This window comes from Maylandia zebra, linkage group LG22, assembly GCF_041146795.1.
Source record: "Maylandia zebra isolate NMK-2024a linkage group LG22, Mzebra_GT3a, whole genome shotgun sequence".
Lineage (NCBI taxonomy): Eukaryota > Metazoa > Chordata > Actinopteri > Cichliformes > Cichlidae > Maylandia > Maylandia zebra.
In genome coordinates this window covers 16,978,200-17,087,218 of record NC_135187.1, presented here as the reverse complement: position 1 = coordinate 17,087,218, position 109,019 = coordinate 16,978,200, and the positions used below count along the sequence as shown (strand labels likewise).

The window sequence follows — 109,019 nt, the reverse complement described above, 5'->3', positions numbered from 1 at the left end:
TTAAGATGTTTTTTAAAAAGCACTTGACCAGATGATCAGCCAGTAGCATGCTCCAGATCTGATATATATATATGAACTATATAGTATTATTAATTTGCAGCCTTTTAGTAATGCCTTGCAAGTCCAACACATAAATTTTCCTTACTACTAATTTAGGTGATGCATATGTTGCATCATCAACATGCATACTTTTTTGACATTATCTTCAAAATACTTTTCAAAAAATTGAAAATAAAAGTAGCCCTTAACTACTGCCTTGTGGAACACCGCAAGCTTTCTTTTATAAAAACTGCCTTTAAAAAGCACTCACTCTGCCAGAGAGCTAAACTTTTATCCAAGTGCAGACTTTGAGAAATGTCATATTTCATATTAGCAGTTAATAGTTTATATACTGCTATATGTAGCCTATACAGATGGTAGTCAGTGACACTGAAACATAGAAATAGTATTACTAATAGTGCCATGTTAACCATCAAGTATGGAATGGCTAAATCAATAATTAATGTTCAATGGTACCATTACTCTGTTTACTGTTGTTAACAGTTGTTAACAGTTCCCTGTTGTTCGTATTTTCTTTCTAATGTAGTTTGTTTGCCGTCAAAGTAATCCCAATTCTGGCATGATTAAAGTGAGGACTCACTGCTTGCTACAGTACAAATCTGTGTCACTAGTCAGGACTCTGTCAGACCCTGGCTACAGTGACCCTCTTGCGGCCAAAACACTGCATCCGTCAATGTGGTTAGGCAGTCGCGTGGCACGCTCACAGAGCCTGACCTCCTTCGCTTCATCTCTCTCCATCCTCAGTTCATTTAGGATTTGCCGGCTTTTAATCTCTCACAATCTCTGGCTCACTGTCCATTCGCATTCACTTCAGTGGACCATCATGGTTTTTCCCCATTCTTCCCTTTTTTGGGGGGATTGTTGTGGGGTTTTTTCTTCTTTTTTGTGTGTGTGTATGAGAGGCAGATGTATTAATAGAGAAGGTCACTCTGTAATGGATGGTACTGTGGTTGCTAAAAGCCTTGCTATGAAAAGCATTTGCTAATGCTGCTTTAAAAAAAATCTATCCCTGTGTCTGAAATGCAGAGGTCTGATTCAGCTACAAACTGAAACAAGAACATAGCAACTTGCTCATCTATTCTAAAAAAGAATAGACAGTTGGACCGTTCCTTTGTATAATAAAACTTCCGACACACTCACAATTAATATGGAAAATCTATTCAGCCTGGAAAATGGGACCATGACTTTGAGATTTTGTCTTATTCCAGCATGTCTGATCGGTGTTAAGTCATGGCAGCAGAAGAGGAAAATCCCCTAATGTGCCGATGATGCTGTCCACCCACTGGAGCTTAGCAGAGCTGTGGTCACTGGCCCATCTGTCAGGCTTGGTCTGTGATGTTTGCACAGACAGAGACAAAATGGCACAAGATTAACTGGAGTTTCATGCTCTTAACATTACAAAAAGCACATCAATCTATAGGTTTTTGAGGCTTTTGTTTAAGCAAGAAAAAAATGGTGCAATGAAATTATCTCTTTTGGTTTCAGTGTTAAGCATATGGTGTCAAAAAAGAGGGCCGTGACGGTCTCTCTTGACCTGTTGTTCCTTTTTCTGAACACAATGCTTTTTTGATTAAACAGATTTAGTTAGAAATTTATATATTGAAACCTGAAATAATGAAAAAATATTAAAAAAAAACAACAACAAAAAACAAATCAGTGATGAATCAGTAATGTTTTTGGCATAGCCACACTTTTTTTTTTTTTACTTTTTTTTTTAAATGGTCGTGAGCAATAGGCTTTCTGATGGTTTTTCAAAGTTTTTATTTGGACATTGGGTGCATTTTCTCTTTAAGTCCATTCCTTGTACTTGACCATGTTCAGAGGAATGTTCTTTGTTTGTTAATTTACTTAACACTGACCTATGAATCATTTAAACACAAAAAGGCACATAACTCAAGGGATGAACCTGAGCTGTCTACACATAACATCTTACCAAAGAAATAAATTTGAATTGTATCTGTTGATTGTACTCTTTTACTAGCAGTATTACTGTAATACTAGCAGTCTGTCGTAAAAAACATCATTTATCATCAATAAAAAAACAACTCAGTTTGACATTTAATAGTGAAGGGAAACGGGGACAAATGGCTGAGGTATGCCAAAAAAAAAAAAAAAAAATCTGCAATCACAGATCCTGTGGTGAATCCATATTTGAAATATCTGATTTAAATCAGTCATGGATTGGCCTTCCCAAAGCTCAACATTATTGAAGCAGTGTGGGACAAAAAAAGGTAACAAAAGGTAAGAAAAGGTAGAAGAGCTTTAAAAGGCCTTCAGGAAGCCTGGAGAACTATTACTAAAGACTACTTAAAGACATGAAAAGAAGGTTTACCTAAGAGAGTTCATGGCTGTGTTGAAGAATATAGGTGGCTGTTCTAAATATTGACTTTTAAGGTCGTTGAACTGTTGAATTGTTTTGTTCTTATTTTTAATGCTGAGCTTTTTCTACTTTTTTTCTATTACTTAACGTTTTGGTTGTTTTAACAAAGGAAATAAAATTAAGCTATATGTGTCGTGGAAGATAAAACTGGACAAACAAAGAGCTGCTGAAACATTTCGTGATTATGAAGCGTTTGCATCCCGGCCAAAAAAAAAAAAAAAATCCTCCCGTGGTCACGTGACTCCGGGTGAGCCAGATTAACGGCTCTCTGTTTCTGTGTTTCCCACTTGCTGAAACATCTCCTCAAACAGACGCTGGATGTGGCGGCGGTCCTAGCAACGAAGACGTTATCTTTCCCACCTTTTTTCGGTTATCGTAGCCTTGACTAGTCAGTTGTTTTCGACGGCATTCATGAAATAACCTGAAATTCAGTGTGTGGACAAAAAGATGATTTCGCCGTGGGACCGGTGGTACTCGACGAGCTGCTGCCTCTGCTGCCATGTACGAACAGGCACCATTATTTTGGGAATATGGTATATGGTAAGTCCTTTTTTTTCATCTCACGTCAGGTCCCAGACGTGAATGAATATGGCTGAATATGTGGGACAAATTCTAAAAATATTTAATAAATATCGAGTCATGTTAATTAGACAGCTAACTCCATCTGTTTTCCATGTTTTTCCACTTATGTTAAAAACAGGGTGCCAGCGTATGAAATAATTAAAAAATGTTAGCAAAATAACCTTTAGCATCTGTTGGGGTTTTTTTTGTTGTTTTTTGGCTATATAAGCATATAAACAAAGTGTCTAACAAATTCGTTTCTTTTTTATTTTTGTGTTTCCTCCTAAAATAATCCTAAGCTTACAGTTTTAGGCTGTTGATGCCTCCTTTTCCATCTCTACACATGTTTACCCAGTTAAATATAGTTTGTCTCCGATATTTCCCACCCGAAAGGATAACTTAAAGTCGTAAACATAGTTCGGTAAGACTGGTGAAATCCCCGATCTTCATAAGCCTCCCTTATTTTGAGCTACTGCCGATCAACAAGGCCATAAAAAGCAACAAAAACCTCCATGAGATGTGTTCACATGAGGTGAAAGTGGTGACATAAGACCGATGAGCTTGTTCTCCCAGTCCTATGGTTTTCTGTTGTATTGAATTCCAGTATGTTGTATTGAAGCTGCTCAGCAGTACATCAATACCACTTTCCTTAAATTACCCATAACATTAGAGCTCTAACAATCAGTGATGATTATGAGGAAAGAGGGGAGAAAGCAGTTTAGATATATTGCCTTGTTTTCTATTGTCTGGCAATTGTCAAACTGGTCACCAATCTTTTTGAACACCTGTCTCCTAAATATATCTGCACCTTGTCCTACCTCTAAATGATACCTCATTCAGGACAGATAAATAGATATTTAATTGATCCAAAAAGGGAAATTATTGTGTTACAGGAGCAGGATAAAGAATAATCAATAGTACAGTCTACAATAAATAAACAATAAATAAGTCCCATAGATCCGTAGGGAGGACTTTATAGTGTGAGGTAGAGGTAGTGCAAATATTTTTATATATACAAAGGTGATTACAAAATAAAAAATGAGGTTAAATTAAAGAAAAGATTTTTTAAAAACTGATATTGTGCAAGAGAGTAGTGCAAGTTGCATTAATAAATAATACAAGAAGGTGTAAGAGGAAAACAAGAGTTATTTTATAGTTGCCTGACTCGCTCAGTGCATCTTAACTTATCATTACTAATCAGCTGTCACATTATCTGAGTTATATTACTAACTGCACGTTTTTGTTCAACTGTAATATCGATTCTCCTGTCCTCACAGCTCATCAATGCGGTGGTCTTACTTATCCTGCTGTCAGCTCTTAATGACCCAGTTCAGTACCGCTACCACCTTACCAGCTCCGAGCTGGGAACTGACATCGACGTCATGGACGATGCGAGTAAGTTGCAGCTAATCCTCCCGTTATTAAAAGATAAATGTCCTCAACGAAGCATTCAGACTGTAAAAAGTCAACCCATGCCTTGTTTTAGCTCTTCCAGTTTAAGGATTTACTGTTGTGAAGTGATTGGCTTTGTGTTTGGGGCTGTTGATTATATAAAACAAGACAATTTTCTGATATTTTATCCACAAGGGAACTGATTGATTAATTTATTAGTGGATATATAGGAGATTTAAAAAAAAAAAAAAAAAAAAGTTGGTTGCAACTTTAAATCAAACATTTCTGGTTGTTCTAGATGTACCACTGAATATTAGAAGTGAATGTTAGGGCCTGTTCTTGTGCTTCAGAGATTGGATTTCACTGATTGGATTTCTTGCTGTCAGCCATATCCAGAAAGGGTAGAACCAAAAACGCTTGTGTGGATTTTTACTTTTTCTCATTCAGAATGAGCCTGTAGAGAGTGATTATGCATGTATTGGTTTATGTGTAGAAAAGCTAATGTGTCTGTCTTTCATTATTTAACAGACTGGAAATAGCCAAACTAATGTGATGTATCAGCAAATAAAAAAGCAGGCACAGATGTTTATTTGTTGTGTAAATTTTGCGTTGACTAAATTTTGGAAAACAGTGTGATGAAGAGCTGAAAGACTTTGAAATTGTCTGTATTTGCTCCTGTTGAAAAATAAGAACAAGATAGAATAGAAATATCCTTTTTTGTCCCTCAATGGGGAAATTCACATATTCCAGCAGCAAAGTAACAGACAGATGGAGCATGCAGAGCCATACAAAAGTGAAGAATATAGCATTAAAAAAGAAGAAGACTGTACAGAGCAAATTTACAACATAAGAAAAAATGAATGCTATACATTTATTAAAAATAGCATACTCAGGTTCAAAGAAATATGCAGCTGAGAAGGATAATTTTTTACAAAGACGTATAAAAAGTGCTGTATATTTGTGCTTAAAAACAACAAGGATAGACTATATCAGTATTGACATTGACCCAGAATTTCATATTTTGTGTCTGTAGGAATTTCCTGTGATTTCTGACCAAGTAAAAGATGGTTGGTTAGTGGCTAACTAAGTTATACTATAAAGGAATAGAAAGGAAAACCCGTGTGGTGTTTACTTTACTCAATTCCTCTCCTTCCATGAGAGATTCAACTGAAAATGTTACCTGAGAAGCTAGATGGCAGCGCTAGAAGCAAGTCATTTTTCGGTAGTTTTACGCATATAATTAAACATTTATTTCTGCAAAGTTGAAGCCAAGAATGATTATGATCAGTCGATGCTGAAGATGTATCAGCAGCATCAGTTTCGTAGCTCATTAACAGTAGTATATGAATGTATGCTGGTGTTCGTTAAAAATCAACTGTCATGTCCATGCAACTCCACGTGTTTCTGCAGCTGTAGCATCATCTGTCCTTTCTGCCAACCACTTCGTTTCTGAGAACGCTGCTCTCAGCACAGACATAGCTGAGTAAGCTGGGCACCGTAGAGAACAAATCAGCGTGCATGTGTATTTTCAGTGCTTCCCCTCCAGCAGCTATCATCATCACAGTCGCCTCTGGAGCACCACAGATACTGTCAGCGGCTACTCTGATTAAAAATGACTGCTCTAATTCTCTTTCGGATTAAAACGGTCATCTTGACAGAGTCTCCTCTCACAAAGCTTATGTGGCACTGGTTAGAGTGGTAGTCTGTTTATGTATGCGTGTATTGTTTATTGTTTATATGCAGTATGTAAGAACCTCTGTGTCTGTGTTGCTTAAAAGCATGTCTTCTGTTCCTGGGTGTTACCAGGGTGAAGCTTGTGAAGTTATGGAATAATAACTAATATAGTTCACTGTCAGTACAAGCACTTATTAGTCAGTATAGCGTCTCCCAGTAGTGATCTGGGATCCTTCTTACACACCATCACATACACACAGATATCCTGGTTCGGCCACATGTTAGCGATGTTTGTTGAGAGCTACACTGATAGCGACTAGTGTTGCATCGGGATTCTCACAGCTGTAATGTGAACGTGAGAAGGACAACTCTTGCATAATGATACCCACATGTTGATCGTGTTGTGTGATGTAGATACTAGCATGTGATCTGTGGTGTTTGGAGTCATGCTTGGTATTGAAAGGTGTACTTGTTCTCTTGTTTGTTGAGTTGGCTTCAGGTAGCAGGAAAAGTGAACAGGAGTCTGGCTACGTTGATAGTGCACCGGAAGACTGATAATTAACATTGATCTGTATTATTGGATATCAGAAATATTTTCTTTTGTAAAACATTTACCGTGACAACATTTCATGACATGAATATATGTTAATCTAAAAAATTCCAGCACACCTCAGCAGAAAAGCCTTCACCCCAAATAGATTTCACGGAAACAACCTGGAAAAGGTGTAGGAGTCTATAAGAGTGTTAACACATAAATATTTCTTTTTAACCTGTAATATTACTCACAATTGAATTTATTCCTAGCAACCCAAATTAATATTAAATGCAGCGATGTTTTTAAAAAAAATTTTTAAGTCTCCCAGCTAAATTTTGGTGTGATGCCAGATATTCATTTATAATTTATAAATGTATAAATATGACTTTTTTACCTGTCACTGTTTTCTATGGTCAATTTTAAAGGATTGCAGTGTGGATAGTTTACTTTAATGAGGCCACAGGGTAATTAACGTTGCCTATTAATTGCAGGATTTATTGTGGGAGCAAAACAAGTCATCAAAAACTCCTACAGATAAAAACGAACTCTGATTAGCTGGTCTAATCTAGTCCTACAAAAATCAAACAAAGCTAATCTGCCCCTTTCAACACAGTGTGTATAGTTCAAACAGAAAATTTTCATATATTTTCTAACCATTATACCATCAGAGCTTAATTGTAAAGTAGATCAGTCACTGATCTGATCACCAATGAGTACAATGTCAATGTCTTTCAGAGAAAGCATTAAAGGTGACATGTTCTCATGCCATTGCTTTGTATGTTTATCTTTCCTCAGATATCTGCATAGCCACTGCAATATCCCTACTCATGATTCTTATATGTGGCATGGCGACATACGGTGCTTACAAGGTGAGCGAACAAAAGCAAATGACATTCAAGCACAAATCTGAACTTGGGAAAACTAACCGAGTGTTTTTATCTGATCTGAATCTCTCCTCTATAGCAACACGCTGCTTGGATCATTCCATTCTTCTGCTACCAAATATTTGACTTTGCCCTTAATACACTGGTAGCCATTAGTGTGGTGGTTTACCCCAACACGGTGCAGGACTATCTCCAGCAGCTGGTGAGGACTGTTTCATTCCAACTAAAATATCCACCTCAACAGCTGTCTTCATCTTAATGGGAATTTAAGATGCTTAGTTATTAGCTTAGGTGCTAATATACTGAGTAACTGAGATTTTTTATTTTATTTTATATTTCTTTATTTATGTTTTGAAGGGCCAGTTGTGTGTTTTAGGTCCAACATTTCTCTTTGCTTTTTACATTTGACTTATTTCATCTTCTCCTGTCTCACTTTCCCTTCTAGCCGGGGACATTTCCATACAAAGAGGATATCATGTCCACCAACAACATGTGCCTAGTCTTTGCAGTCCTCCTCTTCATCGGCTGCATCCTGTCCTTCAAGGTAAGGATAAATATTCTAGCATAGCTTGCTTTTGTATCTCGTATAAAACTGTACAAATACACAGAAAACAAATACTCCAGAACACTCACTGAGTATTTGTTCACTCTGGAAACATCCTTTTTTTTTTTTTTTTATCATTTGTTCCTCACATTGTAGTGTAATTAAGGCAATTAAGTCTCACACTGTGCTCATCTCATAGCTGAATCAACCATATGGCATGTTTAATGAATGTGCTATTGTAAATGCTCCTCTTGAGCTCATCACACAGTCAGAGAGCAGCGGGTCAGGGACAGCAGGAAACCAACTCCCATCAAACAAATTCTCCTTTAATGCTTGGATGATTTTCCAGGCGGAGCGATGCTCTGGGGCTCTTGGACGAGATGGGGCATGAAGTTGCAGTCATCTGTACAATCAAATCAAGTTGTTTCCCTTCTAAGCTGAGATTAGAAGTGTTCTCGGCAGATATCCAAAGCCGGAGCTGGAATTTTATGACAGGAAGCAGCCACTGGAAGACACACTAGTGGACTCGCAGGCAAAAGAGTTATAAATGTCATGTCTTAGAATCTTGAGCTTTCAGTGTGTGGGATAGCCTGGCTGCTTATTCCCTGAAAAAGTCTGCTTTAAAAAGAGCTTATAGATCTGTGCCGTTTGCCAAGAAAAATGGATTGAAGCTCATTTATATTAATGGGTTGAATGTGCAGTATGTATGAGCTGCTGCCTTCTATGTAGATCATATGTGAGTCTGCTGGAAAGACGCCAGATGTGAGTCCTCAAGGACACATTCAGCTGTCAGAACATAGCAAACACCTGCTAAAGTCCCTGCTAAAGCCAACATCCTCCACTTGACTGCATTTGGCATAAATGTCACAGGCAGGAAGAGGAAAAGCTGGAGGGAGAAAGGAGCTGAAGATGAAGCAGCAGAGGAAATGTGAATGGATGAATGTTTCTGTGACTAAAGAGAGAGAGAGAGAAGAGGCATACAAAGTAAAAGGACAAGATAGTTAACTGCAGATTTTGCCAGGCCACTGTGCAACTACTCATTATTTTCCTCATAAACAAACAAAAAATATTGAATAGTGAGCAGAGAAAAAATGATAAACAAAAACCCAATAAACATCCTCGAGGAGTAGAGCTAGCTGTGCTGTCAGCATTTCAAATATATGTAGATTGCTGCTTTCTTTGAAGAGGTCAGCTCAGAAGATGCTAAAGTAATTGGTTATGCTCTGCTTGGCTTTCTTGTTAGTTGCTCTTACTGCTGGCAGAGGACTCAGCAGGCTGCTCACATACACACACACACACACACACACACACATACACAATGGAACTCCTTTTCCTTTGCCAAGCTGAACAAACCTCAGTGCAGGCAAAGGCTCAGAGAAGCTTTTGGTCAAATGTTAGAGGCACATCCAGGAAAATGTCCAAACATAAAACTGTCTTAATTTTTAACAGCTGAATTGAATCACCATGTGTCACCAGTCTGTAACAGCAATATGATGCATCTCTGCCATCGTCATGCCTAATGTTGATAAATGGATGAGATCACAGCAAGCAGCATCTGTAATGATGAAGAGTGTTTCTAAAGGTCATTGTGTGTTTGCTCTCACCTCCTGTGACAGGCCTACCTGATCGGCTGTGTGTGGAACTGCTACAGATATGTGAGCGGCAGGGGCACCACGGAGGTCCTGGTTTATGTCACCACAAACGACACCACGGTGAGTCCGCTTAGCCACCCACCAGCGTCTCACCTCAAGGACACACTAACAGTCCTTCTGCTGTCAGAACTTCATTTTATTGCATTTGCACAGCATTGATTTTTACACTTTGGTTTGAAAGCTCTCTGTTCATTATATTAGCAAAAATGTACACTTAGAAAAGTCACTTTCATCTCGTTGTATGACACATTAACTTCACTAAAATATATCAAATTCTAGTCTCGACAATAATCAGGGATTATTTAGCTGCAATAAAAATACAAACTCTTCACAGAAGAGCATTTTAGAAGTTTTTCATAAATTCAGAATGAAAAAAATCAAAGAACTCTAAGTCGCTTTGATTTAAATACATAAACAAAATAATAATATGGACAAAATAATGTTTATAGATTGGTTACTGGTCATAGATTTTAAAGTGTAACTGTTTAACCTCAGATTTAGATGTTTTCTTCAGTGTCTGTGTTATTTCAGTTAAATTATCTATTAAAAAGAATGCAGAAAGCAAAGTGATCCATTCATAAGTGAACTTATTGTCTCTTAAAATGTTTTTGCTGGCTGTACATGAAGCCAACTTACAGTAGCACCAAAGTGAACGTTAAAAATGTTTCTTTAAATACGGCAGTAGTCATTTTTGTTGGATAAATTTGCCTTTTTCAAAGATGAAGCTGGTATGTGTTGAGCATAAAATCTTGTAGAGTCCAACTTTTTATATAAATACATAATTACTATATAGTAAGGTTTAACCAGTGAGGCGCTATTATATTGAGAAATGAAAGTGATTAAGAGCCTTCTGGTTAAAATGTATAAATTGTCTACATGTGTCACATTATGTACTTAAGTTGCATTGCAGGTTATACAGTGGCTAGTAATTGTACTTAAATTCTTTAATGTTAGTTTATGCTGTATATAGTCAGTGATGGGACACTGTATCGTAGACCCTGTAGGTTGTCCTGAGGTGTGATTGGCTAGCTTTTTAGAGTTAGGTATAGTCCACTCCACATGCTCCCCCTCAGCGATCACTCACAAGGTTTTTGAAAGGCTTTACCATAGTCACGGTTTCCATTTGTCCGTTTGTAATCCTCCAGGATGATACACAAGACATTAATCTGTCTCACAGCCGCTGTCGTCTCAGTACGCAGCACTTCATCTGTCACTTTGTCCTTGTGCCGCCATGGCCCTGCTGCACGCTGCTGACGTTTTTCACCTTGTGAAACAGACTGCACACCCGGCAGCTAATCCAGCAGGGGCTGAAGTCATATTGTGTATCATATGGCCTTTTAGCAACTATCAGATACGTGCCAGTCACTCTCTCCACTGTCAAGTGTGTTTATTTCAGTGTAATTAAATTAGAAGATTAAGAAAACAAGCAAATACTTAATCTAGAATTATACTGACTCTTAGATATATTCGAAGAAAAAAGAAAATAATTTAGCAGGTAAATGTAGAGTCACTGCCTTGATATTAGACTTCTTTATGTCCCCAGAAACGCACATGCAAATGTGAAGTAGGTCAAGGTCAACACAGAGAGACACGTACAGAGATTCCTTCATTTATTATTTATAAAATCAGTGAAAATCCTGTGAAAATCACAGTGAATGTATGAATATACCTAAACATCTAATTAAATACAAGAAACAAATCTAAAAAGAAACACTCTAGTTGGCTAATGTAAACCAAAACATCTCTCTGTGTATATATAAATGTATTAATTTATCATTGTGTATATAGTTGAATAAATGTAAAAAAAATCCAAAAAATTCAGATATTTATTCAGAATATTTATTTTTCTTTAAAAGAAAGACTTGAAAGCTGAAAAACCTGAAGGCTGCCGCATAAGCATTGTGAATTTCAATAAGAGAGCTATGTGACAACAAATGGTTTAAGTTCAACAAATATTTGTGTCACATAAAGAGGTTAAAATAGCTTTCGTTGGCCTTAATAATGATGTGGATTTATCGCTGTGTTTCCTGTGTCCACACACAGCTGAATGGAGCATTGCGTCTATTTTTACTGTTATGGAGCTGGAGGTGTGTCTAAATGGCTTTTTACAAGCACCAACATCAAGTACCCAGCTGTTTATCTGCAGTGCTTTTATATAAATGCCATTAAAATGCACAAGGGTCGTTTCTCTCTCTCTTTCTCTGGGATTTTTTTCTGTCCCTTCTCTTTATATGCCTCTGTCCTTCCCCTTCTCCTGGACATGTTACATAATTGTCTGCTTGTCTGCTTTATTTCAAACCCTCTCTGTGATATGTTTGCCGGCCATCCCTGGCTGTTTCACAGTTCCATCCCCTCGGAGCGTATTCTTTTTTTTCTCACACTTTCACTGAATTAGCAGCAGTACTGGTTTTATAACACCATTTACAGAGAAGGAGCTCTGATAGAGAGAGGAGTGCAGCCTGGCCTGTAAAGCAGGGCCCTGTGTGTGTGTTTGTGTGTTTTTCCTCTTTCCTCTACAAACTGTACAATATGAAATATTTACAGTACATTTTAAATGTAAACTGCTTTAATTGTTTGTAGCTTCATTTGACTACAATGAAGCTCTTTGTCTATTAACAACAGCATAAACACAGCATCCCATGGACCAGTTGTTCACATTTTTGGCCCCCTGCTGTCAGTAAATGGGTACAACATGTAGGCTCTGGTCACACAGCCTTAGAGACCATTAGCAACCGCCTAACAATCACCAGTTGCCAGGGAAAAAATGAGTATTTGTCAACTGGTTGCTAGATGTTGCTGGCAGTCGCAGTGAAATCAGCTGCTAAAGCTCAACTGACACAGGCTCTAGACACTAGTCAGTGATCCCCTGGTGCCCACTGCTTGCTAGGGAAAAATATGTATTCCCCACTGGCTGGTGAGTGGTTTTGTGAGGCTTCATTCTGTATTTATTGTTCAGAGAGAAGTCTATACTGCCCTGAAAACTCTTTGCATGGGTCACCTAGCATTTAGGTGGTCGCTCACAGTTTGTATGGATGTTGCCAACTTGTGTGTAAGCACTTGCCAAGTGGAAGTGAAAGCAAAGAGTGCCAGCATGTTTTTAAGTGATTATTTGGAACTCAGCTACTTTTGTTTTCTTACTTCAGGTTCTGCTGCCACCATACGAGGAAGCTGTTGCCATCCCACCAAAGGAGCCTCCCCCACAGTATATGGAGGCATGAGATATACCCTCACTGCTGGATTATGTACCCCAATCCTCCGACCACATCTCCTTACAGCAGTAGGACTCCAATGCTGGCTGCATCGTGTTGGAAAAACAATGTCTTAGATGCTGGTCCAGCTTGGATTCCTGCCAACTTTAGAGTAAATTAGGCCGACCTGAGCCAGTATTGCCATAAACTCTACTCCCCTCCTCCACCACCACCCTCCCGGTTGTTGTGACATATGCCCCCTCTTCTCGTCCCCTTTGTCCTCTTCCAAGGACAGCATCACATCAGCTTTCAGACTACAACCCCACCGCCAACGCTAATTCAGCCAATCCTCTGGGTAGCTGCTGTTCCTTGGAAGTGACTCCTGCACGCCTTGATCACCTGACTTAATGTGCACTTTTCTTCACGTGAAAAGTGCAACGGTTTGGCCACCAACTGTTAACCCACATTACTGTGAACCTCCTTTGCAGTGTTTTGTCTAGAAACAAACTACCTGAATAGAGACAAAGCAACAAAAATAGCGAGAAGGAAACTTACATTATTAGTTATACAAAAGCACTTTTTTCAGAAATTGAAAAATTTCCTTAGTTGAATGTAAATTTTGTAAGATGTTTTTGTATCACAGTAAAAACTGAGAGAAATCACACGAATACTAAAAGGATCTCCTGTTCTTATAAAATATCTCCGGCGTGCTGATGTTGCTCGTCCTGCTGGGAAAGTGTTTCAAGAAAGGTTTTGCGACCGCTAATTACTCGTCTTCCTTTTGTATCCACAGTATGTGAACCCATAACCCATCAACTGGCCGCGTAAACCCGTTCGCACCGTTGATTTAAATCCCAGTATTCCATTTTGCCTTCCTCGCCGCCTCCTTCGTATGTTCAAAATTGAAAAGGTTTGTGATAATCCAGTGAAGACCTTAGCACAAACCTGACACACATTCAAAAACCCAATACACAGAAACGTGTGTGAGTAATGATAATGATAAATATGTGGAAATGTTCCCATCTGTCTCGTGTTGTGGTCGAGTTTTGGCTGCAACAGCATCGACTGCGTCTTTGTTTGTTTTTTGTACATGGATCATGGTGTGTGAGCTGATCTTTTTAGTTGAGCTAACTTAGCTGGGCTGAGGGCATTTCCTATAAATATTCTGTGACATGCTGCTGCACATGCAGATTCTATGTGTGTGTTTACATTTTTATGTGCGCTTGCCTGCGTGTGACATTATCATGTAACTCCTAGGTCATGTATGTGTCGTAACATGTAGTTTTCCCATGCGGCGATGAGATGTTTCCTGCGTTGGTGACTTTCTTGAAATGAAAACATTGGATGGGACTCTAAAGCAGTAGTTCAGCATAATAACACAAAATCAGTATACATTATATGACGCTAGTTAAACAGTGCAAATGCTTGTCCTTTGTCAAGAACCGTTTAGGAAAACAGTCAGTAGACAGTATATAATGTATTTAATCAGTTTACATGGATTACATTTTATTATTCAGTCTATGCAACAGTGCATTCACCAACTTGTTAGGCTTGGAAATACAGATGTGGTCAGAAGTTTGCATCTACTTAGAATGGCCTGGTACTTTTGGGCTTTTAATGATTTCTTTGAACTCTTCTTTATCTGGGGTGGAATGATTGCACAACATACATCTTTAGTTACTTTAAAAATACAAGAACTAGATGCACAATTTATCTTGAATTTTCTCATAGCCTCGGATGTATACATGCAGCATTAGTATTTGGTTAAATGTCTCTTAGCAAGTGGTACCTCAACTAGACGCTTTTGTTAGACAACAGTAAGCCTCTGGCATAATTCTGGCTGGATATTTGACCACTCTTCTTGGCAGGAAAATTAATTTAAATTGGTTGGTTTCCTGGTATGGAACCGACTTTTAAATGTAGTCCATAGATTTCCAATAGGGTTGGGGTCAGAGCTGTGGGAAGGCCATTCCATAAGCTTAAGGTTGTCCTGCTCTATCCATGTGTGTTTAGGGTCATTGCCCTGTTGGAACAACCCAACTGTGTGACAATTTTAACTTTGTTCTTGTTTCTAATGTCTCTGTAAAGCACTTTGAATCACCTTGTTGTTGAATTGTGCTATACAAATAAACTTGCCTTGCCTTGCCTTGCCTTGCCTTGTGCAAATCTACAATTCTCCTTACAGCTTTACGGAGTTAAGCTGTATAATCATTCTTCCCTGGAAAAACAACAGCTCAAATATATCATTATAAAAGCCAAAACTTAACCTAACATTCATGTTCAAGATGAGTGTGTGTAAACGTCTGACCACAGCTGTATGTGCACCATGAAGTAGTTTTGTTCTATTTGATACTAATACTGTAGTCCACAGTGTAGCCATGTGTCAGCCCCTCTGTCCTCATCCTTGTTTGTGTGAATTATGGCCTCTGCTTCTGCAAATCCAACAAAGCTGAACATGAAATTGCACTTTAAACTCAGTGTGCGCTCACTGAAAACTGCTGTATCTGTGGTTGTTTTTGTGTTTTCCATCTTTGTTGTGTGATCTGTCTGCAAAGCTGCAGAGGTGAACATTTTCATGAGTCTGGAGAATTTCTGCTAAGTTTTGCAGGCTTTAATGCTTGGACAGTGTCTGGACCAGTGGATGGCTGATGGCTCTTTTTTATTAGTCACTATGAGACTGTTCTCCTCTGTTTTCTTGTTGGATCTGCATGAGCTCACGTCTTTAATTCTGAATAATAAAAAAGCTAAAACATCTAGTCCGTGCTGAATTTGAGTCTGTTTTCGAGGGGGAAATTATTTATAGAGGAGCTGTTATGCTTTAACTTAATTTCTTCTTTTTCCAGGAAGTGTTGATTGGTTTTCACCTAAAGTAAAAGCACCACAGAAAGCACTTTTACAACCAAAAATGTATAATAATAGAGATATCAGGCTCTAAATAGTTTAAACAGGGTCCCCAGCCTAAGTCAAATAGTACCCTATGCCATCCTCCAATACCCAGCTTATGCTCACTAACCTCTTGTAGTAAGATGCTCTTCCCTTCGGCAAACAGGCTCTTACTTGTTAGTACGTTATTGTTACTCATCTAGCAGGAAACCCTAGAATGAGAAACATTAGTCCATCTCTAGTTTCAAACCTAATATCTTCATTCTGATAATACATCAGACCAATACCTGTGCAGTTTATCATGTGACCTGATACAATGAGTATCATCATACCTACCGGTACATTCAGCCACGTTGGTGAGAGACAGGGATTGAAATTAAATTAAACATCTTAAGATTCTCCTTACTTTCATATTTTCTGTCAGACATACATTTGTAGAAGCGTTTTTCACAGTTGTGCATAATGAGCTCACCCTGTTTGAAAATAATCTCTGCATTGGGTTTTAAACTGTTTCTCTCTCCTCTTGGCTCTGATTGATGTCAGTGGCCATCTGTTTACAGAGAGCAGCCAATCAGAATAAAGTTGGCTTTAATGGGAGGAGCCGAATGGAAGGAGCTCAAACTAGTTTTATATACTGTGATGAATGGGAGCCCAGTGTAACGGGCTTCTTTTTTTTTTTTTTTTTGTGAGGTGGGAGTCCATTTAACATGCTGATACAGAAAATTATCAAACCGGTGCTTTTCCTAAGGCATTTTTTTTGGGAATCACTGCAGCAAGTAATAAACTGAATCATATATCCCAGCTGATTTCTAGCCTCGTGTTTCTATTATTGGATTCCAAAAATAAAAACATGGAGCTGAAACTGAACATAGCCAGCTAATTTAAAGAAATACTGTTATCTAAATAAAGTGTGGAATATGTCTTTTTATGTCTGTGTCTGAGCTTTTTTCAAACTTAGCCAGCATTTTTTCTCCTCATACTTCAGCAGCAGCTCTAAACCTTTAAGCAGCCTTGTTTTGAGACTACTGGGGGGAAAAAGGTCCTCAGAGCAACTGTGTACAAACAAGCTGGCAGATGAGAGCGGATTTAAAATGCTTCATAATGGTGGCCGGCATTACCTTGGGTCTGACGGTGCGATCCCAGACAGACAAGCTCACCTACTTTCTGCCACTGGGACGCTGACAGAAAATAAACTGGGTCACATTCTGTCCCTCTTCTTGCTGAACTGCTTGTCCAGGGCAGGGCTGCAGCACTGACATCTGATTCAAAAGGACTCTTTGAAAAGGGACACAATAGCCAGAAAGGGTTGTTTTTTTTTGTGTGTGGGGGGTTTTTTGTTGTTTTTTTAAAAAATATTTTTCTTCAACATCTGGCAGAAGGATTTGTACAGAATGACTATCCTGAAATTCTTCACCAAAATGTTTTTCAGGATTATTTTAACCAGATAAAACAAGTAAAGATAGATTTACTGAATTAGATACAAAAGAGAGACCTAAAATAGCTCTGTATGTGCAACCAGACAATGAGGGAAGTGTAATGGACAAAGATCCCAGTAAATGTCCACTCAGATTTAGAGTAAGTGATGCTTTTTACCACTGAAAAGTAATCAGTATAACATACAGGGCCTGCCAATGTGACGCAAAGAACTTTATTTCAGTTAAAAAGTGACATCCCAGAAAAACAAAAACTCATGTTGATGCCCCCAAAGTTACGCCGATGTCCTTTGATATCGTCCTCATTTCACACAAGGCACCTGCTTCATTAGAATGATATTACCAGAAATTATTTCATTCAGTTTAATTGGGAAATGAGAAAATGGCTTAGAGAAACAATGAGTGGAAGAAAACTGGGCCAAAGCACTCGATGGATGATGGACAGCTTGTATCTCTCTGGGTCATTGGGCAGGTGCAGCAAACTTACTGTTACAGCATCTAAGAGATTAATTTATTATATCATTGGTATCTTTCAGCAGGTTTTCAGGCACTGCACTCAGCCCACATGCTCAAAACATTCAAATTTGCACTAAATAGTACATCAAACACATTTTCCCAATGCACGTCCATTCTAAGTTCATGTATGCATTTATAACTGATGTCACCAGTTTGATTATAGCTTTAAATTGGTCTCATGGTATACACAGCAGTAAAAACAAATAGTTATTTCAGTAATTTGATTAAACATGTGAAAGATCACAGTCCCATATTTCCCACAGTAAGTAAATGTATTTTAAAGCACCTTTTAAAAGACAAACTGTGACGTGCTTTATATCAGATAAAACCAACAAAATAAAATGAATGAATGAACTAACCTTATGAATAAAATAAAGTTCACTATCAGTAACATCATAGCACCCACCCAGCTGAATAGAAACTCTGTCATGCTAGCTAGTACACAGTATGAGTTATTGTAACTAACTGTAAAAAGTTGGCACAATGAAAATAAACTACACCTAAACTTAGACTGCAGGTTATAACTTCTCACCTGAAGTTCAGTTCACCTGACACTCGGACCGGCGGCTGCCTCGGGTCTCTCCTCCTCCTGCCTCCCCTTTCCCTCATCTACCCGCTGGCATCTGTGGAAGCTCCACCATAGCCACCACCAAACAACGGAGTTATTTTTACACATCTGCCAGCATCTGGCCAATCCACCACCTTTCACTGTTTATACCCCCGCCCCCCCAAAAAAAACAAAACCCCAAAACAAGCAAACAACAAAAAAAAGACCATTGGCCATTAAAAATGAAAAATCGCCAGTCCAGCCATGCTGCTTTGTGAACGAGTCCACTAAGATTACAGGTCACAGATTGATCTCCACAACTGTAAAGGTTTTGTCTCCATTAGATGTAGGGATTGATAACAAACCGCGTGCCATTAGAGCCCTCTTGCTCGCTGATGCTCACCATTCAGAGTGCTAGAGGTCAAAACCAGACCTGTGAATTGAATTCTGATTTTAATGGGGAGCCTTGATCAGCAGAGGTGTGATGTCTCAGTCCTCAGTGAAACCCATGGATGTCTCACTTTGAAAGGCATCTTTACTAGTCTGCTGCATTCAAGGCTCGAACCAGAGCCAGTTTTTATTAAGCCCTGGCTGCTGGGGATGTAAGATATGTGTGGGGGTTACCAGCATTTTTAAAATTATTATGATCAATGCTAAACACATATGGTGATGTTAAAGTTTAAAATCACTAAGTTGGTCCATGCACATTTCCATTGTTTTAAGAAAGATTTGGATACTTTGTTAAAATCTCATTTTTAATGTGCCGTTTTCTAAAAATAGGTCTATGGGAGATAAACCCAGTGTGCTCAGAGCCTTAAGATCACATCACATGGTCATCCTCAGATTGTTTTCTCTGCTCCTCAGGCAAACTTTTCTTTATTCTGTCATATGTAAGGCCCCCTGTCTATCTGCCATTGCTCTGAATTGTTCATGTTTCCCTGAGTGGTTCTCTCTCAGATGAAATCCTGAGAGCAGGCTTCTCCTTTTTAATACAACTGATGCAACTGCTACAATTTAGGGCACCAAAAAAATAAAAAAGGCCCGAGTCAGCCTCAGTCTGACGTGCATCAGCAGTTAAACATGAAAGGATTAATCAGCTTTATCCACCCACGCTACCAAACTGCCCTTCAGCAAGGCATCCGCTACAGCAGAGGATTTTTGTGGCCACGCCGTGACCTCTGTAGAAGTAAAAAGCTACACAGAAACTCCACAGCCTCATGGATTGGTTAACACCAGTTATGCGTTTCAGTGACTGCCGGGAGCCCTGCTACATGTGAACTCACAGCATACAAGACTTGTCCAACACACTGACGTTACACAAGCGCTGAGAAATGATGCTGCTCATCACCTACACTTGTTCATGCCGGTTAAAATCTCCAGATGAGTTACATAAAAGATTACATCGACAATATTAATCTGAGGCTTTTAAAGAGTGACTGACAACCAGGAGGCTAAATTTATTAAGTCTGCATTTAGAGAAGGGGTTTATTTTAAAAATCAAGTCAGCTATGTTTACAAGAGACCTGCACCACTTTGTTTTTGGTTCTAGCATTGAAGATCCAGAGGACATCAACTTTATGTGTAACAAATGTAGCCAACACCTTTTAAAGCTTTTAATGCCTGTGACTGAAGTGTCCTTACTCAAATACAGTCACAGTGCAGCACACAGTCATCCCAAAGCTTTATGTAAGTGACGGGGAAACAAAATAAAATGGCATAATTTTGACTGTGTGATAAATGGTCAGATCCTGGTGGTTTATGAGGTGACAATCCTATGAAGAAAGACCTCTTTAAACAGCTTCCTGTAACTGTCTACACAGGAGAGAAAAGGTTACAGCAATCAGAAATGAAAAGACAGCAGCTTCTTTCTGTTAACACCAACTTTATTTATAACAACAGATCTACTGAGCAGGCTGCTGCTGTTCCGGCATGCTCCTGATGATGTCAGAATCGCCTGAAGAGGAAAAGAGGAGCAGAGTCAGAGTCACTGCCACATATACAAAGACGCACACTTATACCGCCTGAAGAAATGCTGCATGTCCTTAAATGCCCCACACAAATAAAACAATAATGACACTGTGAGGATAAATGTTGCCACTGGAAGATCTCTATATAAACTGACTGTAAAGTGCTGGCAGTTCAACTAAAAGCTCTGACTAGCATTCATCTAGCAAACCACTAGTCCTGAGTGGGACTAGTGACAGCATCTGCCTCTAACAGGCTCAAGAGAGGAGGAGGGGTGTCAATCTACTCCCCAGGGAAGTCCACCATATCAGTGTCAGATCTGTCACTTTTGAGATATTTACTGTCATTTTAAAGCTTGTTTTGAATGTTATGTTGATTCATGGATTATGGTCATTTGTTCCAGTGGCTTTTCAAACTAAGAACAGGGTGCTAAAACAAAGACCTAAAAACAATCATTCCCTCCTGGCTACTCTCCATATTATGTGTTAAATGCTGTCCCTCTAGTACTTGTTAACTAAGATAGTTACATCTGGAACGTTTAATATCTCCTAGGGAACTAAAATATTGTTTTGGCTGAAATTCTTTTAGATTTATGTTTGTGAACTCGCCGCCCACAAATCAATTTAACTTGCAGGCAGTGATGCACACCAGCTGGTGCCTCAAACATCCCACTGGGCTTTTTTAACACTTTCTCCCACAGCGTATATAACATCTAATTCCTGTGGAGGTTAAGAAGTGGTTCAGTGAAGATAGGTTTCACAACAAAAATGAGTACTCACCAGGGTCGATGATAGCCAGTGTGCACACCCTGTAGTATTTGCCGCAGGCTGTGCCCAACTCGATGTTGTTTCCACTGTAGTGGTGGACACCAGTCTTGGCCAGCATAGCATAGTATTCAATCTCAGATTTCCTGGACAGGTAATAAAGGTAAATGTGAGCCAAACACACATGTGGTCAAATACTGCAACAAAGGGTAAAGCTGACACAAGACAATTTAAAATATAAAGAAACAAGTGCAGATAAGTACAGCCATAGATCCTTCTAACACTTGATTATACTGACTGTAGAGAAGTTTCTGCACATTGTTTTTTTGAGTTAACCACTTTATAATCAACATTTAGATGAAATTTGTTAAAATTGTAATGAATATCTCAGCATCTTCTACAAATCAATATTGGAGACAATTAGTGTACAATAAATAGCAGAGATCCCAAACTTTTCTGAATTATGACTGGCATCTGCTAGCTGTATCACATGAGTATGATTACATCAAACATGTAGCTGTCCTTACCTACTGAAAATTAAGTTTACACATGTATACTTTTGTGCCTCTGCACTAAAAGACAGCGCAACAAGTACAACCTTCCAACCTGCACAGAAATTACAAGGATGGGACCAACTATCTGATAGACCACCTGCCTCACGCCTGCATCCAAGCAACGTACGTTAAACCAAACACACACAAACGGAAAACGTATCACCACCTTCACAGGAAGATAATAGATATGAAAATCCAAACAACTGGGGTGTATAATTTCTAAATAACCTCTCCATGTGTGACGATGTTTGTGTAAAATTTTGTTCAGAGTGGCAATGGAGGCAGGGTACATACAGACATATATACATACACTATGATCAATGCAGTAAGATTTAGAGAAAGTGTTGATAATTGGTCATTTACTTTGCAGGTACACAGATTCTTACTATTGAAAATTAGTTGAACTATTTATGTTTTTGCTCATTATTACGCCATCTTTGAACATTTAGCCTGAATAATACTGATGTGAAACAACAAACAATAGAAACATTCACTGGTGAATGTCGTCTTATTCACTAGCACATATGTAGCAGCTCAATAAGGTAATACCAATTTATGTTTGCATCAGTGCCCTCCCATTAATTAACCTCACTTGACTTAAAAATATTTTTTAAAATAATAAAGAAATAAAGAATTCCTTTTATTGTTAAACTTGTCATAGTTCTTTGTAGCACACTGAATCCCTTTCAATTCCTTAGCTAAAATAGTGTATAGAAAAATATATTTAGGAAAGTCTTAATATACCTGAGAGCTGGGCAGTTGTTGGCCAGGATAACCAACTTGGCTTTTCCCTGACGGATCATCTTCTGGGACTGTTTGTAGCCCAGGACGTATTTTCCGCTTTTCATCACCAGCTGGAGACGGGAGTTGATGGACTCCATAGACTTTTTCTGAACACAGACACACACATATATCAAAATCTGAAGTCGGTGACAGTACAGGAGCTACACACCTCTCACACTCCACTACATATCGAATATAATAAATATGATAACTATAATAGGACACATAAAAAGCGCACACATTTAAACATGTTTTAACTTTATATTAAAGGGGGAAGGGTCCACGTTGCTGTCGTCATTTTCTATTAGATTTTATGAATTAGCATTAGCTCTACTGCCGGTACAGTTAAACATGAACTAAACGGGCGGCCACTAATAAACACTGTCATAACAATCAAGTATTTCATAAGATTTAAAGCAGCAAAAAATCAACACTAAGTGACACTGAGTAGAAATATCAAGTTTTAAGCGGAGTACTACAGCGCTAGCTAGCAGGCCCCGGCAGTTACACGTCTCCACGTGAAGCCTGGCCGTGCAGTAGCGCGTGCACTCCGGCCTCGCTCACCGTCTTCTTTGCGGCCACCATGTTTGCGGTTTAGTCCGGACCGGCCAACCTGCGGGCAGAAGGAGGATAGCAGAGGACTGTCGTTAAAGAGTGGGTCACAGCAAAATGTGAAAATGTGGCGAAAATCATATTTATTTTATAAATAAAACTCGGAGCTCGTCTTACTGTGAGTTAACTCCAATATGGCCTCGGAGAGAAAGGAAGTCCCATGGTGCACTGCGCTCGTATCACTTCGGCGAGCATGCGCAGAACAGGACTGGGCAGGCGGCTAAGGGTCGTTTTCAGATACTTCTGCAGTGAGATATATAGTGGACAAACGCGTCTATTTGAAACATTTTACTTAGCCTTTTACTAAAAAATTAATTAATTAAACAATATGTTATAGCTAAACTTAAGCAAATCTGTGGTGTTTTACATTAAAAAAATGTGTATTATGGTAGTTTTTAGTATGCCTAAATATTAAAAGCAATACATAAATGGATTCATGCAACTAAATGTCATTTGCATAATATAATAAATAATAACTCAGAAGATTAACTATTTTTAATCAGTGTTAAAAAGCGATGTGTTGTTTAAAGATTGTACTTTACCACTTCCGAACGGTTGTGCTTTTATTTTGAAATTCGCTGCAGCGATCTAACTGAGTCCTCTTCACCCAGTGTCCTACTTTTAATGTAATTAGGCTGCTTTAAGTCGATTTTTAGTATCAAATCAATCATCGATTATTAGTTTGGTTTGTTATGAATATTTTCTATACTTCTGACAATCAAATGGTGAATGGAATCTTTTTAACTCCGTAATTTGCCTCGAGTTCATTGAGTTCAGTGCCATCTTCATGTTTAAAAACTAAATGCTGACATTGCTCCCCCAACTCTGGAATAGCTTGCCACACCTCATAAGAACTTCAACAATTTAAAAAATTAAATCGGCTCTTAAGACCAACATATTTTCAGTTGCTTTTGGTCAAGTCTGAGGTCCCGCGTGGATTGGTCACACAAATGTTTTCTATTATTTTGACTGTTTTTATATATATATGTTTTTTGTTATTATTTTTTAATTATCCATTTTATTATGTTGTCTGTTTATGCAAATGTAATTATACAATTAGGCTCTTGAGACCTGAATTACAGATGTGTGCGCCTGTTAAGCATTTTGGGTCAAAGACCGTCTGCTATATAATTAAAATGATCATGACTTAAATTCTAATATTACAGTTAAGCAAGCTAATTAATATAAAAAATGACAAACTCAAGGCTAAATTAAATATTTTGTAAGCTATACCAGCATTAGGGCTATTTACTATTGATGTTTGCTCAGTGGCACGTCGGCAGTAGAGCTATTTGTTGGTGTGGCGAGAGCGTCGCGCTTCACTTTCCCCGCCCCAAGAGGTGGCCTTTGCGCTCTGACTGAATAATGTATTTTCGTCCCTGAGCCAGCCTCAGGGAAACAGCCTAAGTTACAGTACACAACAAAAGCCAACATTTCACCTGCGTGCCCAACTGGAGACCTGCAACCACAACACAACAACCTGAAGTCGTTTACTGCAGGAAATGTGCGTAATTACGCACGGAACTGAAGGAATTTAGCGACCAGACGGTGCGTTTAGGCTGTCCTCCGAGGGTTTCTCATTTTACAGAAGCGATATATATGCACGACGTCATCAGTGCAGGCACAGTCAGTCCTCACCTCTTAACTTTGAGCTCACAGTCCTCTGTGTGCACAGGGCAGGATGGGATGCTCCACCAGTACCCAAACTTCAGCGGTAGATACGACTCGACCAAGCGCTAAGCTCGAGGAGAGCAACGGAGCCAGCACTACAGGTGAGACAAAGAAAGAAAAAAACAAAAAGAACAAAAAACATTTATACTTGTAAAGTATATGATATTAAATAAAGGTAGTGAGATTTCTGAAAACATAAACATCTGTCCAGTCGGGAGATATGTGCCATTCACTGCAAGTATCTTGCAAGTGGACAAATTTGATATTGTTTTATTTTGTCACAGTAAATATGTGAGAGTTTGACTGGAAACAAAGCTCTCATCCAAAAAAAACGACATCATATAGTTAAAAAATAACTTTGCATCTGTTTCTAAACTTAATTTCTATTGAATTCAGATTTGTTATTCAAAAAAGGGTTTGATTAACAAATTTATATGGTTATTTTCATTCAGTCAACACAGTAAATAACTTTCTAACATGCTGGTAGGAATGTTGCATCATCCCTTTAATTATACTGAAGTGAGCACTGTTCTGATAAGGACTTGGTCTAAATGCAAATGTACAGCATCTGATGTCTTTATTTTTAATGAGGCAGAGCTCCACTGTGACAGGATGGGAAAGTTTATTGTCATTATTTAACGGTGGTTCCTGGCTCTGTCCTCTCTTCGAGAGAGACGGGGGCACGAAAGCAGATTTAGTGACAGTCTACAGTTTCATTAGGAAATGGAGAAGCCACTCTGGACGCTCCTTTGTTGTAGTAGGTCAGCGATGGCCCCGGCTGTGGTGCGTTTCAAGATTTAAAAAAATATGTTCAATTTTTTTTAAGTGTCATTTTTTACAAAACTTTTGATGCATTTGAATGGTGGAAATGTGAGTGTGCAGTTCTGCAGGCTTAAGCATTGTTTGACATAAGTGAAAGAAAAACTGGTAAAAGATTCACTAAGTGAGACCACCTCTGAGCAAGTGTCTCTTTGCACTCATTACAGGCTGCTTACTGCCCTGAAAGCATGGAGACACATACACAGAAGTCAGTACTTTCATGGACTTAGCTGATAAACCACTGACCCTGTTAAAGTGACAAGGAGAAATTTGCTTAATAAGTATGTGAGTAAATTTCCCAGCAGCATGGAATTAAACAGCTCATTCCTGTTTGTGACTCCCGCCTGTGCTCTGGAAATAGTGTCTTAGAGGTCACATGGAAATCCATCAGGATGTTTTCTTAAGTTTGCATGTGCCTGACTCGTTTCACTGAAAGTCACTTGTCACTCCCAACAGAGGAGGAGGAGGAAAAGTTTGTTGATTTAAAGACAAGTTATTTCAGTGCAGACAGACATGGCAAAAAATGAACAGAGGATCTAGTCTAGAATTAGGCTTGATCAGTTTATCCATCTACATCCAGGATATATTTGTATTGTTACTTGTTACAGTTATTTGATATCTCTCTTGCTGCATTGAGCATGTGTATGACAAAAGAATTTCCCTCGGGATAAATAAAGTTCTTTTTATCTTATCTTATCTTATCTTATCTTTTACATGCAGTCTATGTGGGCTTTATTGGTCCCCTTAAATCAGCAGCCTTCATTCAACTTTTCCAATTATGACCCAAAATCACAAAGACAGCATGTAGAATAATGTTTTCTGAAGTTTTATGTTGTCGTCACTGCTCCTTCGTGACACCTGTTTCAAGAAGTAATTTGCTTCTTCGCCAAGCTTCGAGGAGCTTTGAGAATATTAAAAGTTGAGAGTTAAGACTTTTGTGATCCATGCAAATACCTGCAATGCAAATTCTTCCGAAAAAAGTCAACAGGGAAGTGATGCACCCTGTCACGCAGCAACCTGTTTATAGAACTGTGCTGTTTGAGTATTTAAGTGTTTATTAACCTCAGTAATAGAAACATTAACTTCCTGTCAGGCTCCTTTTATGTGTGAGCATTGGTTCTTCGTGCTGTGTTTTGTTTTGTTTTTGCTTCTTATACTTTAGCCCTGTGTTTTAGAAGCAGTGCATGGATTCTCAGCTCTTGCTGCTTCCATGGTTTGCATTCAAACATTCACAGTCAAAAATAAATAGAATTAGTTATCCACTGTTGGATGATGTTAATAGAATATTTGTGGCCTAACATGGGCCGGTCACAGATGAACTCTTCCCTCTGGTTTTGGATAAGTGACCTGTGATGCCATCATGGAGGGAAAACAAGCAAAAAATAAACTGAGGCAAAGGAAACACAATATTGATCCTACCAGAGTATCACTCAGGAATGCTTGTTCTTAGCAGATATGCTTCGTTTTTTAGATCTCTATATTCCACCGTGTCCTCAAATGACTTCTTTTGAATTGGTAAATTAAACTTAACTCAAGGTCCACTGATTTCAACGATCTGTGAGGTGAAACAGAAAGCTTTATAGAAAAATACTATGAGTGTTTAAAATCAATTTCAGCTAAAGGAGCACTGAAAATTATCTGCAGAACCTGATCACCATTGGTAACCAAAAGTGAAAATGACCCTGGTGTCAAACTGTGCTATACGAGGCTGTGGCTCACAGTCACTGCTCGGGACTTTCACTCTTATTGTACATATATGATATAAACAGAGTTTTTTGTCAACATTGTATCATATTTTCACTAATATTGATAATATAAATACCTTATAATATGTCTGGCTTTAAGTGAAAGCCATTATTACTGTGTTTAAACTATATATCTACTGTAATCTATATTGCAGCTGTAATCTATAAAACTAGCTGTTCATATTATCCAAATAAACGGCCTGAATGAATGTTTGCTCATGCTTTTTTCTGCTAACAGGAGCAGCCAATGAAAATGGGAATGTAGCTGAGGACAGTGAAACTATTCCAGACCAGACACCTGCTGAGGGAAGCGATGCCAAGCCTGGAGATGAGCCTGCTGAAGAGCCTGCCGTGACAGCCGCGTCTGCAGACACCACAGCTGCAACTCCACCAGCAGCAGAAGAGTCTCAGGATGCAGCCAGCAGCCCGCCCGCTGAGACTTCAGCAGCAGCAGGAGCCAGCACCGCTGAGACAGCAGCAAGCTCCTCAGAGGCTGAAGCTCCTGCCCCAGAGCCAGGTAGGCGGGAGTCACAAACAGGAATGAGGTTAAATACTCACAAAAGGCCTTTTACTACATATATTCTTAGAATCTGTAATGTTTTAATGTTTTATTTTGAATTCTTCTGCACATGACAACACCACTGTATCTTCAGTCTGAGCTTATAAACATGCACATTATAAATGCACGTTGTAATTCATGCAAAGGTGAACATTTATGGGAATCGCTGCTCACATCCTCGTGAAACGTATCGGGCAGACAAGGACAAGAACCTGTGTGTGCGTGCATAAGTTGGGTTACTTAAAATGACACTTCAGAACATTTGGAGTGGAAGATTTTCTCTCTTGACACCTCTTGAACAAGTTACCACAGTAGTCGCATAATTAATGTGTCCAAACAAGTGATGGATAAAATGTACAACAGTAACCTGAGCGGTGCTATTCCACCTCAACATGGGATGCCGCAGTACAAAGGTACGTAATGTCTCTTCCGTTTTTAGTTCCTCCGCAACTGTAGTAACTACGCAGTATCCAACAACACACTGGCATGACTTTGGCCTCTAATGAACACACCGGGGTGGCCACAAGAATGCGTTTCCAGGTCACACCTATGATCAGTACCTATTAAAGGATCTGTCTGCATATTGCACAAGCTTAACTGATCAGGTTAAATTTTCGTATGAATTCTTTTAATTACACGCTTTTGTGTAGTCGTGGATTAGACTACTTGTTGAAGTTTCACTGACTGAAACACACACAAAGCGTGATGTTGTTGAGGGTTTACCTTGTAAAATGTAACATTTATTAAAACCTGGCAGCTGTCATTAAGGGATTTGACATTTTGATAGAGGATAAAAAATAGCTGATAGCTTTTGTTTGGCCAAAAGCATTGAGGATATTTGTGTGATTTAAACTTGGAAATAAAGCATTTGTTGTGTTTGCTTTGCCTCCCAGCCCTCTGCTGTGAGTAGGACTCTAAATTAGAAATTTCTGCTGTAACTTCCAAGACAGCACCTCAGCAGGCTCTTCAGACCTGCATTGTGATAATAGCTCTGCATGCCTGTCCGCCAGCGATCATCTATACATGGAAGTGCTCTGTAGGAAGCTGCATGACAAGAGCAGCATTGCACTCACTGCTATCACAAAGTTACTTCGTGATGCAAATGACGAGCAGGTAGCAAATGATGATGAGGTCAACTTCATTTTCCTCTTTGTCTGATGCAAAGTGTTCATTGCAGTAAAGCGGGCCGAGCAGGGTGGCAGGTTAAACATCAAACACCAAACTTTTTAGAGGTTTTAGCTTCTATGAGACTCGATGCTGCTGTAGTGGGCGAAATTAAGTGAATGTTGCTTATTTATAAAAATGTATTCTTGTGTCTTCAGTCTAAGATCTGTGATGATTCTTGGAGTAATTTTTAGCCACAAAATAGAAGCATGAATGCCCATGTCTCAGAGCAATGCTGAAAAACTGTTTTATGCATGTGCTACTTTCAGACTTGACTATTGGATTTCCTTTTCCTTATCAGGTTTTCCTAAAATTTCCCTGAAAAGCCTCCAGTTGATCCAAAACACTGCAGTGAGAGCGCTAACAGGGACTAGAAAGAGAGAGCATGTTTTTCCCATATTGGCTTTTTTTCACTGGCTCCCTTTTTAATCCAGACTTGAATTTAAAACCTGTCTCCTCACATGCAAAATCATGAATAATCAGGCCCCATCAAATGTTAAAGACCTCACTTTGTTCTCCGCCTGCTGGCTTACTTGTGTTTAATAGAGTTTCCTAGAGCTGTCAGGGTTTAGGAGACAGATAGTCGCTCTACTTTTAAAATTAATTTTAAAAATTTCCCTTGTGATAAAGTTTATTCTTAGACTTACATTCATAGTCCTAGACTATAGTGATATTTTTACAATTCAGATTGTCTAAACACTCTGACGGTAACTGGAAAGAGAGACAATATTAGCGTCTCCAGATCCAAAGCACTGATTGCTTAGTCCCCATCATGACTATAGACCTCATACAGCCATATTATCCCAACAGAGCACTTTGCTCTCAGACTGTAGGCTTCCTAGAGTTTCCAAAAGTGGAATAAAAATTGTACAAAAAATATTCATGAAGTAATGCTACCATAAAATCTTCATGGATGTGTCTCACAGATTAACTGTTCATCATTTAATCATTATAGTTAGAAAATCATGATCTTCACCCCCTGCGCCATCCAACTTCACTCACTTTGAGTTCAAATATGGCCACAGCCCTGTGTAGAGATGCTGGATGGAGCATGTGTTTGTGTTGCCAACACTTTGTTGTCACTGTGGTATCATTAAGATGCAATCTGAGTCCACATAGAAACTAGAGCGTTCCAACACATATAGGGCTTCCACCAGCGACGAGCGATGTCGGGACGGCTGAGCCTCCACGCCTCCATTTCACAGCCAGTGGAGAGAGAGGATCGAGTGTCACATAAGCAGAGCTGACAGAGCGGCTCGTCCACCTCTGACGCAGCTACAGGTTGTTTTTAAGGAACAACTTGCTGGAAATCTGCTATTCCTAGTTCTGCAATATAAGTTTTAACACCTTCAGATTAAAGGTGTTTGCATGGAGATTAATTTCCTTTTCTGTTTGGGAGGGAGGCTTTAGTTCAAGTTCATGCAAAATCTGCACTTCAGACTACAACAATACTTTGGGAGTGTGCTGTAACACAGTCAGATGTTTTGTTTGTTTGCATGCAAACATGCTAACACTTCAACTCGGTTCTGGTTGTGTTCATTATGCTGCAAGCTGGAAATCTGACAGGATTAGAGTGCTAAAACATTTGAAAGGGGGTGATTTATGTTCACAGTTTTTCTAGCTCTATGTTTATATTTTTAACTCTAAACTACAATAGCTTAGCACGTCTTAGTCTGTCGCAAGGTCAGTTACTACATGTCTTCCTCCCAGTTTTCCTTTCTTCTTTCCACTGTCCAGTCAAAATATGGGCTTTAAATAAATATATTTTAAAAATGTAATCATAAGGCAACCGAGAATGCTGGCAGCAAGTATCCTAACAGTCCATCGAGCTGTTTCACATTTCTGACTTGGTGAAAGAGACAAAATACCTCAAACCTGGAAAAATACACTCATCTTTGTTCTTCTGCTTGAGCCCACCACATCTGGACAGGTGGCCAGTCTGTCATAGGGCTAATAAACCTCACATAACATAACCTGATACCTTAAACAAACTGATCTAAAATGTGTGTGTGTGGTGCAGTAACACTGGGGACAAGTGTTTTCAGGAGAGTTTGTACCAGCTGTGTGGACAGAGGAGGACAGTAGTGTTTGGTCAGCACCTAAAGGCCAAAATAAGAAGAACACAGCTTAAATATGACGGCTTGTTCGTGTCTTAATTTGCTGTCTTTCTAAACAGAAAAAGGGGATGCCGGAGCGACTGACTCAGAGCCCAAAACAGACGAGACACCTGGTGAGCATCCCGGCAGCTTCCTCTTTATGTCACATGATCCACAAATTGGTATTTGAACTCTTCCAATATGCGTCCTCCTCTCTGCGTTTCTTTTCCAGCTCCCAGTGAGTGACGTGCGACATGACCGACTGCACAGAGGAGTTTATCTGCACGCATGAGTGAAAGTATGTCCGTGTGTGTGTGTGTGTATGAGAAAGAAAGACATTGTCTTGTTGCCAAAATCCAGACCCCGTGGAAACCACTTTGAGTCCGGGTGCTCAGTCACCACTGTGCCTTCTTCCTCCTCCTGGATGTCTGCAGTCTCTCCTCTTTGACTGTGAATAGAGTTCAACAGCACTTAGGTTTCTTTATCTGTAACAGGTAGTAAACAGCTGAGAGAAGCTTAGATTACTATTTATTATCTGTAATGAAATAGCACCATAAACTGTATGTCCTTAACTTATTCTTGAAACCTAAGAGTTTGTTTCTGTGAAAACGAAAGCCAAAGTATATTAGATATTAGAAGATATTATATTTCTTTTTTGGGGGGTGAGGGGTAGCTAGCTTTGATTTTATTATCATATTTAAAGTAGGCGTAAATCTAAGAGGGTTTTTTCCTGATGTGTCATGATTTTTAGTATTCCCAAAAATCTGTAATTAGCAATAAGCTGTTGAAAAATTAAAAAGATCTTAAAATAAAACCGAGTACACATATTCTCTGTGTTTTAATTCGATGCAGGATGAAAGCAAACATGTCACACTGTGATACAGCATTTTTTTTTTTTTTTAATGAGTGAAATTATCAAACCAGAAGCCAAGAGGAGGTTCAGATGATGTTGGGGCTTTTCCATCTGAGTGTCCAGTCCCACTGGATCCCTACTCTTTGTTTAATGAGCAGCCTCTGAGGTGTTAACAACTGAATGTGTGGACATCTATGAATGTCCACACAGTCTCCAACATTTCTGTGGACTTTGTTTACTTATAATTTTGGGTGTAATGAAAAAAACGCGTCAAATTTTTCCAGCAAAATTCCCTCCGCAACGGCGAATTCGTTGTACTGTGTTGTATTTCACACATACTAACCCATCCCTTCTCTGTTATGGTCAGTTCAGCTTCCCATTTCTTTTTAAGGTAAAAGATTGTATCCTGTCTATCTTCTTCTAATGATCTGTAGAAGATGGAAATTGCTTTGAATTGTTCATAGCAATTGTTTACTAGTTACAACTCAATGTTGCTCTGTTGTAAATTTAAATATTGAAAGACTGAAAAAGACTTTGGTGAAATTCAGCGTGGCTCTTCAGGTGTTCTCTGGAAATACAATCAGGCTTCCACACTGAATCTATAATGACACTTGGTGGCGCTACAGCTTGTTAATGATGCGGCCGGCTAGTCTGGAGTCAGAGAGAGGACCGAGAACAACAATTGCCTCAATTTCCACCAGCCCACCCTGAGGAGAAAAGGAGGAGACGCAGATTGAGGCAAAATATGAAATGATAATATTGTCCAAAGATGAACACACACAGTCATTCAAAATCCCCCGCAAAAGGTTTTTGTACAAATCTCTGTAGTCCTATGAAAAACCAAGTGATCCCCATGACTCTGTAATTGTAGATCCACCTTTAGCAGCAATAACTTGAATTTGGCCTTGTTCTTTTTTCCAGCATTGCTTCAGTTCATTGAAGTTTGCAGGTATTTGTTTATATACAGCTCTCTTAGAGTCAGACTGATAGGCAGCATTATTTGCTTCTATAAGATCATTACAAATGTCCCTGCTTGGCATTTTGATAACACACAGCTGAATGATCCAAACCAGCAAACCGCCAAAACTTCTGCTTTTACAAAGGTGTTCACACTTGCTGATCATCAGATAATCCAGTGCATTTGATGATCAGCACCTGTCTGCTATTTACCCTCTGCATTCTCTGAATTCAGCTTCTCTGAAACTGTGAGGATGTGCTTTTTCCCCGCACAGCTGTTTCCCTGGCGTTTAATGTAAATTTAACCCAAACTGAACAAACAGTGGAAAAACAGGACTGAACATGAGGAAAATACGAGTTTAGCTTATACAATTTGACCGAATCCAAAAACGGCATTTGCAGTACATTTACTCATTTGTCCAAATAGCAGCAGAGTCTCCGCTGTGTGACAGTGTAAGCAAATTAAGTCCGGAAAACATGATTAATAGTTTAATTTGTGGTTTAAAATAAAATGCAAATCCTTCCTTTTTCAACCTTTCCGTTTCTGATCAGCATAAAAATGAAATTCATGACATCATCCATATGTGCACAGTAGCAGTGACTTTAAAGTGGGTGTGACATAATGTAATACAATGCTAAAGGTGTGTAAAGCTGTGGTTAACACTCACTCTGGGGAGAGCAGCGACTTGGTAGGCAGCTCTGGCAGGAAAGTTACTGCTGAAAACTGGGGAGGGAAAACATTTTCATTAGATTTGCATGCATTTGCAGAACCACGGTGAAGTTATTCACTTCCATCAGTGAACCCATCTATGAATCTCAATTTGAATGGTTCATTTCAGCTTCTAATAATATGAAAGGCTTTATTTATGAGTGGTTAGACTATTTACCCATGTATTATAGATAAGCAATAAAACAACAAGCACAGGTGCTTTGCAGCTGCTGGGAAGAAAGTTCCTTTGGCTGGTGTATAGCAGCAGCTGAGGATGGCTAACACACACACACACACACACACACACACACACACACACACACACACACACACACACACACAAACAACCTGGAAAGGCACTTTTTTTTCTTAACTTAAGATTTATTACTCATTATTAAAGCTTAAATGCAATTTACAATAAGCAAAACCAGCATCTACGGCTTAAGACATTTTAAAACAAGGTAATAATGCGCTGCCAGTATTGCAGCTGCATTTAGTGGGGGGTCAGCCATTATTCATTTATACACCAGCTTTCACTTATAGAAGGAGTTATAGTTGTGTGAAGGTTCACTCTGTACACGTGCTCTTAACCGGATGTCCTTTAAACCAGTGTTTATAAAGCCTGACTTTAGAGGATCAAAGTTTTAGTGAAACGTCTCCTCACCAGGGTCAGGGAAAGTAACCTGCCTGTGGTTTAGGTGGCAGTGCGAGAGAGAAAGGTGGGAGTTAACATCCATTGCAGCAATGCCTGCTGGGAGAGGTTCGGTTACACTTGTGTGCCTGCACAGTGGTGTCTATTTACAGCTCTCTGGGTGCCGGAGCTTCCATTACACCTGACTGTTATGATCGGCGAGGAGGATGTCATCAGGAAGAATTACACACTTTTAAAATTTTATTTAAAATATGCACTCACTGGCCACTTTATTAGGCACATCTTTTCAACCGCTTGTTAATGCAAATATCAAAATCAGCCCATCAGCAACTGAACTTAGGGATGTAGACACGATCGAGACGACCTGCTGAAGTTCACACTGAGCTTTCACAAACTGCTTTTCCACCAAGGTATGCTGAAGAGGATCTCTGAACCTGGGCTACAGCAGCAGAAGACCACACTCTGGGTGTCAGTCAGTCAAAAACAGGAAACTAAAGCTAGGACTTGCACCAGCTCACGAACATCCTGCCTTATATGATTAAGGCTTCTGCTGCTAGTGTTGGTGTAATGGTTTGGGGGGAAATGTCTGTGAAGGTTCTCAGTCATCCGGGTCATCATAGTCAAAGGAGCTTGCAAAGAAAAGCGTCTGGACTTCTTTAAGTTGCTTGAAGACGTTTCACCTCTCATCCAAGAAGCTTCTTCAGTTCGGTTTGGGGGGAATTTTCTTGGCTTGCTTTGGGCCTTTTTAGTGCAAAGTGGCCACAGGATATTGTTTTTTTTCCTCCATTAGATCACTGATAGGCTCCAGATAATTTTATTATATGTATTAGGGACAGTAACAGCATATTAGTATTCCTGTAACACACGCCGGGCTTCATAAATAGGAATGTGTAAACATGTCCACAAATAAAAACAATTTGAGGTGAGTTTCAGTTTATTCCTCTGATCATTTTCACAATAAAAGTCCTCTGAAAGAATCATTCATCATCTGTTTTACTTCCTCATTCCACAAACTCTGGGAGACATTAACTGACTTCCTCAAAGGTCCTTAAGCAGGCCACACACACACAGAGGAGGGAATTCACTTCCTCACTTTTAAGAGCAGCCTCCTTAATCATAGCCTCATTACCATAGTAACGCACCAGGACGCAGAACAACCCACCGATCTATCTAAAACACTCAGCACTCTGTAATTCAGCAGAAAGTCTCACACTGACCTGAAAATGGACCACAATGAGCTCTTATATAATTTAAATAGAATAACTGGCCACTGATTTGAGGAAAGCTCTGACCATCTTGGCTCAAAGCTGCCCCCTTGTGGCTACTTTCATGAAGAAGTGCATGCAGCGCAGTTTTTTAAGGCTTCATTAAGACTCCAAATTAATAAAGAGGCTTTTTTAACTACCACGTGACAGCATGAAATAAAGGGAAATCCTGCCATGTGTGTGAGACCTGTATGCAAGGCCAGCTGTCATAAGAAAGCAGACCACAAATCTACTACACATGTTCATTCATAAATTCCTATAACATCTCTATTTTTCTGGCTTGGATCCTCAACCCGTTGATAGGCAGCTCTGAACACCACATCCAGAACACCTTGGATTTTGTTGAGAAGGTGAGAGATGTCATTATGGAGGCAGATGAAACAATGGTCTTGTACAATGTTACATCTCTCTTCACTTGCATCCCAGTCATGGAGGCGTTGGAGGTAGTTCGTAAGAGATTACAGGATGATTCCAACCTCAACAACAGGAACACTCTCAGCATCGACCAAGTGTGTTTGCTTTTGGAACAATGGGTCAGTTCCACAGGCAGAAACATGGGTGTGCCATGGGTTCCCCAGTTTCACTCATTGTGGCCAATTTGTACATGGAAAAGGTGGAAAAGAGGGCTTTGTTTTCCTACCATGGAAACACCACCAAGTCATTGGTTCAGGTATGTGGATGACACCTGGGTGAAAATCAAATCTCAGGACGTACATCAATTCACGCCATCACATTAACTCGGGAGTCACACAGAAAATGTATGCTTGACGACTCACCGCCAGTCCCTGTAGAACTCCCGGTCTCCAAACTGCAGCAGCTCTGCCACAAAGTTCAGAGAGGAATGTCAAAACCAACAGAAGAATATATTAGATGGATAGAAACCTGGGAGGAGGCAGCCAGGGGGAGGATTAGAAAAGGAGAGAGGAAAAGGTGTCTAGGTTGGTAAGGTTGAACTACTGTTGCTTAACAAATGTAACTCTTGAGACAGTATAAATCTCACTTCAAAAATGTTAAAACAATACAAAAAACAACAGGCAACAACACCAGAATCAAGGGATTAAGTCAAGTATTTAATTTAGAACAAGTCTGACGTATAAATGAAAAAGTCTCTGATGTGCAGTCTTGATACTCACAGCTTTCAGCAGCTGCTCCACCATCCTAGAAAGATCAATTTCCTTTAAGAAGTAACAAATAAAAGGATACCTTTTCTTTATAAGCCAAATCTAAATATGTTTGAAGGCCGCTCCAGTTTCAGGCAAATGTTTCTTGACTCTTGCTTTATTCCTGGAGCCACTGTGAGTGATGCAGTTAGTGTCTCTGTGTTTACACACCTGGAACAGTTTCATTGAGTTCTGAACACTTGGGATCCTCCACTGGAAGACACAGACTTAGGTCAATTTTTTTTGCTGAGTATATTTTTCACAATATACTCAAAGAAGTAAAATGTTCTAACTCGGCATATCACAATTTCAGATTTTCACTAAAGAATCTTAGAGAATGACAGATACACAATATTCAACTACAAAAAACAAACTATAAGTCAAATCTAAATATATTTATTGCAGGCAGCATTTTGAGGCTCAAAGGTTTCAGCATGTGGTAATGAAGCAGAATGGCAACGGCTATACGGGGCATATAGGAGACATTGGTGTTAACTGCTGACCCGTTGGACTGTGCCACAATTGCACCTCAAAAAACACAGGCAGAGGAATAAGGACAACAATTTAAATTTCAAGTATCATTTAATTTTAATTTGTTCATTATGGTGTATTAAAATGAATCCACAGTGATATAACTACAGATCCAACTTTGATCCATGATCAATTGAAATAGCTCCAGCTTACAAGCACAAGGAGTTGTACATGTTAGTATGCCACCACTAGATGGCAGTACAGTGAGTATTGAGGCAGAAGGAAAGACTAACAAGGACTGTCCAGACCTGTAAGATTTAGCTGAATGAGGGTCTTACTTTCTAAATCTTATGCAGTTTTGGAAGCCACGCTGGTGTACATTTTCATTTCTGCGTGGACATGTACTGAGGTTTAACTCACCAGCATGACAACACACCAGTTGAGGATCCCTATGTAGTTGCTGTAGCCGCTGGCTGAGCTCAAGAGAGACTCCTGTAGATCTTGACATCTGCAGAGAAGCACACAGTCGGAACGTTCACCGATGAATTTTAGAATATAATCAAACGATATCCACTCTTTCCTGTCTCACTCTTTTACAGTATCCTATCTCTGGTTTTGCCTTCTTTCTGTTTCTGGTGTTTATTTTCCTTCTCCTGAGCCTGCAGCCGATCTCTTTCACCTGTTCATTCTTTTTATACATTCAAACACTAATACAGACACAGTCGGGGCTTTAAGTCCATGGTTTAAAACAGATGTGAAAGAAAAATCATGATTATTGCATAAATGTCTTTTTGCCTTTACAGAACATTAACAGAAAAGTTTGTATTTCTTTCTAACTTAAAGTCTTAGAAGACAGGAGCAGCCAGACAATTTTCACACGTTTGTATCTTGTTTAAACACCCTCAAAGTTCAAACCTTCCTAGAAAAATAGGTGCAGTATTATAGAATGAAAACAAAGATCAAACCCTGTTTTCAGGTCCAGAACATGGGAATAGAACAGCTGCGAGATAATTCAACATCAATGGTAGCTTACGGAAGTAGAGGAAGCAAGAAGAATGAATTGAGTAAAGTTTGATTTGTCTGACTGTTTTCTTTCACTTAGTGTGCCTTATAATGGTCCGAAAAATACGGTAACTTCTACCTTCTTTTAGTATGTCCAGAAGTCCAACTTTTTGTGCTATGGTTACCATCTTCCTCTGCCTTTTGGGTTGTTGTGTTTGCTGGGGAGAAAACTTACAAACATACAGTACAGCACTTCAGAGTCACACTGGTAACAATCAAAGATTTATGTAAATTTGACAAGCTGAACGTATTCTGTACTGTATCACAAAATCATGAGGATGTATGCTAGTCTTCCAGCACCACACAGTATTGAGGAGCAAATATCAGTCAGTGTATACCCATGATAGAGCGCAGTCCTGTCTCGGCCACATTAAACCAGTCAAAATACCAAACGAGGCCAACAGTGGCTCAATAAAGCCATTCTCCACAAGGACTTTCCATGAAGTTCGTCTTGGATCGCCAAGCGAAGAAGAATCAAACCAGCCAAGAGCAGATGAAGTGGATGAAGGTGAAGCAGGGCAGCACGGAGGCGAAAAGAGCGAGGGCAGTGAGGCGAAAAGAGATGAGAACAAGGTTCTCAAAAAGTAGATGACTGATGAGGTTATGTTCTGGTTTTCTTTGTCAGGCAGGAAGGAGCCCAGCGGGCGATGGTAGGTCATCACAGTGAAGGCGATAGCCAAGGCCGAGCCGACGGCTTTTAGAACTGAGGGAGAACGAGAGGCAGAGTTAGAACAAGAAAAGAGAAATGTTGTGAAGTGTGACACTCCACATAAAGCCAAACCAGCAGACTTTTAATGTATCATAACTTTGGCATATTTACAGAAATTTTAGGTTCATGTTGTGAATATATTGACCATTGAAGTACAAAAAACATAAAGAGAAAATGATCTAAATAACCTAGCCTAATGGTTGTGTGATGTATCAGTGGATAAAAATATCAACTGTAAACATAATTAACTGGCACATAGGTGTGGAAACTGACTGAAATTGTCTGTGGAGATTAACAGTAATTTTAAAAAAGAGCTAAATTTGTGCTGGGCTAAGATATTTAGATCATTTTCTCCTTCTTTGTGTTGGTAAAATGATCAGGGGAGCTACTGGAATTTTGCTTGACCACGTTTTTAAGAGAAGCCATAGTTACCTGTTCTTTCATAATATAGTCTGTTTCAGTTTAAGCGTTGTTTTCAATAAATTGTATGCTCAAAAAAAGCTTTATCTCAATCCCATTGCTTCTTGTTGCATGTTGAAGCTCTACTTGGAATCTTGTTAAGATAAAACCATGTTAAATATATATTGGTTTGCCAAGTGATCTTAAACATTTGATAGGGGCTGTACACTGGCATTCAATTCTCTGTATAGAGAACACTGGTTAGCTAATGGTGTCGTCCAGTAGCCTAGCACTAGCAAAAAAACAGGAAGCCAAAAGATAAATTCATGTATGAAATCCAAATAAAATATGTATAATGCTTACCGTCTATTAAAAAAATGTAATATAAGATTAGAATAGTGTTTATTTGTCTGCTTATTTATAAGGAACTCCATTAGCTTCCACAACAGTGGTTGCTAGTCTTCCTGGGGACTAAACCATCAAATACAATCAATTAAAATATTACACAATAAAGTGGATGCAAAATATCCACAATTTGGCTCTTACATCCACAGTGAGAGTTTACAGTTTTTAAAATAGAAGCATATAAATATCAATAACACTGAGGCAAAACACACCAATAATGTTGTTTAGATATTCTACTTTCCATGTTCCAGATCCCCAGAATTGATATTTTCACCGAATGGTCTTTTCTGTCTGCCAGTGTGTCATGCAGATTTCAAGATTAATAAGCTCTGACACTCAACCTGACAAAGTGTGAATTTGCCAAGGCCACTGTAACATACTTGAGCAGGGAAGTGGGACGTGGTCAGGTGCGGCCCCTTAGCGCCAAAGTGGTGGCGATTAATGAATATCCCACACCTAAATAAAGGACTTGAACTGTGCAGATTCCTGGTAGGTTATTACAGGAACTTCTGCAAAAACTTCTCCTCCATAGTCCAGCCATTAACTGATCTACTTAGTCCAAAAGTGGATTTTATATGAAAGTGCAAAATTCCTCCTCTGCCACACTCCTGGCTGTAATCTAAAGCACAGCGTTAACATAACTTTATGGCAGTTCAGGTACTACCATAAACAAGGTATAGCGTCACATCAGCAGTGACAACATCAGTGACATCGCTTCACGTCCTTTATAAGATTTTTTTTCCTGATGTGTCATGATTTTTAGTATTCCCCAAAATCCGTAATTAGTAATAAGCTGTTGAAAAATAAAAAGATCACCTTAAAAAAAACCTAGTACACATATTCTCTGTGTTTTAATTTGATGCAGGATGAAAGCAAACATGTCACACTGATGTGTTACAGCATTTTTCTTTTTTTAAATGAGTGAAGTTATCAAACCAGAAGCCAAGAGGCTTGATGTTGTGTCCACTCCTACTGGATCCCTACTGTCTGTTTAACGAGCAGGCTGTGAAGTGTTAACAACTCAATGTTGCTCTTTTTTTTGGCACCTGTTAGATGTTTAGTAATGATGCTGGATTCGTGATTCCTTGCAAGCTTTGTTTACTATGTAACTGAGAGACATTAGATGCAAGCAGCTTGACTCCCGGGGGCGGGTCTAGCGTTAGACGTTTTCTCACTGGCTGCGTGCGCAGAGTATTACTTTGAACAGGAATAGGAAACGAGCATTAATGAACAATACTAATCAGATGTTCTACAGCACCTGAAACATTTGAACAAGCTAAACAAACACTGGATGACTGAATAAAATTAGCACTAAATCTGGTACTTGAACACAGTGAAATCTCTTCATTTCTAACATATTTATGGCTGTGATGAACACGCAGCGCTCTGAAAATGGGCTTAGGTTAAATTTAGAAGAGGGATGAATTAAAATAAAAAACAAAACAAAAACATATTTCAAATTAATGTATGAATTTAACTGAAAAATTCTGAGAGCCTGTGGGCGGGACCTATTTTCAATGGGCGGGACCTATTTTCAAACATCAAAGCAAAGAGAATCAGGCCATGACATCACAGTCACCAAAATTCTATAAATAGGGGTGAAACAGCACACTGGTCAAGCACGTTTCTTACTTACAGTCACGAGCGATTCACTAGACGAACTTTTGTTCTGCTACAGCCAACTTCAAACCCTGATTCACATTTGATTATCGAATTCACATCTGAATATCGAATTCACATCTGAATATCGAATTCACATCTGAATATCTTATTTAGTGTAACACGCTAAATTTGTTTCAAAGTTAAATATCAAAAATGAGCAATCAGGAAGGAAAACCAGAATTTGTCTTCACTCTGCCAAAGAGTGCACTCGACAACCTCATGCAGGTTAGGAAAGCCTTGCAAAACTCTCTGACTGAAAACAAACTTTTAAAAGAGGGTGAAAGTAGAGCCAGACAGCAAATCAAACAGATGATGACTCAAATTTCAAACATGCGCACCAAGCTGGAGCTGTATGAGAACCAAGCTGCAGGAGTCACTGACGAATCAGTGTCGCGCAAACCGCAGGTGAGCAGCGCCACCAAAGAAAAAGAGGAACAGACGTGTTCAGATCAGGAAAAGGTCAGCAACCTTGACCTTGAGATGAACCGTCTGAAAGAGCAGCTTCAGCAGAGGGACAACGAAATCCTGATGCTGAAACAGGAGAAGGACACTCTGTCTGCCAAGTTCACGCAGCTCCAGAAACATGAAAGAAATCTGAAAGAAACTATGCGGAATGCTCTGTGGAAAGAACAAACACTGAGAGAGAATCTGGAGCAGGAGAAAAAAGTCCTGGAGGAACAAATTAAGAAACTCCTGGAAGAACAGAAAGTGGTGAATGACACAAAAGAAGAAGTCAAAGAGGCCATCACAAAATGTCAGGATGCAGAGAAAGAACAGAAAGAACTGGAGGAGGACAAGAAGGCTCTGCAGCCACAGAGTGAGGACTCCAGCGAGATTAAAGAAAGTCAGGCAGAGACAAACATACCAGAAATGCAGACAAAACTGGACACGCAGAGAATAGAATTAGTAGAGTCTCAGACTGAAACACAGGAGACGGCAACCCCACAGTCGTCCTCATCTGATTGTCTGAGTGGGGAAAAGTTGTGTGTCAACAAAGTGATTGAGTTGGTGGTTTCACAGGCCATAGAACAAGTCTCCACTAAATACAAGCTCTTCACAGAGCGCCTCACTGCTGACTGCATCAGCGATCGCCTGATTGAAAAAATTTGGCCTGAAATTGAGCTGAAACATTTGGATCTATCCCCCAAATGTCTGAAAAACATAGACAAGGCCATTCTCAAGGATCTTTGCAAAAGACACAACTGCAAGGAAAAATATCTGATTTTCAATCTGAGGGAACAGCTTGATAGTATTACTGTCCCAACCTTCACCAAACACCTGTTGGCATTACCAACAAGAGTACTTAGTGTCTCTAAAAACAGGGAAGAGTACCAGGAGGCTGTGAAAAATGTCACCAAAGATCTGGTAATGCACGCTATGAAGGGAGAAAATGAGGCAGCTACATGGAATGCAGGAACATCAGAGTTTATTGTACAGAGGCTTTCCCACAAGATCTGGAACAAAATTTTGTCCAAAAGCTACAAAATGTCCATGGAAAACATTGAACAACTCGGCCTGAAAGTATCCAATGATCTCCGTGAAAAGTGGCCTTCTCCAATACTGTTAATGAGGTCAAGCAACCCAGTGGTTGACGAAGCGGTCGTCAGCATATTCAAAAAACATGCCAAGCTGAGGAGCCAAAATGTCATCTTGAGGGTTTTCTCATGTGCACGTTAAAATTGAACTGAAACGTGCACGTGATTCTGTTACAAAACTCTTAAACTGGCGTCAAATATTCTTTTAATTCAGCAACCTAAATTACATTTTAAAACCCCAACTTCCTTCCCTCATCACTAACTGGCCGAGGCAGATGGCCACCCCCATCTCAGAGCCTGGTTCTGCCGGAGGTTTCTCTCTTTTAAAAGTGAGTTTTTCCTTCCCACTGTCGCCAATGTGCTTGCTCTAGGGGGTTAGTTTTTGTGCATTATTGTAGGGTCTTCACCTTACAATAAAAAGCACCATGAGGGAAGTGTTGTTGGGGCTTGGCGCTGTTTCTTATCTCAAAATGTCCAATTACAACAGGACATTTTACGTTAAGTAACAGCGTCAAACCACAAATTAAAATAAAAAAATAAAATAAAAAAAACAACTGTGACTTTGTGCTTTGTTTCATTTGCTGTAAATTTGCTAAGAATGTAATATAAGATTAGAATAGTGTTTATCTGTCTGCTTATTTATAAGGAACTCCATTAGCTTCCACAACAGTGGTTGCTAGTCTTCCTGGGGCCTAAGCCATCAAATACAATCAATTAAAATATTACACAATAAAGTGGATGCAAAATATCCACAATTTGGCTCTTACATCCACAGTGAGAGTTTACAGTTTTTAAAATAGAAGCATATAAATATCAATAACACTGAGGCAAAACACACCAATAATGTTGTTTAGATATTCTACTTTCCATGTTCCAGATCCCCAGAATTGATATTTTCACCGAATGGTCTTTTCTGTCTGCCAGTGTGTCATGCAGATTTCAAGATTAATAAGCGCTGACACTCAACCTGACAAAGTGTGAATTTGCCAAGGCCACTGTAACATACTTGAGCAGGGAAGTGGGACGTGGTCAGGTGCGGCCCCTTAGCGCCAAAGTGGTGGCGATTAATGAATATCCCACACCTAAATAAAGGACTTGAACTGTGCAGATTCCTGGGAATGGTAGGTTATTACAGGAACTTCTGCAAAAACTTCTCCTCCATAGTCCAGCCATTAACTGATCTACTTAGTCCAAAAGTGGATTTTATATGAAAGTGCAAAATTCCTCCTCTGCCACACTCCTGGCTGTAATCTAAAGCACAGCGTTAACATAACTTTATGGCAGTTCAGGTACTACCATAAACAAGGTATAGCGTCACATCAGCAGTGACAACATCAGTGACATCGCTTCACGTCCTTTATAAGATTTTTTTTTCCTGATGTGTCATGATTTTTAGTATTCCCCAAAATCCGTAATTAGTAATAAGCTGTTGAAAAATAAAAAGATCACCTTAAAAAAACCTAGTACACATATTCTCTGTGTTTTAATTTGATGCAGGATGAAAGCAAACATGTCACACTGATGTGTTACAGCATTTTTCTTTTTTTAAATGAGTGAAGTTATCAAACCAGAAGCCAAGAGGCTTGATGTTGTGTCCACTCCTACTGGATCCCTACTGTCTGTTTAACGAGCAGGCTGTGAAGTGTTAACAACTCAATGTTGCTCTGAATTTAAATCTTGAAAGACTGAAAAAGACTTTGGTGAAATTCGTGGCTCTTCAGGTGTTCTCTGGAAATACAATCAAGCTTCCACAGTGAATCTATAATGATAATAATTGGTGGCGCTACAGCTTGTTAGTAATGCAGCCGGGTAGTCAGGAGTCGGAGAGAGGACCGAGAACAGCGATCGCCTCAATTTCCACCAGCCCACCCTGAGGAGAAAAGGAGGAGACGCAGGTTGAAGAAATGACTGCAGAGGCGAAATATTAAATTATAATAGTGTCCAAAAATGAACACACGCACACAGTCATTCAAAAAACCCCTGCAAAAAGCTTTTATACACATCTCTGCAGTCCCATGAAAAACCAAGTGATCCCCATAATTCTGTAGCTTGTAGATCCAACTTTAGCAGCAATAACTTGAATTTGGCCAAAAGCAGCATTTACACTACATTTACTCATTTGTCCAAATATCAGCAGAGTCTCCGCTGTGTGACAGTGTAAGCAAATTAAGTCCGGAAAACATGATTAATAGTTTAATTTGTGGTTTAAAATAAAATGCAAATCCCTCCTTTTTCAACCTTTCTGTTTCCAATCAGCATAAAAATGAAATTCATGACATCATCCATATGTGCACAGTAGCAGTGACTTTAAAGTGGGTGTGACATAATGTAATACAATGCTAAGGGTGTGTAAAGCTGTGGTTAACACTCACTCTGGGGAGAGCAGCGACTTGGTAGGCAGCTCTGGCAGGAAAGTTACTGCTGAAAACTGGGGAGGGAAAACATTTTCATTAGATTTGCATGCATTTGCAGAACCACGGTGAAGTTATTCACTTCCATCAGTGAACCCATCTATGAATCTCAATTTGAATGGTTCATTTCAGCTTCTAATAATATGAAAGGCTTTATTTATGAGTGGTTAGATTATTTACATAGATAAGCAATAAAACAACAAGCACAGGTGCTTTGCAGCTGCTGGGTAGAAAGTTCCTTTGTCTGGTGTATAGCAGCGGCTGAGGATGGTAACACACACAGACAACCTGGAAAGGCACATTTTTGCCTTAACTTAAGTTTTAAACCAATTTTTATAAACCAGTAAAGGCTGAGTTTAAAGGATCAAAACAGAGTTTTAATGAAACATCTTCCTTCCTTCCTTTCACCACGGTCAGGGAAAGTAACCTGCCTGTGGTTTCGGTGGCAGTGCGAGGGAGAAAGATGGGAGTAAATGCCTAGTGCAGCACTGCCTGCTGGGAAAGGTTGGGTTACAGTTGTGTGCCTGCACTGTGGTGTCTATTTACAACTCTCTGGGTGCTGGAGCTTCCATTACACCTGACTGTTATGATCAGCGAGGAGGATGTGAGTAGAAGGCTGCTGTCGAGCAGCAGAGAAAAAGCTAAGTGAGCGCATCGGTCAGGTGACTCCTAAACTTGTCACACTGTCATTTTCCCTGCTAGTGTGGTCAAAATGAAAGGAACAATATAGTGCTGGCTTACATGTCTTGTAGACCTCATTGACGTTGTTGAAGTCATTTATATCTGCGAGTAACACAGTAGTCTTCACCACTGAAATGAAAGGGTTTATGTGCTCTGAAAGCTCGTGTTTAAATTTCAGAACATGTGAAACATACGAGGAGAAGCTCAGTTTCTCACCGTTGCTGTAGTCGCAGCCGGCAGCTTTAAGGATCTCCCCAATATTGATGAGTGCCTGAAGGACACGATGGGAAAGATTTGTTCGTATTTTAGGAATCTGTTGTGGATGCAACTTCTGCTGTAGCTGATCTAAACACTGGCAGAAGTGAGTTTCACCTGTTTGGCCTGAGCCTGCACTCCTCCATCTACCAGCTTCCCGGAGGCGACGTCCATCCCCAGCTGACCGGAGATGTACATGGTTCTGTCCACGATCACCGCCTGGCTGAGGACGACACACACACACACGTTTCTTTCTCAGGATGATGTTTCAGCAGGAGAAAGTGAAACAAAAGGCCAACAGTTCCAAGAAAATATTTCCTCACACCATTGCACCACCAGGCTGAATCACCGATACAAGGCACTTCCACTTTCCACACTTTCATGTTGTTTTTGCCGAATTTTTTTTTCTTTCTTTATTCAAATCAGGCAACAAAGTATATATCTCATTTACATTGACACATTTTTTTTCTTTTTTCCCCTTTTCCCTTCCCCTCCCCTCTTTTCCCCCTTCCCTTTTGCCGAATTTTGATCGAATGTTAAAGCATAAATCAAGACCAGGATACATTTTTCCAATCTTCTGTCCGGTTTGGTGAGCCTGTGTAAACTAGAGCCTCAGTTTCCTGTTGCTGGTTGACAGGAGTGACATCCACCAAATAAATGATAAACCACGTAAACTTCGATCGAGTTATGATGGATTTAGAACAAGTCCCAGCACTTTCTTCGGGACACCTTACCTGTATATTCCCTGCCTCACAGGAGCTTTTGGTGTGTAGATGATTTGGCGACGAATTGAAGCCATTATAAGCCAGCTGCTTGTCGACCTTACTCGGTTTCCTGCTATGCTGGGGCCCCTTTGCCCCACTGAGAAACTTTTAACTTTGGTTCTCTCTGTGAGTTCACTGAACTGTAAGACCAGGCCCTGATCAAACATCGGACTGTCCTTGTGCTCCCACGTCTCACCTGTATGGGCCGATGGCAGCCGGGGCCGACGCAGTGTTAACGATCCTTCTGTTGAGCGCAGACATGCTTCCCAGATTTCTTCAACTTGCTGCCAACCTTTCCGAAGAGCTGTGATTAATGCAACTGTGCAAGAAAAGCTGCAGAAAAAGAAGGAACACTGTTTCCGTAAAGTCTACCGTACCGCACTGAATAGAGGAGCAGCAGGCGCGCTTATAGCTATAAAAAGGCGTTAAATATAAAATGAAATGCGCCCTTGGCAGAAGAGTTACGGTGAAGGGCGTCAAAGCTGCCTTTATGAAGGCAAAGATCAGCGGTACTGCCCGAAGTTTTGATATCGATCCGAAACCAAGTAAATACAGGGTCGATAACGAGAGCCAGTGGGTCATGATTTATGCAATTAATCAGATTTAATTCACCACTAAATCACAGCGATTTTTATTTTCCACATTAGTTAACACAAAACATACTATTCAGCTTTTCATGGGAATTTTTTTCATATTTTTTGGCATCCAGGAATGTAAATGTACCTGTCTCTCTGTGCTAGAGGCTAAGAATAAAGCAGATGTGACAGTCAACACAAAAACTTTCATGCACTTTTCATAGTGTGTGTTTGTTGTATTTTTTTTTTTCAATTCCAAAAAAAGTAACACAAGTCTACATAATGAAATCAGAGTATCTAATCATGTCATGTTGGTATTAATCCATCCACATCTAAAGATTAGACCAAAGCCAGCTCTGGTTAACTATAAGTGACTTTTATTACTTTTTCAACATTTTTGAAACTTTATTAAAGTATTACAAACAGAACATAATAAATTAAATGCTTACATTCCACTCTACACCCTTCAATCTTTACATAAACCGAATAAGTGAAGTAAATGAAGACAAAAATCATAATGATATAGCAAAAGGTGGCTTTAGGTAACTGTACATATTACAGCCAGTTCTAAAGAAACAAAACAAAATCATAAAAAACCCCAAAACAAACTATTGGACTTTTCAGTGTTCAATAGTTTTTAATTAAAGCAAAATTAAAGGAAGCCCACATTTTCTTCTTAAACATTACTCTTTCCTTATACAACAGCATTCTACTACAGAGCAAAATTAAGTATAAACATGCATAGTCCAACCACATTTACATGACCAAGGGCCAAAATATTAACAGCCAAATCAGCCACAATATTTAAACCAGTGTCACGAAAAGAAAAGAAAGCAGAGCGGTTAATAAATAAAGTGAATGCTTGTGTGAACTGCAGGCTTAATTCATGAAGGGTTTCCATCTGCTTCACCTACAAAACACATTCATATGTAACAGCAACCAGCAGATTCACTGCACGTTTTTAACATTAAGACAGGATGAATTCATTCATTCACAGGGTCATTATTAGCGCTTAAAAAGTAACACATACTTTAGCAGAAGAGCTGAATTAGAGCCAGAAGCCAGATACATAGACAAAAACAAAAAATGTAGTAACCATTCAACAAGCTTAATGATTTTTGGGAGTAAAAACCTACAAATTCTTTCCTTCTTTTCATTTGTTGATTAAATTCCTTTGAATTTGGTTATTAAAGTGGTCCAACAAGCATATGCAGCGTGTGGGAAATTTTACAGCTGACTTCATTTATGATAAGAAAGGAAAACATTCCTCACTTATTAAAAATACAGGGGAAAAAGCCTTCATGTTCACATAAAAGAAGCCAAAGCTTGTGTCCCAAAACCCACAAAGCACATTTTTTGTCTTTTTCTCCCCTTCAAATATCAGGAAACAGAAAGCACTCTCACTGATAGCTGAAAAAAGCTGCAGGGTAAAAAAAAGAAAAAAAGAAAAAGAAAACTTGAACCAATGGAGGAAAAATTATCATCTAAAAATAAAAAGAACAAGTAGAAATCACGTGTGTGGCTGATGTAGCGGCTCTGGTTTTAAGTACAACCGTTACGTCTTTCGAGTCTTTTTTTCTCAACCTGATGTGTTTTTCCTAAATTGGAAAACAGCAATTAAACCATTTATGCAATAATTCAGGGTCTGGCCTCGTCACTCAGCTCTCTTAATGCTGCCTCAAGTCAATCAGTCAAAGTGGAACAATCAAAAGAAATCAAAGTTATCTAAACGTAAACATTTAAAGAATGCTGTGCAGTGTTTAGGAATGACTTTCACCTTTTCCCCCTATTTGGAAATTACGTTTGTTTAACGTTTCAGGGTGTTGAGGATGAAGAGCAGTGAGGGAGTGTCGTGTGTGTTTACGAGGCACTAAAAGATGCTTCAGATCTGCCACTATAGACTGTGCACTGGGTGTATAAGGAAACCCAGAACGTCATACCTGAAAAACACCTAATTTAAATAAAAGATAATGCAGACTAAAGAGAAGCTGGTCCACAAAATAGCTGAAAACATGCGCAATCTGTTCTTTGACATTCACTGGATTTTTCTAAGCTTTCAATAGTCTCTCGTCCAACTCTTCTCCAGCTGAGGAAACAAACGTGACCATCCAAAGACTCGGTCGTTTTACTACATTGCTTATGTTGAAAAATCAGGTTTCAAATATTTTAAGGCAACTTCATCATCAACATCACCTCGATTGTCTTTGGTCATGGATGAACCTCCACAGCTTTTGTCGCAGGTATTTCCAAACTAGGCTCTATGTTTTATTTACAGTGAAGGTAAAAAGTCTCGGGGAGGTGGGGGGTGGGGGTAATGCCATTGACCTCGCTCGCTGCTCCTGCTGAAGAAAAGGCTTTTTGCTGATTAAAGAGGAAATTCTTTGTGTGACTCTCAGATGTGTTACAGCCACAGCTTGGTTCTCCTTTTTTTTTGGAAGGGTGTGGATTCCCAGAACCAAACAGACATCATCCAGTAAAGGAAGCATCTTACTTCACTTAGAGGTCAGCTAACAGGCGGCCAGAACAGCAGAGGGCATCCAATGAGATTGTTTTGGTTCCCCCGAAATCACTGGACAGAATTTGTTGTTTACCGTGGCTTAGGGAAATCCAGATTAGAGGAGGACAGGGTCAGAAGGGGCATTTAGAAGTTCTGTTGTCGTCTCTTCTTGGCATCCATTGCATCCAGGATGGGCTGCCTTTTGGCAGTGTAGCGCTGCCTGAGCTCCTCAATCTCCCGCTCCATCATGGGATCCAAGGCAGTCAGGCGTAACTGCAGCTCCTCAAAGTCCAGGTTCTTCAACTGAGAGGCAACACAGACAAACAACAGACGGAAAAAATGAGTCACAACACTCAGAGCTGCTTCTGTTTTGCTGCTGTAAACATTTCCACAATGAATAACACTACAACAGAGTCACGGATGACACTCACAAAGTCAAAGTCTCCGTCCTGAGGCACCTTCCAGTTGTCAGGGAAGACGTTTTTGGACTGGATATGGTAGCCTTGCTGCTCCTGTGCCTGGTTGTGGTTGTAGCTCTCCTGCTGCTGGGCCGCCTTGTTGTCCTGCTTGTCGAAGTAATCCATGAAGGAAGGACGAATCGGCTGCTGGGGGGTGGCATGTCCTGTGGAGGAGGAAATGGGTTAAACTCGAAGGTAACAAAATAAACTTTCTGGACAGAATATTTTGGAGACAGTCTCATTCAGGCAGACATCATATCCGCTCACTTCTCATCGATCCCTGGTCTTCCTCCTCGTCTTCATCGTCACTGTTGATGACCATAGTGCCAAGGTCTGACTCAAGCATAGTGCTGCCGTGCTCAATCATTGTCTGCGCCCCGTCGCTCATAGTGCTGGTGGCGCGCATGGTTCCGGCGCCCTCTGAGCCCGACTTAACCATAGTGTGAGAATCCACCTCAGTCTCTTCCTCCTGGATGGAATAAAGAACAGAGTTAAGACATGCAGCATTACATCTGAGGTTTCTTCACCCCAGACCTTTCTGTGAATAAATCACCACACGCACCGAGTTGTCATCCTCCTCTTCCAGCTCTCTCTGCTGCTCCTGCTGCCTCTTGGCTTTCATCTCCATGGCTTCAGTTATCAGGTCTCTCAGGATCGTAACTGGCTTGGCCTGGCTGATGAATGGATGCTGGAGATTCACAAGACCAAAAAGATAAAAGTTATATGAACTATATTTTACATGCAAATGTATTTCCATACGAGTATATCCACCCAGCATCATGTGTTACACCCTCTGATGTTTCTATGTGCCTGAGGCGGCATTAAATTTTCCATATTTACAAATCTCCAGGGTATCTGGGGAAGACTATTTGCTCTCTATTTTATACGTTTGCTTTCATCTTGTATCAGTTATTTGAACAGGGAAGGACACTAAGAGCAACTTAGTGTCCTTCCCTGTTCAAATAACATAATAATAGTAGTAATCCATGTATGTGGTGGCGAGGTCATCTTCTTACCTGTAGCAGCTGTGTGGCCGTCGCTCTCTGCTCCGGGTTCTTCACTAAACACTTCTTGACAAAGTCTGTAAACTCGTCTGACCAGAGCTCCGGCTTCCTGAATGTTGGAGGAGGGTTGGTCGGGATCATAAAGATTGCCTGCAGAAACACGATAACAGGATTAGGGTGGATTAAAAAAGAGGATAAAAGTTTTTCACAACACATTTAAAACAAGAACAAATGTTTCCACTCACTCTCATTGGATGAATGTCTGCATAAGGAGGTTTACCCTCTGCCATCTCTATGGATGTGATGCCCAGGGACCAGATGTCAGCTACACAGTTGTAGCCGATCTCCTGAATTACCTCGGGTGCCATCCAGAATGGAGTACCGATCACAGTGTTTCTCTTTGCCATGGTGTCCTACAGAGTGGGAATATATATTACCCCCAGACTTTTAGAGCATGACAGGACCAAGCGAGAACTCCTCAGAAGCAAATTACAAACAGTATCATGCTGGCAAACATTACTTCATCTTATCACTACTGACATATGCTGCAATTTTACCGTCAGCTGTCCAGCAACTCCAAAGTCTGCCAGTTTGGCGTGTCCCTCTGTGTTAAGAAGGATGTTTCCTGCTTTGATGTCCCGATGGATCTTCCTCATGAAGTGAAGATACTCGAGTCCCTTCAGCGTCGACTTAAGGATGGTTGCAATTTCATCTTCTGTCAGCTGAGAGATTGAAGATTAAAAACCAAACATGAACAAACAGACCATTAACTGCTGCACTTGTCTGTAGTTTTTTTTTTTAATCATTAGTTCGCTGAGTTCAGTTAAAGACAAGGTCAACCTGGAGATCTTTTCACTTTTAAGTCGTAATAAATACTGCACTTTGAATTGAAACTTTATCAAAAAATATTTTCTTCCTGACACAAAAACTAGTGAATTAAAGCCACCATTGTAGTCGTTACTGACAACAGGTCAAAGGCACTTTTAAATAAAGTTTTAGCGCAGTTGCACACGTCGCTGCGGCTCAGCGTAGACACCCACCGTCTTGTTGCGCAGTCTGATGATGTCAGAGACAGAGCCAGCGCCGCAGTACTCCATCACAATCCACAGGTCTGTGTTCTTGAAGTAGCTGCCATAGTATTTCACCACATAGGGGCTGGGGAGGAAACGCAACATGGAGTGGTTATCAAAGGAGAAGATATAGAGCAGAAGTGAGAAAAAAAATCTCATGGATCCAGACACGAGAGAGCTACATGGGCTATGATGATGATGTCATACTTCCTCCTTTATTATCTCTGTAAAATGTCTTTTGAGGCTTTTCCTGGCTCAGAATGGACCTTTGAGAGAAGGCTGGCTAAGTGCAACTGGTCTGCATACAGTTAACACTAACAGGCTCTTATCTAATTAAACAGAACAACTGTGCAATTCCCTGTTATTTAGGGCAGATGATAAGCAAAAATGTATTCTGAGTCTGCAAATAAACAATGATTTTCTCTCAAACCACTTTACTGGATGCCACATTTTTTATATTGAGGAAAAACCTTGCTTTCAAGGGCAAAAATGGGCGTATGGTATGAGACATACTGCTGTCCCACCTGTCACACTGCTGCATGATGGAGATCTCTTTGATGATTTCCTGCAGATCTGACTCCACAGGCACCTGCTTGATTGCCACCACCTGGCCGGACTCCTTATGAATGGCTTTAAACACGCTGCCATAGGAACTAAAAACACACACAAAGCTTAAAGTCACATGTATGGCTGCAGTACTTTATTACAACTGACAGCGCTTAAAAAACGATTTATTATGCAATGGTCAGCTGTAAAAATGGAAGTTAAGACTTCTTACCCTTCACCGAGTTTCTCGAGAACATCAAACACTTCCTCTGGCTGTTTCGTCAAACTATCTTCACTCAGCTTTTTCAGCTTACTGTAAAAAGGGAATAAGACAGCAATATAAAAGTGAAAGCAATGATAAGTGGAAAAGGCAAATCTAAACATTACAAAACAGGAGACACGGCATCGTTTCAGCATCTGTAAATAAATGAACGGCTGTGGGTGATTTTTAGTCTGGACATAAATGTCAAACACACTGAGACTGCAACCTGTTATTATTTCTGTTTGCTGTCATTTAAAGATATTTTTAGGCTTGTGTATCGGTGCTTTCAAACACCAGAATATGAGGTAATACTTCTTCACAGATAAAAAAAAAAAAAAAAATCAGCACCGCAGCCAAACAGGAATAAGTCATTATTAGTTAAGTTCAAAGTGATCGACAAAAAAAGTTATTGTGAAAGTGAAAACACAACCCAGCATGCACTGTTCACTATTTTCTGACTTGATCAAAAATATTATCACGTGCAATACGAGACTAAAGGAGGTTGTTTCCCCCTGAGCAACGCAAGCTTCAATAAGGTTCCTCAGTCTGGCTCTAGTGAATAAATCAAACACAATGAATCAATGATTCAGTCATTTAAAAATGATCCTACATGAGCTCTGACTAAGACAACAAACAGATTGTGTGTGTTTTTCCTTTAAAAGGGTATTTCTATACTACCCCTTAGAAAAGTTTGCACTATATGAAGCTGGAAAGGCCCTCACATCCTGCTGTTCCTGTTAATTTCCACTAAGCAGAACAGAAACGTTCAAGTATGGTGTCCTCAAAGTCTTTCAGAGAAGCTTTTTACTGAAGGTGAGAGGAGCTGAAAACATTGCCGTTTTTTCTTGAATCCAAAATAAAAAAAACTTATTCAGTCTGAATTTCACATAGTGTTTTATAACTATTTCAATACCTATTATTATATTTATTATAATAATTATTAATATTATCATCATCATCACTTATTTTGCTCAAATATTTATTTTTGTAGACTCATTCTTTAATTTCATTGTACATTTATGAATGTTATAGTAAACTTTTAAGCACTATTTACTTTATATTTGTATTGTCTTTATATTACGCACACTTAATTTTATTTTTGTCAATGATTTCCAAAGCAGTTCTAATTTCTTTTGATTTTGTTATCATTCATTTAAAAAATTTTACTATTCTATTATAATCATGTTATTTAAGATAAAATGTTTTTATTGCTAGTTAGTATCTCTGATTATGTTAACTACACACACATAGCTTAAATAGGAAATCTTTCCTACCAAACTCTGTCAACCTAAATGTTTAATAATATTACTTTATTATTATTATTATTATTGTTATTATTCATCCTTTATAGTGTTGTAACAAAAGGGTTGCTCATGGAATGGAATAAATAAATATTTCTCATCTGCACATCTGAACATGTGTGATCTCATAATTTAAAAATAGTGCAGCAATCATACAAAGACTTCAGATCTGTCGCCTTGTGGTTAAAAAGCTATTCAGTAAAATTAACTTGCATTGTCTTTTTTTGAGCCTGTGAACTCATGAACCACCACAGAACAGAAACCAACTAAGTAATCAGTAACGTGTAATACTGGTTTGTCTTCAGGAATCGTGCCAAAAAATACCGTGTTCGACATTTAAACAGTTCTAAATGATGGCCTGTGATCTATCAAGCATATATCTCTTATAAAGGATTTCAAGTCACTCTGAGCAAGCAGTAGAAGCTGCAATCAGTATTTGGCAAAGTGGCTTTTATATATCTTTTATTTATTTGGATAAAATTTTTTACTGACATTCAAAATGTATTTTTTTTTAATAGAGATCACGCAAAGAGGCAAGCCAAAACATGGAGGACCTTTAACTTTTACAAGGACATTTTACGTGTCCAAGAAAGTCAATAACAATAACGCAGACTCATAAAGAGAGATCACGTCTTTACTATATATATATATATATATATGTCTAACCCCTTCATAAAGCCTAATAACTAAAGCCTGTTTACAAATACAGGCAACAATATTAGACATAAAAAGACACAGTAATTCAATTTTTGCAGGACACTCGGGAAGCTAGAGACTGATTCAGTGCGATCATTCATGCGATTGAATGATATTTCAAGTGCAAATCTAACCACTGAACAAAACACTCTTACAGAGACTTGGGAACATAAAACGACCACATCATTAGCCAAATCTATTAGACACTCAATTGAGGGCTCAGGAAAGAGCGCCTCTGTGTGAGGAACGGTCTGTACATTCGTGAACAGAACTGAAAGTTTGAGAGAAGACTGGCAACGATAAGTTAGCTTAGCATCAGCTAGCTCGGCGACATCCACCGAGCGTTAGCTGTTCGGCTAGCTCGTTAATAATAGCATTTTTAGCGTAGTCAAATTAACACAAACCTTTTGGGCGCAGACGTCTCCATGATGTACGACTTCAAAACTAAAAAGAAAACACACTAATAGGGACTCGTGGCACTTTTGGGACCAGCAGTCAGGACGAGAACATTGTCGACTGAATCGTTGTTGTCAAAAACTAAAGCAGCGCCAGCTGAGGGATCGTCAGATGACGGTGTTACGGCCTCAACGCAGCGCCCCCTGCTGGAGCGGAGTACAAACAAAACGGCTTAAAAGACTCTCCTTAGAAACATTGAATAATTTGTATCAATTAAACAACTGAAACTTGTGAATAAAATGTTACTGATAATAGAGCTGTTCACAAAAATACAATTTCTTTCTCTGGTCTCTTTCAAAGACATCGTCCGACCAATCACAAGCGACTTTGCTGTGAGGTGCACGACTGTTCTACGCATGTGCAGGCAGGAGCCTTGTGGAGTATGAAAAGAGAGGTAAACAGCTAACAGCTAACGTGTTTAAACGGTGAGAAACCTTGTTATTATCTTTCCATCCTGTGTACTCCGTATCTGTTAGGTTTATGCAGCGTTTTTAGATACTTTAAAGATATTTGTTGTTTGCTCTAAATACCGGTTGGGTTGTTTTAGTCTGTTTCGGGCAGTACCATGCTGTTTCTGGTAGCATGTTGTTAACAGTTATCTCTCTGTCTCTATTTTTTTGTTAAGAATCAGAAATGGATACGCAGAAAGATCTACAGCCGCCCAAGCAGCAGCCTATGATCTACATATGTGGAGGTATGTTACAACGTTTACTTTAGTAATACCACCGCTGGTAATGCAAACAGTACGATTTTACCTGCTCTAATGCAAACCTTTCATCACTGCCATCACGGCTGCTTCTCCTCTGGATGTTTTTCTTACATTACACCGCATAGACCTTACATATTGTTCATAATGTGTTCCTTCATAGTAACAATTCTCTCATAATAAGTTGACAAATAATAAATTACAGCTCAATTTAGACTTGTGTCAAGCCAGCCTCCAATTCGAGACTTGCAGTCAAGCCAGCCTCCAGTTGATTTTACGTTCCCTGTGTATTCAAAGTATTACGGGAATGGATGTGGAAACCGGATTTCAAAATAAAAGCCAACTTCGAGTGAATTAACAGATATGTTAAGAACATAATAACATATAATTTAGGCTTTTTTTTTTTTTTTTAGAAACTCTAATGTTACATCTACATGACACAGCCTTGTACCCTAATTGTGCCCTGTCACTATCAAGGCCATCTTATTTTGGATTTCAAAGTAAAAGCCCTGTGAATCTTCATTTTTGAACTACTCTTTCAATGAATTCATAATGCTCTTAAAAGCAAAAGTCGTATTTCCAAATACTATTTGAACTTTGTATCAACACTTTCCAACCGCAGTCTTTTTCACAGTAATACCATATCAAATAAATTCTTTCTGATTTTGCTTTTCATAGTAATGGCCCTTTGAAATTGCCGATATTTGACTTAATCTCCTAACGATTCAAAATGCTCTAAAATGAAAAATTCTTGTTTCCACAGGGTAATTCCACTTTAGATCAACAGTATACAACCCCGCAGTGATACCATATCAATATCAAGTCATTCTGATTTTGCTTTCAAAAATAAAAGCCTTTTCAAATTGTCCATAATTGACCTACCTTTCAGTGATTTCAAAATGCTCTAAAATGGAAAATTCCTGTTTCCACAGGGTAATTCCACTTTAGATCAACAGTATACAACCTCACGATGTTACCATATCAATATCAAGACATTCTGATTTTGCTTTTCATAGTAATGGCCCTTTGAAATTGCCGATATTTGACTTAATCTTCTAACGATTCAAAATGCTCTAAAATGAAAAATTCTTGTTTCCACAGGGTAATTCCACCTTAGATCAACAGTATACAACCCCGCAGTGATACCATATCAATATCAAGTCATTCTGATTTTGTTTTCAAAAATAAAAGCCCTTTCAAATTGTCCACAATTGACCTAACTTTCAGTGATTTCAAAATGCTCTAAAATGAAAAATTCTTGTTTCCACAGGATAATTCCACTCTGTATTTACAGTATACAGCCCCACAGTGATACCATATCAATATCAAGTCATTCTGATTTTGCTTTCAAAAATAAAAGCCCTTTCAAATTGTCCACAATTGACCTAACTTTCAGTGATTTCAAAATGCTCTAAAAGTGAAAATTGCTGTTTCCACAGGATAATTTCACTTTAGGTCAACAGTATACAACCTCACGATGTTACCATATCAATTTCAAGTAATTCTGATTATGCCTTCCAAAATAATGGCCTGTTGAAAATGCCCATAATTTACCTAACTTTCAGTGATTTCGGAATGCTCTAAAAAGGAAATTTTCTGTTTCCACAGAATAATTTCACTTTAAATCAACAGTATACAACCCCACAGAGATACGATGTTAAGGTCAAGTCACTCTGATTTTGCCTTCCAAAATAAAAGTATTTTCAAATTGCCCGTAGACGACCTACTCGTTTAACGATTTCAAAATGCTCTTAAATTGAAAGATGCTGTTTCCACAGGATAATTCCACTTTAGATCAACAGTATCCAACCCGACAGTAAAACCATGTAAATTTTATGTTGGTCTGATTTCGCCTTTCAAATTAATGGCCCGTCGAATTTGTCCATATGTGATATACTCTTTCAATTATTTCAGAATGTTTTAAAAATGAAAATTGCTGTTTCAACACATATTGGGTTTTCATTTTGAAAAGCAAAATCAGACTCAATTGATTATGACAGAATTGAATCATAAAGATGATGTAAAAGGAAGCTGAAATTGCCACTAGGTTGTAATTGATAGTACGTTTATATTTTAAGTCTGTGGAAAGATGTCATTCTAAATAAAGAAATTACAAAACAGCTTGCAGACCAACCATGACATCTTTCCACAGACTTAAAATATAAACGTACTATCAATTACAACCTAGTGGCAATTTCAGCTTCCTTTTACATCATCTTTATGATTCAATTCTGTCATAATCAATTGAGTCTGATTTTGCTTTTCAAAATGAAAACCCAATATGTGTTGAAACAGCAATTTTCATTTTTAAAACATTCTGAAATAATTGAAAGAGTATATCACATATGGACAAATTCGACGGGCCATTAATTTGAAAGGCGAAATCAGACCAACATAAAATTTACATGGTTTTACTGTCGGGTTGGATACTGTTGATCTAAAGTGGAATTATCCTGTGGAAACAGCATCTTTCAATTTAAGAGCATTTTGAAATCGTTAAACGAGTAGGTCGTCTACGGGCAATTTGAAAATACTTTTATTTTGGAAGGCAAAATCAGAGTGACTTGAAATTGAAGTAGTACCATGGTGTGGATGTACACTTTTGATCTAACATGGATTCATCCTGTGGAAAGAGCAAGTTTCATTTTTAGAGCGTTCTGAATTCTTTAAAAGAGTAGGTCGTATATCGGCAATTTGAAAAGTCTTTTATTTTGGAAGGCAACATCAGACTGATTTGATATTGATATGGTATCACTGTGGGGTTGGATACTATTGATCTAAAGTGGAATTATGCTGTGGAAACAGCAATTTTCCATCTTAGAGCATTTTGAATTCGCTCCAAGAGTAAGTCATATATGGGCAAATTGAAAAAGCTTTTATTTTGAAAAGCAAAATCAGACTGACTTGAAATTGACATGGTAACATCGTGAGGTTGTATACTGTTGATTTAAAGTGAAATTATTCTGTGGAAACAGAAAATTTCCTTTTTAGAGCATTCCGAAATCACTGAAAGTTAGGTAAATTATGGGCATTTTCAACAGGCCATTATTTTGGAAGGCATAATCAGAATTACTTGAAATTGATATGGTAACATCGTGAGGTTGTATACTGTTGACCTAAAGTGAAATTATCCTGTGGAAACAGGAATTTTCCATTTTAGAGCATTTTGAAATCACTGAAAGTTAGGTCAATTGTGGACAATTTGAAAGGGCTTTTATTTTTGAAAACAAAATCAGAATGACTTGATATTGATATGGTATCACTGTGGGGCTGTATACTGTTGATCTAAGGTGGAATTACCCTGTGGAAACAGGAATTTTCCATTTTAGAGCATTTTGAAATTGTTCCAGGATCAAGTCAGATATGGGCATTTTGAAAAGTCTTTTATTTTTGAAAGCAAAATCAGAATGACTTGATATTGATGTGGTAACATCGTCAGGTTGTATACTGTTGACCTAAAGTGAAATTATCCTGTGGAAACAGCAATTTTCACTTTTAGAGCATTTTGAAATCTTTAAAAGAGTAGGTCGTATCTTGGCAATTTGAAAAGTCTTTTATTTTGGAAGGCATAATCAGAATGACTTGATATTGATATGGTAACATCGTGAGGTTGTATACTGTTGACCTAAAGTGAAATTATCCTGTGGAAACAGCAAAATTCTTTTTAAGAACATTTTGAAATCGTTAAAAAAGTAGGTCGTATATATGCTCAATTTGAAAGGGCATTTATTTTGGAAGGCATAATCAGAATGACTTGATATTGATATGGTATCACTGTGGGGCTGTATACTGTTGATCTAAGGTGGAATTACCCTGTGGAAACAGGAATTTTCCATTTTAGAGCATTTTGAAATTGTTCCAGGATCAAGTCAGATATGGGCAGTTTGAAAATGCTTTTATTTTTGAAAGCAAAATCAGAATGACTTGAAATTGATATGGTAACATCGTGAGGTTGTATACTGTTGAACTAAAGTGAAATTATCCTGTGGAAACAGCAAAATTCTGTTTAAGAACATTTTGAAATCGTCAAAAAAGTAGGCCGTATATGTTCAATTTGAAAGGGCATTTATTTTGGAAGGCAAAATCAGAATGACTTGATATTGATATGGTATCACTGTGAGGTTGTATACTATTGATCTAAAGTGGAATTACCCTGTGGAAACAAGAATTTTTCATTTTAGAGCATTTTGAAATCACAGAAAGTTAGGTCAATTGTGGACAATTTGAAAGGGCTTTTATTTTTGAAAGCAAAATCAGAATGACTTGATATTGATATGGTATCACTGTGAGGTTGTATACTGTTGATCTAAGGTGGAATTACCCTGTGGAAACAAGAATTTTTCATTTTAGAGCATTTTGAATCGTTAGAAGATTAAGTCAAATATCGGCAATTTCAAAGGGCCATTACTATGAAAAGCAAAATCAGAATGACTTGATATTGATATGGTATCACCGTGGGGTTGTATACTGTTGATCTAAAGTGGAATTACCCTGTGGAAACAGCAAAATTCTATTTAAGAGCATTTTGAAATCACTGAAAGTTAGGTCAATTATGGACAATTTAAAAAGGCTTTTATTTTTGAAAGCAAAATCAGAATGACTTGATATTGATATGGTATCACCGTGGGGTTGTATACTGTTGATCTAAAGTGGAATTACCCTGTGGAAACAGCAAAATTCTATTTAAGAGCATTTTGAAATCACTGAAAGGTAGGTCAACTATGGACAATTTGAAAAGTCTTTTATTTTGGAAGGCATAATCAGAATGACTTGATATTGATATGGTGTCACTGTGGGGTTGTATACTGTTGATCTAAGGTGGAATTACCCTGTGGAAACAAGAATTTTTCATTTTAGAGCATTTTGAAATCACTGAAAGTTAGGTCAATTATGGACAATTTGAAAGGGCTTTTATTTTTGAAAGCAAAATCAGAATGACTTGATATTGATATGGTATCACTGTGAGGTTGTATACTATTGATCTAAAGTGGAATTACCCTGTGGAAACAAGAATTTTTCATTTTAGAGCATTTTGAAATCACAGAAAGTTAGGTCAATTGTGGACAATTTGAAAGGGCTTTTATTTTTGAAAGCAAAATCAGAATGACTTGATATTGATATGGTATCACTGTGAGGTTGTATACTGTTGATCTAAGGTGGAATTACCCTGTGGAAACAAGAATTTTTCATTTTAGAGCATTTTGAATCGTTAGAAGATTAAGTCAAATATCGGCAATTTCAAAGGGCCATTACTATGAAAAGCAAAATCAGAATGACTTGATATTGATATGGTATCACCGTGGGGTTGTATACTGTTGATCTAAAGTGGAATTACCCTGTGGAAACAGCAAAATTCTATTTAAGAGCATTTTGAAATCACTGAAAGGTAGGTCAACTATGGACAATTTGAAAAGTCTTTTATTTTGGAAGGCATAATCAGAATGACTTGATATTGATATGGTGTCACTGTGGGGTTGTATACTGTTGATCTAAGGTGGAATTACCCTGTGGAAACAAGAATTTTTCATTTTAGAGCATTTTGAAATCACTGAAAGTTAGGTCAATTATGGACAATTTGAAAGGGCTTTTATTTTTGAAAGCAAAATCAGAATGACTTGATATTGATATGGTATCACTGTGGGGTTGTATACTGTTGATCTAAGGTGGAATTACCCTGTGGAAACAGGAATTTTCCATTTTAGAGCATTTTGAATCGTTAGAAGATTAAGTCAAATATCGGCAATTTCAAAGGGCCATTACTATGAAAAGCAAAATCAGAAAGAATTTATTTGATATGGTATTACTGTGAAAAAGACTGCGGTTGGAAAGTGTTGATACAAAGTTCAAATAGTATTTGGAAATACGACTTTTGCTTTTAAGAGCATTATGAATTCATTGAAAGAGTAGTTCAAAAATGAAGATTCACAGGGCTTTTACTTTGAAATCCAAAATAAGATGGCCTTGACAGGGCACAATTAGGGTACAAGGCTGTGTCATGTAGATGTAACATTAGAGTTTCTAAAAAAAAAAAAGCCTAAATTATATGTTATTATGTTCTTAACATATCTGTTAATTCACTCGAAGTTGGCTTTTATTTTGAAATCTGGTTTCCACATCCATTCCCGTAATACTTTGAAAACACAGGGAACGTAAAATCAACTGGAGGCTGGCTTGACTGCAAGTCTCGAATTGGAGGCTGGCTTGACACCAGTCAATTTAGAGTGTATAACTAGCCTCTCCGACATTAATAAATTAAGGATTAATCCGTAGTTAATGCTTCAGAGATCGCTAAGAGTGTATTTTTCCAGGTATTACAACACTAGTTTTTAGAGAAAACCGTCTAGCACACTATATCATGTCCTGTTTTACCTAATACATGAAAATTCGCATAACTACCGTCTGTAATTATAAATATGAGTTCAGTATTGGTACTAATTAACACTTGGAGCCCAAAACTTGCCTATTGTAAACCGGTCTGTGCATTCAAAGCTGTGATACCTGGCATGTGTGGAATTTCCGTTCACTGAAATTACATCTCAGGTGCCTTTATAGCCTCATGACCCCTACTCCTTTTCTAATCTCTGTTTTAATCATAGTTAGCTTGGGATAAGTTGATTGTATTGTTCTGTATGTATGTATGATGATTTTCTTTTTCTTTTTTTTTTACCTTGTGGGTATTTGTGCTTCCAGGTGCAAAACACAAGTACTAACTGAGAGTTACATGATGTTCTTGTGTTTGAATAGTGTCTTTACTACTTAATCCACTGTGGTGGAGACATCTGGAGGACATAACATACACATTAGGCTCACTAGATGTTTACAGTGGGAAATATTAAACCTCCTTTACAGTCTGATACAATGTTACTATTTTGGAACCAATAATAATTATTTCACCATGATTACGTAATGTTGGTCATCTTGCATCTGGAAAAAGAACCACCCTGATTTTAGTTCTAATAAGTTTTTTGGCAAGGTGTAAAAACTCAGTAACAATCTGAATGAACTGAAATGAATACATCTTACACATTATGGACTAAATGTTGGGCCACACCTCTTTGAATTCAGAGGCGTGCGCTAAGTGAATAAAAGTTACCAACACTCTGCTGACTCAGTAGCTGCATAGGTCCAAACTTTCTCTGTCATTAACATCAGCAGAAAAACTATGTGAGGGGGTGTTGCCCGCTGCTCTGCTCTGCTCAAACTGAACTTGACCACATAACACCATGTTTTCTCTCGTCACTTGCAGAATGTCACACCGAGAACGAAATCAAAGCCCGCGATCCGATCAGATGCAGAGAGTGTGGCTACAGGATCATGTACAAGAAGAGAACAAAGAGATGTATCCTTTTGACTTTGTGTGCATGAAGACAACTTGTGAAAACATTAAAAATGACCAGTTGACTTGTTTATTTCAGATGTGAGTCTTTTTGCTAAAGAGTGTTCAGATATTTTGATTTTGATTGATATTTTATGAATTGGTTGCTACGTTTGCTGTGGATTTCCTTGACTCTCTGATTTCAGTGGTTGTATTCGATGCCCGATGAAGAAGAGGAGAGGAGCAGTTTTGACTCTGTTTACTGTTTGTAGTGTGGGATCATGTAAATAAATAGACCTGGCTTCAGATTTGTGAACTACTCATTTTATTCTCGGTCTAAACAATACATTTGCTTGTCAAAAATGTATGAAAGTTTGTTTTGGTTTATTAAATAATAACTATTTTAACTGGTCAAGACTGTTTTTTCCCAGTTTTTCTAACTGATGAGCTGATTTAATTACCGGTAGTAGCATCTCCATGACGACAGGAAAATTTGTGTTTCAGCTCTTGTAGACTTTTCTATATTCATGTAGTCACGTGTAATTGGTCTGTTGCTATGAGATGTTTGCAGCTTTTCGACCCCTGAAATGGACTCTGCCTTTCAGAATAACAAAATGCAGCAGGGGGAAGTAACCTGATTTTGTGTAATGCAAACTGTTTTTTTGGCCTTTTTCATAGTAATAAAGATTAAATGAGACTGCGATGTTTTCTTCCCCTCACCCCCAAAGGTTTTTTTTTTATTGACTTTGACTGTAGGATGGTTATTGGTACCAGACAGGCTGATCTACCAGGATTTTCCCACAGCCATCTCCCAAAGAGAAAAAATATCCAGTGAGTGGCAGTTCTCTAGGTGAAATTGCATCATTGACGCCAGAGAGGATTGGACAGAGTTTTGAGACGATTAAAAAAACAAAAGAAAGAAAAAAGCAACAGTAACTCAAATGACAACTGCTTACAAGCGACTTATTCGGAAGAGCGTATCTGAATGCACAACGTAAAACCCTGAAGGAGACCGGCTACAGCTACAGAAGACCGCATTGGGTCCCTCAGTTTCCTGTCCACAAAGAACAGGAAACATACTGGCTCACCAAAATTGCACAATAGAAGAAGAATTAAAGAGTTAAGGTAACTGATTGCAAAAGGGGGACCAACCTGTCACGATCCTGGGTCTTATGACCCAGTGTTTTGAGTTTTAGTTCATTTTGATGTTTATAGTATGTTTAAGCTCATTAGGTCTCCTATGTTCATTTGCTTATTAGTTCCCCCTTGTGTTTCCAACCCATGTTAAGTCTCCCCTGCTCTTCATGTGTTTCATGTCTGTGTCTTACGTTGTCAAGTTCTGGTTGTCATGTCTGCGTCTCATTATGTTTCCTATTTTATTTTGAAGAGATCTTGTGTTTTTATATTATGGTTTATGTTTTGAGTCCTTTGTTGTACTGTTTCTTGTTTCCATAGGTCTGTTATGGTTATCATAGGTTTAGTTCTTTGGCTTTGTCATATGGCTTCCCTGTGTTCCATGTTATGTCCACTGTGATGTTTTGTACCATGTTTCAGGTTCCTATGTTCTGTCTCCCCAGTTGCTGTTAAGTTTGCATGTTTAGAATTCAGTCAGTGTGTTTCCTGTTTTACTTTGAAGGTCCATGTCTCATGTGAGTATTTCTAGTTTTGCTTCCCTTGTCTCGTCCAGCCTGATTACTCCCAGCTGTGCTCTCCTTCTGTCTCATTCCCTCGTTATCCCTCTGTGTATTTAAGCCCTGTGTTTCTCTTTGTCAGTGTCGTAGTCTCCCTCATGCTGTGTGTGATTCTCCCCGAGTCTCCTGGTATACTTTATGATTAGCTTTCCCAGTTTAGTTTTGTATTGCCTGTGTTCTATTTTTCCAGCAATTAAAGCTGTGCTTTTGAGTTCAAGTTCTGTCCCCGTGAGTTTGCGTTTGGGTCCTCTCCTGCCTGCCACACAGCCGAAACATGACACAACCCAGTACAAGCAAGGTGTACTTAAGTGTCCATTGAGTGTATTTTTGATCTAAAGCAGCACTATGATAGCTTTAACTTCTTTAAATTACACTGTTTCCCCAAGTTTAGCTTTTAAGTTGATTTAAATCTAAATCTGTTTTTTTTGTTCATTTAGTCCCTTAATATCTGCATGGCAACTTTTTAGTTTGGCTTACCACAAAGATTTCAAACTGTTGCGCTCTCTCTACTCAAAGGTGCAAAAAGGTGCATATTACACAAATAAGACACAACAAATAATAGATAATAACAAAAAACTAAAATGATGTGTTTCATTAAGATGAGATACCAAATCAAATAGCAAACAAAGCCTTCACTGGGATCATTACTTGCACTTGGGTTTAGCAGCTATTTCATTTCAAACTTCCATCTTTAAAAGATTCTAATAAAACATTTGTGTGAACCTGTGATTTGATGTAATTACATGCCAAAATGTTGACCAATAGAAAATAAGCCTGATTTAATTTCCCGGTGCTGGACAGAGAGCTGCTTCCAGCTAAGATGCTGCTGAGAGAGTTATGAACAACGTGTTCTCATCAACAAAGTAATTACTTTGCTGAACTACCCTTTAGGTGACAAACAGGACTGGATTCAATGATTGTTTTCATTACTGGACTGAGTTTTCCATCAACAAAATGTAATTTTACATGATTAATATTCTGTTTGTTTGCTGTTGATCAGATTTGCAGCTCACTCCAATTATCCTAAGAGTAATTAAACATTTATATCTTTCCACTGTGTCAAAATGTTGCCTGTCAGTTACTTCTTCTCCAGTAATACAGCGTAAATCATGTATAATCAAAATTATAATGGTTTTTTTTCTTACAATTTGATGAATTAAAGCATCAAAGTGTCTCGCATGTGTGTGTCTGGTCCAGGTTTCCTCTGCTCTGAAGTCTAAACTGAGGCTCTCCCTTCAGAGCTGTCCTACTGCAGCACTGCATCGCTGTGGCACTCCCCCCTCCCCCTCGCTGACATCACATCTGACGCCTCATGTCGGGGGTGTGTCCAGCAGAAATCCCCATCCAGGCTCAGATGTAGCTGCGGCTCTGAGAGAGGTAGAGGCAGAGTTTGAGCACACTGCAGAGGGATTGCAGCTATGGGGAACGCGCAGGAGAAACCTCCGGGCGGCGGAGGAGGGGCAGCGAGCGCGGATCAGGCCACAGCAGGGAGTGGGACACGAAGCGGGGGTGGAAGCAGCGGGGGAAAGCCTCACATGGCTCCACAGAAGGGGGCGGTCAATGGCACTCAGAGAGAAAACAGCCCTGCTGGTGGGCAAGAGAAGAAGGAGGACAGCCCTGCAGTGGACACAAGTTACCTGGATGCTCCCGCCGGGGCCCTACCTCCTCACCTGGCCCGGCTCAAGAATGAAGGGAATCATCTCTTCAAACACGGACAGTTTGGAGACGCCTTGGAGAAGTACACCCAGGCCATTGAGGGATGTGCTGAAGCAGGTGGGGGGTGACATGAGCGGTTTCTTTTCTCTTACACAGCATGTGATCCTAGGATAAACAAATCTGATTATAGCCACGATACTATAGCATAGTTAGAGGAGCTTTATCTAACTGCTAATTTCTTGATTCATTGATTAAACCATGTATAGTTTTAGAAAATAACAGTAATTTTGCTACCAGAAAGTTATTTCTTGTTTATTTTCATCCTTGGATTCCTTGGAGTAGCTTTTCCACCTCTGTGACTCAGTGTAGAGTCGCCAAAAACAGCAGATGGGTGTCACAGAGCCTGAGAGACACCCTCTCGTAGCATCTGTGACTTAGCCCTGGTAAGGGTATCACAAACAAGTTGACTCAGTGTCACCTGGTTCCACAATCCAACGTATCCCGTGTCAGTTTTGAATGCATTATACCACTGTTTTTCCAGTCAGCCTGCAGGATGACTTCAGGTCACTTCACTTTTTAGCATGAAGCAGAGACACAAGGCGTCTCTGCACCGGTGATTTGTGATTGCAGTGGAGTGTTGGCACAGGACAAGTTGCTGTCAATGGAAGTCGTGTGCTGATGCATGGGGCTTTTACGTGAGGCTCAATGCCACGCTGCACAGAGAGCACTCAGCTGACTTTTACTCTTGTAGCTGGCAAGTGTGAAGGCTTTTTCTGCACTTGCACTGTAGCCAGATTCCAAACGTTTAGACTTGATTAATCATAGACTTCAATCAGAAAGCTGGTGAGAACAGTGTATGATAATGATGATGCGCTGTGGGTTGTGGAAGCTGTACATAAGACTGATGCTCTCCCAGCGGTTATGAAACTGCACTAGAGTGGAAAGGACAGTGGAGAAAATGACTCTACCGAGGGATCTCTTAACACAGCCTTTTATCTGTCTGCCTTTCACCCCTTCAGCGTTTCTGGACACTTGCAATTGAACTGCTTCACTTCTCTTGATTTCGCTTCTCTCTCGAGCACTTTAGGCCACAAAGTCTAAAGAACTGCTGGTAATATGGATGTGTAGCATGGCCTTACACCTGCTTTTCAGATCACAAGATGACGTAAATGAATCTGGTCATTCAGAAATGTGATTATGGTTGTCCCCTTGCAGGCATTGATAGTCCAGAGGACCTGTGTATTCTCTACTCCAACAGAGCAGCCTGTTACCTGAAGGAGGGAAACAGCACAGACTGCATACAGGACTGCAACAAGTACGTGACTAGTGTCGGTTTTATTACTGGTTATAACTTCCAGGTTTGAGAGATGAATCCACAGATCTGACATCACACCCCAAAACACTGTCAGATCACAGACTGTATTTAAAAGATGGCCAGAACCAGAACCGTTCTGGTGTCATGGTCGTAACCATCTTGTGGAGTGCTAAGTTTATGTGTGATTTTATTTGCGAGATAGCTGGTTTGAAAAGGCTCTGAATGCCACAAACAATTGTTGCCACTTTAATTTTCCCAAAGTGGCAACAATTACAGCCTGATTGGAACATCTACTCTTACCAGTACCAGCTTATAAAGAGAGAAACGCATAGATAGAGATTGGGCTAAAGAGATCAGCCAAGAAAACTTATGAATAACTTATTAAAGGGGGACTTTTTGTGCTTTTTTGTCTTATACTCACTATTTTAACAGAGTCAAAAGTGGGAGACACAGCAGGAACAAATCAGGGATAATGAGACAAGAGAATATGAATTAGATACAAAGCACAAAAGACAAAAGACCACCAAAACGAAGCAGGAAATAAGATACCAACAAAGGCTCGAACATGTGAAGTTAACAGTGAAAGACAAGAGACAGAGACAAGACTGGAGGGACACAGTGGGATTAACAAAAGGGAACCAATAAACCTTAAGTCATCTACAAGCAAGCAAAGAACTATAGGGACAAATAAAAAAGCTCATATTAAATAAACCATTAACAGAAGACCGTGAAGAATACTGAACTAGAACAAAATCATTTCTCAAAACTAGAGGAAGTCATGAACCTGCAAAACTCAAAAGCTGACATTACCCAGTTGGGGACACGTGGGCTGTGTTTTATTTAAATTCAATATTATTTACATGAAAACTGAATGACAAGCTGCTTTTCCACACCCTGATTGTAACTGTTTTCTCTGTAACTGTGGAACACAGCATGTAGATCATCCACAGTGATGCAGTTTTGGATCCAGCAGCTTCCTGCTTTTTGTTTCTTTGCTCTAAAGGCTGCGACAGCCTGTCGGTCAAATATTCATTCACATGTTCAGATCCCTCGGTCTCCGCCTCTTCTCTCTGATCCTCTTAGGGCTTTGGAGCTGCAGCCCTATTCCTTGAAGCCTCTGTTGCGTCGAGCCATGGCCTATGAGTCACTGGAGCGCTACAGAAAGGCCTACGTGGATTATAAGACCGTCCTGCAGTTAGACACAGGGATACAGGCGGCTCACGACAGCATCCACAGGTCAGCTGAACACAAAAATCCAAACACGGGAAACTTCAGCCGCTTCATGTGCTGGTGCATGTTTAGTCAGATTTTACGTAACACCAAGTCGTCTCAGTCATTTCAGTTTCCCTTTGGGTCCCTGCGCGAGTCTTGCTAATGCGAAACACTTTACGATACTAGTTTCAGTCTCTTTGTTCTCTGACAGGCTCACAAAGATGCTGATTGAGCAGGATGGGCCCGAGTGGAGACAGAAGCTTCCAGAGATTCCCGTCGTCCCCCTGTCTGTGCAGTTGCAACACCGAGAGAAACCAATCAGCATCGAGCAGGCCCAGGCCAGGGCCGCCAGAGCAGCCCAGGAGGAAGGTGAGGAACAACCATTCCTGTGGGTTTAAGTGGTTAAATGTGATGAGCACATCTGATGCAAACAAAGAAGCCTTTTAAAGAAATCCAGATTTTCTTGACTAAAGACAGTTCTTTGGGTGATTTCATTCACGTAGCATTTTTAAAAGAAACAGTAAATAATTGAACAATAAAGCAGCAGCAGAAGTCAGTGAGCAGAATCAGCGTGCAAATGCTGAGTAGTGGTGAAGGTGCTCCAGCTGAGAGACTCTGTGTGTGTGTGTGTGTGTGTTTGTCTGGGTGTACTATCAATAATGCAAAGTAAAGACGATCCACACAGACTATAGTGCTGCTGTAATGGAACAATCCAGGTCAAGTTTCCTCTGCGCTCGAACTGCTCACAAGAACCAGGAGACTCCAAATGTGCCATAAATGCAAATATATGTAAATAGTTTTGGAGCAGTATAAGGCTGTAAAACTCACAACAACACTAACAGATAAATCTGTTTACTTGTACTTGTCTAATGAAAAACTCCAAACACACGATCTAACACATACAAAGCTGAATGAATATGAAGCCAGAAACAGAAGGAGACAGGAAGTGATCGAAGTTGTAAGTGTTAAAAGCAACATGTGTGCTGCTTAAATTTGTCACAGCAAATACGCAGCACTGTTAATCACTACCTCCTACAGTAATGCATTTTGTTCCATCATACTGAGGAGGAATGACGCCATGCCAACAATAAGAAATGTAAGACAGCATCTTAAGTTATTATAAACTGTGGTAAAATAAAGTTGTGGCCAGAAGTTCACATCTGCTCATTATGAGCAAGAATGTGGTGGTAACTTTGAGGTTTTAATGAGTTCATTGAACGTTTCTTTTTCCAGGGTGGAATGATTGTACTGCACACATCATAATGTCTTTAAAAGATAAGGATTGGGTGATTGGATTGGTTTGAATTTATTTTGAATTTTCTCTGATCCAAACAAGGTCAGCAGTATATATACATACAGCCCCATTAATATGTGGTTACATGCAAGTTGCACCTTGACAAGATGTCTTTGGTAGCCATCAGCAAGCTTCTGGAATAATTCTGGGTAGATATTTGAGTGATTGTAATGGCAGAAAACTTAATTTAAATTAGTTGGTTTTCTGGCTCAGAACCAGCTTTGACGTGTATTACACAAAGTTTCAGCGGGGTTGAAGTTTAATGTTAGCCTGCTTTATCCATTCATAATGGGAACGGGATCATTGTCCTGTTGGAACATGCAAATGTGTTCAGGTTTCAAACATCCAACTGTTGTGGTGAAGTTGAAGAATTTGGAGGTAGTCCTCCTTCTTCATTTTTCCATCCAACAATACCATTGGCAGCAAAACAGCCTCATAGCATGATGCTACCACCACCATGCTTGACAGCTAGTGCAGTCTTCTTAGGCTTGAAAGCCTCACCTTTACTCCTCCAAACATACTTCTTACCATTGAGGCCAAATAGTTTAATATTTGTCTCATCTGACCATTAAACTTTTCTCCAGAAGGAGTTTGCAAATTTGAAGGTGTCGATTTTGGAGCAGAGGCTTCTTTTGTGATCAGCACCATCTCAGTGTGTGGTGTAAAACTGACTTCACTGGACAGTGATGCTGGTGTCCCAGTAGCTTCCAGTTCATGGCTTGAGCCTTGTTGGTTCCTGAACATTCAAATCAATTTCCTCTCATATGAGGGTGACAGTTTGGGTCTTCTTCCGGACATTAGCAAAGTTGTGACACATCTGAATAACTTGTACTTATGTAAAATTGGACTGATGATCTTAGAATCTGCAGTTGTTTGTGTACATCTACAATTCTCTAATACAACAAGTCAATCTGAGTGTCTCAAATGTTCAATTCATTCATTCATAAACTCACGTTTGTGTTGTTTCTGTCTTCATGTTGATTTCCCCAAAACAGGAAATAAAACCGCAAACACGCAACACAAAACAACACCAAACTGTGCTCCTTAATAAAAGAGTTAAAATGAATTAAAATTCTGACAATTATAATTTTATCCGTTAAAACAATTAGACTTAATGAAGCCTCGAGTTCATTAATATGTTAATATGCCTTTAATTGCAACAACACAAGTTAAATGAGCATTGCATTTATTAGTTGAGCTAGCGTTAGTGGCGATGATTAAAGCTATTGCTCTCTCGGCATTTGCAAACACAGCTGTGTTATCCGCCAGAGGAAATTACATATCTATTGATGCTTGGATTGAAAAGAATTAAACACAACCTCTACAGCAAGCTAGCATCAAAATAACCCTGTAATCAAAGATTGCACAAGCTTGTGTTATTATTCTCCCACAGCCCCGAAACCTCCTAACCTGCCACTACGCTTCAGCGCCGGTGCCAGCGCGTCTGTTTTGACTGTGTTATTGGTAATGTTATTAGATTGTATCTGTTAAATTATCTCCTTACAGCTTGACTCCCAGCTTGTATCAGCTTCAGAGGTGATTGATCTCAAATACTCATGCTCCACATATCAATTTAGTTTCCCAGCAACAGAGCACTGAGTGGTTTGTGGTATCGACGGACGTCTCAGCTAAAGGAAAAAAATAAGCTTTCAGCACCGAGCTGCTTCAGAAAGCATGCAGGCCTTTTCACTTTGTGCTTTGGTTCAATTGTAAATGGATGAAAGTAGAATTTTCTTGGTAGAGACAAATGAAAAAGAGTTTCAAAAGCTGGTTCAGGCTTTTTAATTCAGTAGTTTTATAGTGCTTTGGGCCTGAATGCTTTCTAAAGTAACTCTGTCTGAACACTTTATTAGTTATACTTTGTTATTACTGGGTTGGACCTCCTGAACTGTTGATATAAGGTGGGATTGATTCAATGCTTTCATGTATTTTTGCCAAATTCTGACCCTGACATGTGAATGTTGCAGCAATAATCATTACTCATCAGACCAGACAGCATTTCTCCAGTCTGTCGTCCAATTTAGGTGAGCCAGTATGAACTGTAGCTTCAGTTTCCTGTTTTTAGCTGACAGGAGGTGTGCTCTTCTGTTTCTGAGGCCCGTCTGCTTCAGGTTCCTCATTTGTTGTGCATTTAGAGATGCTCGTCTGCATGACTTGGTTGAGACAAGTGGTTATCTGAGTTACTGTTCCCTTCCTTTCAGCCTGAAGCATTCTCCTCTGACTTCTGACATCAACAGGCATTTTCTCCAGAGAACTTTGGCTCAGTAGATGTTTTCTCTGTTTTCTTTGACCATTGTCCAAAAACTCTAGAGATGTTTGTGGGGGGAAATCCCAGCTGGCCAACAGTTTCAGAAATACTCAGACAGAAAATCACTCACATCACCTTTGTTTTCTGTATCGAATCTTAATTTGAATTTCAGCAGGCCGTCTTGACCACATCTAAATACCTAAATGCACTGAGTTGCTGCCATGTGATTGGCTGATTAGATAATTTTGTTAAAGAGAAGTTGAACAGGTGTACCTAATCCAGAGGCTAGTGAGTGTATATTACTTTTAATGCCTGCTGAGCTCGTTTTTTCGAGAGTTGGCAGTAGTAGCTGTGTCATTTGATTAATGTTATCTTTTTGTGTACCTGTGAGTCTGTGTTTATGTTTAAGTACCGCTGCGTGTGTCTTTTCCACAACTCATTAGCCGCATTGGCTTTTTCAGCACAGCCGATCGCTAACTAAGGAGGAGTTGACTCATCTCCGCTGGTCCACAGAGACTGCTGCCGACAGGCTGGATTTATTAAGGCCTGAAACGGTGTGAAGAAATTGTAGAAGAGGCTTGTTGAAAGACAAACCATTCAGTACAGTCTGCCCCAGATCTGTCTAACCAATCAATAACTTGCACTGAAGAAAATGAACTCTTTATGAAGTTATCTTTTTCAGTTGGAAAAAAAAACATTTTTCTGCCAACAGCCAGAAGAAAAGAAGCCCACTTCACTTTGCTTAAACAGGAAGGCAACAGTCTGGTCAAGAAAGGCCACTTCCAGGAGGCCCTGGAGAAGTACAGTGAATGTCTCGCCATAAAACCTGACGAATGTGCGCTCCACACAAACAGGTATAAAAAAACAACCCAAACAGACGCTAGAATTGACTGGTCTTTGCAACAAGAGCGCCTGAATTACTTTACAAAAGAAACACTGTTTGAAAGGTGGGTAGTTTGATCGCCACCCCCCAAAAAATAACAGAATAGCTGCCTACATCAAGTAAGAAGCTTCAGCTCAAATATTGTGTAAAAATCCGCTGAAATAATGCCAGTTTCTCTACTCTTGCAGCAAAGGCTTAAATGAGAGTCGTTCTTCACCTTCACATTCCCCCAGTTGCTCGTCAGTGTCACAAGTTTTCAATGAAATTGCATGTTTTGATCTTACTTTGTCAGCACAGAAAAATGGCCTCTCGCGGTAGGGAGCTAATTCTCCATTTACAGGTAGACAGGGGGAACAGTAGAGGGCACCATATGACCACCTGGCATGTCAAATCTGATGCACTGCCAGTTGTTGCTCTGGATAAAGCCCCATGAAGGTGTATCGGTATATTTGAAAGGAATTTCAGATGAAATATTGTGTTGCAAACATGAAAGCCTAAACTGCTGGACACATGTGGATTCCCTGTAAATATTACATCCTGCAAAAATCTCTATATTAACAAGATATTGTGCGAAATGTTGGGGAAAATGCATCTGTCCCTACTCTTCTACAGTGCATATTTTGAAGATTTTTCATTTGTATTTGAAACAGTGTGGAGTAATCTAACCATGCGTAGCCTGATCCTCATACTGATCATCACTGACAGAGACCGTCTGACAAATCCTTTACTTCTCCTCCAGAGCCATCTGTCTCCTGAAACTGAATCGGTTCGAAGAGGCCCGGCAGGACTGCGATTCGGCGCTGCAGCTGGAGCCGAACAACAAGAAAGCCTTCTACAGACGAGCCCTGGCTTTTAAAGGTTTACAGGTGCCGGCGTGCCCCCTCATAAACCTCTTCCTTGTCATTTTAAGATAATGCGTTGGATTTTTCTTCCCCCTCCCATTCCTGATTTCTCTGTATGAATGACTATCCTCTAGGACTACCTTTCAGCTAGCAGTGACCTCCAGGAAGTCCTCCGACTGGACCCAAACGTCCGGGAGGCGGAGCAGGAGCTCGAGGTGGTGACGGGCTTGCTGAGACAGAGCCTGATGGACAACACCGTGCACACACCAAGGGTAAAACAAGTTCATCATGTCGCCTTAAGCCCCTCAATTACTAGATTTAATTTTCATTGTAGTTGTCATTATGCAACACAAGGTTATAAAACTATACTGGAAGTTCAGTCCCTTTATGCAAGGAGGAGAGGTAGTGAAGGTGGGTGAGATTAAATACCTGGGGTGAACTGTCCAAAGCAAGGCTGCAGGCAGAGTGGAGCGGGTGGAGATGAGTGTCAGAGGAGGGTGTTTTGGGAGATTTAACCTTTTTAACTTGCTTTCTTATGCTTCTTTTCCTTTAAAGGTGATAGCGGTACATTTGCCTCTTTCATTTTACTTGTTAATAAAAACCTTTGCTTTATTCGTTTGCCTACTTGTCTCAGTTTTTCAATCTGGACATGCTTCGTTATTTTCCTCACATCCCTCGGACTGTTAGGGAACGTGACAAGGAGCAACAGCAAAAGGGAGGTTTAGATGATTTGGAGACAGTGGCAATGGCAGGAAGTGGAGCTCGAGGTGATGATAAGCTATTCATTGCGAGTGACCACAATGAACAGGATTAGAAAGAGTAGAGTGCATCAGAGGGACAGCTCAGGCTGAGCGGGTTGGAGACAAAGTTTGAATGGTGAGGCTGAGATGTTTTGGACATCTCCAGAGGAGGGATAGTGGATATATTGGATAAAAGATGTTGAATATGGAGCTTTCAGGCAGGATGAAAAGAGAAAGACCACAAAGGAGGTTCAAGGATGTAGCGAAGCAGGACGTCCAGAGGGCTGGTAGGACAGAGGAGGATGCTAGAGACAGGGTGAGATGGAGGCAGGTGATCTGCTGTGGTGAACCCTGAAGGAAACAAACTAAAGAAGAAGAAGAGTGTGGAGGATTAATTTGACGGTTTTGAAACCTGAAGAAAGAAACTGTTCTGCTGGTACGGCAGCTGATACTTGGTAAACAAGTATGGGATGCTTTAATCACTGTAGTTGACAAGCCTCCAGGTCTGGATCCAGACATATCCCATATGTGTTTGTAACGTCTCCAATTAGTTAGGAACATGGCTTTACCACTTTATTATCTCCAGATAAGGCTTCAAGTATGTTACAAACTATTAAGACAAACAAAACCTCATAGAAAAGGCTAACCTTTGATGATTTCCTGCAGGTTTGATGTCTCCTGCTGGTTCACATGTGGAGACAGGTGTGGACACTTACCATACTGCTGCAGGACTTTTAAAGCAATCGGCTACAGCAAATAAGCAGCGTAGAAATGCAAATGACTATTTTTGAACTCCTGGGACGAGAACCGTGGACGACCAGCTTTTCAGCTCTGCTTCATCTGCAATGTGTGCGAACCACACATAACTCCTGAGTACACAAGCTTACATAACGGTAAGCTTTATTTAAAGAGGCTAATGTCAAGGTACTTGTGACCCGCTCGCACTATAAATCATTCACGTTATGATGTAATGTCCAGTTTCATGTAACAGGCTCCAGAGCACTCTTACTTGTTAAAGAGTGTTGAGAGAGGGGAAAGAGAGTGCGTATCAAGCGTGCCTTACTGAGATTTTTACCACAGTTAGGATGAAATGCGCCAAGATTAAATGTTTAATTTTGATTGCGTTTTTTTAAATCTGCTTTGAAAGGAATGGATCAGTGCAGTGCAGGCAGTGTGTGTTTGTGTGTTGCACAGCAAGATATGAAAGCTTCAGCTATTTTATTCCAAAGCGTTTGTTATTGTTTACATGTAGTGTGATAAGAGCTGCTATTAATTTAAATAAGAAGCCAACAACATCACATAAACTATCATCACTATTAGTGTTGGGAAGTGCCCTAAAAGGCACTAACGTGAATTTAAGCTTCACCGGTTAGATTAGCTAAAAAAAAAGTCTGAGGTCAGCACTTTAGAGTGGACCCATGATGCTTTTCTTTATTTCATGCCTGATAAATGCTGCTGGAATTTCATATTACCACTGTTTCAAAAAATTACATCATCTTTTATAAAGTAATCATTGTGTTGTGTTTAACACTAGCGCTGAGCTGATGTCAGCTCGGAATACCCTTCCTTATATGGTCAATCAGCTCTAGCTATGCCTGAATAAGGAGGCGGAGCTAACAAGCACTGGGTTCTGTTTAGAAGCAAGTCGAAGGGCAGCCAATCAGAATTTGGGCTTATAGTGAGGGGGAGGGGGGGCCTTAAAGAAACAAACTAAAAAGACTTGTTTCAGACAGACGATAAAAGACCAATAAGATACATAACGGTCACTTAACTGCAAATCAAATAATGTTGAATAAAATTTTTGAGTGAGTGGGACATGAACTAAAAGTCCCTTTTAAGCGACTTTTAGTTCACGTACCTCTCTGGGTTTAAATATCGCCCTGCTTAGGTTAGTGTTACAGTTTACAGAACAATGCACTGTACTGTAGCTCAGTAATTAATGTAATTAATGACTGTTTTGTTTTTGTGTAGGTATATAGTAGTTAAATTAAAGCTAATGTCCGCATGTCTGTGCCCTTATTGCTGCAACAAGACCCCCGATAAGGCTCTGATTAAACACCCAGATATATTTATCAAAAACTGTCATATTACAAGAAAATTATTTATTACAGTGATACAAATGTACTTTATTTAAGTAAAAACATCAATAACTCGTTTGTTTGAGTTGGGAGCCTAGCCTATAAGAGAAAGCAGCAATGCTTGCAAATTGAAAGCTTGTTTCCACCAATTTCTTTTGGGGGGGGGGGGCGAGAAGCTCTGAATAAAAACAAAAAAAAAACTTCATATATCTCAATTATTTACCTGTTATCTCACCCCCCCTCCCCTCCCCAGTTTCAAGTAATTAATTGAGTTAATAGGACTTAAACGAAAATTTTGACTAATGTACCGTAAATTTTCTTTGGCAGAAAAGGCTTCCATGGAAAGTCATTTTTCAGCTTCCACCCTCAGGCTTGTCATTCTCCCACATTTCAGCCTGCGTTTGTGTGCAGGCTGAAATGTACTTTTACACACGTTTGAAAAGGACAAATTAGATGCTTACCAAGCTTTGCAAACATAATTTATCACCTCTGTCAACTCTCCACAGGAGCAGAAGCTTTTGAAATCACCCACATCCGCTATGTATTTCTTTAAAATGTAGCAAACTGTGCCACAGTTTATTTTGCAAGTATAAAAATATTAGGTTAGTTTTTTCCAGTCTTGTTTTCCTTTGTGTTGTAAAAATAAAAGGCTTATCTTAAAAAAAAAAAAAAAAATCTTGATGTAAAGCTTCATTCATGAATGTAAAAGCATGTACTGTATGTAAATAGACTGAATGCAAATGTAAATAAACTGCTACAAGAATGCATTAATGTGCCTGTGTTTTTTCAAATTGAAACACGAATAAATGAACACAAAACGATCACAGCAAGCTTGATTGTGAAGTTTATTAAACGATATGCATTTGCATGCACATTATAAAGCAAATAATTAGGTAATACATACTTTTTAAAATATCATAAGCTTATCTGACCCAATTAGAAAACACACCTGCCACTCGTCTCCAAATAATAAAACCTCGGAGGATCTATTTGACTCTGAAGTTGTATCATTTTCAGCAGCAGGTAGGTTACAAAACGGAGGGAATAACCTGCAGCTAGAGGCTTGTGAGGTTTACCAAAACATTTTATTTATTTATTTATTTATTTTTAGCAGATAGCCAGCTCACCACGAGCTGCCTGACGTCACAGAGGAGCAATCTGTGGTCGGGCTGAAAATGTGCTCCAGCTGCTGAAAGCTACCGTAGCCTGTAGTGTCACTGTGCTCACGATACTCATGATGCCGACTGCTTTGGATTAAAGGGATCTTATTGCCAACTTGTGCATGACATAAACTTTAAAAACTTTGGCTACTTCAGGGGAATATTAAAAACAAATAATCCTAACAACGATTTAAATTCAGATAAACATTTTGGTTGTGAGTACTGGGTTTAATCCAATATTTTATTGCTCTGATTTTCAATTTCTACGCACTAAAGTAGATTGCTTAAAAAATTATTCTGTCACTGTTGACGTGTCCACTGCAGCGGCCTGAGAGCGGCTCTTTGGTAGTTAACACCAGCTACTGCGACAGTCCGCATTAGCATTCTGGGAATGGTGTTTATCAAGTTTTGGTGCATTTTATGTGGCAAATATAATAACTATCAAATTGTTTTTACATTTATCATTTGATGAAACACACAGAGAACAAAAACAAAACACAATAAAACCCCTCCCCCTCCCCCGAAAGGCACTGTAGGTTCAATAATTATAAAATTATCTGCATTAATCATTTGCAAGGTCTTCAGAAACATCACAAGAACATGTTGTAGTTAAAATACACCCAAAGCTCTGAATAAAAAATAGCTTTTTGATTTATATGAGGGGAAAACAATTTAACATTACTACTGTACATTCGCTACTGAATACTGATTAAGATTTATGTGCTCGGATAAACTTCTGACTGCAACTTGCTGCGGTGTGCCTGACACGCTTGTTCTTACTGCGTGGGTACTTCTAGTAGTTCTAGTTTTAAAACAAGTCTGAAATGCTTGTTGAAATGTTGGGATCTGCTTTGTTTTGTTTACAAGGAACAGCTTAAAAATCCCTTTTCTTAAATACGCCGCACGATTCAATTCAAAGCTTGCAGTGAAGGTTTTTATATCTGCACAGGTGCAACCAAAACAACAACAAATAAAAAAGGAGAGCTCAAGGGATGAGTATTTGAGTATTTCTGATATCACAGTTCCCACCCGCTTATAATAAACAGTTGGACCCAACACAGGGCTTCAACATTAAAACCAACTTTCCCAAAATGGAAAATAAAATAAGCAAACACATGACAGGAATCACGTTTTAAACAAAAAGCAAAGATAATATTTTTCTTATATATGATTGCAGACCATAAAATCTGCGGGTGAATAGCTGGTCCCTCTAAAGTGTAAATGCTTGGCAGACGCCTCCACGCTCCTCTCCGACTCCTCTCCGGCGTTTCTCGCTGCCATTTAAAGAATTCACAGAAAGAGCTGGTGGTGGACCACAGCGGGGACACATCCCTCTGGTTTTTGCTCGTTTTTTTTTTTTCTTTTTTGCTAATGTGCTCAAGGAGAAGTTGGTGTGGATTTTTTTTCTTTATAGCGGCTCAGTTTTGTCAAGACATTTTATTTGCTCTTATCCGGCTTTTTCAGTTCTGCTTCTTTTCTTATTTGGGGAGGGAAAGGGTCAAATCTGGTTTGTGGGATTTGGAAAACCCACCAGGACTGAAAAGAGTTTGCAGATCATCATGAAAGCTGGACCTTCTGCACCACCTGATAACTTGCTTTACACACCTGTCCCCGTACATGCAACTCTACTTACTATAGGCCTTGAAGCACTGCTGGGTGCTTTAACATCTCGCTTAGATGTCACACATCTGGTCATGTTCTTGTTGCTCCTGAAATCCATCCCTCTCTCTCCATCTCTAACTTAAACCTCAACCCTGACATTCAGATATTTCTAAAAAAATATATATATAATTAATTTATAGCCTTAATCTTGATCACCAGCTTCCCAAGATGCATGGAGGGTAGGGACGGTGCCTGCGTTTAACAGTGGCACTGGGTGATAAGGCTAACTGAGCTTGCTGTGTTTGTGCAGTATCATGCCTGAAGAGCTCCTTTAGATGTCCGTTTGTATACAGCGTTTTCTCGTTTGGTTTACAGGCTGCACAGCGCTGCAAATGGTCTCCTTCAAGCTCTCATCCTTCTCTGGCTCTGTGTCACCAACACTCTCCTCGCTGATGTACAGAAATGTCCCGCTACTTCCCTCTTTTGGCGAAGCAGGTGGAGATGAAGACAGCAGGCGGCAGGTGAAGGCTGAGTGGCTAATCTGAGGCGGGAAGTGCTCCAGGCGGTCGTGTTCCACCTCTGGCATGGGCGTGATGGTGACGTCACTGAAGGCGCTGATGGGATTATGAGGGTGGGCGTCCATCGGGGGAGAGCAGGGTGCAGGAGCCGGTCTCGAGGTCTCGGGGTCTGAGCAGCTGAGCTCAGATGAGAAGTGGCTACAGTGCGACTCAGCCACAGAAGGAAGGCTGCCGCTCAGGGACGGAGAATCGAACTCTGAGGAATTAGTGCTGCGCTGCTCCAGAAGCTGAGTGTCCATGTCTGTTTGGATCTCGTTAACTTTTGCCTCTCCTTTGCTGATGCTGCTGGCTTTTTTCCAACGCTTGCCCTTGCTCGTTTTGACCCCAGAGGTGGAGGCATCCTTTGACCACGGCGGGCAGGGGCAGGAGTGGTTGGCTTGCTGAGCACAGCGACAGGTGGAGGGACACGAGCACGTAGCTCCTTTCAGGCCAGCAGAGCTGCTACTACAGCTGGCTTCATCCAGGCTGCTGCTGGCGCTTCCGTGTCTCACCTTCTCCTGCTTAGACTCCACGTCTGCCTGCACCTCCAGACTGTTGTCTCTGCAAAATCAAATCACCTACATTTAACTTATTGGATCATAGGGCAGCTGCCTACAAGTCTAACAAATCTAGGTCACCAAATTCCTACTAGAACAAGGAGGATGTGTATAATCTGAGTGCTGACCTTTCCAGAGACATGTAGGCGTTGAGGATGGACCCCGCCATGGCTTTTGTGCTTGCGTTGTCGCTCATTGTCCCCAGACTGACTGTGGCAGACTCCCCACTAAGGCTGCAGCGTTCCTTCTGGACGTCGGCCTGGACTTCCATCCTGGAAAAGTAAAAGCAGTCAAAACAACTAGAAAGTCCAGTTGACAAGTGAACAACAAGCCCATCGATGTAGTTTCAGTCCCAAAACATTTAACACTGATAAAATGGTCTAAGGAGCTTGGAAAGCTCTAAGCTACACAGACACTGATAACATTGTGCGACTGCACCATTTGCCACTCACATAGAAGTGCAAAATTTCTACGATGAAGAGAAAATAATACAAAGAAAAAGAAAAAAAAAGACTAACATGCTTTTTTCTTTTAAGTGATGAAAGTAAAGAATGACGTCTCATAGCTTTTATTTTGAGTGCACTGCTGAGTTAAAGAAAGGAGTTAAGGAAATTTAGGAAGTTAAGGGTTAATTTTAATTCATCTGTCTGTTTTCTTAACCCCTTATATTCAATTTAGGGTCACGAGAAGGGGAGCTGAACCCTATCACAGCTTTCATCAGCTGTCAGCGAGAAGTGGAGTCCATTAACAGGGCCAACAGACACCCATTCACAAGTACGACCAATTTAGAATAGCTATTGGATTTTCCCTCAGACAGTGTTCTGTTTGGGCTCATCTGGGCGTGCTTATCACACAATCAGTCCAGTCCATTTACCGGTTGTAGCAGCTGCCCGAGAGGCTTCCGGTGATGCTGGTCCCAGCGAGGGCTGTGGTGCTGGCATTGTCACTCATGTTATCCCGCTGGGTGGAACTTACGCCGCAGCGCTCCATGTTGCTTCCGCTCACACTGAGGCTCAGGCCCGTCAGACCACCAACACTCGCACCATCGCCGAGGCTGGCGTTGTTGAGGCGAGTCTCCGCTACTGAGGTTGTGTCTGACCAGAGAAAAGGGGGACACAGTGTGAGCTTTTATTAGGCTACAGAATAGTTTGATGGACAAAACTAAAGCAACAATGTGGCTTTCTGATATAGTATTACTGTATCCTGTGACTATAAATGCCCAAAGAAGTGAAACTAATACAAATGGAGCATGGTCAGTAACGTCAAAGTGGACACACATAAGTAATAAACTCAGGAGTGAACTTGGTATGACTTTACCATGCATCCTGGAACACCACATCATTAAATTCTCATTGGAATCAAAAGGACATCATCACGTCTCACACCTTATGTTTCTGAAAAGGTCAAAGTCTTCGCTGTCATCTGTACTAATAATTATGACTTTCATTGATGACAGAAGCTGCGAGAAAACAACACGTCTCGCCGTCACGCAGAGCCCCTAGTTCATCACAATTGCTGATATCGTGCCAGTCATTTCACACAGTCACACGCCCTGAATACTTTTCTGCATCTTCCATCAACAGCCCTTTGAGTAATGAATGTCATGCGCATAAAAACAAAGGCATGGCCAGATGTAAGAGTAATGACTGGTATGCATTCCTAACCGTGAGAACAAACTCATACAGTAATCTTTTCTATCAACCCTGTTAAATATTTAACCTGAAAATTGACCTAAGCTAAATGCAGAGCACCATGGTGCTTAAAACAACATTTTTAATTATTCATTAACGGATCATTATTGTCTGAACTGTGACTTTAAGTTCTTCCCATAGCCTGTGTACAGTATAAGACTCTCACCTGTGGCTGCAGCACCATTGCCTATGTTGTCATTTTCATCGTCAAACTCAATTCGCACTCCTTTCCCATTGCCGGCAGAGACTCCACAACCTCCGCTCCGGCACAGGGAGATCGGGACAACACCGTAGACGTACGCAAGCATGATGGGAACGCCAATTCCTAAATAACACAACATGAACAAAAATTATTATGACTGACACTTAGGTAAGGTAAGCAGATTAACTAAGAAAATACTGGTGGGCGAAACATGTTTAAACTCAGTGTGTTGGTACAAGCAAGGCACAATATGAAGGCACAGATGGTGAAACAAAACAAAAAGACATTTTTCCTCACCAACAGTGACCGCGGCAACCACAGGAGACACGATCACAGACAACGTCACGCCGCCAGCTATCACCAGGTTCCTCTTGTGTTTGGAGATGTCTTTGCCTTCATAGCGAGTATGAATCTGATGGGAATAATTGTTCAGTATGATTTAACTTCACACGCTTTGCAGTAAAGCCACAAATGATGAACACACACCTCCTTTTGTCCCCACATCTCAAGGCTGACATTTGACAAACTTGTTACATGCAAGATACTGTACTAGGAACACAAAACTGGTACAAAAAAAAAAAAAAAACAAAACAAAAAAAACAGGCATAACACAACCTCTCTGTACTAATCTGCAAGATCTTCACCACTTCTCACTTCTCTGAATACACACATTTTGTACCCCTGTTGCCTGCTGGGAGCTCTCACCTTTCTGCCCACATAGACAGGGATGCCAATGATCATTGCAGGGATGGCGATGCCAGCAATAAGGGCGATACCCACAGGAGCACCCACCAATGTGCCAAGCTGCCACAGGATCTTCTTCTTTCTGCTCCACGGCTTCTTCCCCCAGAAGGTGCAGCCCGATGGACTGGGAGGAGACAAGAGAGATAAAATAGTTTCACAGGGCTAAGACAAAAAGAGAGCTGTAAATATTAAGCTGTAAATATTAAAGGAAACCTAAAAAATAAGAAAAGCATAGGGCGGAGGAAGTCTTACCTTAAATAGTGCAGATCAGAGATCTCCTTCATGCAAAGCCAACAGAACTCACAGCCGCAGACGGCGCAGGTCATGTGATTGCAGCTTCCATCGTTCATCTTGATGATGTAGGCTGCACAGCGAGGGCATGGTTTGATGTCATCACCTGGTGCAGAATAAAACAGACTGAATATTGTGCTTAAAATGATAAAGCTTCTGTGCACTGTGAATTTATCACAAGTGTCCTTTAATGTGTAATGCCAAAGAACAGGTCGGGTTAATCTGAGAGCTTTGTATGGTAGCACCTATCTGTGGGCTACCTGCAGCGCCGCTCTCCTGGCTGTAGCTGAGTGAGGACGACCTGAAACTCCTCAGCCGGAAGTGTTGGGCCCTTTGCTGCCGTGCGGTGTCGCACGTCTGGTTGGGATGCCACAGCTGTTTGCAGTGGTAGCAGAACTCTGTCCCGCAGCCCTCACGCCCGCAGGTGATCTTTGGGCAGCTGGCACATCCAAATGCAATGACTGCATAACTAAAAAGAGAAATGATGGTAAATAAAATTTGGTGAGACAGAATGGACTTGCCGCTACAGGTATAATCAAATCTGGAGGATGGCATATCACCATAGCAACCTACATCAGTCATCACAGTGGCTTATTAGAGGGCTTTTTTTGTGGCAGGAATGTTTCTTTTTATAAATGAGCACATAAAACTTGACAAAGTGACACCATAAAAGCCCGTTGCTGCAGCAGTCATTTATATCCCATCACAACTGCTGCTTTAAATAACCTGCTTTTATATCAGTGACAAGAATATTATGAATGGTAGTGACTGTTTCCCCCGAGCTTGCTGACTCAAAGCCCCCCTCGTGTCCCTCCAGGGGTGAGACATGGGGGATGGTTTCTGTGTTAGAGCCCGCAGCAGATATGACAGCTTCATTTAAACTCAGAGGCATTCAGGATCCTGCATGATGGTTATCACGGGGACGTGAGGAAAAGCAAAAACAGTGCGACAGCAAGCAGCTTGTAAGGAACTCTTAGTTGCTCCACTCAAACCCTGATCATCTTCCACATTTCTAAATGTGATTGTGTGAGGAGAACATGGAGGACGAGCCTCTTGCTCAGTTTAGGATGAATTCCCAAGAAAAAAAGACAAAAAAAACCCCCTCAAATTAAACAGACGCTGCAGCACCGTCTGACGTACACAGCTGTGAGTCAAGATCTTTGTTAACATGAGATGAGCATTTAATCTAATATAGCCGTTAACATCAGCTGACAGCAAGGGAGCAACAGCAACTGCAGCTGGAAACTTAAAGAGGCACGCTATTTGGTGGGAATCAATGGGATTTATAAGTTAGCGAATGAAGCAAAATGATAAGTTTGGAAGACAAGTTAGTCATACTAAACCCTTAAGGCTAACCTTACAAAAGGTAGATTAGAGTTATCTTAAATGCAAAGTTATATAATTACATCTAACATTTCTTCAAGGTCAGTGGAGGAAGGAGGAAGTTAAAAAAGAAATACAAAAAAATAGAAGCAGTAGAGTAAATATATAAAACTATTCATCACATGTCAAGTTTCTGATGAAAGAAATGAAAGTGAATGTAAGCATTAACAGATAAACTCTGTTATCCTCTTATTGACACATTTGACAAGCAGCAGTAGAGGCTGAATGTGAACATGTACTTAAACAAAACAGCCAGTCTGCACAGTTTCTAGACAGTCTACACTAACACCTTGGTGAGGTGAACCGATGGCAGGTTGTAAAAAGTGGTAAAATATTGCCAAATGGCCTTTTGGTATTATCCCCATCTTGTTTTCCTCACATACATTTTACTGTCAGACCATAATTCAACCAGTTTTAACTGGTAGTGTAACACCTACAGTGATATACTTGGGCTCAACTTTTAAAAGAAACCCCAAGCTTGCCCAAAATAGAAAAACTGTTTCGGTTATGCTTGCATGTAACTAAATAGGACACCATCCGAAACTGAGCAAAACTTCACTGCATAAAGATGATTCAGCTGTTTATTTAAGGAATAATGAGGACTCAAATTTGACAAACTTCACAGTTGAGCTGACCAACAGAGCCCAGTAATTTGCACAATTATACAACAATAAAGACTGAGAGCATTAACCAGCGAGGAGAGTGGCAGCAAGCCAGAGTCGAGCTGTTTGTAGCTGAGTTGCAACAAACTCATGAAAGAGCCATTATTCCAGCAGACAAGGGTCAGCACTGTTGATGCAAGACGATCATGAGAGTGAGTGAAGGGTGAAACCATTTCTGAAGCAGACAACAACAGAGCTGAACTGATCATGGCTGACTGGAGCAAAAATATAAAAAAACAAAGCAAAAAACAACAAAATAGTGCAGCCAGCACCTGGAGCAAAACCAAATACACACTGATGTAAGGGTACATTAGCAGTACACGTATGCTGTGTGCATGGAGGCAGTCACGGCCTAATGGTGCAATGAGAAGCAAGAGACGTATGGAGGTCAGTTCAGGACCCTGTGAGCAAACTATTGAGTCCCTCCTGGCTCGAAACATACAAGACCCTGAACTGACCTTAACCCAGTACTGCCTCTGACATATAAGAGAGAGAGAGAAAAAGAAAGATTTCCAACTGCAAGAAACAGCAGTTTATTAACATTTTTAGGAGGTTTGCAGAGCTCGTTTTTACCCCAAACCAGCAACTTGCAATACTTGCAAATTTTTTCCAACTTTAATAATTGAAATAGGGTTTTTGTTTTGTCTTTTTTCATTCAGCTTATAACTTGTTATTTTAGGTTAAATAACTTTTCGCCTTATTTTAAGATTATTATCACTGAAGGGTGTGTTATGCTTTCCTTTATTTTCTGTCACATGATGCTGAATGTTTATACTAAAACACTGCCATAATTTCAGATAATCTGGTCCGCGTATATAAAAACCTTTATACTACTCAAAATGCTTGTTGTGTGGTGGGTCTTCTAGTCTGATGTCAGCTGATCATGAATTTCCTTATATGGTCATTTAAGGCACAGCTACACTGATGGGAGGCGGTGCTTAGAAGCACAAGGTTACAAGCTAGCCAAGTACAGCCAATCAGGAGAAAGAAGGACTTAATTGTACAGAAGCTAAAACGGCGTGTTATTGGCCAGTAGAGGACATACAGTGCACAGGCCAGTGAAGAACAAGTAAAATACACCTGATCCAACCATAAATTAGTTCATGTATTGTTCAGACTGTTATACATGCTCCTTCATTTGTGGCTATATACTGAATATTTGCTCATTTACAACCTATTTGCAGTCTGAACACAGCGGGCATCATCATAAACTGACTGCTCGCTGCTTTTGACTGACAGAATAAATGCGGCTATTATTGCTACGAGTTATTTTTAGCCGAGACATCAATGCAGAAGCTGAAGTAAACTTCACAGGGTCAGATTACAGTCTTGAAATTTCCTTGATCTTCTGCCTTAGTGTGTTATTTTAGGAGTTGGGCACTGGTTTAATCAAAGTTACAGAAGATCAGGCACATCTCAGGTAATTAAAACTAAGATTTTGGCCCATATGAATTTGCAGGTTTTTCAGGATAATATCACAGGCTTAAAATTTTGGAAGCTGTCTGAAATTTACACGTGCCTTGTTGTAATTAGTGCTGCAAATCTCAACTTTCCTTCCTACTCTTCAGTTACATTTGAATGTAAATCTAAAAGCCTTCATTTCCCAAGTTTTTGCCTTGTGTATTATGTTTGAACTACACCAACTAGTCCTGTGTGTTATTCACTCAGGGGCCATCTAATCCCTCAGCTGTGGTTCTTACCCGCAGTCAGGGGCTGGGCACCAGCGGCAGTCAGGTTCAGCCACCAGCCACCTCCTCAGCATGAACTCCTCGTACTTGTCCATGAGGGCTCGGTCTCCCAGGATCATCCTGATGTCGTGGGGGTTGAAGCGCTCAGCACACTCGGGGCAGCTGATGTTGACTCGTGACTCTGAGATCTCGATGCGCAGATACTGTCGCAAGCAGTCTGCGCAGGAGCGGTGGTGGCAGGTCATGATGTCTGGGAAGTGATCGCGTGCGTGGCGCAGTAGGCACAAAGGGCACTCCAGCAGCTCTGACGAAGACCCTGGCACTGAAGAAGTTGACGCTACATCTAATGGAGAGTTGGTTGCAGTTTTATCCTGCAAAGTCTCTACCTGTGCAGTTTCGAGGCTGACGACACCATCCACCCCAACTTCAGCTTGCAGAGCCTTCGCCTTGCGCTTGGGGTCACGTTCGGGCCGGCGTCGGCGCCCAAAGATTGCATGGAGAGAAAGACGGCGCTTCTTGGGAGTCTTTCTAACTGTGGGGAGGCTAACAGAGGAGCCAGCAGAGTGAAGATCTCGCTCTGAGCCTGTGCTGCCATGATGCTGCTGGTGCAGGCTGCTCATCACGCCAAACTGGGCGCCACTGGTGCTGTGACCAGCAATTACCACATTGGGATCGGGGATTAGAGATGGTACGGAGAAGGAAGACGGAAAGAGGGACTAGGGTTTAAGGAAGATGCTCAGGAAATAGACTGCTATCTAGGACATGGTGGCAGGAACCTGATTTAGGAGGTGTGCAGGTGTGTGAGATGATCTGCCCTTGTTTTAAGTCACACCAGTTTAAGGGGTTCCTTTATGGCCAAGATGAACAAGTTCAGATGTAGGCCACAAACCTGAGGAAAAAAGAGAGAGAGGAAAATATCAGGTGCTGTGCTGAAGTCAAATGCATTAATTTTTAATTATCTGCTGCAAAAACAGAACCACTTGGCTGCAAAACGAGGCAACACTATTTCAAGATGCAAAACAACCATCCAACTAAAGAGAATCTTAAAAGCAAGACAGCCATCCATGAGGCTGTTCACTGGCCTCTGTGTTAAAGCGTAACCACTTCTTTGACGTTTAAGAGTTTTCTGGCAGACTGCAGGCATTTTCTCAGGCGTGTCTTCTGTGCCTCTGAGTGTGTGCATGCTATTATTCTCACATAGCTGCATGCTTTCCCTCGAGTGTGTATTAGTCAAGTGTAGGCAAAACAAGACAAATCCTGCGTTTCCACCATAAATCTCAAAAGCAGCCACAGCTGTGCCTGTAGTTCTCTGCAGCCTCACCTAGCCTTAAGTACTTTCACTGCTTGTTTGCACAACTTAAGCATAAGCTCTTCACCTGTAAAAGCAGCGTGAAAACGCACTTGTGGTGGATGTGAAGGGTTTAAGGGTCAAAATAACAGGCATAACAGAGGCGAGTCTTAAATTTCATTGACTAATCCAATCTAGCAAATGAGATCAAAAATGCTTCATGAAGTTCTTTTAATCCTAACCACCTTCCACCTGACCTGGCCTATTTTTATCCAATCCATCCAACACAAAATTTACCATGATTGTTTTGCTTTCAGCAAAATATGCACGCTCTTCTAAACACAATTTTGTTTCCACACCTTTATCTTCTCGCAGTATTTAAAAAAAAAATACATGAATAAATAAATAAATAAATAAACAAACAGAATTACAGAAATCAACGCTTTCCAAGTTTGCCCTCACTTGACATGTCCTATATAACTGTGCTCATGTTTGTATAACTGTGCTCATGTTTGTATCATGAATTGCAAAGTATTTTAAAAACCCTAAAGCAATATAAAGGACAAAAGGGATTTCTACTGGCTGCTGCAGGCTGCAAACTTGTGTTTGCCATTAGGGACTAATTTCAGGAAAATTCCAGCGGGAGCCAAAAGGTGACTAATTAACAAGCCTGTTGCAAATCTAAACTGGGACAAAGCAACCATATGCACTCTCGTAACCTACAAACCTCAGTCTGACTGGCTGCTGTTTTTCCACCTTTAAGTACCATGGCATGTAGGCCGAAGTCAGCATCAACTACTTTAATGTTGGGGAAGGCTAAAAAGAAAAAAGTCTTTAGTTGCAGAGCCTGAAACCAGATTCAGTTCGGCACCTAATAATAACATACACTCAACTAAATTAATGTAACATTTTAACACTTTCAGTGAATCTGGTTAGTGGTTTGATCACGAGCTTGAAGCATTTTAAAAAGGCCATTAAAAGATTATAAATGCAATAAAATTCAGAAATGCGGTCTTTCAGGTGCTCACACTCAGCTCTGACTGACAACACCCAATAAAATCTGCAAACATCCAAAAAAAAAAAAAAAAAAAAAAAAAAAAAAAAAAAAAAAAAGATGCTTGGATCAAATGACTCTTGATCCCAAACTGCCATTTTTATCTCCCAGTTTAGCAGCAGGCAGGTTCAAAAAGAAAAAAAAAAAAAAAACAACAACTCAAATGCATCCCAGTAGCCTTTTGATGCTGACTGAAACTAAATTCGGCTGACTTTTTGCACATCTACAAGCTCTAAATACAGCCAGTAGTCTGCAGACAGTGTCACGGCATAAGAGTCCCATCTCTTCAGAGACAAATATCCTGAAACGCACGTATGAACATGACAGATGTATGCAATACACTGGCAAACGCACATCTGACAACACATAATGTATTAAACCAGATGCAGGACTGTATCTGTATTACTGTTGGGACAAAACTGATAAGTACCTACCATTAGCATATGCCCTCATACCTAATGGCTACAATGCAAATGTTATTATAATATAAAAGACTTTAATTATGGTTAATAGCTGCCAGTTTTATTTACACAGCCCTTCACCTGCAGTTAGATGCTCCTTGCACATTCCCAGTTGTGTCATTAACATAATGAATAATGTAAATAAGGATAACCCTTAGTGCATAAACGTTCATATATATTAATGATAAGCTGCTCCTTCTCACACACACAGCAAGGGGGAAGTTACTTTGATGTTTCCGTTGTTGGGAAGCTTTTACTGCATTACTGTAATATAAAGTGTTGCCATCAACTCAATGAATAGTATTTTATTTCACTTATCTCTTGGCAGCTCTACATATGTGTGTGTGCGTGTGTGTGTGTGCATGCGTGTGTGTTGAAGAGGAGAAACTATGACCGTAAATGACAGCAGTATGCCGCAGTCTAAAGACATAAAAATCTAACAGATAAACACCAATAAATATTTAACTGTTCATTGTTTTTATCTGAAGTCTGTTGCCATTTGTTAGTTTAATAAGTAGAGTTATATATGTTTATCTGATGTACAAGTTTATTACACCAATCAAGAGACTGGCTGGCAACCCTTTGGCAACCTCCGGTCATTAGGGAAAAATGTGTAGTGGTTGCTGGAGCTTGCTGGGTGAAATTGGCTGCAAAGAGGGTGCTGCCTCTGGTTATTGCTTTGGTTGCTCGCACATTGCTGTGGTCACCTGCAGTTTGCATGAAAGATGTCAACTTATCTGCAGACACCCACAAGCTAAACAAGGTGTGGTAGTGAGACAAAACGTTTACTTTCAAAGTAAAAGTTGTGCCCTCCCACTGAAACCAACATGTATCAAAAACAGTGCAACTTTTACTTTAAGTTTAACTGTAGCCTTTACTGGTTTGCAATGCACTCTTCAGAGTTTCACTATTGCTTGGTGAATATTTCCCAGATGGGACTGCTCTCCAGGCCTACATAAATGGGGCTTTAGTAACTTAGTATTTACTTACTAATAATTACTAACTTTTGACTCATGACTGGTGGTTGCCAACTGGTCTCTAGACCTGTGTGACTGAAGCCTTCAGTTTACGTGCACATCAGCTGTACTGATGTGTGAAATCCCCCACAAACGATAGTTTTCTCAGCACTAAAATCCACACAACAATATTTGTGTAATGGTGGGCTCAATCTTTTCACTGAAATCCATGTGGAATCATCAAGATTTGGTATAAAATAACCGGTCTCAACAAATTCATCACTGGAGCCTTTAGAAATAGAAATGTTGAATTGGTCCAGCCTTAAATGTTAACAACTGTTGTCATCATATGACACAAAATATAGAAGTATTTCTTTCTGTTTTAACCACTTGGTTGAGGTCAAAAATTAAACTTTATATTTGTTAAGTACAGCACTTCAGGTTGCTAGGAAGAAATTACAACAAACAGACAGTGTGCAGAAGACTAGACGTTTCCAGCAGACATTTTTTCTTGACTTTACCTCATAAGTATTTTTAATGTTACGTTAAGCTGTGCATTTAACTGTCACATAAAGATAAAGGAGAAAAAGCGTGCCAACCACAATTGCATCTCATTAGGCTGTAGCATTGCAGCCAAAGAATGAAAGTTGTAAAGAAGAATACACCTTAACTGGTGACTCCATTTTTTTTTTTACTTTCTTTAAATAAGAGATTCTGCATTTGAAATTTAAACTATGAAAAGCTGCTGTGTGCAAGGTGACACATGCACAGTGTGTCACTGACTAACAAAAGCAGTAAATCTTCCATATATAGGGCTTTGGAGCGTGATGTCACGGGGGTGGGCGTGGAAAGGAGTTTGGCCCGATCCGCCATTTTGGGGGTCTAGCGCAAGTGAAAAGGGAGCGAAGGCACACACAACAGCCATGGTTCGTATTTGCTGTGTGGTCGGCTGCAATGTTCGATCGCACGACCAGCAAGAAAATAAGCTTGAAAAGGGTTTATCTTTTCATTCTTTCCCAACCTGGAAGCAACATGAGGCAGCTCGTGTATCGATGTTAGCAAACGAAGGCGTCCAGCCTGGATAGCAGCTGTGAGACGAGCTCCAGTTCTCTTCCATCTCCAAATATCTGTTGGTGCTCCAGACAGTTTCATTCCGGTAAGTTCTAAATATGTTCATATCACTCTTTATAGCCTATTAGTTTCATTTTCAATGCACTCTGAGCTCATAGCAAATTAGAACAAACATCCTACTGAGTGATTTTGCAGAACTACCGTCTATTTATAGAGTTGCTAATTATTTGGCATTATTGCAGCAAACCAGCCTATGAAATGGATGAAACATCGTGACTGGGTCCCAGCGCTACACGAGGGACCTGCTTCAAACAAACCACCATGCCAATCAGATTACTTCTTCCATGTGAGGGTGAAGAGGTGACCCTCCTGGATAAGATGGTGAAGGTTTGCTGCGTTTGGTGAACAGTGTGATAATAAAACCAGGGAAGAATGAAACCTGCTCCTGTTAAATGTTCTTAAGTCTTGTGCTGTTATTTTTTCAAAAGATACAGTAAATAAAGTAATGTTAGTAGTGGGTGATATCATGTAAACACTCATGATTTTGTGTAAACATTTTGTCATTTGTAAACTATAAATGACATGGATTCTACACTGTTACTGATGTGATGCTCTATAAGGTGGTTTTAATAAAATAAAATAAAAAGAGGCAAAAATTTGTTTGTTTCTTTATTCAACTTTTGAACAGTGGGACTCAGTCAGTACATATTCAGTAAATGCAAATTATTTACACGGCAGTGCACTACAGGCATACATCTAGACTCCTCCACAGTAGCAGGTGGGATTTTCCTTTTTTGAGGACGGCTTCTTTTACCTGTCACTACGGATGGTCTGTTTATGTTTTGATCAAGAGCCTTTTTTTTGGGCAGCTGAAGAGGAGAAGTCTATCTTATGGCCAACCTCTGGCTGTATCTTGGTCATATTACCCAGCAAAACCCAGTAAGCAGGTTCATCTGTAACAGTCCTTGTGCCACGATCAAGACTGTTGCTTCTACTTTAAACAGAAGAGCAGCGACATGGCTGCAGTTCTCTGCGACTCCGGCCATACAGCTGCAGTGGGCGACTTCAACCTTCCCTGTGATGCTCACAGTGACCCATGGCTGCAATGCTGGTTCATTCAGTCTTTGAGAGTGCAGCACCTGAAACACACACAGACAAAGTTCATTTAAAGACAAGAACTAATGAGCCATGGCTGACATAAATGTGTTTTATCTACTTTATCATAAATGTAACAAAGTGTTTAGAAAGTTAGCACATACATGTGATTTTTCATTTCTTTATGTGTCCATCGCTGCATGTTAGTGTAAATCTGTCTGTTCTCTGTCAGAAACCTGCCTGCAGAAAATGAACCTAAAGTATGTAATGCAAGGATGTCATCACTTTAGAGATGGGGAAAGCATAAAGTGACAATTATGAATCACTTAATATGATAAGGAGATTCTGCAGGTCATTAATCAATGTATAAAACTAAAATAAAATGTATTTTTAGTGACACAGGATACAAACATGGAAGCAAGATGTATAATTAGGATTATTTATAATAAATATGAATAAATTAGTGCAATTTCTTTAACCATAAAGAATAACTAAATCCTTCAGGACAATGTCACATCAATGCACTGAACTCACTGTTATCCCTCTAACAGCCTCCACATGTTCTCACTGTAATTTCCCCTCATGAATGAATTTATGCTGCACTAATGTGAATGTTTGCAGGGAAATCAAACGCATTTCACACGCAGTACTCGAGCTGACTTACCTTTGTTTGAATGACGACTTGTACGCGCTGACTCCACAGACAAGGTACGAAAATATGTCAGGCTACGTCAGTAGCGCTAGGTGTTCGGGGTTTCTACTCCACGGCTGTATTTCATACGGGTCCACATTTCCAATGCACGCTATTTTCTGCAAGTACCGCTGCTTCGCCTCTGGACGCAATCGGTCTCTATACAGTTCACTCTCTTTTGAGCTGCTTTTAAGCATCTTTCTTGTAGTCGTCGTTCCAACACTGTGTTTTTTTGATTCGTAGACCCCGAAAATGGCGCTGCGCTCCCACAATGCATTGCGGTGTGACGTCAACTCCAAAGCCCTATTAGACTAGGGACCCTGAAGGCAAGTTATCATACAGCAGGCGAACCGCAACATGGGAAGCACAAGTGTAGGTGATGCCTGAATCCTGCAGTCCTACATTATAACACAATGTAATGACACACCAGGCGAAGTAACCAAGACATGGAGCAAGAGGAAATTTTTACCAAGACAGAAGAGCAATTTCAAGCAAACCACAAGTCAACGTGAAATTACACCCTCAGGCATAATTAAACTGGAAAATCCTTCCTCTTCTATGTGCCAAGCCTGAGCGGGACTTTCCATGTGACTTAGGTCAGTATGCACGATTGTGCGAGCACACGCACATGCATGTATTCAGGTTTTGTGGCTCAGGGGCAATCACATGCAAGCGAGGCTTACACACTGGGATGGTGTCCCAGTTCTTGAGACAACCTCAGGGTAAAAATCCTATTGAGATAGAATAAATGCTTTCAGTCTTCAGTCAACTCTTAAAGGAAATCGCCAAGTTCGCATCAGCTCATGCAGTGTTATGACTACCATCGTGAGATGATTTAATCCCATGGTTTTCAAATGAAGATGCAGGTCAGTGTAAGGCCACATAGTTGCCTTTCATTTGGAGCCACACTATAATTTGTGTGTCAAAATGAAGAAGGGGAAATAGCAGTAAAAAGTGTCACTTGGCGTTACCGCGGTAATGGTTTTAACACGTAAAGCTCTTGAGACCAGAGCAATAACATGTTGGCTGCTGAGCTGCAATAAAGGAAATAAATCCAGGTTTCTCTTGCCTGTAATTTTGCAAAGAGACAATTAGGTGCACAGCCAAACTGCAATGGAACATTTTACGCTGTTGCCCTGTGAGTGCATGCTGGCACATCAAGCCTCAATTTCATAAATACTTTTGGTCATTTTTGAACTATTGATAAGTTATAAACAGAACCCCTGGCCCTCGCCCAAACAAACATCCTTTTCCAACCATTTCCAGTACCATCATTACAAAGTGTTTCTTCCACTTCCAAAGGTAAACAAGTCCATCAGCTTAAAAAAAAGCATCTAACAGTCAACATGTCGCTGATGATGATTCCATTCATTTAATACCATGTGCTGACCCGAAAAATCACCTTGATCTATTCAGCGGTAAGGTCACACCAGTGGAACGCTTCATCCCCTCGAATCCAATCAAAATGTCACCACTGGTTTTACAGACATGTGGACAAGCTCTAATCTAATGTACATATTAACTGATATTAAATGTTTTCCATATGATATAATATTTTTATTCCAAAAGTAGCTCTTAAACTCAGATAAAGTGAAAACAACAGGACACATATCAACCTCACCAGAGACCCAATGATACAATATTATCACATTTAACACACAGCAGAATATGAATTTTAGACTGAATTTTGATATTAGCATTGGAATAATATTTTCATGTATTGCAAGTTATCACCTTTTATCAACTTCAATTTATGTCCTTGGAGTTAAAGTTTGTCATTATCTGTGTTATGTAATAAGAAAGTCCAGCGTCTCTTGTGTCTCTTTCTTCAGTAGCTCTTATTGCTGTAATATTGCTTTGTGAAAAAGACAGAATGACAAACGGCTTCACTAATAACAGTCATAAGCATTGCCTGCGCCTGACAAACCGAAGTGTTTGTATTACAGTCTGGACTACTGTAGTACTGCAGGTATTTTGAATGTGACACACTTGACTTATAGATTTTGGGTCATAAGCTGCTTATACAGACTTGGACTGCACTGATTCAATATTTGAATCCAATATCAGACTCACGAAACTAGATAAGATATCAGTGACAATGAAACAATCCACAGGACAACCCTTTCTAGGTAGTTAGTACGACACTTTCTCTGCATTTCAGTATAAGCCTTGCTCAGAACCCACATGGAAAAGATATATATAAATCTTATAAAGTTTGTATCTGTCTTGTATGAAATTTGTATGAAAAGCATACAAGAGTGAAAACACATATAAGATCCCTTGAAAAATTATATAATGAAACTTGTATGTTTTGTATACTTACTAAAAAAAAAATATGAAAGTAATGAGAAAGTGCCACTTTCATGAGTAATCACATATAAGTTTTTACTATTTCTTTTCCATATGGGAAGTTTTTACTGCACTTACAGTAACATAACTTATTGCTGTCAACTTGATTTATTTATTATTCCACTTGGTCACATGAGTGCCGCTCAACAAGCTGTATACTACATACAAGAAGAGCCATAATGCTTTATTTATGACACCATGATCTGTTTGTGTAGATAACAAAAGAAAAGGGAAAAAAAAAACCATGAGATGTGGACTGGTACATATATAGCACGGTTCTACTCAATTTGGGCACTCAAAGAGCTTTCTGCTACAAGCCTCATTCACCAAATCTCACACACATTCATACTATACTAGGGCTGCTCAATTAATCGAATTTTAATCACGATTACGATCTGGGCTTTCAACGATCATTAAAAATGACTGAGCCGATTATTAGCCCCTCCCTCATTTATCCGCGACACCTTAAAGGCCAGTCCGTGAAAATATTGTCGGGCATAAACCGGTCCGTGGCGCAAAAAAGGTTGGAGACCGCTGATTAAGAGGACCCGAGGGAAGCTCGGAAAGCTAAGCAGAAGTTATTTGGAGAGGAGAGTGACTGCCGTTGGTTGAAAAGAGAGGTAAAAAAAAAACAAAAAACTTCAGTGGTGTTGCACACTATTTTATATTATTTTTTAAAGTCATTGTTAACCCTTTAAATCCGGTCAGAGCAGCACGCTCCGTTTTGTGTAACTACTTTTAAATCCCTGTAGAATCTGAACCACGTAAGCTAGCGCAATAATTTGTTTTGCATATGAAACCGGAGGAGTTGTACTTACATCTGATGCCATCAGCTTGTCCTCGGTCACGGTTTCCTTCCACATATAGCTTTGCAAAAATTGCATAAAAAGCGCTTGCAGGAACAAAAACATAATATTCCAGAAACACGCTTTGCCGATCCGATCAGCTGTTCATAACACTTCCCACAGTGAAACAGATGTCAGCGCGAACTGTCTCATGTCCGCCATTTCCTGGCCGAAACCGGAAGTGACGTCATTTTCGCGGAAATGTAGTTTTTTACTTGTAGACCTTAAAAACCTCTACTGGTCATGTTTGACTTTTCTGAATAGTTTCTGGGATGCTTAGAACTCGAATTGCACTGCTGGAAATAGTTTATTTTGATGCACCTGCTGTTTTCTTTGCAAATTTGCATCATAGGATTGTTTTTTTTGTTTTACCTGCAGTGTATATAAAAATTGGTGTATCTCCAAAATAAAACTATGAAGACACTCAAAATAAATTTCCTGTTGTTGTAAACTATTTTTTGCAACTTTTTTGTATTTAAAGTTTTGAAGGATAAGCCTCTTAAATTTCTCCAAGTAGAAATATATGTAAAAAAACAAAACAAAAACGATTTTCAATTTTTTTGTAGTTTATTGCACTTTTTTGCAATTAATGTAGTTACTATGGACTTAAGGAATACATATTATTAAAATATGGGCTATAACAGTTATTTAGCAACTTGAAATGCTCCCATAAATGGCACTACAACATGTAAAAAAATAATATAAGCTCTGGCGGACTTGGTTCTATAGTAGGTCTTAAAGGGTTAAATAAATATCGTCAAATAATCGCGATCTCAATTTCAGTGAAAATAATCGTGATTATCATTTTTGCCATAATCGAGCAGCCCTATACTATACTACACTATACTCTACTGTATCTAAGCACTTATACCCAACATTCGGATACACTCACACACCAACATTTTGCTCAAGGGTAAATGGGCAGGATGTGCCAGGGATCGATGCAACGATCTTCCAATTGGTAGAGGACGCGCTCTACGACCTGCGTAACAGCCCCCACCTCAAAGATTTAAAAATAAATAAATACATACAGCATGAAAAGCGCAGACAGTGGACAATGCTGATGGACCAACAACTGGACAAGCGACAGACCGGTTGTACCACATAGTTTTGACACACTGCAGGTGAATGGGCAGTTCAAAGCTGCCCACAAACTGCCTGCTCACTGCCATCGTTGAACCATAATTACCCCAAACGAGGTGCACTCAGACTCAGAGAGGAATTTTGTCACTTATTTTACTAATAAATAACAATTTAGCTAATATTTGGGGCACATAAATCTGTAATGTTTGCTGATGGACAGCACACTAGACACTCTAATAGAAATACTGTGTTGATTAAACTGGCATTTATATATCTGTTTCACTGAGTGCCTAGCTGAATTCTCTCACCTCCCAACCCAGAGTCACACACCCTTCATAATGAACCAGAAAACATTTGTTTTGTGCCTTGGGAATCTAGGCTAACATAATTACGGTCCTGTACTTTAAACAGCTAAGCTGTCAACCCAGATGTGGCATTTCCTGTATCATGAATTGGCCAGTTTTTGTTTTTATAATCTACTTTTTCTATTTTTGAACCGAACCCAGTCCGTCACATTTCGGCTCTCATCATCTGACGCCCGTCTCATGTTGATTTAAAATAGTTTGCACTTGACTATGGGTGCTTTTTTGGTAATGTGATAGCATTATGAGGAAAACCTTTGGCGGTGAGTTTGGTGAGTCTATATTTAGGTAAAGATGATGCAAGCTCCCTGGGATATTGATAAAAATACTTTTACCATCCCAGACTGGAAATAAGTGGCTCTGAATGTTCCTCAGAAAAGTGTTTATCACGTACGCCAACTTCTGGTTACATTCCAGCTTGAGGACAGATTTCCTGATCATGACAATGCATTCAAAGTTCATGGCGTGGGGCCAGGGGACAGCCCAGAGACTAGATGACAAACGCTATAGAAAATCTATTTTTTGTTTTACATAGCTGTGTTTACATATCACACCAAGAAGAAATAATTTAACTTTTGTACAGCTGTCACTGCTTCTATCCACGGGATCAGACGCATGGAAGCAAATTCAAACTGGTTATTGTTCAATTTCCCCGCACTCATAAGGTGTAGGCCAACTTTCTCTCAGCTGGACATCGAAATAAACCTGAAGGGTAATGACTCTATTGAGCCCATTATTTGCCAGACAAATATAATAATAATAATGTCTGACATTAAACAGAGTGGGGACAGGCTGTACATGAGCAAATGCCTCTGATGCTGCACTATTTACAAAACAGAGTCACAGGCAACAGGGCGAGGTACTTTTCCACTGTATCTGCTACACAGTGATGAGACAACAGCTTCTTTTGAAGTGCAATGATTGCGTAGCAAAACTCTATCATGTCATTATGACATTCATCTTCATGTATCACCATGGAGACAGCAGGGAAATATGACTTTCTACCACCTAGGACAGGAAGTGCTGATATCATTTTCCTATTTCACAAAGGGATAAACGAGAAAAATGAACCATTTAAATTTCACAAGTCAAGACACAAAACAAAAGACATAACTATTTGCAAAGCTACATTATAAACAAACTTTTCTTTAAGCTCTACATGCCAACACATTGTAATATAAACACAGTAAATAATAAGGCTGTGTTATAAAGAATGGACATTAGACACTCTGAGTGAGCTCTGCTTCATCCAACCATAAACGGGAAATAATGAACCCAACCACGGAGCTGTTGTGCATCGAGCTTTGCGTCAGCACGGTTAATGCCATATACCGACTGAAATCTTAAGCATTTCCAAACAGAGCTGAGAGCAAATTTCTCTCTGCAGCACAGCAGGGTTGTGAACTCTGCCATCATAACCACAGGGTTGTTGAAGAACTTTCCAGGCCTAAACTCCCCTCTGATCAGGCTTATGGTTAATTTACAGTGCTATGGTTGTGTCTCTTTGTGGAGGTATTGGTCTACAGAGGGCCTCTGGAGAGGGGTTTTCACCCTTAGCAAGCATGCCCTCGTCCAGTCCTCCATTAAGCATCAGGGACATATGTATTTTAAAGACGTTAAAAGGTTTGTGTTAAAAGCCTGAACGAACAGAACCAAATAAAGTTTTAAAAGTAATAAAATAAAGAAATAACCAAGTAAATCTTGTAACCTAACAACATTTACTTTAGTTGGATGTTGACAATGCCCATCTTTGGCTTTATGCCGCTGCTTTTCATTTCACACAAACAAAACTGAAATTATGCCTGCCAGAGCCTGCCATGTAGCCAACGCCGCTGTCAGCATTTATACTTATGCATGGTTTGCCCGCACTGCCGCCAAAACACTGGTTAGCAGTGGGATATCTCTACTCGAGGTGATCCTTTCTCTTCCAGTCAATTAGAAAAATGGCAGAAGAAGAAACAATGCAATCAATCAAAAGGATATAAATACCATCACGAATGCCAAGTTGCTTGGTGATTTCTATCCAGATGCTCTGAAAATTCAAGTGTTAACTTCCAATAACGTTTGTGAAATTTGTGGTTACTTTCACAACTGACTGGCTATGGCAATGCACGTCTGTGTCACTGGATGCTGTGTACACTTCAGTTTCCAACATGACATATACTCCAAAGTAGGGCTGCCACGATTAGTCAACTAGTTCCGATTACGTCGACTATTAAAATCGTCGACGACTAATTTAATAGTCGACGCGTCGTTTGAAGCTTTGTAAGATCCCAAAAGACGCAGGAATAAGTAGTAGAATTTAAGAGTGTAATAACGGACTGAAACAGAAGATGGCAGCACTGCATGTACAAGGATGCAAGCTGCCGTTAAACCCCGAAGAAGAAGAAGCTGTGTCCCAGAATTCATAGCGCGGCCCAACGCATTTGTCAACAATGGCGGCAGCTAGTTAGTTTTAATATTACTCTTATTATTCTTTCTGGGTCACAAAATAAACATTTAACATGTTTTCAGGCGAGAATGTAGCTGTGTAAACCTCAAATATCTGCTCAGTTTATCAGGACACCACATATTTTCAAAAGCGCTCCGACGTTTTCTGAGACGTCTGTTACCCACCAGCTCGATAGCTAGCCGGGGTTCAAGGCTCACTCGAGCCTGTGAGAACACCGGACTCCCGGCAAATCGTTTTCAAACCCACCGCCGTCTTTCGCTACTCAGGTTAAACATTTAATATAAGTCACTTAGATAACTTAAAAATGTTATTGTTTGGCTTTTTTTTTTATATTTTATTTGTTCCTGAGTAAATCGGTTTGGCTGAGAAATAAAGTTATAGTTTTTACACAGCTGAATAAACGTCAAGCAGACAACTGATTATCAGAAGTATGAGATACTCGAGAGTATACTCCGGTGTCCTGTTATATTTTAGATAGCAAGGAGCAGACGGCTGAGTTTATTAAACTCCACCGAAACAATCTGGAGATGTCATTAAAATTTAATAAACTATCATCTTGTCTTTATTTTTAGTTAGCGCATACCTTAAACACTTCAAGCTGTAAGCTAATGATAGTTATATAAGAGCAGATGCATGCTGGTGCAATAAACTGTATGTTTTACGTCCAATGGATGCATGATCTGATTATTCGACTAATCGTAGAAATAATCGGTGACTAGTCGACTGTCAAAATAATCGTTTGTGGCAGCCCTACTCCAAAGTAACCACATTATCAGACAGATACAGACACATATGAGCTACGACAGACGCGAAATGTTCAGCGAGCAGATTTTTCAAGAGATCACTGTAACAAACGTGATACTTGCATTCAGTTTTAGTCTCCAGTTAACAAAGAAACCAATTCGCGTTTTGTACCTCACTCCTTAGCTGGTGTTTGAGGGCTAGTGGACATTTGATGCTCTGACTGCCTAAGTAACTCTCTAATCTATCAGCCTGTCACATGTCAATCAATTATATCCATACCATCTCTTAGTTTGGACGGGGACACACCACCTTTACGTGGCCAGCTGTTATTTCACTGGTTGTCACCTGAAATCGCTGAATATCATTATCCGCGTCATTTCTGGTTGCTGCTAGTCACATCCTGTGTCGCCGCCCCTTTAATTCTCAAATATGAAACCGCAGTTAAATATCACCCAGGTCTTTATTTTAGAAAGTACCTAAAATATTTTACAGTGCTCAAAACTGACACAGTGGTGTTTGACTTATGCAAATATTTAACAAGAAAACAGCTGTTATACTTAGCAACCAGAGAGGAAAAAGAAATACAAACTTTAAAATAAACCTACTTCAAATGAATGGCAGTGTTCTTCTATAGTTGAGTCACACACTCTTAGGAAATACAGCATATTTACTAGATGCAAGTCATGTTCTTCCCTTTCTTTGCTGATGCATTACCATCATTACGGGTCAGTGGATTTGTATAAAGCCATTGGCAGGACATGTATTGTGCCACAATGTGACCATGATTGGAAGCAGAAAGGAAACTTTTCAAGGGAAAAATAATAACTATATAAATAAGAGAAAAAAACCCCCTCCTTGTGCTGAATTCACTAGACCGGTGATGCTTTCCTAAAGTGTTTGGCATACGTAGGTCGATATTTAGGATTCCAATTTTTGGTCCACTGTTAGTTACTAATTTATAGTTCAATAATGACTTGTTGTCTGAAATCGAGTTATTCATTCAGTCTTAACTGTCCTGCTCTTCTTCCTCCAAGAATACCACAGAAGCTCATGTACCCTCTAAATCATCTGAGTTAACAGCAAAGTTGGTGATGAAGACATAATGCCAGCCTGATGTAAACATTACAAAGCCAAAGTCTTACAGCAAGTGAAAGGGCAAACACAGATGTCATGAATGATGTCAAGAGATTCCCAGGAACGAAAGTCATATTTTTTGGGGGCCAACACTCATTACTTTAGGGCAGAACAGGAGACATTAGGGGAATCCACTCCTTCAGTTCTCCACATTGTGCATCTCATCATCAATACATAACATAACAGTCCCTCCACTGTCCACTAAAGACTTTTCACTATAAACAGCAGGAAGCAGATTGGTGAATTTATGGGGGACGGGGGACAGCACTAGCTATTTCTGTTCTACAATGAAGGAGGAAAGAAACCCCCATAAACAACGACTCACAATTCACCAGCAGAGATGAGGCTCACTGTGCAATATATGCCATGGACACACTGATTTCACAGCCTCTAAATTTATTTGGCTGAAATTCTACTGCCAAAGTCTACTAAAGCTACAGTAGAAGGGATATAACAGAACTAAGCTGAAGATTAAAATATGTCCTGCTTTAAGACCAGGATGAGTTTTATGCACATTTACTACGATATTCTTCAGAAGTCTATTTTATGTTATCTGGATTCCTGGTTACATAATCATAAACACAAAGATAAAGCTGTAATATAACCTATTACTGTTCCCACATAACAAAAGACTCACATTTTAATCATTTGTCACAAGCAGAAAACCCTAAAAACCCTATTAACCCTATTTGACAGTAAAAAAAAAAAGATGTTTAAATATTCTCTGTCAGTTCCCAGCACATACTTATTTGCTAGTTCATTCAACAAGCCACAGAAAAAGTCAACATACGTGTATCATTCTAATAAGATAAGAGGGAATACTGCAATAGAGCAAATGTTGCTTCAGCTCAAGGGTCTTCTGTGGCTCGGCCACAGGTTACTAATAAAATAAAATAAAACCAAGAAGCTTTGAAGGAGTTTCATTTCAGCAGATTTGACAATTTGAGACTAGTCATCAGCTGAAACCAGTTCTTGTTTTCTGTCCCCAAACTTGGTTAGCTGCAAATAAAAGTTAAATGTATTATATCATAAAAGTACAAGAAGAACATTTTAACCTACTTTTTAGAAACCACCAATACACCTGTCAAGGGTTTTACCTAGCTAAGAATGTACTTTTTATTAAAGGCAAGGCAGGCGAGGACACAATGAGTCGGTGTTACCTTACCTGACAGAAACCTAAGGTGTTCTGATCATGTAATAAGGAAAAATGCAAATCATGCTTGAGTAAATAAAGTTCTCTGATGAATTTCCACGAGGGGCTGACCTCTATTAGTCATCTCTTTATTTATTTATACATTTTTTAAAAACAGATTTTCTCATCCGAAAATAGCAGGTGCATAAGATATGTGTAATATTTCTTTTAAAACAAATTCCTAGTTTCAAGAGATGTAAACAATAACATATATTTATGTGTAACATGGCAGTAGTACTACAGCAACAAAAAAGCTGACTAACCAAGTCACTTGTGCCGCTGAAAGAATAGTAAAGTTTGAGTTTCTACATTAAAACACCGAACTGACCAAGTTTTCCTAAAGCTACAGCACAAATGGTTTGGTTCTGTGTACAAATCCCAAATCTGGAATTAATTCTGTTCAAGTGAAATGCTACAGGGGATCAAGAGCAAGCAAAAGCACCGTGACTCACTGACGGAAAGCCCCAGTGAAGATGCCCTGAATTTATTTAACATGCATGCTTTAAAAGTCAGCACCGCCATAGAGGAAGGACTGAGCAACTGATATGCTACTACTAATTAAAACAGTGATACAAAGCGACAGCAGTAAACAATGTACAGAAGTATCTGTATTGAGATCATAATGTAATAGTTAAATTGATTTTACATGCAGGTTACTTAGTGTAAAATCATTAACCTTCCCCCACAACCCCCAAAACAGAGAAGTAAACCGTCTTCACTTATAGATATATATACATACATACACACATACATACATGTATACTATATATGTATACATATATATTAGCCTAAATGTCTAACAAAACACAAAAGCAGAAGAACTTTGGCTAAAGTTGCATATTTTCCGAAAGTTCAACTGTGGCCACGGCTTTTAGAGCCCTAAACTAAAAGCTGGAAAGACCCAGCTCTGTCAACTTATTTTAAAAGTAGTAAAAACGTTCATGCATGAGATACCTTACTCGTCGTGTGGAGCTCAGCGCAGAAACGATCTAATATTGTTTACAATTTCCACTTGGCTAACCAGGGTTAGCCTGCTAGCTACGGGTGGCTAGTGACTTAACTTTAATCGCCCAAAGAGTTGCTGAGCAGCTGAGCCGAAGCCAAATGCTCACTCACTAACAAATACTTCAAGTGGGTGGTTTATATAAGCACCCCTTCGCGCTCGTAAACCTTTATTTGGTGTCGGATAAAGGTTTCTGTCGACCACCACTTTAACAAGGAAATTTTACAAGCTAACAAAGCTAAAAAAAAGAAAAAAAAATTGCTAGCATCCCAGCAGCCTCGAAGAGAAGGAAGTTCTGATCTTACAAAAGCTCAGCTGGTTCGAGCTACGAGGTGAAAACTTACCGTCGTACAACCTCCCCCTGATTTTCCTTTACTTCACAGCTGAAGTGTACACCGTTGTCTCCATTTCGCAGGAAGCAGTACCTGAAAATGTGTAGCAGCAGAAAAAACCTGGCAGGACAGCCGAGGTACATTCCCCGAGTCTGATTACCGCGGTCAAGTTAAACACCAAAATAAAACAACATTCAAACTTCCGATATGTAATATGATAATTTCACAATAAATGCTTTTCACGATAAAGGCTTTTCTAATAAGCGGTGGAAGAACCGATGTAAAGCTATATATATATATATATATATATATATATATATATATATATATATATACATACACATGCAGCTGCTCCTCTGCACATGTCCAAACTATCTCAGTCTACCGTAAGTGTCCACACCTGTCTCTATATGTGATCCAGCAGGGGATATCAAACCTACAGGGAATGATCAAACGTTAGCCTTTTCTTTGGGGTTTTGTTTGTCTCAATAATTCACTACCTTTACTCCTTGCAGCTTCACTGTCTCACTCTCATTCACACACATAAATGGAAGTGAGAACACTTACATCCTCGTTCAAATCTTTAGCAATTCAGTTTCTTCTTGTTTTCTAAAGTCTACAATTTCTAATAGCTTTTTAATAGGTTGCAGCAGAGTAGGACAAACTGCATTCTGCATTATGTTCGACACACAATACAAAAAAGTGCATGACATAAACATTTGTGGCACTATATGTCATACAAAATTATTGATGATTATCTTTCAAATGAAAGTGTTATTTAATTTGGATGAATATTGTATTTGTTTGTTTGGGGTTGTTTTGTTTGTTTGTTTTTGCAGTGTCTGTCTACCATTTAATGTGTGTATCTTATCTCTCCCAAATTGTCTAAAGTTTCTTTAATTTGTAAAACTTACAAATGGCAGAAGATGACACTTTTATCTTGTCAGATGCTTTTTAAATAAGCTGCCATCTAAAAATAAAGAATTTTGTTTAAAAAGGCTAAACATATTAAGAATTTGGATTAATTTGTGCTAAAATGTTATTTTCTGATAAGCTCTTATGAGTAAAATAACATATTATTTGCAAATCCAAATAAAATCACCTGGACAATTTTACCACCTTTAACATTTTACTCTTACTTTTTTACCTACTTTTACTTTTCCCGGACGAAGCTTTTATTTGTGAAATAACTCACTGAGTTAGAAAACTTCTTCCTTGTTGCAGCTGATGACTTGACACGTTGACCATGCCTGTGTTTACGTAGCAGAGGAAACACTGTCCCCCTGCGGACATTGCTGAGTAGTTTTGTAACACACCCACAACTCCAGCATTCAACTTCTTTTTATGAGTCATCCTAATCGAAAAATAACACTGACTGTATTTTTGCCATGACCACTAACAAGTCTTAACCCAAATATTTAGTGGTCGACTACACGGAGAACACTTTTATGTGTCTGGTCTCAACACCAGGACTTTCCTTTACATCTGCTGTACTGTGGGGAAAAAAGAAAGAAAGAAGGGAACGTCACTGTAATAGCAGTTTTTTTAAAAATGTTGTCTTAAGAACAACTTTCTTCTTCTCAAAGCAAGCTGATATTTGTTAGTTGTTGATAAGTAACATGTCTTAACATGACCATGACTGCCCAACTTTAAAAAGTTCACTAAAGTTTGTGACGGTGTGCAGACGGTGTACATCACAGTAACTATATAAATTGAAATTCTGTGGTCCTCTATCTGATCCTTCATTCCCTCAGAAACAAACAAACAAAAAGCCAGTTGAACCATTAGCTTTGACAAACCTGCTACAGGTGAAAAGGGAAATGTGAACCTCTGTAACATTAGAAATGCTTCATTTGACCCCTTTGCTTACTTTGACTAACAAGAATCAGGTTACCCAAGTGTACTTTGTCCTCCTGGGAGTTTTGTTTTATTTAACAGAAACTTGTAATTGTTGTGTTGTTTTTGTTTTCTGTCATTGGTGTAATATATGAAGAAAAATAACTCTGCTGTAATAACTCATTGCTAAAACGCCATTCATTAGTACTCCTTTTGCCTTCAAAGTTACCTTCATTTTCTTTGGCCTAGATCCAACAAGGTGCTGAAAACATTCCTCAGAGTGTTTGATCCATATTGACAAAATATTATATTATTAATTCTCCCATTCCAACACTTCCCAAAGGTGCTCTATTGGATTGGGATCTGGTGACTGTGGAGGCCATTTGAGTACAGTGAACTCACTGTGATGTTCAACAAACCAGTTTGAGCTTTGTGACATGGTATGCTATCATGTTGGAAGCAGCAATCAAATGATGGGTACCCTGTGCTCATACAGGGATCATTAGCAAAAACATTCAGATAGGCTGTGGTCTTTAAGCAGTACTTAGTTAGTAGTAAAGGGTCCATAGTGTGCAAAACAATATCCCCACCCCATTACACTATGACCAGTTATAGTCTAAATGCACTAAGTTGCTGCCATGTAATTGTATTATTAGATATTTTCTTTAATTAGCAGTTCAGCCGACATATTTGCTTAAATGAAAATGACTTTATGCTGAAACTTTAAAAATGTATTGCTTTCTAAAAGTGTGAACACT

At 39.5% G+C, this 109,019-nt stretch overlaps 9 protein-coding genes across 12 annotated transcripts; 4 read left to right on the top strand and 5 right to left on the bottom strand.

Moving 5' to 3' along the window:
• Positions 1-2,285: 2,285 nt before the first annotated feature.
• Positions 2,286-31,818, top strand: si:dkey-284p5.3 (uncharacterized). Of its 3 annotated transcripts, none has more exons than XM_076879346.1 (5): positions 2,286-2,301; positions 24,603-24,699; positions 27,401-27,679; positions 31,062-31,115; positions 31,214-31,818. In XM_076879346.1, exons 2-5 carry the CDS (start codon positions 24,609-24,611, stop codon positions 31,225-31,227), a joined length of 438 nt encoding a protein of 145 aa, XP_076735461.1. In that variant the 5' UTR covers positions 2,286-2,301; positions 24,603-24,608; the 3' UTR covers positions 31,228-31,818. The 3 variants fall into 3 exon arrangements, with proteins under 3 accessions (XP_076735461.1, XP_012774037.2, XP_004549239.2); XM_012918583.2 differs by lacking the exon at positions 2,286-2,301 and adding an exon at positions 24,309-24,475; XM_004549182.2 differs by lacking the exon at positions 2,286-2,301 and having other exon boundaries at positions 24,309-24,699.
• laptm4b (lysosomal protein transmembrane 4 beta) lies at positions 2,710-15,626 on the top strand. Its single transcript, XM_004549184.4, has 7 exons — positions 2,710-2,980; positions 4,279-4,396; positions 7,398-7,471; positions 7,566-7,688; positions 7,932-8,030; positions 9,647-9,742; positions 12,826-15,626. Exons 1-7 carry the CDS (start codon positions 2,888-2,890, stop codon positions 12,898-12,900), a joined length of 678 nt encoding a protein of 225 aa, XP_004549241.1. The 5' UTR covers positions 2,710-2,887; the 3' UTR covers positions 12,901-15,626.
• rpl30 (ribosomal protein L30) lies at positions 20,112-23,153 on the bottom strand. The gene is made up of 5 exons (XM_004549183.5): positions 23,045-23,153; positions 22,880-22,928; positions 22,277-22,422; positions 20,994-21,124; positions 20,112-20,203 (listed from the first exon to the last, which is right to left on the bottom strand). The coding sequence occupies exons 2-5, from the start codon at positions 22,898-22,900 to the stop codon at positions 20,151-20,153; spliced, it is 351 nt and encodes a 116-aa protein (XP_004549240.1). The 5' UTR covers positions 22,901-22,928; positions 23,045-23,153; the 3' UTR covers positions 20,112-20,150.
• A 19-nt stretch (positions 31,819-31,837) lies between the features above and the next one.
• LOC143414609 (uncharacterized) lies at positions 31,838-40,754 on the bottom strand. The gene is made up of 6 exons (XM_076879347.1): positions 38,449-40,754; positions 38,190-38,280; positions 37,469-37,556; positions 36,194-36,790; positions 33,460-33,515; positions 31,838-32,541 (listed from the first exon to the last, which is right to left on the bottom strand). The coding sequence occupies exons 1-4, from the start codon at positions 38,450-38,452 to the stop codon at positions 36,641-36,643; spliced, it is 333 nt and encodes a 110-aa protein (XP_076735462.1). The 5' UTR covers positions 38,453-40,754; the 3' UTR covers positions 31,838-32,541; positions 33,460-33,515; positions 36,194-36,640.
• A 3,530-nt stretch (positions 40,755-44,284) lies between these two features.
• Positions 44,285-47,307, bottom strand: rida (reactive intermediate imine deaminase A homolog). Of its 2 annotated transcripts, none has more exons than XM_004549180.5 (6): positions 47,128-47,307; positions 46,285-46,390; positions 46,129-46,183; positions 45,973-46,041; positions 45,193-45,248; positions 44,285-44,690 (listed from the first exon to the last, which is right to left on the bottom strand). In XM_004549180.5, exons 1-6 carry the CDS (start codon positions 47,190-47,192, stop codon positions 44,634-44,636), a joined length of 408 nt encoding a protein of 135 aa, XP_004549237.2. In that variant the 5' UTR covers positions 47,193-47,307; the 3' UTR covers positions 44,285-44,633. The 2 variants fall into 2 exon arrangements, with proteins under 2 accessions (XP_004549237.2, XP_012774016.2); XM_012918562.5 differs by lacking the exon at positions 47,128-47,307 and adding an exon at positions 46,902-47,055.
• Positions 47,308-47,866: 559 nt separating this feature from the next.
• Positions 47,867-55,923, bottom strand: stk3 (serine/threonine kinase 3 (STE20 homolog, yeast)). Its single transcript, XM_004549179.5, has 11 exons — positions 55,745-55,923; positions 53,314-53,394; positions 53,060-53,188; positions 52,506-52,620; positions 52,023-52,187; positions 51,711-51,878; positions 51,478-51,615; positions 51,024-51,149; positions 50,729-50,930; positions 50,435-50,625; positions 47,867-50,306 (listed from the first exon to the last, which is right to left on the bottom strand). Exons 1-11 carry the CDS (start codon positions 55,765-55,767, stop codon positions 50,148-50,150), a joined length of 1,497 nt encoding a protein of 498 aa, XP_004549236.1. The 5' UTR covers positions 55,768-55,923; the 3' UTR covers positions 47,867-50,147.
• Positions 55,924-56,074: 151 nt separating this feature from the next.
• Positions 56,075-64,224, top strand: polr2k (RNA polymerase II, I and III subunit K). The gene is made up of 4 exons (XM_004549178.4): positions 56,075-56,221; positions 56,422-56,490; positions 63,749-63,841; positions 64,024-64,224. The coding sequence occupies exons 2-4, from the start codon at positions 56,430-56,432 to the stop codon at positions 64,044-64,046; spliced, it is 177 nt and encodes a 58-aa protein (XP_004549235.1). The 5' UTR covers positions 56,075-56,221; positions 56,422-56,429; the 3' UTR covers positions 64,047-64,224.
• A 2,623-nt stretch (positions 64,225-66,847) lies between these two features.
• spag1a (sperm associated antigen 1a) lies at positions 66,848-78,543 on the top strand. The gene is made up of 8 exons (XM_004549176.3): positions 66,848-67,281; positions 68,380-68,479; positions 69,563-69,715; positions 69,903-70,060; positions 73,946-74,087; positions 74,856-74,982; positions 75,093-75,230; positions 76,365-78,543. Exons 1-8 carry the CDS (start codon positions 66,927-66,929, stop codon positions 76,368-76,370), a joined length of 1,179 nt encoding a protein of 392 aa, XP_004549233.1. The 5' UTR covers positions 66,848-66,926; the 3' UTR covers positions 76,371-78,543.
• A 65-nt stretch (positions 78,544-78,608) lies between these two features.
• On the bottom strand, positions 78,609-106,599 carry rnf19a (ring finger protein 19A, RBR E3 ubiquitin protein ligase). The gene is made up of 10 exons (XM_004549175.5): positions 106,438-106,599; positions 88,326-89,202; positions 84,841-85,049; positions 84,542-84,686; positions 84,251-84,413; positions 83,843-83,957; positions 83,510-83,668; positions 82,527-82,746; positions 81,781-81,924; positions 78,609-81,656 (listed from the first exon to the last, which is right to left on the bottom strand). The coding sequence occupies exons 2-10, from the start codon at positions 88,931-88,933 to the stop codon at positions 80,870-80,872; spliced, it is 2,550 nt and encodes an 849-aa protein (XP_004549232.1). The 5' UTR covers positions 88,934-89,202; positions 106,438-106,599; the 3' UTR covers positions 78,609-80,869.
• Between the last annotated feature and the right edge of the window lie 2,420 nt (positions 106,600-109,019).

Excerpts from the sequence above, each read along its gene's own strand:
- rpl30 (XM_004549183.5), bottom strand. The coding sequence starts at position 22,900 with ATGGTGGCCGCAAAGAAGACG. Across the intron at positions 22,423-22,879 it reads TGGTGGCCGCAAAGAAGACG|AAAAAGTCTATGGAGTCCAT; the intron begins GTGAGCGAGGCC and ends GTCTGTGTTCAG. Across the intron at positions 20,204-20,993 it reads ACTGGCTATCATCGACCCTG|GCGATTCTGACATCATCAGG; the intron begins GTGAGTACTCAT and ends TTTCCTCTTCAG.
- rida (XM_004549180.5), bottom strand. The coding sequence starts at position 47,192 with ATGTCTGCGCTCAACAGAAGGATCGTTAACACTGCGTCGGCCCCGGCT. Across the intron at positions 46,042-46,128 it reads CGGCTGCGACTACAGCAACG|TGGTGAAGACTACTGTGTTA; the intron begins GTGAGAAACTGA and ends CTTTCATTTCAG. Across the intron at positions 44,691-45,192 it reads AAGTCGCTGCTCTCCCCAGA|GGTGGGCTGGTGGAAATTGA; the intron begins GTGAGTGTTAAC and ends TTTTCTCCTCAG.
- polr2k (XM_004549178.4), top strand. The coding sequence starts at position 56,430 with ATGGATACGCAGAAAGATCTACAGCCGCCCAAGCAGCAGCCTATGATC. Across the intron at positions 56,491-63,748 it reads TATGATCTACATATGTGGAG|AATGTCACACCGAGAACGAA; the intron begins GTATGTTACAAC and ends CGTCACTTGCAG. Across the intron at positions 63,842-64,023 it reads CAAGAAGAGAACAAAGAGAT|TGGTTGTATTCGATGCCCGA; the intron begins GTATCCTTTTGA and ends CTCTGATTTCAG.
- stk3 (XM_004549179.5), bottom strand. The coding sequence starts at position 55,767 with ATGGAGACGTCTGCGCCCAAAAG. Across the intron at positions 53,395-55,744 it reads GAGACGTCTGCGCCCAAAAG|TAAGCTGAAAAAGCTGAGTG; the intron begins GTTTGTGTTAAT and ends CCCTTTTTACAG. Across the intron at positions 53,189-53,313 it reads CTCGAGAAACTCGGTGAAGG|TTCCTATGGCAGCGTGTTTA; the intron begins GTAAGAAGTCTT and ends GTGTGTTTTTAG.
- si:dkey-284p5.3 (XM_076879346.1), top strand. The coding sequence starts at position 24,609 with ATGGGATGCTCCACCAGTACCCAAACTTCAGCGGTAGATACGACTCGA. Across the intron at positions 24,700-27,400 it reads CAACGGAGCCAGCACTACAG|GAGCAGCCAATGAAAATGGG; the intron begins GTGAGACAAAGA and ends TTCTGCTAACAG. Across the intron at positions 27,680-31,061 it reads AGCTCCTGCCCCAGAGCCAG|AAAAAGGGGATGCCGGAGCG; the intron begins GTAGGCGGGAGT and ends CTTTCTAAACAG.
- laptm4b (XM_004549184.4), top strand. The coding sequence starts at position 2,888 with ATGATTTCGCCGTGGGACCGGTGGTACTCGACGAGCTGCTGCCTCTGC. Across the intron at positions 4,397-7,397 it reads CGACGTCATGGACGATGCGA|ATATCTGCATAGCCACTGCA; the intron begins GTAAGTTGCAGC and ends ATCTTTCCTCAG. Across the intron at positions 9,743-12,825 it reads TCACCACAAACGACACCACG|GTTCTGCTGCCACCATACGA; the intron begins GTGAGTCCGCTT and ends TTCTTACTTCAG.
- spag1a (XM_004549176.3), top strand. The coding sequence starts at position 66,927 with ATGGGGAACGCGCAGGAGAAACCTCCGGGCGGCGGAGGAGGGGCAGCG. Across the intron at positions 69,716-69,902 it reads GCTCACGACAGCATCCACAG|GCTCACAAAGATGCTGATTG; the intron begins GTCAGCTGAACA and ends GTTCTCTGACAG. Across the intron at positions 74,088-74,855 it reads TGTGCGCTCCACACAAACAG|AGCCATCTGTCTCCTGAAAC; the intron begins GTATAAAAAAAC and ends CTTCTCCTCCAG.
- rnf19a (XM_004549175.5), bottom strand. The coding sequence starts at position 88,933 with ATGAGCAGCCTGCACCAGCAGCATCATGGCAGCACAGGCTCAGAGCGA. Across the intron at positions 84,687-84,840 it reads CCAGGAGAGCGGCGCTGCAG|GTGATGACATCAAACCATGC; the intron begins GTAGCCCACAGA and ends ATTCTGCACCAG. Across the intron at positions 83,669-83,842 it reads GGTTGCCGCGGTCACTGTTG|GAATTGGCGTTCCCATCATG; the intron begins GTGAGGAAAAAT and ends TGTGTTATTTAG.
- LOC143414609 (XM_076879347.1), bottom strand. Across the intron at positions 37,557-38,189 it reads TCTGGACATACTAAAAGAAG|ATGTCAAGATCTACAGGAGT; the intron begins GTAGAAGTTACC and ends GCTTCTCTGCAG. Across the intron at positions 36,791-37,468 it reads ACTGGTGTGTTGTCATGCTG|TGGAGGATCCCAAGTGTTCA; the intron begins GTGAGTTAAACC and ends TGTGTCTTCCAG.